The sequence below is a fragment of the Mytilus californianus genome, unplaced genomic scaffold (assembly GCF_021869535.1).
Source record: "Mytilus californianus isolate M0D057914Y unplaced genomic scaffold, xbMytCali1.0.p SCAF_1, whole genome shotgun sequence".
NCBI classification, from domain to species: Eukaryota; Metazoa; Mollusca; class Bivalvia; order Mytilida; family Mytilidae; genus Mytilus; species Mytilus californianus.
In genome coordinates, this window is record NW_026262581.1 from 17,612,412 (window position 1) to 17,756,590 (window position 144,179).

General features: G+C 31.6%; 6 protein-coding genes and 1 long non-coding RNA gene across 8 annotated transcripts; 2 read left to right on the top strand and 5 right to left on the bottom strand.

Moving 5' to 3' along the window:
* Positions 1-3,365: 3,365 nt before the first annotated feature.
* On the bottom strand, positions 3,366-5,318 carry LOC127700304 (alpha-L-fucosidase-like). The gene has a single exon (XM_052203721.1). The coding sequence runs from the start codon at positions 5,272-5,274 to the stop codon at positions 3,904-3,906; it is 1,371 nt and encodes a 456-aa protein (XP_052059681.1). The 5' UTR covers positions 5,275-5,318; the 3' UTR covers positions 3,366-3,903.
* Positions 5,319-8,294: 2,976 nt separating this feature from the next.
* On the top strand, positions 8,295-50,848 carry LOC127699994 (kinesin-like protein KIF16B). Its single transcript, XM_052203413.1, has 36 exons — positions 8,295-8,438; positions 11,496-11,565; positions 13,522-13,644; positions 14,176-14,292; positions 15,779-15,811; positions 16,416-16,468; positions 16,880-16,995; positions 18,337-18,406; positions 19,012-19,084; positions 19,657-19,724; positions 20,815-20,915; positions 22,023-22,139; positions 23,244-23,341; positions 23,614-23,688; positions 24,097-24,150; positions 25,040-25,099; positions 26,117-26,236; positions 27,306-27,357; positions 28,255-28,392; positions 28,886-28,971; positions 29,670-29,755; positions 30,546-30,599; positions 31,207-31,339; positions 32,174-32,221; positions 32,806-32,898; positions 33,175-33,336; positions 33,885-34,696; positions 35,162-35,234; positions 35,783-35,928; positions 37,565-37,747; positions 38,630-38,678; positions 41,637-41,684; positions 43,151-43,273; positions 43,588-43,677; positions 48,144-48,224; positions 49,661-50,848. Exons 1-36 carry the CDS (start codon positions 8,392-8,394, stop codon positions 49,814-49,816), a joined length of 4,008 nt encoding a protein of 1,335 aa, XP_052059373.1. The 5' UTR covers positions 8,295-8,391; the 3' UTR covers positions 49,817-50,848.
* A 2,902-nt stretch (positions 50,849-53,750) lies between these two features.
* On the bottom strand, positions 53,751-59,053 carry LOC127700455 (UPF0545 protein C22orf39 homolog). The gene is made up of 4 exons (XM_052203927.1): positions 58,963-59,053; positions 56,107-56,152; positions 55,328-55,446; positions 53,751-54,242 (listed from the first exon to the last, which is right to left on the bottom strand). The coding sequence occupies exons 1-4, from the start codon at positions 59,002-59,004 to the stop codon at positions 54,030-54,032; spliced, it is 420 nt and encodes a 139-aa protein (XP_052059887.1). The 5' UTR covers positions 59,005-59,053; the 3' UTR covers positions 53,751-54,029.
* A 103-nt stretch (positions 59,054-59,156) lies between these two features.
* LOC127700333 (2-oxoglutarate and iron-dependent oxygenase domain-containing protein 2-like) lies at positions 59,157-65,454 on the top strand. Its single transcript, XM_052203750.1, has 6 exons — positions 59,157-59,283; positions 61,268-61,324; positions 61,586-61,696; positions 62,479-62,578; positions 62,925-63,049; positions 64,766-65,454. Exons 1-6 carry the CDS (start codon positions 59,170-59,172, stop codon positions 65,279-65,281), a joined length of 1,023 nt encoding a protein of 340 aa, XP_052059710.1. The 5' UTR covers positions 59,157-59,169; the 3' UTR covers positions 65,282-65,454.
* Positions 65,455-70,793: 5,339 nt separating this feature from the next.
* LOC127700412 (uncharacterized) lies at positions 70,794-81,806 on the bottom strand. 2 transcript variants are annotated; one of them, XM_052203869.1, is made up of 6 exons: positions 81,576-81,806; positions 79,069-79,135; positions 78,682-78,835; positions 77,962-78,050; positions 76,759-76,799; positions 70,794-73,576 (listed from the first exon to the last, which is right to left on the bottom strand). In XM_052203869.1, the coding sequence occupies exons 1-6, from the start codon at positions 81,796-81,798 to the stop codon at positions 73,554-73,556; spliced, it is 597 nt and encodes a 198-aa protein (XP_052059829.1). In that variant the 5' UTR covers positions 81,799-81,806; the 3' UTR covers positions 70,794-73,553. The 2 variants fall into 2 exon arrangements, with proteins under 2 accessions (XP_052059829.1, XP_052059820.1); XM_052203860.1 differs by lacking the exon at positions 76,759-76,799.
* Positions 81,807-83,092: 1,286 nt separating this feature from the next.
* LOC127706700 (uncharacterized) lies at positions 83,093-90,785 on the bottom strand. The gene is made up of 10 exons (XM_052211705.1): positions 90,593-90,785; positions 89,138-89,198; positions 88,651-88,892; positions 87,182-87,493; positions 86,745-86,811; positions 85,967-86,205; positions 85,445-85,499; positions 84,665-84,882; positions 84,041-84,137; positions 83,093-83,147 (listed from the first exon to the last, which is right to left on the bottom strand). Exons 1-10 carry the CDS (start codon positions 90,783-90,785, stop codon positions 83,093-83,095), a joined length of 1,539 nt encoding a protein of 512 aa, XP_052067665.1.
* A 7,825-nt stretch (positions 90,786-98,610) lies between these two features.
* Positions 98,611-100,171, bottom strand: LOC127700633 (uncharacterized). Its single transcript, XR_007981673.1, has 3 exons — positions 100,110-100,171; positions 99,153-99,427; positions 98,611-98,662 (listed from the first exon to the last, which is right to left on the bottom strand). It is a non-coding gene; the product is annotated as an uncharacterized LOC127700633 (long non-coding RNA).
* Positions 100,172-144,179: the final 44,008 nt, after the last annotated feature.

Genomic DNA, 144,179 nt, shown 5'->3' on the forward strand with positions numbered 1-144,179 from the left:
TATTTAGCCCCCTTTTATTACAATTTTGTTTTAGGCAAATGAAAATGTTAATATAACATATGTTCTAATGATTGCTAAATTACTATTTAGATTATTCAATAAAATATACTCGGAAAATTAATTTCTTCTTTTTAATCAAGTTAAAATATAATTGGTCCGTGACGAGACTTCATCCCGCAGTTGGTGGGAAGATGTATTAGGCTTGTTTGACCCAAAGACATTACCAAAGATATGAAACATCGGCGCATTTAAACTCTCTAAACCCAAAACATGGCCGAATGTGAATCTTTAATAATAAAAGAAGAATATGTATGCGGACACGAATGCCCCCGCTCAAGCTTTGCAATTTTTCAAATTAAAAAGGGGCATAACTCTAGAACGGTAAATGACTTACAGCCCAAATTCGAACTCTGTCTGCGAGGTTTGGTTCTTGGCATTGTGTATGAGTTTCATAAAATTTAGATGAAGAAAACTGAAGTCAGAGTGCGGAAACGAACGGACGGAAGGACGGTTAAGGGTAACAATTAATGCCCCGGTTGCCTACGGCGGGGGCATAAAAGAATGACACAGAAAACTAGCGTAAAAACAATGCAAATTCCACTAAAATATATTAGTTTCAGGTAAGGGTGAAGGTTGGCGCCTGTTAAAACGTTTAAATCCGCTGTATTTGTTTGTATCCACCTGTTCTAAGTCAGGAGTCTGTTGTTCAGTGGTTGTCGTTTGTTGATGTGGTTCATAAGTGTTTCTCGTTTCTTTTTTATATAGATTAGACCGTTGGTTTTCCTGTTTGATTTGTTTCACACTAGTCATTTTGGGGCCCTTTATAGCTTGTTGTTCGGTGTGAGCCAAGGCTCCGTGTTGAAGGCAATACTTTGACCTGTGATTGTTTACTTTTTACACATTGTGACTTGGATGGAGAGTTGTCTCATTGGCACTCATACCACATCTTCTTATTTATATATATGAAGTGAATTAAGCTTTTTAGAAAAACTAAGGATTGATAAACAGTTCCTGCTCTACTTGTGGCACCCGTGGTGTTGCAAATAATATGTTATATCTTATGATAAAGCACAATCTATGACAGTCATAAGAATACATGATTATAACCCTAGCAACAATTCTTTTATGGACCATAAGTGACCTGTTTCAAATAAAATGTCTGTCCTAACCAAAATACCATCCTTCACACGTGCAGGTCAAATTTCTGCCCGTCATCTCGACCTAATCATTTTCCAGAACATTATTTATTATTTTTTAACTTGTTCTCGTCATGGAATCGCATTAAACACTTGCAATCCGCGTTAGGCAAATGACAATCAACAAAACAAAGTCAAGTCATCTGGACAAATTTCGAATGAATTCAACAGAGGCTAACAAAGATGTCAATGCCATATTCATAAATATTTCGATATTCATGCAGAGCTCCAGATAAGCTGCGTATTTGCGTGATCACGCAATAAAAATAATTAAAAACCCAATGCAATTGCCCATTGCAGGGTTCAAAAACCCAATTAATTCAAAGGAAAACCCAATTATATGCCAAAAACATGGGTTCTTAACGCTTTTATTCGCTATCGTTTGCGTTATTTACCCTTACTTGATTACAGTCGTCGCGTAAATCTATTTTTATAATATTTATAATTGGAAATGTCCTTTCGTTCTAAAAATAGAGCCCTGCATCAAGTAGCTGTAATGGGTCCCTGTTGGAATTTTCCGTTGCTCAAAAGGTACACGTGTTTATGAAAACATTTCGATCTTCTCGGCGTTTATCCAATTAGCGTGTGACATGCTGTCATATTTTTTCGAATTGCTCGGGACTTATCATAACATACAATGAATTAAAACGAAAGTAAACGTCCGGTAAAAATATTGAATAGAAGCATGTTTTCGGATTCTTTTTGATAGCTGAGGGAAAGTTATGATGATAACAAGACTCAGCTAGTGATTTTAGGAAGCGGCCATTGAACGCACGGGCGTGTTTGCGTACCATAACGAGAACATTTGCTAGAGCGATAAACACGGGGTTCCGTCAAAAACGAAATCAGTTGGAATAAAAAGTGAAAGGCCAAATCAATTATGACATGATATGTAGTTTGAAAGCATCGAAACCAAAAGTTCTGATAAGGGACAACTTAACCCAGATTTATGTAAATTGAATTAAACGAAAACAGTTTATACATTATTTTTTTTCATTTTAGTTGATGAGTGAATACACATATCCGTTTTTTACGTCAATGTAGCTTGACACTTTCTATGTTTTGGTCTAATTGTTCTAGATGCTTAAGATAGTTGTCTTATTGGCAAGTGCAGTATAACATTGTCATTTATTTACTTGATGTTGCAGAATTATTTGTAAATTTAAGTTGAATGTGGTCTCCGTCATTATACACCACCCTATAAACCTCAAGGTTTTGGGGTATATCTTAAATCTGGAAACTACTTTTTATTTTTATTAAAAAGTAGATCTGGCAAATAGGTGAAAGGACTGGCAAAACTTTCTTACAGCACCTAAATTTCACATATATTTCACAAAAATCTAAACACTTAGCCACACCTACCCCAACTATAATTAAACTGTAGCTAGGGTGATCATATGGGATCTAGAAAGGCAATTAGTTCCTGTCCAACTAGTGACACCAGCTGCAGTTTACATAAGTTTTGAGAAAATACAAAACTGACAGAACGTTTAAAACGGGACACAAATTAAATGTACAATTGCTCGTCAGTGAATAAACCCAATAAAACAGCTAGCACATATTCTACAAAGAAAGAAACACATTTAAGATGGAAACACATCTGGGGTTGATATAATGTGATTATAACATGGCATTGCCTAAATATTCAATATTGTGTTGATGAAAAAACCCAATACATATAGGAGCTTGGTGGTGAAAAACCCAATTTGATATTTGCTTGAGGGGTGAATTGGAATTGATAATGCAATTAAAAAACTTTATCACCCAATTACATAAAAAAATGGTGGGTAAAAACCCCAATTTGTGAATTCTTATCTGGAGCTCTGAATTCATGTACTATTATTAGAAAGTGTGCTTTAAAATGGCACGTGGGATAGAATTTAAAAATAAGGAGGTGTGGTATGCTTGCCAATCAGACAACTATCTACAAAGTCCAAAATGGCGTGGATGTAAACAACTACATGTCACCGTACGGCCTCCAATAATAAACAAAGTCCGTTCCGCATAGTCAGCTATAAAAGGTACCGACATGACAAAAATGACAAACGAGAAAATCAACGACCCGAGTTATAACAAACAATAATTTTTAAAGAAATATGACGGACAAGTGCCGATGAGTGACACAGGGCCTAGTGACTACATATTGGATAGATAATTCAAATATTATCAACAGATTTGTGACAGTTTATTAGAAATACTAAAACAAATTTGTATAATATAAATTATGGTAAAAAAAATATATCAATAAATACATATACATATGAATGAATGAAAAAAACATACTCATCGATAAAAGTAATTACGTATCCAATCAATACCTTAATACTTTCATGATTATTTACATATATACAGTGATAACAATTTAAAGAAACATACGTTTAAACAACTCAAGTGACTCATTTTACACTACTATAGTTCTTGTGTTGCTTGTCCCAAGCTGTGACCACTGTTACACAATGTAACAGAAAAAGCAGTCACAAGTATATATAAAAAAGATAAAGTTCAAGCATAACACAGATATCTGTATGAAAATTGTTCAAAATAACATTTATGAAATGAAAAAAATATAAATCCAAATCCTGTTGATAACTTCATTGTATCAGTCTCAGTTTGTTCTATCATGAATACGTTTGATTGCACACTTTACTCAGATTATGTAGAGGATTCGAATATGAGTATTATTGTTATTCCAACAACATTGGCCGTTCTAATTCGCTATATCAGTCATCTTAAAAACCCAAGCATCAGTGCTTGGAATGTTCGCAAAAGATATATTTGGCAATGTTATATTCACACCAGACGGCTGCACTTTTGTATATCTAAAGCTATAATCTTGATACCCTAACATTGTTATCAATGTGCTGCTACTGGTGATAGGTGCCTTTAAATACAAATAGTTTGTATCAGGCCACTCCACTAAAATTGCATAAACATTTGTTCCCGTTTCAGTCTTTTTCATGGTATACCAACATGCCTTAGTGGCATTGTCTTGTTGAGCTGTCCACGGTTTTGAACTATAGATGGCTTCACCGTTTATTCTCATCCATTTTCCAAACTGAATAAGTCTTTCTTCATAAACTGGTTGAAAAGTTCCATAACTAGTTGGTCCAATGTTCATAAGCATATTACCTCCACAGCTTACAGTTTGTGCAAACGTTGCAATAAGCTCCTGTGATGAATAAAAGTCCTCTATTCGTGCATCTCTTCGGAATCCCCAATGGTTTTTGTCTATTGTCCATGAATTTTCGAACTTTCTTTTCTGGAGAGTTGTAGGAAGGTATTTATCATGGCACGTGAAGTATCCACCATGATGACACATGTCGCCTTTGCCCCAGCGGTCATTAGTGACAACCGTGTCCTTCACTGGACTGTCATTGTACAGCCAAGCTATGAATTCCTTTGACGTCCAATATGTGTCTGATGCTTCCCATTCTCCGTCCGACCAAACTACTTCGGGTTTATATCTATTCACAAGCTCATATAATTCAGGCATCGATTTAAATTTCACAAAATCTTGTGTTGTAAAATTGTTTGCTTTGTCTCTAAGATATAAAGGGTTATACCATTCTAACAAAGAATGATAAAGTCCAAATCGCAGATTTGTTGTATAGCGAATAGCATCGGCCAGTTCCCCCACAAGGTCCCTGTGTGGACCAACGTCATAAGAATTCCAGTTCCAAGAATAATTAGACGGCCAGTTGGTAAATCCCTCATGGTGTTTCGAAACTAAAACAACATATTTAGCTCCAGAGGCTTCTAGTATTGCTGCCCATCTTTTAGGATCATAAAATTCTGCTTTGAAGTCTGCTGCAAAGTCGGCATATGTAAAATCAGGGCGATAATTCCGCTTCATAAAGTCGACAATGTCTCGGTGTCCATTTTTCCAATAATTCCAGAACCATACTGCACTGTAACTAGGAACCGAGAAAACTCCCCAGTGCATAAATATGCCAAGCTTTGCTTCGTCGTACCAGTCCGGAAGAGGTCGGCTTTCCAAAGACTCCCAGGTTGGTTGATATCTCTGGCCGAACGTTAATAAAGAGCAATAAAATAACAGGAACAAATATAGAGCAGCCATGTTTTAGATCTTTAACGAAATGAAGTTATCGACCCGGTAAAGCCAACGAACCGATGTCTATTTATATATCTTTTAAAGGCATCACATGTTATTTACACAGGTAAATAAACAAAATATCAATGATTGCTTGATCAATGTGTTGCTTGTTGTTTGCTTAACATCCAGTGGCACATAGTTCATGCGTAATTAGAACTTTGAGGTTCGAACAGCATGAATGAATACATAGTCGAATTATTTTTTTTTAAGATTCCTAAAAACTACAATTTTCAAACATTTTGACAATTTTTTAACATTAAAAAAATAATTAAATACATATTTCTGACATTTACAAACGGTATATGAATTATGTATTTGGGATTCGACAAGACTTGTATTATGTTCTATGTTGATTATATAAATGGAATCCTGACTTCAAATAAGGATTACTTTACTTTATCTCATATGCTAAATTATCACCATCGAGGTTTCTATATTTGCAACCCTTTCGCAACACTCTTCAGTCTGTGAAAATATCAAGCGTGTGGCTTTTTAAGATACTAAAATGCTCATGCATTATACAATTTCAATCACAGAATTGTGGCAATTTAATGGCAATAATATTATTATTATATTTTATTTCAAGTTGCGGTCAAAATTCTCGCCACACTTTAAATTATGTAGTGAAATAATTTTATATATAAAGTTGAAGGTAAAGTTCAAGATCATTTTTTTATTGCAATACGAAATCTGTCTCGTGCGATCGCGAATAACGGAACAAATCGATAAGAAGAGATCACAGTTAGTTCCTTTCTAGGAAAATCGGTTTTCTGTTGATAAAACATGTCCACCAAACATAACAACAATGATTCAGTGGCGGATCCAGAAATTTTCATAAGAGGGGGCCCACTGACTGCCTAAGAGGGGCCCGCTCCAGTCAAGCTTCAGTGATTCCCTAAATTAATCAACCAAATTTTTCCCACAAAAGGGGGGCCTCTTTTACTTCGTAAACAATATCTGCGTTTATCTTTTGTCTATTTTTATACGAAGTGAAGAAGGAATCTAGATATGTTTTTCAGTCAGTCTTTTAATTTAAGAATTGGGAATACTACGTCAGACGGGCTGGTATTATAGTAATCCCAGTTACATGATAGAAAAATTGCAAGGGGGTATGGCTATGATTGTTGAACTCTAGCAATTTTGGGGATTTTGTTTTTGAGAAAACACATTGGATTCGCACCGCCACTAGAGTTAGTAGTTTTGACACTAACTCTGAAGCCCCATTTTGATTGCTAACAAAATACTGATTAGTCATTTGGTATAAAAACGTTCCTTGAGTTTTGGACATGGAGTAATTAGTTATTTGAAAAGAAGGGTTCGCTTTGTTTTTACATTGCCAGTAATATAACGTTGTTTCTTGTAAGTTGAATACTGTAACGAAGGATTCTGATACTCACTTTTGGTTGAAATCCGAAAGTAGCATACAAAGGACAAATGATTGTCAAGCATATCATCCCTAGTAAGTGTCGTAAAGTATATGTTTGGTTTCCGAGTAAATTCTCAATACCCCATTGCTTTATTTTAGGGTATTGCCTGCGAGGATATCCCGTATCCTTCGTCCCCACTTTTTAACCCCCTTTATCACACACCTGAACTTTATTTTGCCTTCTATATCCCACATCCCAAACGCGTGTCATCCGCCCCACTATTGAAGTAACCAAGGCTGTTTTAATTTTACAGAATAATGAAGGGAGAATACATTAACCATCTGTTTCTATGTATGTGTCGTTTATTGTCTAAAAAATATCATTACCTGTTTCAGCTTTAAAATGTCTGTATATGATTAAAGACAGTCCTTTTATTTGTTCTGTATAGATTTCTTTCTTTTTTTCAATATACAATCTATTTTTTTTTATTTTGTGGTCTTCATGCCATTATGTATTTTAGTTTCACGTTCCCCTTCCTTGGCGTTTTACAAACAAATACAAGTGATTAATATTTTGAAAATTAGAAACCCCGGTTTGACATATTATACCAGAATATAGCGGTGATGAGGATGAATACAAATTCTACTAATGCATCAACTTGGTTAGATCCTAAAATGTCCCTTTTAAGGACTATCAGTATTTAAAAAGAATCTAAAATTGTAGTTCACTTAATAACAACTATTTCTTACGTTTATTTTTTTCCAAATTACAGAGAAAAAAATTAGGCCAAATCAAGCTGAAAACTGAATTGAGGACCGAAAATTCCGAAAGGTTTTTCAAAAATACAGCTTATGTATCCCAAGGATTTATATAGTAATGATGTTACTATATATAAATTCCTTGTATATACCAAGGACGTATAACTAAACAACCAAGATGTATGATGAATTCTGTATATAATAAATATAGCTTAGCACGCGTCTGTGATAAAATGATTAAAGTAAACGGTGTATAATCTTCTATCGTGATTAATCGCAATTAACTTGGAAAAATACATAAGTGATATATATATATATCCCAGCATAATAACAATAAAATGTGCTATATAAAGATTGAAGATAAAGAAATAAAAAATATTTCTATTTGTTTGTGGTTTAGCATAATTTCAATGAAGTCATATTATAACTAAAGGTTCATTTGAATGAAATCCATCCGAAGAAACATTCAATTATCTACTACAAGATGTTAATTGAAAAGTGAAGGGGAAAAATCAATTACGGCTTAACATACATTTCTGTATTCTTTAATTTTATATGTCATATTCTTTATTCTTTATATTTTGCCCATTATTCTCTATTCTTTATTTTTTTGCCTTATTTTTCTGTAGATTTTGGCTCATTATTCTCTATTCTGTTAACCGCATCCATACCCTCAGGCATATCATTTGTAGAACCAGAGACATATATACACATGTGTTTATATGTCTCTGGTAGAACTATGTCAATAATATTGTGTTTGGTGTTCGGTGAATAGACATACCCCATTAAAACCGCGGGAAAATAGTTACCTCCCCCGTGTTGTATTTTTTTTTCGATACTTCTCTGATCTTATCATTCACTTGATGACATTTTTGTCAGGATGTTTTGATCATAATACCTGTCATAGACAGGTGAAAATAAGGAATTATTTCGTAGAAACTTAGAAAGGATCGAAAATGACTTCCGTCAAAGTAGCAGTCCGAGTTAGACCTTTTAATAATAGGTATTTTGAAATTATTTGCCACGAACAGATCTGAAGTTTTATTTAAAAAAAGTGTCCTCTTTGACGGCGTCTTTGTCTTTAAAAGGTTTAATACCAATAGACTTAACTGAAACCCAAAAAAATATGAAAAGTTTGCACACACAGTTCAGAAGATAACATACATTAATATTTCCTCAAACAGAGGAGTGAATCAGGACTATATGACATATTCAACAAATCCCTGTAATGGTTGTTCTACAGTCAAAAAAGTTAAAACAATCGGTTTATTATAATAGAATGCATTCACAAATAATTTGTTTATGGCTATGCATCAAAATGATTATTCAAATAAATTATGATGTCTCGGAAGGCATTTTTTTTTATTAGATTACCTTCTGAATGCCCTATGAATCTTTTGACAAACCTGGGACTATTACACTAATATAGTTGTCCTACATGTACGATGTAGTCCGGTAAATCCGCCCACACAAGGCTTTGATCATATGTATTTCTGCTTAATTATATACAAATTGTATAAAATTTAATATAAATCGATTCACTGGCAAATCAATTTTGAGCAGTTTATCTCATTTCCCAAAAAATATCTGAAATAAATTTTAAAAACAACAAAACAAGTGGGTCATCTGTGTTTTTATCGGAAATATGTTTGTCTGGTAAATCTGCCCATGTGCAGTAAATATGTATGGAGGGCCAGTTTATCACATATTTATGAAAGGAAAAGGTGATCTATTAATAGACCACTTAAAGAGGGATTCCAGACAATCGAAAAAATAATAAATTTCAAGTCAGAAAGGAGTTTTGTAAGCAATAATATGATTATCGGTAGCTTTAGGAATTGTATTATAAATATCACTAGATATTTTCGTAATAAAGGATTTTTCTTTAAAATTTGACATGCAGTGATGATAAGTATAGTTCCTATGAATAAAATAGCAGACGAAATATTCAGGGAAGTGACAATTACAGAAGTAAATTGGAGTGGGCGGGTTTACTGGACGTGCAGAATTACCGGACAATTACAGTTATCACTTGGTGGCAAAAAGGGAATAATTATATTTTAGAAGTTTTTGTTGCCAGTGACTTACAAATTCCGGATTGTCATGCTTTCTCAGCACTAGTTGGCTTATCAATGTGCTTGAGTACCGGCATACAGTTGAAACAATAACTACCTTTGAAATTCATCTTTCAAGTTGGCATTCATTTACAATGGATATTTAAAAAAATTCCTGAATTTTTTGCACAAGGTAACTTGCTCAAATATAACTCAAATGTTTAGGGATAATGTTGTGAAAACATGGGAATTTTCTTAAATTTTTCTGTTTGTGCGTTTCCGTAAGACAGTTTTTTTCTTTCAAACCAATGTTTTTCCTGTCTATAATGAGATGAAAATCAATAGTTGCCTCCCGTACACCATAGATTTGACTATTTCAGCACTCATAAAATAAGTTTGATTAAATTTCAGTAGTCTCCCATAAAGAACAGTTTGTGTGGTGGTAAGAATTTTTGTAAGCCACATTTTCATCAGACAACAGTGAAACAACAAAAAATAAAATAAAATCCATCTGTATTACGGAATTACAAATCTGTGTATGCCAATGCATTTTAACTGCAGTTCAAAAAAACTTAAAAATAGGTGAAAAGGCTACATGTATCTATTATAGGATAAACAGACAGATGTTAACAGAGGATGAAACCCACATGAACCTAATTTTATGTACTTAAGTGTTTGTTTCCTATCTTTATATTGTCCTGAAGACTCCACTCTAAACATGAAAAATGGGAAACATGTCAAGCACGACAATAAAATAATTTCCTGGCCATTACCAGGATGTTGATGTCTTATTTTAGTTTGGATTCACGAGGTCTTAAGACAATAAGCATAATTTGGTGTCTGTTAATGACTGTACCAGCTTGAAACGCCAGAAGGTGTTGGTTCACTTGACTTTTTAAATAATTAATCTAAAGTGAATTAAGTCCAAAATTTTGTATTTGGTTTGCTTTTTTACAAGTATCCAGAACCCTTCATTTATACTAATGATGATGCATAAAATCTAGGTGAAATTCAGATTTTTCCCAGAGTTTATATGACTTGAAAAAAACATATTCTGCAACTTTTCATTTTGAAAGATTTCCTTTCTCTTTACTAATCATTTTGACCTCCTTTAGTTTGACCTCACATGAAAAGATAAGTCCTTGCTTTATTGGATCGGAGGTAGCTATCAGGATGTGTAAAAGGATTACTGGATCAGCAAAAATCAGATTTCTCATTATCACTGCCTAGTCATTTGTCATAAGCAGTTGTGAAGATACAAAATTCATGAAATCTTTAATCATCATGAATATTTATGTATTGTTTGAATCTTGAAGCATCCACATTTTGTTGTATTTGCAAGTAAATAAGTAAATATTTCAAGAGGGAAGCACAGTTAGCAACAATACAGCTTAGGTCAAATATTCCCTTAAGCCCTGTATGCATGCCATATCAAATAATTTATGGTGACACCTGATCAGGCATTGAGATACATTGTCATGATTGTAGCCTGGTTAATTGGTACATTTTGGTCTCGAGAGAGGTACTGCTGGAAAACCTTTCCCAAAGGTACCAATTGAGAACCTTTTGTGTTAGCTGTTTTTTTTTTGTGTATCAATAGAATGATAAATAAATTTATTAATGACTGCTTCCTGTCCAGTGACACATATTTCATGCAGTTTCAAGACAATGGCATGTAAATGAATATACCATGTTTTTTCAAGACAAACACACTGGATTAGAAATTAAAGTGCTAGTTCAGGCAATTTTCGCCCTATCTGGACATATTTTATGGCTCAAAACAAAGTAGTTTGCAGAGAAGCTACAGTTTAAAAGTCATTGATTTGACTCAGTGGTAGTCTATCCCAGGACCATTTGCACCGTACCATGAGAGAGATTTGGTTGTTTAAATGCAAAGTAATCAAAAAAGCTTTCAATCCTGTTACATATCTAACTATTAGACATCAAATTTAACACTGTAAAATTTTAATTGGTATTTTTTTAAATTATGCAATTTATTTTAATAGGGAAATTGATCTAGATAGCAAATTTATAGTGTCCATGAATGGAGGGAAAACAACAATCACCAATCCTAAGGCAAGTATTTTATTATAAGTTATATGGTTTCAGGGATCACCACAACCTATTAAAGGATGGCGGTGCGCCACGCTAAAATTTCTAGCACCACGTTAAAATTCCCAGCGCCATGCTTATTTTATTGTCCGCCACACAGATATCCCTAATCCAATTATCATGTCAGTGGCAATTAAGAAGTCGAATTATTGTTAATTGCCTCAAGGGATGTACACTGACAGCTGATTATATTATTTACATGGTCTCGCGTGGTTGGAACAAGGTATATGTAACAACCAATGAACGATCATGACCCAGTTTCTTCAATTTGAAAAGTAAAACTTGTTTGCAAACTACAGTTATTTTATAAATGCATATGTTTGACTATACCTTAAATGGAATGTTTATATCCTAACTAGATTAATAAAAGCAGTAGTCCAGAAAACAAATGGATTGCCTGACCACATGGTCCTTTTGTTGACAACAATGTCACATAATCTCTTTTGGCAGGAAAATACTGGGGAATACCTAAATAACAGACAAACATTGTCTGGTTATTTTTAGACAGTTAGATCTGGGATAGGAGTTTCCTTATCTTAAAACTCATTTAAAGTAAGAAAAGAGTAAAACTGGATATATAATTCCTGTATTGGAAAAGAGGGGAGTTAATTTAATAAAATTATACATAACACATATGATTTTATAAACTGCTAGATAGGCTTAATTTGGTGGAAATGACTGAAATTCTGTGACTGAATATTTTTTTTTATTATTAATTTCTTTATCTTTTTAGACCTTTTTACCATGTGGTTTTCCATAAGACAATTAAGATTAAATTTATCAGAATATTCCTGCAATCTGGGAAGCCACATCAGGTGTTTACTCTCCCTGTTTAATATGTTCCTACAAGTGTGGAGAAATGCACTAATAGGACCAACTACAAAATCTGTGTGAGACCCCCTTTCCAAATTAGCTATATATATATGACAAATACATGTAAGGCATATAATTAATAATTCATGCACAAGGAATCGATTTGACAATGCAACACAAAATCTCTGATTTGATGAACTTTCTCCCCCACCCTTGATTTTCATTCTGTGGTGAACCCTGGGTTTGCTACTGTCCTAGTGTCAGTAGTAAACGGATTTATAGGGGGTCACCATGTGCCAACGTTAAACAATGTCACTAACTTTACCTGAGGTGTGATAATTCATTTTATACGGAATATAAAAAGGATTAAGGACATATTTTTAGTCCGTCAAAATTGTGGAAAATGTATGCACTTGACATGTGACAGTTAATGTAGAAGGGCAACTGCACAAGGTAAAAGACACAGAGCCCTTCTTAACAAATAAAAAACCCCACCTTTTCCATCTCAACTCTTTGGACATTTCTAAGGACCTGCCTGTTTGTGCGAATTTTAAGGTAGACTTTTGGGATTCAGTGAAACTGAAAATATCATTTTATTTATTTAACTTAACTAATTACTGTGGATTCATATATGTTCATTGGTGTTAATAAATGTGCTTCAACAAAAATGTGCTATTTTTAGGTTTCTTTATTTCATCTTATTATCATTTGCTCTCATCAAAGTAATTAGCATTTTGTGAAGTATTTGAATTTGTAATTGCTACCTTGACACCAGAAATCCAAGAAAATTGATTTCCAGTGAATGTATTAAATATAAATGAATCCACAGTACGTTATTTTTATATGTAACAGAAGAAATGGAATTTTTTGGTTATTTATTTGTTTAGTATCTGCAAACAAATAGTAAAACAATCACCCAATTTGCTTTATATGTTTGTTATGACGTCAGTTCTACAGACATGGCAGATGAAAATAATCTCAATTTTCGACATTGTTCAATCAAATAAAAATAAGAATTTTTGACTGATATAAACTTTTGTAAGTAGATGAATTTATTTTTTAGCATATATTCAGTACATGTATAAGTCAATTTCTTTTCAATTGCAGATTCCTGAAAGGAATGCAGAAGGAGGGCATGCTAAAGATGCTATGAGGATAAAGGATTTCACATATGACTTTTCATTTTGGTCTGTGGATAAAAATGAGCCTAAATATTGTTCTCAAAAACAGGTTTGTTTAAATAGATACTTGAATGCTGAAAATGTTTCACTGAATTGTAAACAAGCAAAGATGATTGAAGTTTACCGTGTGCCTAATTTTGTGTCCACATATTTTATACAAAGAAGTTTTATATTCAATTAATAGGTAGGTACTTAAAATTTTGTTAGGATTAGGAAATTGTTTAAAATATATTTGGTAGATTTTTTTAAAAGTTCAAATATTCAGTGATTTATCAATAAATTGATGCTAATGATATGACGTTCCATGCATTGGTGAATATTTTTCCATAGAATAAGTCCCTCTGTGACCAAAACATTTAAAAAAATATGGTTAAAACTTCATTATTTCCTGTTTTTGATAACATATCTTAGATAAGTTTAATATATATAGATGATTATATATAGTCATAACAAATTCGTTTATAGTAACTTCTTGAGAAAACTTAAATTTCTACTTTTCTGATATAACATCCCTAATACATTCTAAAATTTCAGTTTATTAGCAGGAATGTCTCAAGCTCAGTAAATTATTATGTTTTAGGTTTTCCAGTGTTTAGGGTCAGATGTGGTGACTTCAGCTTATGATGGTTACAATGCGTGTGTTTTTGCCTATGGACAGACAGGATCAGGAAAGAGTTACACTATGATGGGTAACCCTGTATGTTTATTGAGGTTTCTTTTATGTCCTGTCAATGATAGTATGGGTATGAGAGTTTCCAGTCCGTGAAGTTTTAGTCACATGAACTTGAAACTTAATGCACATTTTCATTATGTGTGAACTTTTTAATGATACTTTTTGTCTTATAAGGATTTTGAACCAGATCTTGTCATATTCTGAAGATCAAAATGTAATAGTGTGAGCTGGGTATAGTGTCCTAGGGAGACTAGTCCAAGACTGTGCTGACATCTGACAGCCTTATTTGAGGACTTGCATGGGCCTATGGATCTGAGTTCAGTTCCTTAAGAAAACTTGGAAATTGCTGACCCAGTCTTGGGCCAGCAAGTTTTTGTCTCAAAATTGTAAAATAGATGGATTGCTCCAAGAATATGTACTGAATTCCACTTTCATTTATGTAGCTTTAATTCCCTCAACCCCTTCCATTTGAAGAGACATACTCTCGCTAGAGGGGTTAGTCTCTGAATAGAAAACATATTTGTGGAGAAAACTTTATTTTGAAACAAATGTATGATTTGTCTTCTAGACAATGGATCTACTACACTTTGGAGTCAGAAACTTGCAGGCTGTTTTCTTAATGGACTGTGCTTTGATGTCCAATGGCCCCATCAAGTCCCAAAAAGGCTGTCAGACATTAAAGCAATCTCTGACTAATTGATACAGATTCTAAATGTTTTGCTGTAGTAATTATTGACATAAATGTATATTGTATAAACATTCATCTTAACTGAAAAACTAAAAAGATTCAATCTTGGAGTGTTCAATCTTTGATCTTAGAGTGATTCCAGTCATTAAGTTTTTTATTACATTTGTAGATCAGTTTAAATAACTGAAGTTAGATGAATTATATATAAGAACTTAGTGTACATTTAATCTTTTCAACCTTACAACAAGCTTCTGTAACTAAAAAAAATAATGAAAATTTAATGATTTATTTTGCTTTAAAATTTAACAAGGTCTGTGTAAGTTGATCTCTGTACCTACATTGTATATCAGTCATATTTGATATGAAGTTCTGCTATTGCATGTTTAATAGGAATTCTAAATACATTTGTATGTTCATTGTTGAAAATTCCTTCATTGGATTGTAATCATTTAAATTTAAAGTTTTGATCTGACAATACTACTTTAATCAAAACCACACTGCTATAAGTACATGACAATGAGATATTAATCAAAACCACACTGCTATAAGTACATGACAGTGAGATATTAATCAAAACCACACTGCTATAAGTACATGATAATACTACTTTAATCAAAACCACACTTGCTGTAAGTACATGACAATACTACTTTAATCAAAACCACACTCCTATAAGTACATGACAATGAGATATTAATCGAAACCACACTGCTATAAGTACATGATAATGAGATATTTATCAAAACCACACTGCTATAAGTACATGACAATGAGATATAAAATTAAGTATATCACATAATTTTTTTCAAATATATTTTTCAGGATGATCTAGGACTGATACCAAGGATATGTCAGGTATTGTGTGGTTTCATATGATGAAAAATTAACAAAAAATTGTAAGATTTGTATATACATGTAGATTTGTAGGAAGGATCCTATCAATAGATTTCTTTAAAAAAATTAGCTTCTTTTTTTGCACAAGACAAAATATTTAAACATACCCATAATGAAATATTCCTATGTTTTCAACTTAATGTACTAGAAAACAGATTATGTAGTTAATATGCTTTTGCATCAGTTATAGAGAACAACTATTTTATTGTACAATGTAACCTAAAAAGAATAGACTTACAAAACAAATTCAGAAAAAAATTTGAAATACATGTTATCTTGATCCAATTTTCACATTATTTTTTGTTATTAAAAACAATTTCATTTGTCAACAAAGACACGCTTGATCTGATTGTAACATCATACTGGTACTGACCTGTGTAAAGACCAGTAAACAGCTTCTTAATAAAGATAGATACTGAAAAATTATTTCAAATTCTGTTTCATTGTCTATTTTTTCTACTGTAAACACGTACTCAATTCAACTGAAACAAATTCCAATAATCTCCTTATTCAAGTTATATGGTAAATTTCAGACTCATAAATGATAAATCTTTTTTTTTTGTAGGAGCTATTTTGTAGAATGAGAGAAGATGATACAAACTATAGAATAGAAGTCAGGTAAGATATTGTTTAGTGGTGGTTTTGACAAGGGTAATTTGTCTACATCATGATGGAAAAAAATTACAATCCAGATGAGTTTGAAGTTAGTTATGATTGAGACCTTCCTCAAGAGGCATGTTATGAGAGATTTAATGCAAATTTCGCCTTTTCAGATTCTAAAGGACTATGGGTAATCTCATTGTTCGTACCCCAAAATGAAAATAACGTTACATCATTGGTTGTATTTCCATTGTTTAGTACGTTTTCCACCAATCACAACATTTTGGTGTAGTCCCTTTTGAAAATATTACCCAGAATGCATAAGATTCTGAAACGGCGAATTCATGAGAGGTAACGTAGGATTATTTCATCAAATAAAAACTTAAAAGGTTAAAGAAATATGAAAGGTTGATTTACTTTATATTTCAGCTATATGGAAATATACAATGAAAAGGTTCGTGATTTGTTGAAACAATCATCAAATTCAAAGACAGTACATAATCTACGAGTCAGAGAACATCCAAAAGATGGACCTTATGTCCAAGGTAAATACACATATAAATACATTTATGTTTTAATGATGTTAAATTTTATGTGAAAAGATATCAAAATATACAAGTAAATGTTTAAAATATATGTTTCAAAAGTCTTTTCTCCTTTTTAAAATATTTATTGTCTGAGTATTTATATTATTTACTACTCAATTACAAACACAAAATCACAATATAATGATATCATTCTCTTAAAGATGAGAAAAGTAGTCTATGGGAGTTTGGTATAAATTTAAGTCAAATGTTGCTATTTGAATATTTTTCTCACGTACCAACCTAAATTTATTTTTCTACATGCTGTACACCTTACAAGAGTATGTCAATTATCCTTATATGTATGCAGCTAGATTAGAGAAGTTCAGGGAAGAAAAACTCAAAATATGAATTGATATGCAGCAAAAATTAACACTTTTGAAATTAAGTTACTTAGCAAATTCAAACAGACATATCCTGATGTAAACATTGAATGAGAATACATCATGAAGACGCCACATGTATGTACAAAAATCAAAAAGACCTATTATTATAATTGTAAAAAAAAAAACAGTAAAATTCTTTAAACGAAAAGCCTAATTTGTTAAAATATTTATCCTTATTTTTTTTTAACCTGCACAGGCACAACTTTTAAATTGTTATATTCATGTAAAGACAATATTTCTATACTGAAAGTTTATGTAACAATGAGCATACCAGTGTACTTGAAAACTAAGATGTGGAAAATAGGTATATTATATTGAAATTGTAACATGCTAAGGACTATGTTGAACAATCCCATTATTGGTGACTTGAAAGAGTTTTAGATTTTGTATATACTGGTATATGATTTTTTCCAATTTTTTTTATTAATATGCAGCAAAGATTTATATTTTTTTTTTAAATTCAGTTTAACAAGCTTCTAATGCAATTATTTTGATAAATAATGAAAATAAAACACCATGTATTTGCATGTATATTTCTAATAGCACAGTTTAACAAATAATATTCTTTAAAATGTAAGATTGTTGATTAGAAATTACTTTTAATCAGTATTGTTATCTGCATTATTTTTTTATTATTGATTTTGTCGACTTTCCGTATGAAGACTTACTTTTCTATTGTTCTCATGTCATTGGTTTTCCCACTGATCAAACAATTTGTATTCACACTAATTCTAAAAAAAATATAGGATTATATACACAATTTTATGTTAGTTTGTAAATATTAGAGACTGGACATGTTTTTTGACAAATATGGGACTCTAGTCTTGTCATTCGTAAATTTTAGTGGACAAAGGTAACATTCACTTGTTCAATTTTTATCAACCTGCATTAAAATAACAGAATCTCTTTGTTTTAGATCTGTCAAAACACATAGTAAATAATTATGAAGATGTAGAGGAACTAATGCATAGAGGCAATTCTGTCAGGTATATTGTATGTCTTACTTTTATATGATATATTATAACATTGAAATAAGGAAATGTGGTATGATGGCCATGAGACAACTCTCCACCAGAGACCAAATGACGTAGAAGTTACTATAGGTCACTGTACGTACAGTATAAGAATAATTTTGAACATAAAATAATGTCAATTAATATGCAGTTCATAAAAAAAGGAGATTTGGGGTTAATGCATTGAGCAGCAACCCATAACATGAACAAACAAAAGACATTTAGAGGTCAATAATAAACAATTGTCTATGCAAAACGTCAAGTGCTGAACCACCCTGAGTCTAGACAAGTAGTCAATAGATTTAACAATAGACTTATCCCACGTAGACGTATCAACCTCTGCTAGCAATACCAAATCCCCTAAAGGATAAAGACATTAAAAGATAATGCATAAATATATGCATAATTTGATATAGACCAGTGATGTGGAATGTGGATTCCCTTAAATCATAGCTGGATAAGTCCTGCAGGCTGTCTCCAGGTAAAAACTATTTTTATTCTTTCATCATGAAGTTATATCTATTTCATATTTTTTATAGGCATGCTTCCTCCTTTTCATCATGTTTATATTTTGACAGAGTAACAGCTACAACAAAGATGAATGATGTCAGTAGTAGGTCACATGCCATATTTACTTTGGTCTTCACACAGGTTTGTGCCATATTTACATGTAAAATTGACACGCATAAAGGTGATCTTATCTTTGTAAATTGCACTGTGAACTCATTATTATTTTTATAATCTAACTGGATTTCATAGGGGTACCAAAGTTTTAAGTATTCAGGGATTTTTGGATGCAGTAAATACACTCTCATGAAACATCAAATTTAACAAGATGCAAGTACTTTTGAAGTATTTGTTTGTTTTCATGTCTGTTACAAACACTACAGTTTAATCCACTTTAAATCGGAGAACTGAAAGAAGGTGTATGGTTAACAACCAATCATATCAAGATACTTTAGAAGTAAACATTAATGCTTATTTAATTTCCACATCCTATAGTAAAACATTTTCATTATTTGCTATTTTCATTCATAAAAATTAATTATAAAAAGACTTTATTGGTTACACAGAATCACTGAAGAGCATTTTTTAGCAAGATCATGTATTGCATTGAAAAAAAAGTGGATAAATTACTTTATTTTCTAATTTTTCAGTCTATTTTACAAATTTTTATTTTGTGTTTTATATTGAAATTGTTTATTCTGTTTTGTTTACTTCAGGCCAAATTTATAGATGATTTACCATGTGAAACAACCAGTAAACTGCATCTAGTAGATCTAGCAGGCAGGTGAGTTTGGAAAAATATATTATTGTTAAATGATTATAACCTGATTGTATGAGGTATATTATACTTTAATTTGTGAAAACAAGAATATGTAAATCAAATCAAATAATTTTATTGGTGTAAATTCCAATACAGGAATGATACCAGCTGACATTTACAAAATACAAATACAAAAAATTGACAAAAATAAACAAAAACAAATATATCGAGACACATATTTTCTCAATGATAAGAGACACATATTTTATATCTATATTGCGTTGAGGTGTTATTCATACTATATTTTTAATTCAAGCTATTACAATAAGCTTTAATACAACAACAGTTATTAACAACATTATGTTTGCTTTAAATGAATGTTCGAATGTATGAAATCAATACATATTAGAAATTGTGGCTTTCAGATCCATTAGTTTTTGGATTTTGTTGAACAAGAATATTATAATACTTACCCGAATAAAAGTTTTCCATTGATATGAGCATATGCTGGTTTCAATGACAAAGTTGTTGATATCCTCTTTTACTAACGGGATTATTAACAACCTTTGACTACCAAGAGGGCCTTGTAAACCATCTCATTATCTCTCTGTCAAATCCTTCAGATGATATTGTTAAGAGAATAAATGAACTTATTTATACATACATATGGAACTCACCTATACATAGAGTTAAGAAGGATATCCTATTCAAAGATTATTTGGAGGGAGGTTTGAAAATGCTTGATTTGAATATGTTCATTACAGCCCTTAAATCAACATGGATTAGAAGGATTTTGCAGAGAGATAGTAAATGGTAAAATATTTTCATGTCAAAAAAAAGTATTATCTGTATATTATTCACATACTGGATTTTAATGAAATATTTGCCACTGGACAATTAGCAGTCTACTATAGGTCAATAGATTAATTGTATCTTGAAAAACATTAAGGAAGGAGGTAGGGTGCATTGTGTTATTTGTTGTTTACTAATAAAAACTAGGACTGAAAATTTACAATTGCACTAAAATTGATAAAAATACAATATCCACAAAGTACAACATATTTGTTTTGAATTAACTTTATAAATTTTTTTTTTTGAATATTTCTGTTCATAGTGAGAATGCCGATGCATCTGGAGCCACAGGTCAAAGGTTGAAAGAGGGTGGAAACATAAACAAATCACTGGTTACCTTGGGAACAGTCATTTCACTTCTTGGTATGTATTTTAAAAATCAAGTAAGTTTGCTGAAGTGAAATATTGAAATAAAGCTGATGAACAATCGTTACCTTACATGGTATTAGTCAATTGTTTACATAAACTGTAAAACAAAAAAAAACAAGTCATGTGACATTCATTTCATAACTTTCTGAATGGTTAAATTTTACATTCAAGTTCTTTCTCAAGCACAATTATGTTGTGAGGTATTTGGATTGAGCCAATGGTGTATATCAGTTTAATTTCATCAATGCAGTCTTGATTACTTTTAAAAATTTCAAACCTTTTTATATTTAAATTAAATTTTACTTCCATGATATTTCATATATTAAATTAAAATGAATCTGATGAGTTGCAATAGAATTTGTAAAAGGTAAGGTGTGTCTGATCCAAAATAAAAAAAGGGTTTAAAACAGAGTTAAATTAAAGAATGAACAAATAGGGTAGATAACTCTTATGAACAGATGATATTCAAATTAATGAAATCTTAAATATATGTATAATAATACAGCTGACAGTGATTTGTTTCCAGGAATTCTATTTGTCTTACCATTTATGGAAAAGGTGATGATTTATATAACAAACAGCTTTTATATTTATTTATCTTTTTCGACGCTTTGACTTATCAACAGAAAATTTTGAAGAAACTTTTCAATAACTAGTATTGCTCTGCACTCTCCAGCTTAAAAATGTTTAAAAGAATTTTCTAATCCAATGCTAAGTCACTGCCTCAAATATTTGAATTATAAGTTGTTATTCCAAATTTCATACTTTTAAACTGAATTTATATTCAGTAATTTCCACCAATGATGCACTTCTTGTACATTTTCTGCTGTCTATAAATATCTGTGCATGGTACGTAAAACCTCAACCAAAATGGTTCATTAATAACATTAAGTTTTCATGCAAATTCAAGTGATAAATTGTGCATCAAGTATTTTAGATAAGATGCAAAACTGACTCAAATATATAATCTGTAATAAAACAATCATTATTGTGCAGATCAGTAAAATAAAATAATATATAACTTCTTACTAATATCTAACTTTATTATCACTGTAACTTTTTCTTAAATGCCGAAAATGAATTGTTTCTTTTACTTTGTAGCTAAGAATTGTAGTTTGAAAGAAGGAAAACAAGTGTTTATTCCGTACAGAGATTCTAAGATTACCTGGTTACTGAAGGATAGTATCGGTGGTAATGCCAGGACCATTATGATAGCTAGTAAGGACGGCTTTACTCTCAAGTCATTTTTGTGTTGGCTTAGAGCATGTATATTTATAATGGCCCTGCATTATTTTCACTCTGTCTGTCTGGCTGTCAACAATTTTTGTAAACACAAAAACTTGAAAAGTATAGATAGCAGGCCAATGAAATTTTGCACAGTTTTTGCTATAATATGTGGATGTGCATATTATACTTTGGTGAAATTTGGCACATTAATTTGGGAAATAAATTTAGTTTTTGTTTAAAAATCACAAATCTTATCATAACTTTTGTCCTTTCTCTGCTAGGACTACAATGAAAATTGTATAAATAGGTATAATATACTATTCCAAATTGATTCCATGTATAAAATTTGCATTTAAAACTTGTTTTGGGTCAAAATAAAATGGAATTCTTATCTGTCAGGCATCTTTTTTTCAAATTGGTGCCAAAGTATATAAATTCAAGGTTGCATTGCTTTGTTTGCATCAGTGTATATTATTTGCTTCTGTGCCTCACACAAATATACCAGTAGGGCCCTTTCTGACATGTCAGTTTTCTAGTTCTTGTTTTGTTTTTAGTTAACTGCTTCTGTAGTGTTTTTTTATACAAAGTGTGACATCTTCTTTTATCAGTGGAAATTAATTTTAGTCAAATTACAGTAGGAGTGATAGTTCTTGAAGTTTTTTTATATCATTTTCAATATTTCATCATAGTTTGAAAGTGAAGACAAAACCACATTGAGTAAAGAAGACAACATCTTTAACTTTACAAGGCAAAGGCCAATAAGGAAACAACAAATGATCTTAAAAAAATATTCTCTCATTTCAAACTCAATATGCCTTACAGAAATAGTGCTTTAAAAATATAGCATATGTAATTAACTTGAATGAAGAAATTCATTAATAGGCTTTGAAATTCCTGTCTTAAAAAGGCACAATAAAGAGATAAAAGGTCTAATTATGGTTTATGTTAGTGTGGTAAACTCCATTGTCTGTATGGAAAGTATAAATCTCATTAGGAATGGAAAATGGATAGCGAAAAAAAAAAAGAATGTGATGACATGTCATAATCACAAATAGTTAAAAAAACTAATTTATTAATTAGAATCCTATTTTTTAGCTATATCTCCAGCAGATGTAAATTATGGTGAAACACTTAGAACCCTGAGATATGCCAACAGGGCCAAGAATATCATCAACAGACCTACTGTCAATGAGGTATTATCTTAGGACTTTTCTTAACACTGGTTTTATTCTAGCAACAGGTAGTGTCATTATTGTAATTGTTGTGAGGTAAAAATAATATGTAATACATTTTTAAATGCTTCAGACTTTGAAATTTTGATATCATCAAATATCAAGTGTTTGACTTTTGCTTATCTATTTATGCTTCATGAAGGTCCTTTGTATGATGCATTTGTGTAAGATAAGATTTACTGATTATGCTCAGAATTGAAAAGTGTTTCATCATTTCTTTGAAATTTTTTTAGGATCCAAATGTGAAATTAATCAGAGACTTAAGAGCTGAGATATCAAGATTGAAAGCACTACTTGGTGGAAGTTTGGTAAGTTGTTTCTCATGCAGAAGTTGTTATTATTTGTGTTAAATAATTTTAACAAAAAAAATGATGTAGTTTCTCAAATAAACATTATGATTTTTATAAAGTTTTCCATTTGAAAATTGACAAAACTTTGTTGTTAATCAATTCTTATAAGTGTACTTCAGCACAGGTTTACTGCATAAGATTTGTTTGCCTGATTGATTTTTGAATGAATTTTGGTAAAATCTCATACATGGACAGTTGCATATGAAAATGTATGCCACAACAAGCATTACTCCTGAAAAGTTGATTAGAAATGTGCTAAGCAATCTATGACAAATTTGTTCACACTTTTGAAATTTATGTTGAACAGTTCTAATTAATTATCCATTTTTTACTAGCTCTAAAACATTTTGCATCTTTCATTTACAGGATAATATTGTGACACCTAAAGTTCAAGAAAAACTTCATGAGAATGAAGCGAGGGTAAGCAATAACTTTTAAAAGCAGATTCAAAAATAAATATTCACCATCTTCTTATTCATCTCAGTCGTTTTATTGCAAACCAAATGAAACTTTTTCACTATTGTTCAATCTATTTAACTTTTGTCAGTTCTATTGTCCTATTCAATAAATACAATCTAAAGCTATTGTTCTCTGTGTAGTTTATTCACTGGGACCTTTAAATTTCTTCTAAGAGAAATCTATCACTCATTGATTAATTTACCTCAGTAAAAACATCATCTTCTAAATAGATGAAAATACATGTTTTAACTAAAAAAAATGCATGTGATGTTGTATTTATTCAATATCAAAAACATATTTTCAATCTGTTCAATATAAACACTGATTTAATCATATTTTCTACTTAATGTACTTTATGATAGATAGAGGGATTTTAAACCATTTTTAAAAACTGCTTAGAATATAGACAGGCATCACAACTTAATTAAATTTAATTAGCTAGCTGACAGAGGACTCAGTGTCTCATTGAGTAGTTATATCATAAAACAGGACAGTGTCATTTTCTTAAAGACCAGAGGTTAATTAACAGAGTGTGTTAACTACCTATGCTATATTTTTGTCAATCCTGTAAGCTGTTGCAATTGCAAAACATGCACATTTTGGTCAATGATATCGTAAGTTTGTTTGCATAGAAGCTTTTATCAAAAAAGACAAAAGGCATTAATTTTACAAGGATGATGGCAAAACTCTTTTAAAGTTGACAGATGTAAATACTCATAGGATGATTAAAAAAAGGTCCTGTATGATTTTTCCGTTGAACAGTGTATTTTCATAAAAAGCTGACAAGTTTATATTTGAAGGGAACATTTTTTAGTTTAATATAGTTGATAATGTTTTTTTCTTACTTCAGGTTAAAGTTCTAACAGAAGAATGGGCTGGCAAATGGAATGAGACAGGAACTATTTTAAAGGTAACCTTAGTATAATGTTCTTTTATTTCTTGATGCTAGCCTTGCCATTGTCAGGGTCCTGTAATCTTTCATAAATTAATTAATTCTCATCCATGGAACCATATATGCAAAAAAAAAATTGGTGAAATTGAATGAAATATTTGTTTCTACCAGAACAATTCAGTTATTTTTTGAAAATTTCACCTCACACATGATTAAAAAAAAAGTCTTTAAAAAAACTGGAACTTTTATCTCTTTGGCTATCTGAAACAAAAGGTTTCTACATAAAAGCTTCTGTTGTTTAATAATTACCATATTTTTTTGCTACAATTATCTACTGATCATTAAGGCATGATGTTAATAAATAAGATAAAGAGTTGAAACTTGGATTTTTAGCAACACCATATAAGAAAAATCTATGGATTTGAAATTGGAGATTTGATGATTTTTAGTCAAATTTAAGAATGTTTTCTACGATTTTATGTGCTTTCTATACAAATGTTCACCTATTTTTAAAGAATTTAGTCAGCAATATTTTTTTAAAAAATTTAAAGAGATTAAAGCATTATTTCCTTGATTTTCAGTTATAGTTCAAGGAGCCAAAGTTGTTTCCAAATTTTTTTCAAAATCAGTCATATAGCCCATTTACTGTAACCTGACTTTAAACACTATATTTGATGCACATATTCTAAATTAAAGAAATTTTGGGGGGGATAATTTTTGAGTCAGTCAATCTGACTATGCATATCCCTTTTAGTTCTGGAAAAGAGAGCTTCTAATACCTGCTTTAAATAAAACTATTGTAAAGAAATTGTTGACAACAAAATGTCCGTGTATGAATATGCTGCTTTTTGTGATAAGGTAAGATTAGCTAACACCCAGCGTTGGCAGTGCTTTGATATCTTATAGGTAGATGTACATGCTAATTTAAATAGGTTGACATGTATTGCTCTACGGAAGAAAGTTTGGATATTGTGTTTGATCCCTTATTTCTACATATGAATCAGTATTAATGATATAATGTATTTAATTATCTAGAATGATATGTTTGCTGTACGTAAGGAAGGTCTTGGTGTTGTGTTAGATTTCCAGCTCCCACATCTGATTGGTATAGATGATGATATTTGTAGCACTGGTATTATGTTATACCATATTAAGGTTTGTATACAAAAATACTGTCTACCACTTCTTGTATCATATTTCATATTTGCAAAATATTTTTATGCCCCCGCCGTAGTGGAGGGGGCATTAAATTTTACCCTTGTCCGTCTGTGCGTCTGTACATCCCAGAAGAGGTTTCTGTTCTCTAACTTTAGTTTGCCACAACCAAATGTTATGAAACTCATGCATAATGCTTATTACCACAAAACACAGATCAAGAATAAATTTTGATGGCGTCACTTTTACCGTTCTAGAGTTATGCCCCTGTACAAATGTAAAATTTGCTGAATTTTTCGTTTCCATTCTCTCACTTTAGTTTGCCTCAACCAAATGTTATGAATCTTATACACAATGCTTATTACCACAAAACACAGTTCAAGTTTGAATTTTGGTGGCGTCACTTTTACTGGTCTAGAGTTATGCCCCTTTACAAATGGAGAAATTGCTGAATTTTCCGTTTCCGTTCTCTCACTTTAGTTTGCCTCAACCAAATGTTATGAAACTTATGCACAACGCTTATTACCACAAAACACAGATCAAGTGTGAATTTTGGTGGCGTCACTTCTACTGTTCTAGAGTTATGCCCCTTTACAAATGAAAAAATGCTGAATTTTTCGTTTCCGTTCTCTTTCTTAAGTTTGCCTCAACCAAATGTTATGCAACTTATACACAATGCTTATTACCAAAAAACTCAGATCAAGTACAAATTTTGGTAGCGTCACTTTTACCGTTCTAGAGTTATGTCCCTTTATAACATTATATGCAAGCAGGGGCATCATCTGTGTCCCATTGACACATTCCCCATTTATTTTCTAATGCATATTTTTGTTCTCTCCAGTGATTGAACCTCAATGCGCCATTTGAGGTAATATTTCAGCTGTCGAGCAAGTTTATAAAAAATTCGCGAATCAACAGGTTGATATTTTGATTAATGAAAAAAATGCAATAAGATGAACCTCACAACAATTAAAACTTGCATTTATACCTTCAGTAGTATTATTTTTCCACAACATTAATGGCATTACAGTAAAAATAACAATTGCGGATATATATTGTCATGTTTCAGGAAGGGAAGACTACAGTAGGTAGACCAGATGCTGATGTTACACCTGATATAGGTATGGGTATTCACATTAATTTATAAATTGTTCACCAGTCACTTTATATTATCCCAGGAACTCATTATTGTTCAAGGCATAAAATACATTTGTAACATGAAAAATAATGCAGATTGTTAAGACAAAAGTTCAGAACATCATCAATTCATTCTTTTTGTCAAATGAACTATCCTTATTATTTTGCTTTTCCAATCATAAAAATGTAGGATGCTTAGTTTTTCAACAGTATGGAAAACGATTTCTTACAGATTATTCATCGTACATTGAAGGAAAAACACACTGTCTATATTTTATAAAGAATATATATATATATAACTCGTCTAAACATCAGCCCAACAATGTTAGATCTGTTAATTTGCTTTTGCATGTACACAGCCATGTATCACCATCATTGCTGGTGATCCGATGGATAAATCTGTTGTAGAGTTGTCACTGGTTCAGACATACTTATATATATATAAAATATATAAATATACATTAAAATATACTTTTTCACTATTTTGGTCTTTTGGAAAATGTTGTTTGTGCTGTATTTAGACCCCTTTACCAAGAAATTTGTTTTACATGCACACGTTTAAAATTTCGATTTTTATCCAACGCAATCATAGGTTTGAACGTTGTTTTCAATTTAGATTTGTTTATATATATATATATATAATATTTGTTACTAATTTCAGTGTGCATTCAGCATGTTTAAAAAAAAAATTATTAAGAATGCTTGACAAAAGATCAGGAAGTCAAATGCATCAAACTTTAGGGAGCATTAAAACCAAAAAGGCTTGACGGGTGACTAAATATGACTCAAATGTTCTTCTGTAAGTTTGAAGTAATGAATTGTATTGTTGTATTGCCATATTTAAAGAAATATTTCAGATATGACATACCTTGTTTTTATAGTACTAGCTGGTATTGAAATAGAAAAGGATCACTGTGTAATAGAATATGTCAATGGAGATGTCATTCTCTACCCTGGTACTGGTGCCCTGTGTGTTGTTAATGGAGTCACACAAACCAGTCCAACAACACTATCACAAGGTATTGTAAAATAGATTGAAAGTGAATTTGCATGGACATCTTGCCTTTCTATCATATTTTCTTTTTCTGTTAACATATTGCATTTTGAATACCCGTGCTTTAATCTTCAGCAATTGCTTCTTTATGAGTAGTATAATATATATCATGATGACCTTTCCCCTTTAATGCTTTACAGCGACACAATCCCCCAAAAAATATATGGAGAGAAATATACAGTCTTAAACAGTAGACAGGTGGCTATACAATATGGCAAGCTCTAAATTGCCCCAATGAGTAAATTAATTAGAAACTTTTGAGATCTGCCATCAATACAAAATACTCCAAATAACATAAAAAAGGTAATTACAAAAGATGACATAAGACAATTACTGATGAAGTTTTTGATTTTGGAGGGACACATGAATATGTTAGTTTTAAAAATGAATCTTCTGATTTAATCATATATATTTTTTAGAAGTTTAATGTAAAATTATACATTATCTCTTTTATTCAGGGGCAGTAATATTACTAGGAAGAACTAACATGTTTAGGTTTAACAACCCAGCAGAGGCTGCTAAGATGAAGAAAGATCTTAATAATGTATGTTACCCTTCTATATCATATACTGAATAACATTTTTTTGTAACTGGTTGATACAAATTTTTGTTTGTTTATATTTTAATGCTTTCAGATACAAAAATTAATTATTTAATTGTTTTTTGTAATCAATTACTTATGTGTTCATTTGACTGCTTTTAAATAGGTAGATTGTTATAAGTTCATGTATATTTTTAAGGATATTCGCTCCTGTTTTGAAATAACAAAACTTTTAATACACTGTTATAAATTGATAGTAAATAAATGACGGAACTTAAAAAGCAGAAAAAAATGAAAGGTCAGTGTCCTTGTTTTTGAGATATAATCAATTGAAAAGTTGACGGGAAATGGTTCTATCTAGATTTTTTATACATTTACCATTTGCATCTTTTTTTCTTTCAAAAACTATGAAAAAAATAACAAGGATTTCATAAGACTTTCAAAAATGGCTGTTTCAACTAGATGTAATTAAATTATGAGAAGAAAAAGTAGGGGTCAGCTGGCAATATTTTTATTGGCATTACATGGATAAAACTAGAGGATTCTGAAAATATCTGACAGAAAGTCAAAAACAAGAGTAGCGAACATCCTTAAGATACATATTATATGACAAAAATCCATAAAATATTTTATATAACCCTAAGACTAAAGCTTGAATTTGATAGCTACAATATAAAGGGGAAATACTGTATCTTTTTCAGTGTGGTTTAAGCATGTCACGGTCATCATTATTGAGCTATTCTATGACGGACCTATATACAGATAGTTTATCTCAATCAGGATACTGGTATGTTTTATGTCTAACATATTTTCATGACTATTTTCAGGTTTGAAATTTCTGCCCTTTGGGATTTCCATTGTTTAGTATTTTAACTGCATTTATCATATGTCAGTTGTTATAATTTGAAGATTGGCAGAATTGTTATTACTAAATGCAATCTGTCTTTTATTGGCATGTGTTTATTTTTTTTGTAATGAGATACTGTGGATTCATTTATTTTCGTGGGTACCAATTTTCGTGGATTAAGGAAAACTTACATGTTCGTGGATATTTAATTTCGTGGTTTTTGACAATGTCTGCGTACAAACCTATAGTAAATTTGCCATTCATTGAACTTTTAATTTCGTGGTTAACATATAACCACGAAATCCACGAAAATTGGTATCCAACGAATAATAATGAATCCACAGTATAGTGTTTAATAATGACAATAAGTCACATGATATACATACTTTTTATGCAACTTCCAGAAAGTCAACATGTTAGTTTGCACACAGTGCAACTGGAAATTGAAATAGAGATTAAAGGTCCCCAAGAATGAACCTAAAGATAGTTTGACTTTTTTATGGAAACAGGAACTTCATTGTCCATTAGAAAGCCAGTCATTAATTTTCAAAATCAAAGTCAGTAGTATTCTGTTATTTTATCATACATGAACTCCTGTGATCCTTAAGCCAGGGGATATGGATAACATTTATTGAATGTAATAAATTAATAACTGAATTCATCACATTAATCAGATGATTGATACAAATGACATTTTTACTATTTTACTTAATCTCCTCCTTTTATTTAGGTGGGATGACAATGAAAACAAGTTAGAAGAAGAGAGTATAGTAGATAATAACAGGTAGATTGTATAGTTCATTAATTTTTCAGATGAATATATCAATTTTCACTTATTATTAGGTCATATGCATTTTATAATAAAGTCAAACTTGCAATGCCATTTTTTCGAACACTTTGAAAAGAAATGTTGGATCAGATATTACACATTTAAAAACATAAAAGGTTTGCTATAAGTGCAATGAAAAAAAGGTATATTTGAAATCTAATATTTGATTTATAAGTTGGTTTTTTTTTATGATGCATGGTAGTTCCACTTTAGTGACACTATGACTTTCATATTATTTGAGTTCAAAATAGAATTATTCTTATATAGCATGCCATGATTTTTGAATTTATATGGATGTATTTGCTTAAATTTAACATTTCAATGGGTAAGAGAAAAACTTCACAAACCCCCAAGACTTATGGCTGCCATGTGTTTGTAATGAGTATAGTGTGAGCCTGATATGATGTCCTATGGACACATATTCTTGTTTTTATTCTACTCATGGCATGGTTGGAAGATGGGAACATGCAATATCTTTAAATTTCTGAGAAATGAACTTGTATCAAATAAATTTTGTAGAATACATTTAGCTGTAATAAATATGATTAACATGTATTGATAGGAATAAGTTAGACGATTTAGAACAAATGTACATAGATTCTGAAAGAGAAAGGGAAGTAATTATAGTTCAGTTAGAGGTGGAACTGGAAGAAAAGAGGAAGCAGTTGGATAAAATTGAACAAGACTTTGAACAGGTGAGTTGCTTGAAGTATGCCTTATTAAATAATATGACACTTATATGTGTTAACTCTTCAACAATTTGAATTTGGACCTTCAAATGTTTTTTTTTTTTAAACTTGGAAAACTTGATGACAAACAGTGTCATTACAGAAAATTAAATTCTCTAATTTTAGAAAAAAAAATCTTGCAAATTTCTTTTCCTTTCCCCATAAAAATGTCTGTAAAAATTCAAATCAATGTTTTTTTTACACATTATAGAAAACCTAATGTACCTGAAAAGTTGTTTAAGTTGTTTTATATATTAATGATTGAATTCAATTGAATTCTTTTTATGAATAAAAAAAAACATTTATATTACAATTGCAAAAATTTCAATAACGTTTTATGAAAAAATAGTGTGTAGCTGAATCTACAGCAAATCTGCCACCTAAAAATCCCTTAGTTTGAGGTATCACCATATAAAATAAGGAGATGTGGTATGACTGACTATAATACAACTATCCAACAGAGTCCAAATAATGTAGATGTTAGCAAATATAGGTCAGTGTATTGCCTTTAACAATGAGCAAAATCCATACTGTAAGTTAACATTCAAGGAATATTCAGTTTTCTGATTATTTGTTTCAAAATGTAACCAATTTGCATCTATCTCTGTTTCATTATTAAGCAATTGACATTTTCCTATATTATTATATATCTTTTAAGCTTATAATCTCACACTGTTAATAAATTGTACAAAAGTATAATCATTCATAGTATTTATTTTACAGTTTGTTGTTATGTAGTAAGTATATTATTATTTTATATGATAGTCATACTTATCTTCCGTATAAACTTGTTATTTTCAGCTAAGACAACAGATAGATGAACAGCCAAGTAACAGTCACAGGGAAAAGGTTAGTTTTGTTCTTGAAACAGGGTATTTTGAATACTGTGATTAAATTATTTTGGAGGGTACCTTTAAAAATTTACGACTTCTTTAAAAGCTTACCAATATTTTTATACCCCCGCTTTAAAAAAGTGGGGGTATACTGTTTTACCTCTGTCTGTCCGTCCATCCATCTGTCCATCTGTCAGTCCATCAGTCCGTCCTTCCGTCCGATGAATATTTTTCGTCACATCTTTCGCAGGAACTACATTACAAAGATTTCTGAAATTTAGTTTCAGGGTTTATATGAGTCAGCTATACCATGTGATGCGTTTTCAGATTCATAACTCAACAACTTCCTGTTTACCTTATACTTTTAGTGGGGCGGGGTACCAGTAGTGAGCAGTAGCTCACAGATTCACTTGTTTTTTTATTTTTTTTATTTCATACATCAGTACAATAAGCAAAACACAATCAATATAAGACCTTGGCTGTACAGTGTTTTTTTTATCAATATGACCTATCACCTTTTACATTTGAGAAACATCTTTCAGTTTGTTGTTATAGTCTGCAAGGAATTGGGAAAGATAAAAATTGTACTTAATATTGTAGATGTTCCAAATTGATGAAGAGCTAAGAGATCTTGAGACAAGAGAGAAAGATATAGATGAGGAAACAAGATTAGCAAAAGAACAACTTCAAATGGTAAGAGTTTTTAGATTCTAAAAAGTTAGTGTTCCACAACTTCTTTACATGTGCAACTTACAAGTCGAACAATGTAATTTTGTTGGTCCTCCTTATAGCAATGTTTCAAATCTCCAGACCGAATAACACAATTTTCTTTTGTATGTGTACAAAATAGGTTAATAAACAGAATTTTTGGCCATTAAGGAGGACACAAGTATATATATTTTTTGTCCATGAGGCAGGACACAAGTTTATTTATTTTTTGCCTTATATAACCATCTATGCTTTTATCAGGAAATAGAAGATTTGCAGCATGATTTTGAGGAAAAGAAGTCAAAGGTAAAAGATGAGGTGAAAGAATTGAACGAAAATCTACAGACCTTAGAAAAAACATACTCAGATAAAGTGAAACAAATAAAGGATAAAAGAGACACTGTTAAAACAGAACAGCAGCAGGTATGTGTTATTTCAGGAGAATTGTTTACAAAGTTTTTATTGCTGTTTCAGAATCTAAAGGATTATGTGTAATTACAGAGTTCGTATCCCAAAATGAAAATAATGGCACACCATTGGTTGAATTTTCATGGTTTACGATGTTGTAAGCCAATCACAAGGTTTTTGGTGTATGCTTTTGAAAATACTATCCAGAATATTTTACACAAATTCCTGTAAACCATTACAAATTTGAAGTCAAAATCTAAATTGACGAAATTGTAATTTGGTTTATAAATTCATATTGGTTTCAGGTTATGAATATTTAAGGTTATAATTTTGACACTGTAGATTTGATGTACAGCTTAAAAATGGTGTCTTTTACAATTCTCTCTATACATGTATTCTTATTGAAATAAAAAAGAAATATTGAACTAACATTGTCAAATTATTTTGCTTACATAATCCTGTCAGGATTGAAAAGTGAGAGAAAATGAGACCCATGGTATTTTCTTTTCATATTCAAAATGCGAACAAAATTCCTACTCATTGTATGATATTTTCATTTCTAGCTTTATTATCAAATTGAAACTGAAGAAGAAGAACTTGATGAACTTCAGAATAAGGTTCAGGAAAAAAGGGACTCTCTTGTCCATGATAATCCTCAACTTGCCCAACAACTTGAAGAGTTTGATAATGCAGAAAAAGAACTTAAATCAATACAAAAGGAGATAGAACTGACCTATAAAACAAAATGGAATCAAGAATTGGAACATGTAACACAAGAAAATTTAAAAGTTGAAGAGGCATGGAAAGATATTGAAGAAAATGAAGAAGTTGTTTCACATTTACTCAGCAGGGTGGACAAACTAAATGTAACAGAGAGAAAAAGTCTCGAAATAAAGCAAGCAAGTATTCAGGAAGCAAAAATATTATTGAAAGATGAAGAAAAAAGACTTTCTGAAAAAGAGAAAAATGTTTTAGAACAAGTAGAAAGAGAGATGGAAAAATGGGAAGAGGCAAAAAATACAGAAATGTCTAATTTGCTGAATAAGAGACAAAAAATGATTGAAAGTGGGGATGTAGAATTGACAAATTTACTTCAAGAAATGTCCGAAAAATCTGATAAAATACATAGTTATGAAAAAACATTGAAAAGCGTCAGAAAAACATTAGATGATGCCGATAGTGAGGAAGAAGAAACTAAATCTCAGTTTGAAGTCGCGGGAAAAGAAATAAAAAATGAGTTATCTACTCTTAGTAAAACTCTTTCATGTTTGGATGAGGAGGAAGATGTTGAAGTGAGTGATATGAAATCCATGTTACAGCAGATTGAAGACTACTGTAATACAGAGATACTTGGCATTCAGAAAGACAAAGACATGTAAGTTCATTTTATAGAGCAAACAATTCGGTAACAATCTGACTGAGGTAACTGCTGCTGTCTTAAACAAAACATGTGGTGATGAAAAATATAAAAAAATAAAAATTTATCAGAAACACACTGAATATTTTTGGCATTCCAAATTTTTGGTCTATAGCTTACCTGATGAAGGTTTACCAGAAACTTGTTGTGTGTAATGAAATCATAACATTTTTTTTTCTTATATATTTAATTTTATCTTAATTCTAGCAGTTTTTCAGCAAGCGGTAAGATGGGAAGGGCCATTTTATCCCACTGTATGGATGGCTTTGTTTGCCTAAAAGAAAGTAAAACATCAGTAACTGTTTTATTATTAAAGTGAAAGAATAAAAATTTGCAATTTTTGTGAAATACTAAATTGTCATCTTTATAATGCAAGTTTTAAATTTGTTTGATATTGTTTCAAAATGTTTTTTGCCTTTGTAGGATGAATAAGAAACATCAAGATCTTTGTCAGCTTGACGAAGTAGGAGTATCGGATAATGATCAGAAAATTCAGGTAAGTAAAATTATAAATAATTAAAAATTGTTAGATGTTACCATGTTTTTGCTGATTTTCATATCTACTGTAGTGTATTATCATACATGTGCCTATAACAACCTGCTCAGTTGCTTAGTAAAACTCTTTTTTTGACATTATTAGCCACTTCACAATGTGAGAGCAAATATGTTTCAAGCTTAATTCTGGTAGGACAAGCTAAATTGAAATTGTCTATTAGGGAGACAAAAATTGACCAGAATTAGATTATTGGGTTTTCTGCACATTGATATCATAAAATAACAACCAACACAAATCAAGCAACTTATTAAGCACTTTTTCTAAAGAGTAAAAGGAAATGTGGGTATATGTCAAAGAGACAGCAATCCCACAACACAATAAAACCAAATGACATGTACAGGTCAACATACTGTCTTCAACAATAGACAATTGTCTGTACAGTATTTCAAACTCTACATCACCCTGTATCTGAAAAAGTTGTGATTAGGATTTAAAGTTACATTGTAACTAGAGATTAATTGTCTTGCATTATGATCTATTTATTTTAGGAATTTGAAGAAATGAGAAGGTCTTATGAGATAACAAAGCAAGAATTGGATGAAATACAGAAAAAATATGATGAACAAAGAAACAGTGAACTTGATAAAATAGAATTTGAAAGACTAAAGCTTAAAGAATTAGAACATCAACAAAGGTATGTGAATATATATGTGAAAGGTAAATAAGATGGCATTAGGAATTCAGTCTGGCCTTTAAAAAAAGTGATGGAATGCCAGACATAGGGATGCTAATCTGAAGGTGCTAGCTGCTTTAACTATTTGTAAAAAAATTATTTCAGAAGGTAGAAGGTCTGGGCACATACTACCTAGTGTAGGACTTTCTTGAAATTCACTTTTGACAGCCTGATCTAATTGTAAAATAACAATTGAATACAAATTATTTCCCTTATTGAAAAGTATACTGGTGTAAATACTGGTTCGCTGCAGTGTAGAGTAACGGTGAGAAGCAAATAGAAAACAATTTGCATTTCCAGCTTTATAATTGAGTTTGATTTCCAGTATGTTGAAGACCATCAACAATTTCTTTATTTTATATAAACCAAATGTTATCTTTAAATAAACAGGGATAAAAAAACCTAAATTGTTGACTCTTTATTGAGCATCATTACTGTGATGCAGTTATACTCCTTGTCAAGGGAAATAACCTGCTTCAAATTATAATTTAAAAGTGCAATTCCTGATTCCAGAAAAGATTTCCTTTAAAGTATAATACAGATGTGTAGTATTACAAATTTCCACCTGTCATATGTTAATTGTCCTTGGTCTCATTTTCATAGTTCTGCATGTGTTTAAAAAAAATATGAATTTTCACCAATTATGAGTGATATGACAATTATATAATTAAATAAAGAAAGTATCCTTGCAGGGTCTTCATGTCTTTCAGAGAGGGTTCACCCGACCTCGACCTCATTTAATGGATCAGTGATCAATGTTTAGTCTTTGTGGTCAAGTCTGTTTCTCAGATTTTATAAGCAATAGGTCAACTTATTTGGTGTATGGAATGATTGCATGTCTGCTAGAAGGGTACAATGCATGGTTCATTGGTCAGCATTTAGATTTTGTAGTTCGGTCTTTTTCTCAGATACGATAAGCAACAGGTTAAATATTTTGGTGTATGGAATGAATATAAGGTGTACATGCATGTCTGTCTGGCAGGGTTCATGTGACATTGACCTCATCTATATGGATCTTTGATAATGTTATGCTTACATGATACTTTTATTAAACCTTTATCTTAAGGTGGTACCCAACACCTTGACTAATATTAATTTGGCTCGTTTAATTTTCATAAAATTTTGACAAAATGTTTACTTTGACCCTTTGACAAAAATATAAAAATTTCAAAAAATTTGAACCAACCACTTTATCAGAAAAATTTCATTGGTTATATAGCAGTTTGACAAACACTAATTTTGATCATTGAGAAGCTTAATATTTCCTTAACAATACAACGTAATTAAAACGTTTAGTTGATTTTTACAGAGTTATCTCCCTGTAGTGTTAGGTACCACCTTAAATACTCTTTAACATAATTTCAATCAAGGTCAGTAAAGAAGGCCACACATCTCAGTGTGTGCACTCTTGTACTTTCGGTGTTTTTAGAAATCGTAGTTTTGTGTTCAGAATTGACCAAACAACTACACCATCATTAGTCTTGTTCATTTATTATTTAATGAAAATGACATATTTTGTTTAGAGCACATTAACTTTCCCATTCTCAGAAAGTTTTAAAAAGGTTGCCAAGGTAAACTTCTGCATTTTTTTTTTCAGAATTAATACTTTGGTAGAACAAGAAGTAAAAAGGAGAATGTTTGAAGAAAAAATTCTGAGGGAAAACTTTAGGAAAAAAGAAAAGGAAAAAGAAAGGATAGACAGAGCTGCTGAAATTCAGAAAATTAAAGACATGCATAATAGAGAAATAAAACAGCTTAAAGACAAATATGAAATCCCCAGGTAAACCTATTGTCATATGTCTTGTAGATGTGTAATAATAAAATTGAGAATGGAAATGGGGAATGTGTCAAAGAGACAACAACCCGACCATAGAGCAGACAACAGCTGAAGGCCACCAATGGGTCTTCAATGCAGCGAGAAACTCCTGCACCCGCACCCGGAGGCATGTTTTCCAATTACCTCAAAAAGTATATTTGGACAACAGTAAATATAAAGTGTGCTGTTCGATTCAAGTATCTAAAATAATCCTAAACCTTTAAAAATGTTTTGCAGCAGCATGGACCTGTGATGTGACATCATTTACGATAATGCTGACAGCATTTACATCCAAGAAAACACACAAATAAAATTTTGAGAGCGAAAAAAAAAATGTGTTTGAAAATCATTTTAATAGACAATTTAAAATGAATAAATATTTATGACTTGGAGAAAGTTAAATGTATACAGAACTTTTTTATTTCTCTTGTTTGTTCAGAAATATCTATAAAAAAAAACCAAACAGGTACATGTTATTTTAGTTACTTAGAATTTATATGATTGTAAATTATTCAAATGTAAACTGGCTTAAAGTTATATAAAAATACTCAATGTAGAGTTATCAAATACATAACATGCTATATAGACAGTGATACTGGATTAATGGTTATGAAGATGCATGAAATAAATCACTAACTGGCAGGTAAATTAGTTTTTCCTCTGAAAGTGAATATAGATAGTTTCTAATAAAGAATAGCAAATGAGCCTCTACAGTATACAAGCCAGTGTCTTATTTAACTTCTTCAGTGGCATCTGAAAAAAATATTTGAAAGGCTGTAGTCTATGTCAATTTTCTTTTATTGTAAAAAATTCTCCAATTAATAAGTTTTCTGCTTTTAATTGTAGCACTTCTTCGAAAAGTTTGATGCCATCAAAGTCCAACCCTTATGTAACAGTAAGTATTTTATTGTATTTAAAAAAAAAAATTTTAATCTGAATATGTTAATATCCAATAATGGAAATTATAGTACACTACAGCAGTAAAACAAAACAAATGTTTAAAAGTGCTTTAAATGCTTAATCCTGTATCTTTTTTTGCTAGATTATGACATCACTGAATGCAATTTTTCACAAATGTTTTGTCTTATTTCGAAGAAGCAGAAAAAGCAAGACTAAGGCATGCTGTTTCTGGCTGCAGTGTCAAGAATGTATTATTTTGTTGATAAGTTCAGTTTATGGGGAACCACGAGTGGTAGGTCAATAATATTTTGTATGCAGTTGTATTATCATTTGCACATCTAATTTCCATGGAGATTATTTGGCCTTGTTGCCATAGTCATGGTCTATTGACTTTGAAACCTTTGCTTAGTTTACATGTATTAGTTTGTGATTATGTCAGTTTAAGGGGGAACCATTAGTGGTAGGTCAATGATATTTGGTATGCAGATGTAAAAGCATATGCACATCTCTTTTCCATGGAGATTATTTGGCTCTGCCCCCTCAGTTGTGGGCTATTGCCTTCCAATGTTTTGCATAGCTAATACATGAATAAATATTGCCATTTTAATTTCAACATTTGCATTATACTATCAAAATTTCAAAAAGGCAATACATTTATCTCTATGTCAACAGTTTATTACTTTAAATGAATAATATGATGGGTGCAGTGAATCAAGAACTACTTACCATTCCCAAGCAACTGAGTTCAACCCAAGTTTGGTGTTATGCTGCTCTATCTTTGGTTATCTGTTTTAACAAGGAATTATTTGAATCTGGAATAGTTTTGAATTCTAGAAAATTGATAAGAAAGGTCTGATGAAAACTTACTCAATTTAGGAGGGTTTGCATGCATGGCTGAGGGGGTTAGTTAGTTCATACTGAATTATCAGTGAAAGTAAAATTAACCTTAGCCATTGGTGCATGGCTAACCCTATTTAATTGGGTTAGATTTCATCAAACATTTCTTATCAATTTTCCAGGATTCAAAATTATTTCAGATTCAAATAATTCCTTGTTTTTAGTGTTTTCTGAACTGTTGTTTGCCTTTTGGATTTTTATACGACCAGCAAAAACAATTTTGTGGTCGTATATTGGTATGACGTTGGTGTCGTAATCGTCGTCGTCGTCCGGTGTCTGGCGTCGTCCGAAGACACATTAGTTTTCGCACTCTAACTTTAGTTTAAGTGAATGGATCTCAATGAAATTTTACCATAAGGTTCAATACCACAAAAGCAAGGTGGGGATTGATTTTGGGGGTTATGGTACCAACAGTTAAGGAATTAGGGGCCAAAAAGGGGCAAAAAATAAGCATTTTTGTAACTTCCAGACATAACTTGTGTGTAAGTGTATGGATCTCTCTGACATTGTACCACAAGGTTCCATATCACAAAGGGAATGCTGGGATTGATTTTGGGGGTAATTGCCTCCAAATTTTAGGAATTAGGGGCCAAAAAGGGGCAAAAAACAAGCATTTTTCTAGTTTTATGACAATAACTTGTGTGTAAGTCTATGGATCTCTCTGACATTGTATCACAAGGTTCCATATCAAAAAGGGAATGCTGGGATTGATGTTGGGGGTAATTGCCTCCAAATTTTAGGAATTAGGGGCCAAAAAGGGGCAAAAAATTAGCATTTTTCTAGTTTCATGACAATAACTTGTGTGTAAGTGTATGGATCTTTATGAAATTGTACTACAAGGTTCCATTTCACAAAGGGAAAGCTGGAATTGAGTTTGGGGGTACATGTATTTACCCAAAAATGTTTGGAATAAGGGGCCAAAAATAAGCATTTTTCTAGTTTCTAGACAATAACTTGTGTTCAAGTGTATGGATCTCTCTGAAATTGTACTGCAAGGTATCATACCACAAAGGGAAGGCTGGGATTGATTTTGGGGGTAATTCCCTCAAAATTTTAGTAATTAGGGGCCATAAAAGGGCAAAAAAACAAGTATTTTCTAGTTTCAGGACAATAACTTGTGTGTAAGTGTATGGATCTTTATGAAATTGTACTGCAAGGTTTCATATCACAAAGGGAAAGCTGGGTTTGAGTTTGGGGGTAATTGCCCTAAACGTTTAGGAATTTGGGGCCAAAAAGGGGCCAAAAAACAAGCATTTTTCTAGTTTCCAGACAATAACTTGTGTTCAAGTGTATGGATCTCTCTGAAATTGTACTGCAAGGTACCATACCACAAAGGGAAGGCTGGGATTAAGTTTGGGGGTGATGAGTCATAAGGAGGTTCAAAAAATAGGGGGGGGATTTTTTTCCCCTTTTTTTTCTTTAAAATTTTCCATTTTAAATTGGTTATTTCTGATTTATGAAAGCAAATAATAATGATATGGTTTGAATAGGTAAATTAAAATTTTTTAAGTTCTTAGAACACTTTCATTCTGTGTCAGAAACCTATGCTGTGTCAAATATTTAATTACAATCCAAATTCAGTGCTGTATCAAGCTTGAATGTTGTGTCCATATGCATACTTGCCCCAACTGTTCAGGGTTCGACCTCTGCGGTCGTATCAAGCTGCGCCCCAGCGGAGCATTTTATTTTCTGATGGACAAGGTGTTTTGTTTTTCTTTGACTTCGTTTGCCCATTGGTATCTTTTCCCCTTTAAAAAAAGTTTGACTTTCAACATAAAAAAAAGTCATAACTATAGTGACATTATCAGCAATAGTTCTGTCCCGGTTACTTTTAGTCATTAAATTTTAGTCTTATATTCACAATCATTTGTAATAATATGATCATGCAAAATTGTTTTATTGTTTAACTTGAATTTAACAAATAAAATATGTTTACACTATATTTAGGATATTGGATATATATTTTTTATAATTTTGCTATCAAAAGATAATGATGGGTCTTCATAATTTCGAAAGCATCAGTAATATGTCCATTTCATGCTTCTATTTATTGTAGTCTCCTGATACTGGAAAGCAATCACAACACAATCTACGAAGCAGATTTGTAAGTGTTCCTAAAAGATTTTTTGTTAATTGGTTTCAATGCTCTTAAAAAAATCAGAAAATGTGATATGGTTGCAAATGAGACAACTCTCTACCAGATACCAAACGATGTAAAAGTTAGCAACTATAGGTCACCGTACAGCCTTCAACAATGATCAAACCCATACCGCAGAGCAAGCTATAAAAGGCCTCGAAATGACTAATGTGTACTTCGTTGGTCATTTAAATTTGTGGTTCACCTTTACCCAATAATAATAAATTCAGTAATTTTAATAGATTATGATATTCAACACAATTTTTACCGAAATATATTTGAAAAAGTGTGTAATTTTAAAAATAACAATTAATAGGAATTGAAATAGAAGAACCTGAATGCAGCTGTTGTCAAATTGGTGGTAATTCTTGAGCATAAGCGTTTACTTATTTGGATTAAATGTATTATAAAATGCTTACTCAATACCGTATTTAGAGATATTGTTTATACTGCAATTTTAATCATTTTTGAAAATTGACTCTACCTAATAAGATATTTATTAAGTGATAGCTTTCCACAACTTTAAATTGTTGAACTATTGGATCTTTAATAATGTTTATTATTTCAGTTTCACTGACAAAATTCAATTTCATTTAGTTAAATAAATCCAGAGACAATTGCTAATTGTTGATGTTGAAGATTATATTTTCTACCTCGAAAAATTGAATATATAAATATGGCAAAAAATTCTAGCAAAAGAACAATTTACTAAATCATATGTCTTTTTTAATGTATTTAATTACATGTTATATGGCTTATTATTTATTTTTCTTCTTCATAGGTACAAATTAATGCATACAAGAACAAGAAAATAATTATTAATATTTGTATACTTGATATATGATAATCAGGCTTTTTATTTTAAACATTGATTGAGAAGATATTTTATTATCCTCTCAGGAGATGTTATGTACAAAATGTAATCCCCATACCTGCAGCAATGACTGGTTTTATGTCCATATTTTGTTTTTATATAAAACCAACAATTCTTGATTCCCAGGTCTGATATGGGTATCAAATTAAAAACTGCAATCTTTGTCAATAAAGTGGTTTTGTCAAAAGTTTAAAGCACTTCAGCATTTCTAATGTGATAACTGCTAATCAGTTTTTGAAAAAAAATTCACTTGCGATTGCGTCTTGTTTGTTTCATGTCAGGAAGTTTTAAAATAAGTCTACTCATAACTCGAGAAAACGTGCCTGGATAGCTAACAGTATTTTATGGCCTTGGTCTAACATATAGGCTACACAAAGAAGTGTTTTTCTCAGCAAATTTTATGGTAATAGGTAATTAGTTAGTTTCATTAGAAAAAGACCCATTAAAGAATTCTAATTATCATTACTAGGAAATCTGAAATAATGAAATTTGCATGTAGGTATATTACATATGGTATTATCAATGAATTACAGTTGTTTTATCATTTATGTTCTTACAGAGTGGGTCAAACATATCATTATCTGGTTCCCAGATGGGAGATATTCCAGCACTGAGTATTACCATACCGGCATACAGGTTACAGGGTTATGGATCTGATGAACATTATGCATATGAAGTACAGGTAAATTGTTATGACAATTCTGAGTAAGGGTTTTATCAGCAAATGTTTTCATATTTAGCCATACATTTGGGGGTTTTAGTTGATTTTAAGCTATTAAAATATTAATCAGTGATTAAATTTTTAATTTGAATGTATACCAGGTTTTTTTTAAATATAAAAAATGGAATTATTCATTACAGCAAAACAAATTGACAAACATGTCAACCAAAAAACCTGTTAAAATGTAAACTGCAAGCATGCTGATACTTATTCTCCAAGAGATTCTGTTTAATGAAACTGTCATGTATTTAGAATAATGAAATTAATATCTACAGATAGCAGTAGGAGATGAGAAGTGGACAATATACAGAAGATACAGTCGATTTAGAGATCTACATCAGGAATGGAAGAAGCATTACTTACAGGTATTTCCTTTCATTTTATTTCTGAGTGTACGTAGTAAGGGTTGTGCAAGTTAATGTCATTTCTTGCCATTAGGCCAGACTTTTTTTTTATCTGTTTAACGAGAAAATTTGTAAAAAATTAGGGTCGAGGGGACGAAATTAAAAAAAAATAAAAGTGCAAAGTTGGTCCAGTCGACACTAAAAATAAAAATAAAACCATTATAAGTGACCTTTTTTTTTTAAGAATTTATCAAAATACAAGAACAATGAAATGAAAACAGACCAGTATATTAACCTTCTATTAATATGAACATAAAAAATATCTTTTGATTCTGTATGTCCTCTAATTTAGATCCATGCATATGCACCAGGCAAATCTATCAACCTCCCTGCATATACACTATATATATGTATATTACCAGTCAGGAACCTCTTAATGTATGTTACATGTTTATACTGTATATACAATTCAATTAAAAAAACTACTCTGTTATCATGTTCATGAAATTAATTATTTTTCATTAAAAAGATATATTCATTTAACCGTTTAGCTTGGAAATAATATAATTATTTTATATTAGTGTAATAGACATGATTGAGCAACATTAACTTATAAATTGAAACAATGCATTAAAAAGGAAATATAAACATTAATCAAAAATATCTAACCAAAAGTACGTTAATGCGTGTGGAATGCGTAATTTTTTTCTTTTGGGATCAATTTTTGTCTGTCAGCAGTGCCATTCATGCGTCCGTAGTCATTATCACAAGAATCCGGATTTCGGTCATAGCGGCTCCGCTTCCAATGAAATCCCTACTCCGATCCGTAGTTCTGCAAAAATATACCCAATAATTTAAATGTCGGAGAAAACTTAACAAAAATAAACGATGTTTGATACGCTTTTTGGAAAGGAATATGACGTTTTTAATGCAATACATGGATTACAAATTTACTTCAGGCTAATTTCATCAAGTTCAAATGAAGTAATAATTTATTTAGCCGAAAGTTAGAATGATTTGATGTACTCTCTTGTGTAACAAGTACCGGCGAAAGTGGTTTTAAACAAATTGTTTTTATGAAAAAACATGCCACCAGCTTGAAAAATCAATGCTAAATTAACCTCTTTTTTGAAGTCATAAACCGTTTATGCCTTTAATTTCTTTACTTTGAAATTGCTGTTTCATCGACTTGGTAAAAATAAATATTACCGATGATGAAAACGGGTATCGTAAACCACAGATTTTATTTTTCTTCTGAGGATTTCGTAACAGTCGGCGGGAAAAATAAAAATAAAAGTAAAAAGCACTTCTTTTATTTTTATTCTGAAATTGGGAAATTGGAGTCGGCGGATCTCGTTAAACAGATAATAAAAAAAGTCTGGCCTTATTTGTTTGTTAATTAATTCAAAGGCCTTTTTTTTTAATCCTTATATTGAGTCTGGTGACCTTGTCACTAGATCAACATGGTCCCTGTTGTGTTTTTTCCTAATTGATTGTTGAGCTGAATTTTTCTTATCGTTTTCCGCTGTCTGTATCACTGTATAAAAGGGTGATATATATACCCTTATTACATTAGGGCTATTACATTAAAATGTATGTGGGAGGGTAGGAAAGGAGATTAATTATTGAATGTGGGTCATGGGTCTTTTTTCATTATGCATCTATTACCATTATGCAAAATTATCTAAAAAATGGTTCTTGGTTGTAGGGATATTTTGAAAGTCCCTTCCTACCCTCCCACATACATTTTAATGGAATAGCCCTTACCACACAATTATGTACAAGATAAGTGTTGAATGAAAACAAAACTGAAATGTGTAACATTTATGGGGGGCAGGGTCAATATACCATAATTTACACACCAGACTGTACTGGTTACCAGTGCACAAATCGGTGCTAGGGGTTGTCTTAAACTTGCAGTGAGGTGATAGTTTTTTTCCTCTGTGTTGAAAGCCTCACTATGACTTAGAGATGAAGAACAGCAATAAAAGCACTGTTCCTTTACTGTTTGTGTTTTTTGCTGTGCATATACTGATTTTGTGTCATGGATGGATACCCCTTATCTTTTCTTTTCTATAGGCAAACATTTATCATATACTTATCACGTTATACTCAGGACAGAAAAAAAATTTGAAGAATCAAGCTCTGCTGAAAACATACTTATAAAAACCAGTGCTTTATACATCTATAATCAGGTTAAACTGAAAATTTCAGAAGCAACAGTTGATATATTGTACTTAATTTAGTTTTATTTATGTTAACTGGAAGTAATGATTATGTTAAAAAATGCTATAAATCCCCCCTAGGAAAAAACGAAATAATCAAATGTCTTCCAGTTTGATAACATTCTATAGAAAGTTGGTCTCGAAAGAGTAGACCTGCAGAAATGAAAAATTATTTCTGGCAAATTTATCATATTTTTAAAAGGCCAAATTTAAACACATAGAATTTAAAGAAATTGATGAACATTTATTTAACTGAAAAAGGTAAGAGATGAATGAAAGGCAGCAACGATACAACACAAGGTAAATGAAAATACACACAGGGCCGTAACTACATTGAGGCAAATGAGGCAAATGCCTCATGTTGAAAATTTCGAGAAAAAAAAATTATAAGTTGACACAAAAGCTTGTCCATATCAAATTGTTTTCACTGCGAGTGTCTTGCAAGAAGCAAGTTCTGTTCACCCTCTGACGTCGTCCCCTGTTTTTCGGTATCCATGTTCCTCATTTATTTCTAGTTTTCAGTGTTGATGGTCTATTGTTTGTCATTATGTGTCTTATCTGTTACCGGGTTTGTCTTTTGTTTGTTTATTGCCCTTCTTTATGACTATTGTCTCAGTGTTGAATTTCATTTGTAAATTTAATTTAGTAATTTTGTTTTAAACTTGATTTTTGTTATATTTAAGGACCTTTTGTCTAATTTTAAAGCCTACTTTAAATGGTAAAAATATTTGAAATTAGCTCTCGCTTTTTTGTTCTGAAGCGGCGTTAAGCGAACACCAATCAATCAATCAATCAATCAATCTTTATGACTAACGCTTCAGTTGTCCAATATTAAGCTGTTTTTGATTCTTCTCGTAACATCTGTATGTTGTAAACGTTCGTTCTCTGCTTTGAGTAGACTTAAGACTTGGGAAAGATCAACGATGACGAGTGAAAGGTTGTGTGGTTTGGCAATGTTGCATGTCCACCGATGTCGAAAAAATGGTTTGAGAAGATTCTATGCTACCGGACATAGAAAAATTTGTTGTTTTTTCATGGAAAATTAAACTTTATATTAAAGAATACAAGACTGGCTCTCTTTTCTGTAAATAAAACTAAAAAGCTGACATGGGTTAAATTAAAGTGAGACAACCAATCTCCCAGAATCAAATCATTTGTAAAGAAAAATCACGTATTGCCATACAACCTTTTACATTGAAGGGCTAAACTTGCATTAAGCCGTGTTCAGGCCCTTAAAAAGAAAATAAAGGGATATGGAGTAAATGTGCAATGGACAAAATCGCACACACTACATAGAATTAATTCGAAAAAGTACAATTTATCAATGAACAGGGTTTTTATTCCTGTTCTTCATCTTGACAGTCGCTTGAGGGTCTTCAACAATGAAAGAATCATTCATACCCTACAACAAGGTCAAGACGGCCCCTAGCGTCGACTTAAGCGGTACTTAAAGTATTGTACTGTGAATAAATTTGAAAGTCCCACAAAAATACACCAAAGTCTAAACACAATACAAGACCAGAATAGACAGACAGATCCGACATTAATCAGCTGGTATAAAATGTAGCAATGAGGTCTAAGAACAGTTTTCCTGATTCTATCCTGAGTGTACCCTTTTATCCCAGTTAGGAACTACATCAAGTTGGAATTGAAATGCGTTATAAAATCTTAATTCACATAGTTAAATAAATGATAATCAGCCCCCTCTTAACTTGATTTGAAAAAAAATAATTGACAGGTATAAAACGTTTTCTGCAAGCCGAAACTCAATTAAAAAAAAAAAAAACAGCAGCCACACACTTAATTATGTGACATACGATTTTTGCTTTATCCTACTTATCGGTCTTTTGATGTTGTCCCTAAAAACTAAGAGTGCTACAATGAATCTATATATTTTGCTTTGAGACCAGAATATTGTTGAAAACATAATTAAAACAAAACTTGCGTTTCTGATTAAGAACGGGTCCGAGAAACGCTCAGAATGCACAATTTTGCGTCATTTTTTCCAGAGCTTCTGGGGTCCTTCAGCGGCCCCCAGACCCCTCGCCAAAACTTTTTTGCCTCACTTTTAAAAGAGGCTAGTTACGGCCCTGACACATCTAATAATAGCCTGATTCTTACAAAAATACCCCTACCTTCCATGTGTTTATATGAAAGAAATACACCCTTTTTTTATAAACATTGTTAGGTTCTTCTGTGTCAAAGGTCAAATCAGTTAGCCAATTGTGTTAAAAAGTTTTTAATTGAGGACCTTTCTTTCAGATTGGAGGCCTTGTTTTTCCACCAAGAAAACTGTTCAGAAAACAAGAGAAAATAGCTATGGATAGACAACAGCAATTAGAGGTATTTTAAATGAAACTCTACTCAACTGTTTCTTTCCATCATTCAAGATTTAATCTAGAGTTTTTTTTATTACAAACAGTGTATGGTTTTTAATATTAAATAACAAGGATACCAGGTATTATTTCTTATGCAGCATAAATACTGCAATCTGAATAGTTAATTACCCCGGTGTAAATAACACCCCACCCTTGTTCACCCCCAGATAAATAAAATTTTGCCAAAAATTTTTAAAAAATAAAATTTTGCCAAAATAAAGAAAAAAAATAAAATAAAATGTCAAAAAAAAAAAATAAAAAATAAAAAATGAATAAATTTGAGGACAAAAATTAAAAAAATTTTTTTTTTTAAATTTTTTTAATTTTTTTCCCCCGAAAATTGGAAAGAACACAAAACAATTCTGAATTTCCCTAAAATAAAGAAAAAAAGTATTTAACAATGCGCAGCAACATCGATGTTGAAAAAATGTTACACTGGAAATTTTTCATTAGCATTTTTCAATTTTACATCCCGGTTTAAAAATGGGTAAAGGAATTGTTCATAAGAAATAAATTTGTTATCTTGGTGTAATCAGGGGTGTACGGATTTTACACCGTTGTTGAAAATTCATACACCGATTTGGCTGCGCCTCAGGGTGTATGAATTTTCAACAACGGTGTCAAATTCTGAACACCCCTGATTACACCAAGATAACTAATAATACCAAAAATATTGGACTTTATAATAGAACACACAAACCACCAACAAACAACTAATAAAAAGTGGTAATGCCAAAACACAAAATTAACACAGCCTGGTGATGAATTATTGCCTGACCAGTTTTGGTCCTTCTCAGATCTTCTTCTGAGGCAGATTGATGGAGTAAAAGTGCCAGGCTATTTATATAGTGTCTTCATAACTATCCGTTATTTGTTACCAGATACATCCATGCAGGATTAAACTAACCATTCATTTAAATATATGGTGAAATTATCATCAGTTATGGTAAACATCATTCGACTGATTTTGTATGTTACAGTAAACATTTAACCTGATGATATAGGTCAGGTAAACGTTTAAACAACATGTGGGCTTCTATTGTGTGCTGATTATAGATAAATACAGATTATAGACAACTTTGTTTTAATTTAAACAATGCCTGTATGAACTCAAATAGCATACATCCTATTTTTATGGTGGCAGAGTAGATTATGAGAACAGCTTACAATTGGAAATTATATACTTGTTCTATCATAAAAATATGATGTTTGTTATTAAATATCACAGAAACATGCCAGAAAACACACTTTTAAGTTATAATGAATATGAGTCAAAATAACTAAGTGTAAAAAAAAATGATTATTTAGTAAGATCAATTCCTTCATGATTAAAGTGTAATGGTTAATTGAACTTCATATTACTTGATGAAAGTAAAATAACAGTCTATTTTTTACTTACAGGTCTATTTAAAGAATGCTCTGACCATTTTAATGAGAACTCCAGATTGTCCTTTGCATCCTTCCAAGAACTTGTACCTCAGTAAACAGATATTATGTGATTTTGACCCCTTCTTTAAAAGAGGAATATTTGAGACATCTAAACACAGTACATCATGATAAAAAAAAAGAGGAAAAATGGTTGCAATCAGCATAATGTTATCAAGGAATCTCAATAACAAATTTAGTTTGAAATCCATAAACTACTTCAACAAGAATGTGAAAAGTAGTATTATTTAAGATCAATGTATACTTATTAGAATTCCAGAATCTCAAAAATATATTTCAAACATTAGATTAGAGGGATTATTATTTAGATACTTTTTTTCAATGTTATATTGAGGGATTTTTTTAGAAATTTTCTAGTGCCATAGGATAAATAACATTAAAAGTGTTATGTAAGATATTTGTGTTCACTAAAAAGGGCTGTGTGATTCATGTATAATTTTGTACATTAAATGTTTTTGTATAAAAAGTTTGTATCCCTTGAGGATGAGATTAGTGATTTTGATATGAAGAGAATTCACAGTTGTATTATGGTATTAGTGCATTGTCACTGTAGCTTTTGTTCTTATTGTTATTTTTTAAATGAAAGATACTCATAGTTTATGAATTAGGAATGAGTAAAGATAGTGCCATATTCATTTGTAAGTCTGCCAAACAAGGATACATTAGAATTGGGCATGAGTAATGATAGTGCTATATTCAATCGTAAGTCTGCAAAAATATTGGTGCAGGTTGAACATTAATTTTATAACGATACTCATAGTTTACAAGGATACATCAGAATTAGGAATGAGTAATCTGATAGTGCTATTATTAATTGTAATTCTGCCAAAATATAGGTGTAGGAAGTTTGATTAAACATCATTTTATGCTTGTATTTATTGTTGTAGGAGGTGATAAAATCTTTTAACGATCTCATATATGTTCATTTAATCTGTATTGTTTATTATATATTATTTTTGTCATGAATATAAAATGATACTTTTGATTACCCCCAGCATAACAGACTTGTTATAAATATTATAATTTATCGAGAGATAATACATTTTGGTTTCCGCATCACATCTATAAGCAGTTAATTTTCTAAATATGTAAAGTTTTGGCTTTTTGTTGCTTTATTGGATATCCTCTACTGATTATATGTAATGCTTTTGAATGAATGGCTGCAGGAGATGACACATTCTGCCTTAAAAACTGGCTTCTTATTTCTAATCTATTTTTCTCACAGTAAAATACAGCAGTGATTTGACTGTTTTCAGTTACTGCTTGGTTCTTCATGAGAGAAATGCAGTAATCATACATCATTGAAAAGACACTCATAAGCTGAACAGTAATGTTAGTTTTTATACCCCCGCCGTAATGGAGGGGGCATTAAGTTTTACCCTTGTCCGTCTGTATGTCCGTATGTCCCAAAATTGGTTTCCGTTCTTTAACTTTAGTTTGCCTCAATCAAATGTTATGAAACTTATACACAATGCTTATTACCACAAAACACAGGTCAAATTTGAATTTTGGTGGCGTCACTTTTACCGTTCTAGAGTTATGCCCCTTTACAAATGGAAAAATTGCTGAAATATTCGTTTCTGTTCTCTTACTTTAGTTTGCCTCAACCAAATGTTATGAAACTTATGCACAATGTTAATTACCACAAAACACAGATCAAGTTCGATTTTTGGTGGCATCACTTTTACTGTTCTAGAGTTATGCCCCTTTACAAATAGAAAAAATGCTGAATATTTTGTTTTAAATCAAGTTCCTGCAATTTGTATTAGGCACATTCCAGCTTTCTAATTTGCTCATTTTTTCCCACTATATTTCAATTGATCATTATTTAATATTTATGACGGTTTTGATTTTTCATATTTATGGATGTAAACTCTTTGAGTGATAGATGCATGTCCATAAGACATTGTATGTTGTGTTCTAGTCTGGTATTGTGTTCATTGCACTTGTTATAGGAATGCATGGTTACTTGTTACATTTTTGTGATAGTCTTTAATGCATATGCACTGTATAAATATTTTTTACAAAATGTATATTTTTATTATAGATCTTCTATTTTTAAGTCCCTTTTACATTGTTTTAATATGAATGAAAATATAAAAATATTTTATCTGTGTAATATACTTAGTACTCATTTGAATGAATCTTACAAAATAACAGTAATTGTTTACTCTCCTTTGTTTTAAACATATAATTCAGTCATAACTGCATTATAATGAAAGCATGTTTTTTTTTGAAACAAAATTGAACTCATTCTCCCTACAACCAATTTAGATATTTTTGACATAACTGAATTATTAAAGTTTGTTCAGTTCAGAAAGAATATTTCTCATCAGAGATTATTTTGACAATACACAACAAAAACATGTCATGTAAGGAGAATACATGACCAAGAAATTTTGACATTCACATTTTTTATGGTTAAAATTATGATAGTTAAAAGTCACATCCACATTGTAAACTGTTTTACTGTGTTGAAATTTAACATTAACTATTTCCTTATTATTTCTTCAATTTCATTTATATAACTGTTTAAATAATTTTTATATCTTCAAATTTTAAAATGGCAATTTGTAAATATATACAGCTTATTTATTAAAAGTTACTACCAACAATAAATTGATGATTGAAACTTGAGAAATGTCTCATTAAAAGCCATAACAGTTGATACCTGTATGATCTTGGAATTGGCCCTATAACTTTTCCTTTTGATGTATATATTTTACAGTGTTTTATTGGATTCTTTTGCTGCAAAGGTTTTCGCTGTAAAACACATAATGTTAACCAGCTATGAATTATAACACCAATTCTGTCCAAAACAGAGTTGTTCAGACACTTTAACTCATTCAACCCCAAGAGATTTCTGGAAAATCAGGCATTTTCGAAAATTTGCAAACATTTGCAAATTATATGCAAATTAGTAGACCCTTAATGCTGTAGCTGATGCTGATCTATTAAACTATGTAATGAGATTTGGTGGGGGATGGGGTGGGAGGTGATATATTTTCTAGTGGGTTTGAACCCACCCCTACTGAAAAATGGTTATTTTCAGTCTATTTTTCTATTACATACGACCTTGAAAGGTGAACATTGACCAAACTGTGTTTCTTTGTCATTCAAGTATTACCTTAAAGTTACAGCAGTCCATCCATACTGACTGGAAGTAAATGTGACTTGAGTGTCTTGCTGGGGAATTATTATTGGCAAGCCAGGTCTGCCTAAATGTCCGTTTTTACAGATTTCTGACAAAACGGTGATCTAGATTTTACAGACCAGATTTCTTTTGGCCATATTATACCTCCTTGTGTTCCTGTACCACCTATGCATGTATTTATGATAATAGTTAATACCTACAGCCCATACCAGTAAGGTAGTGACCATCAAAAGACTCCCACCCTCACCTGATTTTGGCTATTTTTCACAATTTTGAACTCTAAAAAGGCCATTAAAGTTGACATATTTTCATAAACACACATCTGAGAAGAGTTTATGGACCATGAATTGCATGGTTGAAGTCCCTGTTGTCAAGACAGTTCAGCTGGGGCAGTTCTTAAAAAGTATGGAGGGTCATACGGGCCATCAAAGAATGGTGGTCGCCATCACGACTATAGGCGGAATTGGGGGCAAAGGGGTTAATATTATTCTATATTTGAACTCTTAAATGAGTCATTAATATCCTTCCAACACATTTAAAAGTTGTCAGTCATAAGTATGAACTTTCTAGTTATACCACACATGAACTAAGTTTGATCATGCAAGTCAGTGTCTGGTTTAGAATTTGTTTAATGCCTTGAAGGATAGCTGGTTAACATTGTGTGTTTTACACTCACATACATTATGAACATATAGATTACTTGGCAATTTGGTAAAATTTCTTAGCAACTGAACATTTTGATTTGATGATACAAACTGCAATAAAAAGACTGAAACATTTACAGCAATATCATATTAAAATCAGTCAAAATTAAGGGGCCAAAAACTAATGATCTCATTAAGAGTATTCTGTGTGGCTTAATAAACCAGATAAAAATAACTTGATACTGCATTTCATCTGTCAGCAAATCATTTTTTATATTTTAACAATTTGTATAGTATTAAACAACTGTAGTAAATATTACATAGATGTCAATACAATGAGTTGATCAGCCAGGTGCAGGTATATGTGACAACCATTTTGACAATAAAAGTCTTCCTTTTGACTTGCTTGAATATCAAAATTTAAATAAAATTAAAAAAAAAAACCACACAACTATAAGTCTCACAATTGCTAAACAAATCTGACAAACAACTGATATACAATTTAAAAATCCTATTATATCCTTCATCATAATATTGTACATGAGGACTTCTCTTCCTCTTGAGGAATTGGTTTTTTGCCCATATTGTAAGCTTTAAACAAAGAAACTTTATTTTCCCATCCTGGCACTGGTTTGTTCCAATCCTCAGGTGGACTGTCTCTATATTCCCACATATTGTTTGCTATTGATGCTTTTCTTCTTGCAAAATACCTTTCTTTTTCATTGGTAATTATCTTATTCTGAAACGAAGAGGGAAAATTAATACATGTACAAAGTTAGACTATAACTTTTTTTTATTAAGCATATTCGGCTTTGAGCGTTCCTGATGACGGTAAATCCAGAAAAGCGCTTCACGTATGAAATTTATAACATGTTTTCATTTTCTTATACTACTACTGATATTATTATTATCCTTTCTAATGAAACATATATTGCCACAATTAAGTTCCAAACAAGAATTAACCCCAAGAGTTTACAAAGGTATAGAATTAAGTTCATCTGTGGTCTTCTCATATTCCAGCAGTTAAACCTTTCCTAAAGTGTCAAATCTATTTGGCTGTGCAGGATGAATAAAATGCCAGCCAATGCCTTTGCGAAGAGAGCGCAATGCTCTCTTGCATGTTAAAGAACCCTTGCAACAACCATCCAAGGGGGTCGTAGCTGGCCTGTTTCTAGGCATCCTTTAAATATCCAACTTACCTATATTTTCCAGAGGCAGTCTGCATTACCTGCCCTTCATCCCAGTTGACCCCTACTTTGCAGAACCAACCTACTGTATTGATAGTTAATTTGTTTTCATCCTAAACATCATTTTAGTTTCTTGTGTATAATTTGGAGTTTAGTATGACGTCCATTATCACTGAACTAGTACACATATTTGTTTAGGGGCCAGCTGAGGGACGCCTCTGGGTGCGGGAGTTTCTCGCTGCATTGAAGACCCATTGGTGGCCTTCGGCTGTTGTCTGCTCTGTGGTCAGGTTGTTGTCTCTTTGACACATTCCCCATTTCCATTCTCAATTTTATCATACATGTACCGGGTATATGTTTTTCGTAAAATATTTTGTTATAAATTAGGCCGTTTGTTTTCTCAATTGAATTGTTTCATATTTTTCAAGTTGGGGCCTTTTATACCCGACTATAAGGTATGGGTTTTTCTCATTGTTGAAGGCCATACTGTTGACTATAATTGCTTTCATCCACTTCATTTGAACTTTGGTGGATAGTTGTCTCACTGGCAATCCTACCACATCTCCTTATTTTTATGGGAACTATTTGCCACTAGACATAAAGCAAACAACAATCAAACCAGAATATTAAGACTTACAGCAGCGTCTATATCATTGGACTTTGTATACAGTAAACAGTTCTTGTAATCTTCTTCCCATTTTGAACAATCTAATTTATATCCTACTGTATACCACTGGTGTCTCCTACCTTTACGACCTGTAATAAACATACATGAAAAATACAAATAACACAGGGCTACTTTAAAGAACAATGCTTATACAATTTTAAAGTTATACAGCAGCCATTTGATCTTAAAAGTCTTTCATGCCTTGAAAACAGCTGGGAGTGTCAGGGTTGGTATGTTAGATAGAATTCAGGGAGATCCTTCTTTTTGTCATCATGTCTAGTTACCAAGTGCTACCCATTCTCTGGGTCTCAGCATAGCTATAGTACAAGAAGTTGTTAACTGAGAATATCATGAATTTCAAGCAATTATACAAAATGTCTGTTCATACGTAAAAAAAGATGTAAGACTGAATTATGAATATTTAGATTTTTTAATCCATTTGAACTATGTGTAATAAAAAGTAAAATCACAAAAATACCAAACTCCGAGGGAAATCCAAAACGGAAAGTCCCTAATCAAATGGCAAAATCAAAAGCTCAAACGAATGGATACATGGGATAACAACTGTCATATTCCTGACTTGGTACAGGCATTTTCTAATGTAGAAAATGGTGGATTAAACCTGGTTTTATAGCTAGCTAAACCTCTCACTTGTATGACAGTCACATAAAATAAGTATCCAATCACCTCCATCTACCTCCTTTGAGTTCCAGACCCCCTCCCAGGTTATAAGATGCTGTTTTACTTACTTTTACAAGTGTCATATTCTTCTTTATAGATGTCACATTCCCTTATCTGTAAAAACAGAAATACTGAGATTACAATACAGCTGGTATAATTGGCATGCTGAAATATAATTTGTTCTTCTGGAATATTTTGAAAAATTTAATAAAACACATACATGTACTAATCAATTAACATAAAATGATTCGATCAAATTACAATACATCCAAGGGGTCAGTTAATTTCAAATAATTTGGTTTATTATTTCTTGAAAACATTAAAATAGACCATATTTATGTACATGATGTAGTTATGGTGTAGAATAATGTAAACATGGACCAATGTGAAAGTACTTTTATTCGTGGGTATCAGTTGTCATGATTTTTCACAAAATTTACACGTTCGTGGGTTCTTAAATTAATGGATTTTAGTTTTCAGAAAGAAATCGAGTGAAGAATTTGAAGCCATCAGTAAAGAAGATTCTTGAAAATAATCATATGTGTGTGTTGTTTAATAATGATTTGTAGGACATTGCAAAATAAGGTGCCCTCTTTCACTTACTTTCATTACTGACAACATTCTTCAAAATTTTCAATAAAATAATTGCCTTTCAAAATAAATGATTCACCTATGCTTAAAAATTGTCTTGATTGAGGGAAATTGCAAAGTAAAGATTTTAATTCACACACATGTAATCAGAAGTGATGACACTAATTAACCAGAGATTGAATGATCAACCGATTAACGATCATCAATGGTGCTAATTGGGCCATAAACATGTCTCTTAAAAAAAAACGTTACAGAATACGTATGCGAATTAGGAGGAGATAAAATGAACACTTCATCATTGCATATCATCACCGGAAATCTGATTTTCATCGATCAAAACTAATTTTTCATGAGAATTAAAAGGTAAAAAGTCATACACTTTAGGTTTTTTAAAGATAAAAGGGTAAAATCTTGTCTGAAGTTGTATATATAGTTCATAGTGTGTTTGCAGAAATTTGATGCATTCTCTAGATTATATGCCCATATTCATGCAGTCAAACCTATATGGGGATCTTTCCATGTCTTGATTTGGAAAACAGTTGTTAAATTTTGTTTGACGCGGTGAAATTCGTGGATGGCGTTATAACCACGATAATTGTTACCCCACCAATAATAGTACTATCACAGTATTTCCATTCTAAAGACAGTAAACACCATGCTACAATATCTGACTATTGTACAGTGCGCCTGTGTATACAATGGTAAAGTGATCTATTCATTTGTTTGTTTCTTTCGTTTGATTGTTTGTCTGTTTGTTCATTAGTACTTTGTATCTAATAAAAAAAAAACATTAGGTATTTAAGGAAACTTAAAGAAATTCTTCTGAATCGGTACACAATAACCTTGTGCACCTATTTTGTTTTCTGATTAGAATAATTATGTGTTTTCCCTGCACCCAATGCATCTCCTTTACTCAATATTCAGAATCTGCACGTCTGCTAATGTGTATACTATACATGTACCATAGTAGGCTGTTAATTTAAACTATAAAAAGTTAAAAAAAAGTGTGAAAAAATCAGATGAAATTACTCAGAAAAATTTATTGTGATAAACAGTAAATGAATCTTTGTTATTTATAGGTATGAATTATATGATTTACACAAAACTTTTCTGTTAATAAGAAAATGAAAAAAATTTGGTTATACTAGAAAATTGTTTTTCTTTCTTCAATTTTGTTCATTATGATGTCATAAATAAATTGTTTAATAGTATGACCTACCATTGGAAGTGTTTCTGTGTTTCGGTTGATATTTTCAACAGATATAGTGCAAAATATTCATACTTAATGTTACCATAATTTGGTTTTAATATGTTCATGTTTCAAACAAGAGGCCTATAATGTAAGGTATTACCTTTCCAAATGGATTTTAAAATTTTTTTTTTATTTATTACACCAATAAAAATATAAAAAAGTGGCCTTAGTAATAAGATTCAAAATATTTTGTCCAATTGAGATTTCAAAAATGACATGCATAATCTGAGAAGGAAACTTAATCGATAGGTAGTTAGAAGAAACAGGTTAAGGCAGTAAAGTCTGCTGAAAATTTATATCAACTGTTGGGAAACCAAAAAATTGCAACATTTCAGTCTACTAATTGCAGTTGTTACATGTACCTTGACCTATGACCTAAAAATTAATAGGTTCTTTTCATCCCAAGGCTCATTATCCACCAAAAAAATGTATAAACAACTGATTTATGGCTAAAAAATTAATCTAAAACAAAATTGTTAATGGTACTGTGACCTACACCTTTGAATTACTGAAATCAATAGGTGGTCTTCCTAATCGCATTGAACATTACCAAGCCAACTTTGGTAAAGATATGCCTTATAGTTATGGTTTAAAATATTTTGTCTGGAACCTGAAATGTCGCCATCTGGATAGCTGGCTACGGAATTCCTTTTCCGATTCTGCGTCTGCAGCTTTTTCTGATTAGCCGACAACAGAATCCATCAATAGCCATAAAAAAAATGTGGACAGTATTATCAGACAAACGGCTCAGACTCAAAAGACAAAACAGCCAAAAAGGGATAATTTGTCCTCTTGCAGAACCTGGTTCGTGTTGAGGCAAGCTATATCTTTTGGGAAAAGAGTCAATCTGTCAATGATTGGTTGATTGATGGTTGCTTAACATCCAGTGGCAAATATTTCATGCATGTTCAGGACGTCTATCCGTCAATAACAATGTCATGATCATGAAAAAATCATAGGACCCTATTGACTTTGAATGATGACTTTGAATGATAAAAAACTTGACAACAAAAAACATATCAAGCAGATGTTTACGTTTCAGTGATATGCTTTAATTTAATCGTTGAAATGTAATTCTTACCAGCCAAACATCATCAGGTAGCTTTTCCGAGTTTTGTGTCATTTTCACATGGGCGCAGACATTTTCATTCCATGCGAGATATCGGCACTATACTTTCTAAGTAACGAAAAATCTAGAGCAAGCTGAAATACAAAATCTTTGAAACGTTTAATCAAGGGGGTTTTATGACATGACGACGAAACCCTGAACGACAAAGCATCTGCTGCAATGAAGAGATTTTTCGTCTGCAGTTGTTTTTACTCTCACAACTTTTTCTTGAAGAAATACCATACTCACGTAGTTTTTGTGTCAGATCAACAGCTTTTGGACAAATATTTAAAAGTATAATATCTAGTGTAAATCGTTTTCATATTTTTATTTAGTTTTGGTATTGTTTCAATCTGTTTTATTTTAAGTTGATGCGTGAACTAGATTTTTATGATTGATATTTGATTTAAGACAAATTAAGTTTATGTCAGTATTGAGTTCCATATTTTGGACTTTTGGGTTTTGTTTATTGATTCCAGGAACAATAAGTTGATAATGCCTAAGCAATGTTCATATTCTATGTACTAGACAAACACAGCAATTACAAATTAATAGGCCACTTCACGGGGCTAATTTTTTTTACAAAATTGATATGCGTGACAAGTTTAAGGTGAATACATAGTTTTGTCTGATCAAGGAGAAAGTCAGAGAAACCTGAAACAAAATTAAGAAGATGGACGAAGTCGAATCGTTATATTTCTCTCGCCATTCATGAGCTTTAATCGCCGTAATTGTATTTTTTTCGCAAAATGCCAGCGGAAACACTGCTTGCTTGCTACCTGAACCATGAAATCATTTTTAGTAAAGGAATCACCTTCCTTTGGGTGGAGTCAAATAAAGAAGAGAACCAATCAAAAGTAATGACAGTGCATAAACATTTTGAGACCAGTTTAGAAATATGTTTTCAATCTAAATTTAAAATATAATGTAAATTATAAGCTAATTTACAAGCACGTTGTACTTGTGTTTGATTTGTCAATTTCATTTTAATCAAAACAATACAATACCATTGTTACAATTGCATGCTGAGAGGAACATCTCAAAGATTTGGCCAGACCAAGTTTATTTTTACACCTTCTGTAGCATTCTCCCCAAAAAATACACATCAAAATCAAAGATGATAATATCCTTATTATAATATATATACATTGTATAAACATATAAAATAAGGATATGAATTTTTTTTTTCAAAATCGATTAAATTATAATGATAATGTTTATAGAATTACACATGTTAATAATTAAGTAATAAATGAACAGAGGTAATTGATTGAAATGAAATTGACAAATCAACCTGAAAACATACTTTTGAACTAACTTGTAAAACAGGTTTCACAATATTTATATACTGTTCCTACTTTTGATTGGTTCCCTGCTTAACTATTGACTACGCCCAAAAGAAGGTGGTAGCTTAGCTAATAATAATTTCATGGTTCAGCTAGCAAACAAGCTAGCCAAAGATACCACCTTTACCTATACACTCAAGTCATTGTGCTGTAAAAAAAATAATATAAGCTGAATGAAATAACTTAACTTAATGTTTTTAAAATATGAATTAGTTTATGATTTTAAATCTAATTATTGTGGTCCATCAATTATTAACCATGTGTAAAAACATTGCAACAAAAAATAAGATTACTACATTAAAAGGGAAAACAGGAATCTGAACAATAAATAACCTGGTTAAAGGTTTAAAAAATTAAAAAACAATTTCTCTCATAATTTGTTTATAAAGAAGCTAAGATACCAACATGTTACTGATGCTGTTCATGCTATTAGGCATTTTATTTGATTTTGAAAATCACTTTGAAAAATGTAAACTTAACTTAAAACTGTTAACATAATTTGAAAAAAATACATTGTTGAAAAAAAAATATTAAATTGTAATAAATAAAAGAACTTTGTTATTCTAATTTGGTGACCTTCTGACATTGACACACTTTTAGCTCATTTCGTCCACTGAAAAAGAATTTTAGATTCTTAATCTTTCTAAAGAATTGCAGTAATGTACATGTAACTATATATGCCATAGTGCTATATCAATGGAAGACAAGTCTTCTCATCTTTCTACTGATGATTTCTATCTCTTTGATAAGCATCTAGTCATATCATTTCATGGCTTCAGCTGTTGGTTCAGAGATATTTGGCTATAGACATCATGGTAGAGTTTAATAATGCATGAAATAGCTGATATGGAAAAGGACATGTTTTTATACATTATTATGTCAAATTTTGATACAAATTTGAATGTTGTAACAGAAACTTATTTATTTTTTAGACATTAAGAAATAAAGGATGTGTGACAGAAGATCAGTTCAAGGAGGTTTTGAGTGAGGTATTGTAATCAGTATATATTATAAATAAGGATTGGAATTTTGTAACACAAAGGAAGCTACCTAACAAAAAACATAATAAAAAAAACAACATCTACAACATCTACAATATATATACATTCACTGAGCTGACAACATTACATGCTTGTTTGAATTCTTAATTATCATTGTTTAATGAAAGGTCATGGAGAGCATTTATTAATTGATCTCTCATCAACAATTTCAAGCTGATAGTCGGTATTCTTTATTGTTTGTTTTTGTAGATTAAAAAAGAATTGCAAAGAAGGGAAACTCTTGGTCAAGCTTATTTAGAAAGAAGGAAAATTATTCAAGAAAAGTATATACCAAAGCATCCCCAGATATTTAGGTTAAAGGTATGGTATATATTTGGAATTGCTATTTGAAATTTTTCAACATTCCTGCTTCAGTGACTTCTATATTTTTTAATTGTTGAAATGTGAGTTTTTGGAAAGGTGTGTTTATAAAGAAGTTTATTTTTATATTTGATATACTGTTGCATAAGCAACTGTGCATTTCATCCAGATGTATGTTGTTCAGGTATTTACTTTTAATTTGTAAAGTGAGAAATATGTATTCTCCAGAAGGAGTGAACATACTATCATCAAGTAAAGGAAAATTAATGTTGGATGTTGAATGTTTACAAGTTGTAAATCTTTGAAAATTTATAAAATTGAATATAGGGTATATGCCAATGAAACTGTTACTTAACAATACAGAAAACAAAACGAATAGTTATCTTGGGGTCAACATTAGTATGGTCCTCAATATAAAATTGTGTGTCTTACACAATTTGCTAACTCCTAGTTCCAACCAAAAATGGAGAATGAAGAACCTGTTATGTAAATATCAATTTTTTTTATTGTAAAAAACTTCTATAAATAAAGTATAAATGATTTACTGTGTATGTGTAAGCCTACTTTCATTCTGAAGTTGAGAATTTCCTATACATAAAATGCTAGTGTATTCCTTCTTCACACTAGTGTTTTTATCTGGTTGGAAATGGAACCCTAGGGAAAATGTCTGGGAATTGTAACACTAGTGTATTTCTTCAAAGGGAAAGAGTACACTACCAGAAAAGATTCACTGTTACAAATGTTCCATACTACATGTATTAACTATTAACATTATTTTCCAGGAAGAATTTTTATCTCCAGATTTTATTAGCATAGTGAAGTTTTGTCAGGATTCCAAAGTTACCTGTTCTGCTGTTATTGAAAAGATCCAGAATGGACCAGGTGAAAAAAATACTATGCAGAACTCATACAGTAATAACTTAAATATTTAATTATTAACTTTTACTTGGCTGATATGTAGTGGTTGAAATGATGAGGACTATGTTGATAGATTGATTGATCAATTATAGTTTTTAAAGTCCAGTGGCAAACTTTTCAAGCATATTCAGGAAGACCATACTAATAGACTAGTTCACTATAGTAAAAGGATCACATCACCACTTGGTAGTTAGTCTCTTTCACCTTTACTCAAGATTAATTATCTCTACATATAAATAGAATGTTTACTCAGACCTGGCAAATATTTGTATTGCTTTCAAGTTTTCAGATATTTAATTTATAATTTCAGCTGAGAAATGCTATACATTACCTGTCTTTACTGAAGAATACTGTAAACTTATGATGGAAGAACTTGAGCATTTTGAAGATAGTGATTGTCCAAAAGCCAGACCAAACACCATGAATAATTATGGAGTAATTCATAGTTAATATTTTATAATTCAAACAAATTAGTGATTTATACAGGAAATACTCTTTTTTCTATATATCTATTTTGTCAGCTCCTTTAAAACTATCTGTTTGATGATTTGGTGAAAACATTTTGTAGGGGAGATAATCAAAATTAATAACCTCCATTTGGCAGGGGAGATAATTGATCTAACAAAATTATCAAAAAAAACTGTACCGATATTTTCGGGTATCAGTAAATAGGAATTGGATGTTTCTATCTGTTTGACAGATCAAAACAAGTTTTACTTAAACTCAATAATTTAAAAGTTAATATGTGTATTTATTTTTTTGAATCATTGGCAAAAAATAACTACAGACTATAAAGAGCCTGTGTCAGCTGGATCTTTGTGCATTTTCAACAATGGCTTCTCTCCAACATTAAAGACTAGAATATAATTCGTGACTAAATATCTCTTTTTAACTCACCTGACCTAAAAAATTGGTAAAAATCGTCATTTAAGGGCAATAACTGCTATAGTGAGTTGACCAACAATTTCAGCATCACATACTTATTTGTAGATCTTGCCTTGCTGATCATTTTTGCTATTTTTAGTTCTCTATCATAATTTTCAAGATAAAAGGTAAATATTTTTAAAAATGTTAAAAATCATCAACAAACAACAGTTTTGGATATAGTTCTAAACATTATGAACATTTATGCCTTGTCAGACTTTCTCTATCTATAGTGGTTTTCAAGACAATAATAAAATGATCTATTTTTAGTCATTTCGGCCATGTTGGTAGACAGGATCATCAGACACATTTTTTTAAGCTAGATGATCCAATGATAATTGTGGCCAAGTTTGGTTCCTATTGGCTCAGTAGTTTCAGAGGAGAAGATTTATGTAAAAATTAAAGGATGATGACCAACAGCAGTCACCAAGTGATGAGAATAATAGAAAAACAAAGGATATGGGGTATCCATCCATGACAAAACATCAGAACATGCACAGCAAAAAACACACAAAATAGCTCATTTGACATTTTGGGTCAGGTGAGCGAAAAATGGGAAATTATTCAGTACAAATTGTTATATACAAAAATCAGACTAACTGCCAAATAAAAGGTCTCATGAATACCAATTCAAATGAGGTTGAATTATTGACTTGCAAGCCAGTGATACATCAGTGATGTTTTTAGCTTATTTTGACAAAATTGAACCTGACTTCCAATAATGAAATATTATTTTAATATTCCGCATTACGGGTTATAAATATTTTTGGGTCTAAATTGTAGATACTGCCCCTTTAACAAGCAATAATCAGTTGGTCAATTTAAATTAAAAACAACGCCTATAACAATAATGGGCTTATAGTCAAATAATAGCCACCTAACAATATATGACTACCTAAAAGGAAAATCTATATGATTTTATAAAGAGGGTCGTAAAGGGGGAGGGGGGGGTTGTGTGCTTGGACGAATAGGAAATAAAATAGCAATTTCACAATGAAATATCAATAAAAAATTAGCTTGCATATTGTTTTTTTTTTAAACCAGTTTGCAAAATACAGGGTGAATAATTTGTGTCAAGCAGGAAAACATGTGGAATAAAAATTACAAACATGTTGTAGGATTTAATTGCTTTCATTTACACATCATTTGATCATTGTTTGTTACTTGAACCTGAAAATTTAGATTTTATTTAAATCTAGTAAAACATGTTAAAACTTTTTTTTATAGCTACTATTGAATGAAATTGGATTTGATGAAGAATTTTTGATACCATTACGAGAAAAGTACCTTCAACCAATTACAGCTCATCTGTTTCCTGAATGTGGTGGTGATGAACTTGACTCACACAAAGCATTTGTTGTCAAGTACAAGATGGGAGAAGACCTTGACCTCAATTTTCACTATGACAATGCTGAAGTCACAATTAATGTAGCTCTAGGCAAGGATTTTACTGGTGGTGACCTGTATTTTGGTGACATGAGAAAAGCACACAATGCCCAAACGAAATACAAAGAATATCAACATATTAGATATACAGGGTTATTACATAGAGGACAGCATATGCATGGGGCTAAACCGATACAATCTGGAGAACGATATAATCTGATTATTTGGATGAGGTCCTCAAAAATACGAAACAAATTATGTCCAATGTGTGACAATGAACCAGAACTTGTTGAAACTGTAGGCTTTGGTGATGGTTTCACCAAACAGGAAGAAGTTATTAATGTATGTGCAATATGACTTTCTTTGTTAAACATTATTCAACAATTATAGTTGAAATGGTGCTAGGATTGATAATAACATAAATTACATTATCAACAATTGATGTTGTTATTTTGGACCATACATTTATTCTAGTGTTTTTATCTGATCAACCTGAAATCTATTTGATTAATTAAAATCTACAATTCTTATTTGGATGGTCCTCCTGAGAGGCCTAGGTCTAACTTTACTAAACGAAGTCTAATGGCATTTTTTATACGCCCGTTTACGGGACGTATTATGGTATATCGATGTCCATCTGTCAGTCCGTCTGTCCATTTGTCTGTCCGTCGTCAAGTCGTACAGGAACTCAAAAATGCCAAATTTTATGAAACTTTGGTGAATTGTTGACGTCCCTTTCAAATTTTTTAAATTTCAGATTGTACGTTCCGAGTTATGGGATTTTATTCATAAAAAATGCTGGACTTTCCACTTTTCTGAATTGTTTATATATATTGACATGAGTTCCCTTTCGATTTTTTTAAATTTCTGATTTTATGTTTTGGAAGTATTGGGACTTTATTCATAAAAAGGGGGATTTTCCAGTATTTCGGACAATTACTCAAAAACAGGTTTAGCAGTTATTTTTATTCTTGGTAACAATTTGAATTAAAAAGTGTGACATTGAAATATAAATGTAAGAATTGTGGAACAGGATAAAAATAAAGCATAGCTGATTGTTCAGCCATGAAAAATAAATCATTACCTCTGGTATTTAAGATTTTATATTAAATAAACATTTCGAACTAGATGGAATGTTTCCAAAAAAAAATTTAAGGTCCTTGTGCAAAGCAAACTTCGATTTTAATATGGAAATCTTTTTCATCATTTTTAGATAAATATTTCACTTTGTACAACTCTGGCTAGGTAAATGACAAGGTGGAGACTATCTTCTCCCAATAGTTTTATTTTTCAAGGAGCATAATGAATCACACTTTACCTTTAAATTTTTCTACAAATTATTTACCTTGATCAGTTTGTTATTTAGAAACTAACACAAAGTAAAAATTTGGGGTGCTTTTGACAGTACAATGTAATATGTTTCAAGTCAGTATTCCTACATGAATTTAAATCTTATGAATTGTATGTTATATATTTTTTTAATTGTCTTTGTGATGTTGACCTATTTAAATATTGACCTATTTAAATATTAATATATTTATTATCTGTGATAATTACTTGTTATTTTGAATAATAAATTGTTTGAATAAAAAATCTTGTTTTATCTCTGTTTTGGCACATTTTTAGTCGCAAAATGCAAATCATAGGGATTACAATCCTGTGGTGATGATGTGAACTATTTGTATAAAGCTTCATACTTTTGTTACAAAGTTTATGTCATATATAGATACAAGAAGATGTGGTATGAGTGCCAATGAGACAACTCTCCATCCAAGTCACAATTTGTAAAAGTAAACCATTATAGGTCAAAGTACGGCCTTCAACACGGAGCCTTGGCTCACACCGCACAGCAAGCTATAAAGGGCCCCAAAAATGACTAGTGTAAAACCATTCAAACAGGAAAACCAACGGTCTAATCTATATAAAAAACGAGAAACGAGAAACAGTTATGAACCACATCAACAAGCGACAACCACTGAACATCAGGTTCCTGACTTACGACAGTTGCAAACAAATGCAGCAGGTTTAAACGTTTTAATAGGCGCCAACCTTCACCATATGTCCATTATCCTTGACCTCAATTTAGTGTTTCTCTCCTCATACTTCTAATAGCATCTTGGTAAACACAGAATTTTGAAATAGCATCTTTTTTCTTCAAATAATAGCATCACATCCATAACACAATCTATAAGAAAATCAATTAATATAGCATCACATTCAAGCAATATAACATCATATTATGCTAAAAGGTTCTGGGGAGAACACTGCCTCATTTCATGGTTCAGTGACTGCTTGCACAAATTTTTTTTGTAATGTGAAAAACTCACCTGTTATGAGTAATAGGATAACTATTTGGTAGAATGGACCTTTGCAAGGTCCACATGTCTGTCAGACAGGGTTAACCTGACCTCAACCTCATTTCATGGATCAGTGATCACGGTTAAGTTTTGGTGGTCAAGTCCGTATCTCAGATACTACCAGCAATAGGTCAACTATATTTGGTGTATGGAGTGATAGTAAGGTGTTCATGTCCGACTGGCAGGTTTCATCTGACCTTGACCTTATTTTCAAGGTTAAGTGGTTGATGTTAAGTTTTTGTGATTTTTCTATTTCTCAGATACTATAAGCAATATATTAGATATATTGATTGTAAAGTGTACATATCTGGCAGATTTCATCTGACCTTGACCTTTTTTAATGGCTCATTGGACAATGTTAAGCTTTTGTGGATTGGTCTATTTTTCAGATACTATAAGTAATAGGCTACTATGTTTGGTGTATGCAATGATTGTAAGGTCACTGGTGTATATGTCAATCTGGCAAGTTTCATCTGACCTTGACCTCATTTTCATGGTGCAGTAGTCAATGTAAATTTTCATGGTTTTTGTTGGTTTATCAGATAATATAAGCAATAGGTCAACTATATTTGGTGATAGTTGGTGTATGGAAGCATTGAAAGTTGTACATGTCTGGTCCGAGTACACAGTTATTTCGTAGTGCATTTCTTTTAGACAATAAATGAAAATAAAAAAAATCCCACCTGCGCTTTCTCAATAATATTTTTACAGTGTGTTGTACTACTTTTGGGACAAATTATATCAAAATTATAGAAAACTTCATCGGCTCTAACTCAAAATATGGACAATTCTATGTTAAGGGGGTCTTGAAATCTTTTGACAGCTTCCGAAGTGCTAATTTTTAACCTTTTTCAGCTGGACCAAATCACTACTTTACTTTACAATTCATGACCCAAATTTTTTTACAGTGTAATTTCATCCCCCTACTTGCTATTTGAGGCATAAAACATGAAGGAATACATTTGGAAGGGGTACTAAAAAAATTGGCAAGCAACACACTGTCCACACTAGGGACTTTATTCGTGGACAACGAAAATCAAAGGACGATAACTGTGTACTCGGACCTAATAGGATAGAAAAATTTGACCAATCTTAATAAAACTTGGTATGACTAAAGCTTAATAAATTATGAGACTGCTGACAAAGTTTCATGGCAATAGGATATATATTATAGACAATATGATAAATTCTATATTCAACTTCGCGTGTTAAATTTTGACGTTTAAATTGAAAAATTTCAACTATCAACATTTGGGGCTTTAAAAATTAAAATATTGCAAAAAATTACATTTTAAAGGCCTTAATATATGACATATTATGTATTTAAAGCAATAGAATACTCATTTGATTTATCAGACTTATCACAATTATTTAAAAGTCAAATTTATATGAGCCTGTGCCAAAAAATGGAGGTTTTCCAATGAAGGGGGGCCTTACATGAAGATGTATTATTTTCCAGCAGTTTTAAATTTGTGGAGTTTTTTGGTTATAAATAATCCTTACATATGTATTAAATGTACTTTAAATGGAAAGAAAAATTACAAATAGCATACCATATTAGTATAAAAGGGTCTTAAGCCAAGTAAGACTGAAAATAATTTAGGGTCAATTTAGGCCGTAGCACATATTTACATTTAAAAATGCATACTGAAGCTATAGGAAATAAAAATTTGTGTCTTTTTTATAATTTCTATACTCAGGTTACATGATACAATAAATCTGAGCATAAAAGGACTCTTGCATTCAACTTTTTTTGCAGACAGTATGGTCTGATACAAAGATTTTTCACTTTTTAGTGAAAAACTTACATGCAATTTTTGCCTCAGCAGGCTTATATTTGAACCACTTGCTATTTAACATAAGAAAAGAAAGATACTATGTGAAATGAAACAGGTACAAAAGACATTGTGAAGTGCTTATAATACAAATTTAGCGAAATCTTTATTATGGACTTCAACTTTTATGTACCTAGGTCCTCACATTTAACTTGATCCAAACAGGCCGTTACACGAGGGTCATTTATACAACACATTTTGCACATATTGTCTGAGATAATCTTATTTTCTGTAGATTCAGAGTTCACAAATGAGTAATACAACTGGGTTAAAGCATAGAAACACAAATATTGACACAGGAAAACCTGTCACATAGAAAGTCAGAATGCCACTTATGCATCAAAATTGAAAAAGCTTTGAAATGCTTATTTTGACCATATAATGCCAAAATGGGTAATTTTTGCAGAATTTCTATCAAATAAAAGTTTAAATCCTTTAGTTGCATGCTATCTGACAAATTGACACCATTAAATCATTCAGGGAAGTTGCCAAAGTACAGATTCTATATTTACTGATTTCGCCTCTTAGGTCCGAGTACACAGTTATTTCGTAGTGCATTTCTTTTAGACAATAAATGAAAATAAAAAAAATCCCACCTGCGCTTTCTCAATAATATTTTTACAGTGTGTTGTACTACTTTTGGGACAAATTATATCAAAATTATAGAAAACTTCATCGGCTCTAACTCAAAATATGGACTATGTTAAGGGGGTCTTGAAATCTTTTGACAGCTTCCGAAGTGCTAATTTTTAACCTTTTTCAGCTGGACCAAATCACTACTTTACTTTACAATTCATGACCCAAATTTTTTTACAGTGTAATTTCATCCCCCTACTTGCTATTTGAGGCATAAAACATGAAGGAATACATTTGGAAGGGGTACTAAAAAAATTGGCAAGCAACACACTGTCCACACTAGGGACTTTATTCGTGGACAACGAAAATCAAAGGACGATAACTGTGTACTCGGACCGTCTGTCTGGCAGGGTTTATCTGAACTTGGGCTCATTTTCATAGTTCAATGAATTGGATAATGTTCAGTATGAGTAATTAGGTCTGTTTCTTAGATACTATTTAGATGTTTGGAATGACTGTAAGCTGTACATGTCTGTCTGGCAGGGTTCATCTGACTATGAGCTCATTTAAAAGGATCATTGATGATAGTCCCAGGTTTATGTAATATTTGTAGTTTAGCGTTCATGTTACATACTTTCAACATAAGTTCAATCATAAGTAAAGCGGGTGAGACATTTCAGTGTGTGCACTCTTTGTTATTGTAGTATATATATATATGTGTTGTGGAGCTACTGATCTACTCGCACAGAAAAATCTTTCAGAGACCTGTTGATTCATCATTATTCATTGGGTACCAATTTATGTGGATTTTGTTGGTAAAAGTGAACCTCAAATTTAAATGTTCAACGAAGTTCAAATTTTCTATAGGCTTGTATGCAGACTGGCAAAACCTCAAAATCAAATATACAAGACAATATAATTATTCCTCAATCCATACAGGTACCCACGTATATGGTTGTTGGTTGCTCAACATCCAGTGGCACCAACATATATAAATGAACCCACAGTATATCAAAGACAATGACTCACTTGGAACAGACAAACAAACATGCAGCTGGATTTAACAAATTCATGCAAATCTTTTAACAAGGAAAAAAGACATAACAAATAAGTATTTATTAGTACTACAAATATTTGTATAAAAATAATTTCAAATAAATACATTTATATACAGTATTTTCTGTAAAAGAGGAATATGTAAACAAATTTTCTTTTGTACTAAGCGTTGTGATGTTTCTAAATAAATCATAAGTAATTTAGTTAGGTTTGCTTTATACATAAAATTGTGTTTTATATTGTTCCTTTCAAAGTATTTAGTACAAAGTATGATTATACACCATTCTATTTTTCTCCACCAAAAAACTTCAGATTTAAAAGCATAAAACATTTTGATTGGTATTTCATCCTTCTTTATTCAATGTGAAAAAAAATGCCAAAAAAAGTTGGTTTATGAAATGACCCGTAAGTCACATAAAAACAGAATGCAGGAAAACATGTAAAATATATCACCCTGTTAAAATAATAAAAAGAATAATATCACATAGCAGTATATTGTTTGTGTCATAAGATTAAAGGCAATATTCTTTATGCTGTACAGATCTTGCATATACGAATATATAAATGAGAAATGTATCCATTGATACAGATCAAAGTACTGTCAAAACCTCAAGGACAAATATTTAATCATTAAAAACAGGATTTAATGTTGTCAATAATATTTGAAAATTTCACCTTAAATTCTTTTAAAAAAAAGCCACTTGGAACATCAAATGTATGGCATAGATTCATAGAACAATGAAAGTTTGTATATAGAAAATGTTCCCGTGTTAAGATTCCTGAATAACTCAGATTTTACTCCTTACAAATGTGGATTTTCATATATTTACATCATTTCTTAATAAAAAATAAATAAGGCAAAAGTGTATCAGCACTAGTCAACAATTGGAGTTATTCAATATCTACAAAGTAATATCTTTCTACCATATAACATCAAACAAATGAAAAATGAAGATCTTAAAGAATGCACATGTGGTTCAAGCATACACCCACTCGTAACTCGAAGTATGTGAAAATAGGACAAAGGTGTCGGAAAGATCTAATAAGCTCTCACATGTTACTACATATATGAAGTCAATCTGTTTAGAAAACATATTAAAAAATTCAAACTATCTGCAAACAGGAAAGTGGTGTCCGGCAATTGCTCACAAAATACAATTCATCACTGTTAAGCTGCTGACTAAATATGGAAATATTCTTATCAGTGGTACCAGAGAAATGTGGAATATTTGTTGAACGAAAGGATGTATGGACAGACATGGTGTTTGCAATAAAGCCTCAATCCCATAGTGGGGTATAATAAGGCCAAAAGAAAACCATTCTGTTTCTTCTGATCAAACTTACTTTTTATTGCCATTTCCAAAAAAGAAAAAAAAGAGATCTGTTTATTGTATCTGATTTGAAGGACAAGAACATCAAAATAGAGGGACTTACATTGTTTGTCAATAAAATTGTCATCCTTTTTCATTTTTTTTTCTGTGGCCTAACAGTAAATAAATTTGCATGGTTTTCTGTGAGACAAGCTCTTAAATGATAAAACATCTGATATATACTACATATACACTGTAATTCACATCTTCATAGTTCAATCTCAACATATTTAAAACGAACTGAAATGGAATGTATATTGACAAGCACACTCAAAATGATACTCATACAAAAATAAGGAGAAATGGTATGATCATCAATGAGACAAATACCGACTTAAGTCAAAATTATGTGGATGAAATCAATTATAGGTAACCATATTTTCCAAAACACATAACTGATGATAAATTCTCTAGATGATTTGAGTTCAATATAAAAGAGAGAATGCTGGTGATTTTGATTAAATTCATAAAAAAGAAAAAATCTGACAAATTCACATATTTTGACACAAGCTTTAATGGGAAAGAAGGAATAGAGGGTAAATTATTTCATGACATAAAATGCCTACACACATTTTACAAAACCAAAAGTAAAACCTCCAGAATTATATTGCAGTTCTTCATCTCAAAGTCACAATTAGGACTTTCTGCTCATAGTTAAATATTTACTAAATAAAAAGTATATGACAAAAATAATGGAGCAATATTGTTTGTTTACCCATTTAAGTAAATAATATTGACAGTCATAATGGCTGGACAAAATGTTTTAAGGAATCAACATAGATGGTTCATTCTAAGTTTAAACTTTGGTCTAAATTGGACCTGTGTTTTCAGAGATTTTTAAAATATTTTAAACTGTCCATTGGTACATACTTTGGAACAGATTGATTGATTGATTGATTGGTGTTTGTTTTATGTCACCTGAGCACCTTTGGGACAGATGGACAGACGGATGTTGGAACATTTTCTGAAAGCAAGGTGAGCCAGTAGGGTTTAAATATAATTGTTCATGTCTACATGTTTATGGCCATCTCAAAATGATACAATTATTAGGTAAAAAATGATTCCATTCCATCCTATCATTCGTAATAGTTCGTAACAGACATGTAACAGACATGTAACAAACCATGCAACAACAATCATGTCTACTTCCAAATATAATGTCAAATCTTTCAACATACTCTTAATGTAATAAATGATGCAATGATCAATGACGGAACTAAATGAGTAATGTCTATCGTTCACATGTTAAATGTGTCTATTACAATGATGGAACTGGATGAGAAATGTATATCCTTTACATGTTTATGTGTTTATTACAAAGAGACTTTTTGAAATTCTTGACGTCCTTCATAGGCATTATTTTCATAAGCTGCTGGGTCACTGAAATGTTCCTGATCATAGGAATTATTTTTCTTCACATTGTGTTCTCTTTGAACTAAATCCTCTCTCTTTCTGTGTCTGAAATATATATAAACAACATATAAAACTTATTTTACCAAATTAAACACTTTACCTTAAAATTTTAATTACATTCATGTGTTTATCATGCACTTTTTTTAATTTTTAAAATAATTTCACATTTTATATCAATGTGAGATGTGTACAATTATCCAGGCTTTCAAATACAGAGGTAAAACTCAAGAAAATACAAACTTTCTGATGCAGAGATAAAACAAAATAATCAACCCATAATTCTTCATGTTTTTTTGATTGAGTGATTGTTAGGGCTTAACACCACTTTCAGCTCTCTTTTTTTGCTATATCTTGTGGCCATTTTTAATATAAGAGGAATGTAGTCTCTCATGTTTCTGAAAATGGACATAAATATTACTCTACCATTAAACGTAGATTATTATATAAGTAACCTTAATTTTTTTAACATATAGATATATATATATACAAGTCTAATTGAAAACATCATTCAAACCTATGATTGCATTGGATAAAAACCGCAATTTTTATACGTGTGCATGCAAAACAAATTTCTTGGTAAAGGGGTCTAAATACAGCAAAAACAACATTTTCTGAAGGCAAGGTGAGCCAGTAGGGTTTAAATATAATTGTTCATGTCTACATGTATATGGCCATCTCAAAATGATACAATTATTAGGTAAAAAATGATTCCAACAATGAAAACAACATATATATATGGTTTAGAGTGTGTTTCATAGATATGATTATGTACAATTACAGCTAAATATAACTGATATAATATTTTAAGCATTATTAATAATGGAATATCATTATAATAAAATAGCATACAATATAAAATTGAGAATGGAAATGGGGAATGTGTCAAAGAGACAACAACCCGACCAAAGAGCAGAAAACAGCCGAAGGCCACCAATGGGTCTTCAACACAGCGAGAAAATCCCCACCCTGAGGCGGGCTTCAGCTGGCCCCTAAACAACTAGAGGCTATAAAGAGCCTGTGTCGCTCACCTTGGTCTATGTGCATATTAAACAAAGGACACAGATGGATTCATGACAAAATTTACAAAAATTTACAAAATTTATGAAAATTGTAAAAAATTGACTATAAAGGGCAATAACTCCTTAAGGAGTCAACTGACCATTTTGGTCATGTTGACTTATTTGTAGATCTTACTTTGCTGAACATTATTGCTGTTTACAGTTTATCCCTATTTATAATAATTTTCAAGATAATAACCAAAAACGGCAAAATTTCCTTAAAATTACCAATTCAGGGGCAGCAACCAAACAACGGGTTGTCAGATTCATCTGAAAATTTCATGGCAGATAGATCTTGACCTGATGAACAATTTTACCCATGTCAGATTTGCTCTAAATGCTTTGGTTTCAGAGATATAAGCCAAAATCTACATTTTACCCCTATGTTCTATTTTTAGCCATGGCAGCCATCTTGGTTGGTTGGCCAGGTCACCGGACACATTTTTAAAACTAGATACCCCAATGATGATTTAGCCAAGTTTGGTCAAGTTTGGCCCAGTAGTTTCAGAGGAGAAGATTTTTGTAAAAGTTTACGGACGACGGACGCCAAGTGATGAGAAAAGCTCACTTGGCCCTTTGGGCCAGGTGAGCTAAAAATGTGTACTAGTTCAATGAAAATGGACGTCACACGCTAAACTTTAAAACATATAAATGAACTAAAATTAAAAAACATACAAAACTAACAAAGGCCGAGGCTCCTGACTTGGGACAGGCCCAAAATGTGGCGGGGTTAAACATGTTTTGTGAGATCTTAACCCTCCCCCTATACCTTTAGCCAATGTAAAATAAACAAACACATAGCAATGCACACAGTAAAACTCAGTTTAAAAGAAGTCGATGTCCGATGTCAGAATAGGTAACAAAAGAAACTAAGCAAAATGACAATAATACAAAAATTAACAGAGGACTAGTTTAGTATAGTTAACCTTTATTACTATGAATTCTAAAATAGCATTTAATTTTATATCTTATAGGGTAAATTCTGCATGACTCATTGTAAACAACTATTTAAAGTTAAAAATAGCAGCACAGCTTCTCGTAATCTTTTAAAAAGCCAATAAGGATGCTGTCCAAAAATGTTCATCAAATCGACAAAAAAAAAAAAAAAAAAAAATATTTTCCTGTTTATAGACATAGTAGTTGCAAAGTAAGATCTATAACTTAACTTCCACCTAAGTAATTCATGCCATTAATGTAGGTTAAAATGATCAAACTGTTCAAGGAACTTTAATTACATCTCTTTTTTTTTATCTTTACTAAATGTTACTGAGAACTTGAATGTATATATATTAAAGAAGAATCTATACATCATCCCCTAACTACATCACCCAGTGGGATAACAAACTGATTTGTAGACAGAGCATGTGATATTTTAGGACAAGGGATTATAAATACAACAGGAGAGACCAACATTTTGCTACATCTGTTCAATTCCAAATATCTAGCAAAGAATTAAAACTTTTTGTCACCTCCAAAAAATTTGTTTTCAATTAGAAAACTAACTAATATAATAGCAAGTTTTTTTTAACATTCTACTTAATAACTTAATTTTCTAAGTCAGATAGATGTAATTAACTTCTTTTTTTGTATTTTGGAAAAAACCACTGACACTACAATCTATAATTCTTCATCACAAGCAGAAAGAAAAGCACGAATACAGGCAAGCATGCAAGTCTACTGCAACCCTACATGATGCCCATCAGATGACTTTCTAATAAAACTTAAAATCCACTGATTTTAAAGAAAATAACATCATAAATAACTATATTGCTTTGGAAAATATTTCGTGTTAACAAATAATATGATCACCATACAGTTTGCAAAAATAATCAATCCATTTCAAAATGCTTTTTATAAATATATTTGAATCATTTTCAAGTTCTCAAAAGTAGATCTCAAATATTTTGCTAAATTTGTTGAATTTTAAAAACAGTTACCATCCACCAGATTGCAAAGGATGTAGATATAAGCAATGTTTGTTTTGATTACCTGGGCATCCAGATTCACATTTATTGTTTTTTTCTCAATAACTACAATCTTTGAAAACATTCAAATGCAATACAGTCATCCCTTAAGTAAAAATCATGCAACTACATGCTAAAATCATATGTTAATGAAATGCTCTACACATTAGATATCAAATATATTTCAATGATAAATGGTTTTTACTTGACATTTGTAACTTTTCAACTTCATATTTCTTTTCCAACCTACAAGAAAATGTAACCTCTTGATTCTAGTATAATATAAAATCTTGGTTTTCTTATAGTTTGTGCTTTTAATTTTTTTTGGCACTATTTGAAATTGTCTTTGAATCCTAGAACAATAAATTCTGTCTCCAATTCCAATTATATCATGAAGTTGCATATATTGTCCAATTTCTAAGTGCAGACTGGAACAGTATTCAACAGACTATATAAAAAAAAGCTCTACTTTGCAAAGCTTAATCTGATTGATAAATCTTTATACTTAAACGAAAGAGGCTCACAAGAGCCTGAATCGCTCTCATTTTGATGTTTATTTTCTCCTCTATTGCAATCAGTTATGTTTGCTTATGAATCAAATCCCAGGACACAATTTTTAACCCAGTTACCCTTGGGAAAATTCAGCTTAAGTTTTGTAACATTTAATTGGCCCAGTAGTTTCAGAGATGAATATTTTTTAAAATGCCAATGATGACCAAGTGATGGCAAAATCTCACATAGCCTTTTAGACCAGGTCTATTATATTTTTCAAAATTACTAGGTGCAATTTGCAATGTACTTTGTGCAACATGATATCTAACTTAGCAATCCAGATATAGTAAATATTATTTAGACTGAACATAGTGCTTAAAAACATTGTGTTGTAAAAATATCATCACTGTGCTTTAATGGGGTACATAATTTTTTATGTACTTCTTATTACAATTATAGAACAATGGCAATAAAAATGCAGCACAGATTTAATTTCACCACAAGCAAAATGAAAGTACTTGACCTTTGACTTTTGACTTTCAGACAGACATTTAAAGACTACTTTAACGTTTCAATTTCAGTTATTTCCATTATATGTTGTTTAAGAAATAGTGATGCGCATTACTTCAAATATCTTTTTTTTCTATTTGAACGTTGAAAGGTAAAGATCTAGCATTCAGATCCTTCATGAAATAAATTTTGATTCTGTGCTGAGCTTTTCTTTCTTTGCCATTGGTTTATTAAAATAGAGGGATATACATACAAATGTCCCGCCATTTAAACATAGTGATTATGAGTGTTAACAGATAAAGCAGTGATTGCAAAAATGGGAATAGGAGCATTATATATATATATAGACTATCTTCAAACCTTCACTTACTCAAAGGTATAAAATATAAAGTGATGTAATACTGACCTTCTCTTATGTATAACACAACAGATTATAGTAATAACTATTATGGCAGCTAATACTCCTAAAACTATAGCTAGGGGTAATGTCCATTTCTGTAAAGAAATTTATAAAAAAAAAACCAATGTAAAGTGTCCATTGGATATCTGATCCTTCTGCCTATCTGTAGAGAACAATTAATTCCTGTAATTCAGGGGGTTGCGGTTGGTTTATGTCTAATATTTATTTTTCATTTTTGTTTTATCATAAATCAGTTCATCAGTTTTCATGTTTGAATTGTTTTACATTTTGTCATTTTGGTCCTTTTATAGCTAACTATATGGTACCAGTTTTGCTCCTTGTTGAAAGCTGTACAATGACCTATAATCATCCATTTCATTTGGTATATGGTGGAGAGTTCGTCTCATTGGCATCTGTTTGCTTTTACATTTTAAACATACAGTAAACGAAACATTAATGAGATCTCCTAACTAGCTTCAAATTATATTATTTACTTCATCCATTATGTAATGTATACACAATTTTGGGCCATTTTGATGAATAAAAATGAAGAATATTAACTAGAGATGTGACACCGATAGATTTGTATTTTTTAAATAAATGAATTCTAGTTTTTCTAATTACCTTATAAATGGTCGATTTTACCTTTCCGATATTTGATATCTGAAGTTGAATAAATATAAATTATTTTCTTCATGGATAAATGGGATACCCAGAAGTGCTTACCTTATCATCATCATCCTCTTTTGGTGCTCTAGAATGTAAAGTTTTACCAGCTGTTGCTAGAGACTGTTGTAGTTGTGCTGTAGAGGGAGAGTTTAGGTCTTCTACATTGTCACCCTTAAGTCCTACTCTATAATTTACTTCAGAGACTGGATTTCTACAATCGTAAATCAATAACTGCATGAAAACATGCTACCATAAAATAAAATGACTCTCAAGAAAAATGTAAAGACAACAATGGATAATAATCAGGAAAACTTTAATCTTCTTTTTTAAGATTATGAAGTTATCCATTTTGTTATCAGAATTTAACTTTTAAGAGTTGCTAAACTAAGAAAGCAGATAAGGTGGTTTGCTGGATTATTTTCTCAGTTGTAAGCAATTCCTTACCCATCTTTGTCTTTAGCTTTATTGTTAATACCAGTGACAGTCACATCTAAGTCTGGTTTGGTTACATCTGTAAGGAGAAGAGAAAAGTATAGAGAAACATTTATTTTTATGTAAGTCTCAATAAAAGTTTTCAATAGTCATTTGTTTTTTAAAAAGTAATATATCATAAAAATTAATTGCATATTTTTAATGAAAACATATCAAATTTAAAACTAAAAGATCTGTGAGCTTAACTCTGCTCACAATCATATTCCTGCTCCCCATTTATACATTTATTGCAAAGTCTATGCTTTGCTGTGTAAAACTGCACAAGAGTGCACATGCTGAAATGTCTCGCCTTCTTTACTAACCATTGATTTTATGTTGATAGTCCTAAATACAAAGCTTTACTACAAGTAACACATAAACTTAACATGATCCAAGAAAACGAGGTCAAGGTCAGATAAACTAAACGAGAAATACATGTACACCTTACAATCATTCAATAAACCAAACATAGTTGACCTATTGCTTATTGTTTCTAAGAAACAGTATTAAACAAGAAAACTTACCATTGACCAATGAACCATGAAAATGAGGTCAAGGTCAGATGAACCATGCCAGACAGACATGTACACCTTACAATCAATTTAGGCATTAAATATAGTTGACCTATTGCTTATAGTATCTAAGAAACAAACTTAACCATGAAAACTTAACATTGACCAATGAACCATGAAAATGAGGTCAAGGTCAGATGATACCTGCCTGACAGACATATACACCTTACAATCCTTCCATACATCAAATAGGGTTGATCTATTGCTTATAGTTGAAGAAAAACAGACCAAAACACAAAAACTTAACACTGAGAAATGAACTGTGAAAATGAGGTGAAGGTCAAATAAAAACTGTGAGACTGACATGTACATCATAAAATATTTCCATACACCATTTATAGTTGACCTATTGCATATAGTATTAGAAAAAAAGACCAAAACTCAAAAACTTAACTTTGACCACTGAACCATGAAAATGAGGTCAAGGTCAGATGACACCTACCAGTTGGACATGTACACCTTACAATCATTCCATATACCAAATATAGTAGACCTACTGCTTATAGTATCTGATATATGGACTTGACCACGAAAGCTTAACCTTGTTCACTGATCCATGAAATGAGGTCGAGGTCATATGAAAATTGTCTGACGGGCATGAGGACCTTGCAAGGTACACACATACTAAATATAGTTATCCTATTACTCATAATAAGAAAGAAATTAACATTACAAAAAATGTTGACTTTTTTTCCAAGTAGTCACTGAACCATGAAAATGAGGTCAAGGACAATGGACATATGACAGACGGAAACTTTGTAACAAGGCATCTATATACAAAGTATGAAGCATCCAGGTCTTCTAGCTTCTAAAATATAAAGCTTTTAAGAAGTTAGCTAACGCCGCTGACGCCGGATCACTATCCCTATGTCAAGCTTTCTGCGATAAAAGTCGCAGGCTCGACAAAAAACCAGTCAAATAGGAAAACTGAATAGAAGATGCCCAATGGCATTTGTAATACAGGTTCAATATTCCAAAACGATTGTATTGCCTGTACAAGTCCGAAAATATAAATTATATTTCAAGTCTGGTTGTGCCAAGCCCGAAATAATGTAGGTTTGCCATTTAAACATAATACAGAAAAAAAATTGAAGAATATGCAATCTTTTTAACCTGACATTTTGCCAGCCAAGCGTTTCCGGTCATACAAGTGACATGATGAATTAGTACTACAAAAAAAGGCCTACTTTTATCCCCTCATTACAATCAAGGTTAATTAGTTGTCTGACAGTTGAAATTTACCTGTTTAGGCAACACGTATCTGTCTCAGGTCCCTGTTTTACCTTTGTCAAGCCAACATCCATTATTAGGATAATTTGCTTTTTAAAAACAAAAGTAAACTTTCTGACAGCGTGATTTTGCATGAATAAATAGTCTAAAGCAGATGTTATTAAGCATTTTGAATGATGCACTGTCAACGTAACAGTTTACCTCAGAACATCAAATTTACATCAAAAGTCTAAAGTTTAATATCATTTTTGTCAATCATTGTTATGATACCCAAATTATTACCATGATTGCCTTTTGTAACTAAGTCTTACAGGATTAAAATCCAAATAAAAAAAAAATGTTCGGCTGGCTCAAATAGTTTTTGGAAGCCCTGTTGCAGAACCAAGATGTCTACCCCTTTCGTCCGTATATTGCTATGAAAAACCTCTAAAAATCTTATGGACTGATAAATAAAATAGATGAAATATTCAGTTGGATACTAAAGATTCTGTAAAATTTGCGTTGAAAATCCAGTCAAGGAACAATTAGACAATCAATCAACTGAACACGTCAATAACTATATAATACTGTGTCAATATGTGGGAGGATAAAAAAAAACATTTAGTAACAAATTCCAGCAAGGCCTTTAGTAATTTAAAAATTCTATTGAACCAAAAAGTTGTCTTTTAAAATATTTACCAGGATTTTCTTTGACAAATGCATCTTTGATGGCCTCTGCAATTTTTGGTTTATCTGCATTCTGTGTTTGACCGTCCAGTTGTAGAGATCCTGCCAGTTTGGGTTTACATAGACAAGGTTCCGATCCTGCCTGTTTTAATGGTGTTTTTATGCGATTGTTACTTGGTATATTCAAAAATAATGATTGTGGTTCTTCATCTTCAACTGCCACTGTATACTCCATAGGAGTTACTTCCCTTCTGTAAAGTTAAAAAATTCTTATTTAGTTGTCAGTTTTTTTCATCAAATGCTTCAGACAGTAGAATCATACCTAATAAGTCTCCTGTCACACATAAGTTACTGAAATTCTGGATTAAGTCAAACTGAGAATAAGACAGATACAAAGGAAAGAATCTGAGAAAAACTGATTTCTGAATTACAAAAAACATGAATACTGTTGTGATTCATTTATTTTTGTGGATTGAGGAAAAATTGAATTTTTGTGGATACTTGATTTCGAGATATTTCTGCATACAAGCTTATAGAAAATTTGTACCTTGTTGAACATTTAAATTAGTGGATCACCTTTACCCACAAAATCAACAAAAATTGGTATCCAATGAATAATAATGAATCAACAGTACATGTACATATATATATGGTAAATGTTAGAAAACCCTTGACTTGTTCTAGATATGTATGTTAGCTTGAAGTTACACTGTAAGACAACATAATGGGGTCATATTCTCAAATCTACAGAACATGAGGAAAGGCCCTAAAATCCTTAGTCATGTCCTGACATTATGAATGCTGTATGGCACTAAAGCACTTATTATATTCATTGTTATGTATTTCAAGTTAATCTAAATTATATGACTGGTATGTCTTGTGTAATCAAATGGGATAGTATTTATGGTTTTTGTCAAAATTCAAACATATTTATGCCTTTATTTTAGGAAACAAATTGGCTGCAGTTTTTCACCAAAGCCCAGTTTGACTGATAACTTTGTAAGTAAAGCTAAATTATTAATCCTCTAATGTATGCCCATGTTCAAGAGTATAAGGTTTATGTCACTTAAATGGAAATCGTTCAGATTTATATAACTAGTGGCTCTAAAGAGTCTGTGTCGCTCACCTTGGTCTATGTGCATAATCAACAAAGGACACTCTCCAACATTGTAAACGAGAATAGACTTCATAACAAAAATCTCTGTTTTGTTGATCTTGTATTGCTGATCTTTTAGTCTGTTTAGTTTCTCTCTATCTTCTTTAGTTTTTGCACAAAACACAAAAGAGGGTAAAAAAAATCCTAATTTAAGGGCAATCACTCCTAAAAAGAGTGACAGTCTACTAACTATATCTGCAAAATTTGACTTGTTAGTAGATCTTGCCTTGCTGATCATTTTTGTGATTTAAAGTGTCTACTTATCTATTATAATTTTTATCATATAAGGCAAAACACAAAAAAAATGGTGAAAATCGTCATTAAAGGGCAACAACTCCAATAAAGAGTCATCAGACAATTTCCTCCCTATGTCTTATTTGTAGATCTTGTCTTGCTGATCCTTTTTGCTTATTTCAGTTTCTATATATCTATTATAATTTTCAAGATACATGTATAAGGCAAAAAACACAAAAAATTGGTAAAAATTGTCATCAAAGGGCAATAACTCTACTAAGGAGACAACTGATGATTTCGACCATGTTAGACTTATTTGTAGAAATTGTCTTGCTGATCATTTTTGCATTTTAAAGTTTCTCCCTATCCATTACAGTTTTCAAGATAATAGGCAAAAATGAAAAAAAAATGGTTTTGTCATTTACGGGCAATAACTCCTATAAGAAATCGTCTGACAGTTTTGGCGTATATGGACAATATTGGTAGAGCTCAACATTCTCAACGTTTTTGTTTCTGTCAGATTTTCTCTCTATTTATAACGGTTTTCAAAATAATAGACAAAATTTGCATTTTACTCCTATGTTCTATTTTTAGCCATGTCAGCTATCTTGGTTGGCAGGCGGGAGCAACAGACACATTTTTAAAACTAGATACCCCAATGATGATTGTGGCCAAGTAGTTTCAGAGGAGAAGATTTTTGTAAAAGTTAACAGACGACGACGATGGACGACAAACGCCAAGTGATGAGAAAAGTGGTCATAAATTATGTTTTAGTTAGAAGTGAATAAATAAAGTGCCATTATTTTTTTTTTTGTCTATCAGACTTACAAAATATTTTTTGTGAAAAAAAAGATTCTTTAAATCACTATGTTGAAAATTCGTAATATCAATATTGACCTTTTGTGTTCTCAACATGTACATTCACAAGTTCTTGAACTTAACACAGGAATGATAGCAGACATTACAGTGAAAATCAAAGGTCTATAATACTTTAGCATTCAGAAAACACTAGTTTCTAGGCTAATAATAGACAGATAAAAATTATTCAAGACAAAGCATAGCATTAAATAAATAAGAAAGTAAATACCCATTTCCATCAACCAGTTTATGAGATGGCTGAGTAGCTCTCTTTTGTCTCCTGGACTGTTGTTTTACTCTAACCAATAATGATGTACTGGACAGTCCTGAAATAAACAAATTTTGCATTTGAAGTGCTGCCTTTCAAAATAATTGACTTCTTTTGCATGATAACTTTATGTTTCTGGACATAAATATTTGAAATGCAAAAGTTTAAAAAAAAAAATGTTCAAATGCTGCTTAATAATGAAAATAATACAATAAATATTTAAATTTTGTAAACAAGTAAATCTTGAATATAGTTACAATATAAATAAGAAGATGTGGTATGAGTGCCAATGAGACAACTCTCCATCCAAGTCAAAATGTATAAAAAATACACTAGTAATATATGCTCATCTCTAGATGTGTTTTAGTATTTAGTGTTCTTAGGTTGCTGTATCACTGACATTTTACCCAACACCTTATTTTTATTCATACTTTTATATGTTTTTACAGCAGTTGTTTTAACATCAATTTATATTTTTAGTTACTATCAACAAAGAGCTCCAGCACAAACAGAAACCCAAATTTATAACACCTTCTATCATTCACATAATTCTAATTATCTTTATGACCCTAAACATTTGCTTACCTTTGTTGGCATCTTTCCACACTGTACTAATAGCAGTTCTAACTCGAGTTGAGTTGATAGTTTTAGAGTATACATAATGTTTCTTCAGACTAGTAGCACTACAGCCACACTGTGTCAGGTTAACATTTAGAGCACTGTATTTTGGAGGGTCAATGCCCTTTGATTCTGGGTCTGTATCATTGATACTAACAATGTATCTCACTTTTGTCACTATATTCCTATAAAACAATACAAACAGTTTTCAAAATTAAACACCATTTACATGTTTTCTAATTATTTTTCTTCAAATTTGAAATGAAATAAGTACTTTTAGATAAATACATAATTTTTATACTATATGTTTATTATAAATAGAAATATTTTTTTCTTGAAAAGATCTGTTAAAATTATTTCACATCTGAACAATATTCATGCCATAAGAATTTGACATGCTTGAATAGATGTTTTGCTATAAAAATTCATATCTCTTATTCAATAAAAGAATTTGAACTTGCAACTCCCTCCCTCCAAAAAAAAACTTTCTCTTAGATGGTATTGGCTATTCTGTTCAGGTCTTTGATTTTGATTCTCTCAACTGTTTCATTCAAATTAGTATCATACATTTGTATTACAACAAATTAAGAAAAAAGTCATCTTTCTGCACCAGTAATAAGTGCATTGGATAATTGTATTATGCACATGAGTGGAGTGGCCCTAAAATCAAAAATGTAGTGGCACCTAGTAAGAGATGAAGAACGACTGATATTAGATTTAATGAATGACAGGATTTAAATAACTTACCAACTGACATCTACATATATGCTGGTATCAATCATTTTAACTACAACTGGTTTATCTGAAGAAAAAAAACAAGTAAATTAAAAACAGTAAAAAAAACCCACTTCTTCCAGTAATTCCAGATATTCATAGATTAAAACGTGATTGTTTACAAGTGAAATATGTGTAGGTGAAGAAATGTTTTTCTCTGTTGCATTGTTTTGTCTGCTATCCTTTAAAAGATTTTTGAATGGAATTAGTCCATTTTGTTAGTTTAATTTAAAATTTATTTCAACAGAAAATTAAATTAAGTTCTGTTGCTAATAAGTGCTTCCCTTGAGTAGGGTTATCTTGAATGGAAAAAACCTCTGAGTTTTAACATATTGGGATATTAACTGTTCTGTTTGTGCCATTTGCAGTATTTTCTGTTGGCCTCATACCTGTCATTTTCAGATAATCCAATAAGTGATTGATAGCTTATTCAATTTAAACCTTGATAATAACAAAACATAAAATTTCATTTATATAAATAATATCATAACATACCTGGTGCAACAGACATCCAATTAAGTTTCAAAACAGAAAGAAGTCTGTCAGAGTTCTGGACCTTTCCCTTGAGGTATAAAACATAAACCTTCCTGTGAGGAATACTTGTGGTATCTGTCTGTACCTTAGGGTCTAGCTGATTGTCCAGCTTATATTTCAGTGTGGCTAATGATGTCTCCCATAGTTTTCTAGTGGTGTTATTTATTTCTAGCTTAAAGTACAGCTTTGCAATCTTAACACTGAAATTAGACATACATAACAAAAATTGTTAGTTCAGAAATCAATGCAATATTTTATCAATGCAAGATGACTATTGCCATAAATAAATCTCACAATTTAATTGATGTTAGTAAATTTCTACTGCAATTTGTAAAGAAATCACATTAATCAGTTTGGTATTTCTGTTAGTTGTTCACTAGTCACAATCAAAATGCCCACAGTAAATCAAGTTTTAATGATGGAAATTTGTTTTATATGTCAAATACTAATGTAAGAAAGTATTACATTTAGTTCTATGTAATCAACTGTATAGTGTTAGCTTCAATAAGATGACATTATTTGTAAAATGTAGGACATTAAATCTTGTATGGACACAGTCCTGTACAGTTGTTTGAACTTCAAGGAAAAAACAAAGTTCAAAAAATTTGATAAGTGATTAAAGCCAGGTTTTTCCTAGTCCAGACTTATATGACAGTAATATGATATCAAAGAAAGCTATCAAACATGGAGAGAAGAAGGAAATTCCTTATTTTTGTCAATTATTAAATACATATCTCACCTGGTGTTAGAAGAGGACACATAGTCCTTTTTCAGTAATATATGTGTTTTAATACTCTTTAATTGATCTGAAAAATAAAAAAAATATCATTTTTTTATCATTTTTTGTGAAAACTAACTTTTATTTGACAGCTACATAGAAAGATTGTACAAGAAAATGTTTTAAAAAACTGAACTTCTATTAACAGATAAATACTTAAGTTTTATGGATATAATCTTCTGTGGCTAAATTGATTTTCCACTGTCTAAGGATTTTGAAAAGTCTATTAGATACACTACTCTTTGCTGCACAAGTTTTGCCTCAAGATCTTAAGCTATGTGTGAGTAACTTATTTGAATCTAGCTATAGACCAATAATATCAAGAAATTTCTTTGTGCATTGACTCACATTTTGTCATTGCAAAGCAATATACCTGTACTTAAATTCAAACAGCTTACCTTTTGTTGTATTTGCTATAGCATGATTCAGCATATTCGCAACATTGTGACTATCAGTAACTGTCATTGTATTCTCATATCTGACGCTAGCAGTAAACAATGTATTAATTCTATATTCTGCTGCAGAATATAATTTCCCCTGAATTTTCTGCTTTTCTGCCTCTTTCCTCATTACTATGGTATCTGGTTCCATCTCCATGTCAGGGGTTACTGCCTCTCCTTCTTTATTCTCAGCATCATACAGGACAGAAGTCAAATGAGTACCAAGGTCACCTACAGATGGTTCTGTTGATATTACACGTACCAAGTATCCTGAAAGAAAAACGGTTTTTGTTATCAAATGTATGGTTGTGTTTGTATTCTAATTTTGTATTGTGTCAAATCAAATTTTTAAGACTTACCAGCTAGGTATGAAGAAAAACACACAAAAAATAATAGAATCCATACCTTATCATGCATACTGGTTGAGAACAGTTATCGTCAGTTACAAGTTACTGTCCTTATGTGTAAATACCAGTACTGCTTTTATTTTCATACAAATATTTTTAAAACTAATTTTGTTTGATCCAATTAAGACAATTAAATCCTGATTCCACTGTTCTTTCAACACATCTTGGGAAGATACATGTGTGGGGACATTGATGTCATCAATTTATAAAGTCTTGATTTTGATAAAACTGACTGATAAATTAATAGCAAAGGTAACTAACTACCTTAACTAACTTTGAATAAAAAGTTTCTTTCCAAAGAATAAAAAAGATTTACTAATTTCAAAATCAATTTCTATAGTCCTCTTCAATGCAGTGTAACTTGTCAGTGGCAGATCCAGAGGGGGGCACTGACTGCCACAAAAGAGGGGTTCCCCCCCTGGATCTGCCTATGTTTGTTGATTTTAGATGACATAAATTCAAGATTAGTTCGGATTCAGTGTATTAGTAGTTTATCGAAGAAATTAAAGTCACTCTGAAAATGGTCATAAAGTTACCTTTTGGTAACACTTAATTTTCATTATTAGAAAAAATATTTCAAAAAGCAGTTCCTGTTAAAAGTTGTTTTCTAAAAACCTTAACTTTGTAAGGGTAACTGGTACTGGATCAGTACAGTTTGATGCAATTTTTGTTATAAATAAAAAATATATTCTTGTCAAAAAAAAAATATTTTGCAAACTACCTATCAGTAAATATTCATTTTTTAATTCTTTTAAGATTTAGGACACATGCAATTAACACAGGAGTTTAAATATCCCCTTAATATTTTTTTTTTGTTGATGAAATTCAAAAGAGAATCTGAAATATTTCTTGATTGTTTTATTTACCTTAAATCATTATGAATTTCCAGCAAGCTGATGAATAAGAAAGAAGATCTCAACTTTGGCCTTTTTCACAAGGTTTTCATACAGACAGAGATTATCTACTTCCATAATTTTCAAATTTAAATATGATTTTTTTGGCAAAAGAAAAGAAGATTACCCAAGTTTGAAGCATTCCAAGCATTCTCCAGTAGTGTCTTTATAATTGTCTTGTTGATTGGAATATGTTGAGACTGCAGTACCAACTTGAAACACAAACTGTACCTGGTCACATGTTTCTTCCCTGGAAACACCTGTACCTCAGGTATGACCATCTTGGTGTAATTGACAGGTTCAGTCAGAGTTGGGTATAGCATATTTCCATCAGCAGTAACGATAAACGTGAATGTTGTCAATGATTTTCTAAAAACATAAAATTAAATTTCTAAAGGAGATCTACATTCTTATGGTTTGCTATCAAAATAAAGCAAGATAAGACAATTTTAAAACCAATGCAAATTCATATTTATAGACAACATTTTTCTTTTCTTCAGAAATTAATTTTTCTAAATCATAATTATTCAATACTGAATTCTTTAAAAGTAATTTGACCTGAGGTCGAAGTTTCGGCAAGAAGCTTATTTGCCAAGGATAGGAAATATACTTACCCAGTCAAATCCTCAAACGTATTTTCTCTTGATACTGAAGACAACTCTACATTGCTATAAGCTGCAAAATAAAACAATAATATCTCCTATCTTAAGACAACTAGAACATAACATAATCAGGATAAAATTCCTGCCACACATTTAAAAATTATACCTTCAGGCTTACTATTTTCCTCTTTACACGTTAATGTTTGTAGTGTGAAGTCACTTCGCTCACTGTCTATCCCCTCAGGTTTAAATATTCTATCAGAAGAACCTAAGAAAGCTTCAAATTCACTAGCAAAAGCAATTGCCTGAATAAATGTTTGTGGATAGTGAAATTGAACGTGATTTTTTAACTCGTGATTGTTTAACCCGTGAATGTACTGATCTAATACAGTTGGTTCTATATCAGAACATTTTAAAGTTGGATAGGCTTTCTGTGCTGACCTACGGAGCCTTAATTAACCGTAGTCTGCGACATACTTAAAGGAGTAGGGGTAAGGGCCGATTTTGGCCTCAAACTTCAGGTTCATCTGATGAAAGATTTTGGACACTTTTTAAACACTTAAGTGTCTACTTCAGTCGATTCAATTACTTTATGTGAAAGATTTGAGCTGATTTAGTCATTAAAGACGTTCAAATTCAAGCTTAAATATGAAATATGCCATAATATGTCACTTTTCAGATGGTTTTAGTCAAAACTGAAAGTGGCCGCATCCGTGTTCATTCTCAACCTTTATATATGTTATGTATTATCATCAAATACAACTTACATTTAAATATTAAGAATGAACACATATGCAGCCACTTCCATTTAAGATGGAAACCGTCTAAAAATTACCTCAAATGCTAAAATTGTGAAGATTTCAGTAAATTAGCATGACTTAATGATGCTAGTACCCGAAACATGTGCATTGTATTGTCAAAGACAGCCCATATTTATGTAACAGAAGAATTCTACTTTCCAATAATTAGCTAACAGTTTACATTTTAACAATTTTGTAAAACTGCTATATTTTGAGGCCAAAAAGGGGTCTTACTGGGCCTACTCCTTTATTCTGCTTTATATGAATAGTGTACCTTCAGAATTATATATGCTAAACAACAAATATTTCTACTGTAGATTTTCTGATCACACAGCATTTCAGTGCTTACTGTATAAATTGTTGAATTTATTGATTCGCCTGGATTCGTTGCTGCTCAACTTTATGTGGCAAATATTGGGCCTTGGACATGTATTTTAAATATTTCGCTTGACAAACAAAATAGGTAAAAATGTAAGACCAGACTTGTTTCTTCCAATTAAATTTACATTCTGCATGCAAGATAGTATAACCAACTGCATGGTAACATATGAATGAATAAAGGAGATGGAACATAAATGAGACAATGACACAACAAAATAAATTAACCCAATAGATTTCTATAAATATATAAGGATCTCATATATATATGACAAATATCAGTACATACCTGTTACATTTTCCCAGTATAGCTTAACATGGTTCATCAATGATAACTTTTTATCGTTTGGAACAATTCCAAAGAAATGAACTTGGAACAAATCTGAGTATGACACAGCACTGATGTCAGATTCCATAACAGTGTACTCTTGTTGCCGTGGTGAAGTAAAGTTGATTTCCTGCTGTAGATCTTGCTTACTCATGCTCCCTTCCTCAGCAGCATTCAATATATTTCCACTGACATTTACAATGTAATTATATCTCCATACTGTTTTGCTTAAAAAATACAGTAAAATTTCATAGTTTGAAATTACTACTAGTAATACTAATTAGAAGACATGATGATAATTTTTCTAATAATTTTCATTTTTTAAATACAAAAGGCTGTCAGATTGACAGCAAACTGGATTTTCCTGCATGAAATGATATTTGCTAATCCTGTCCCCAAACAGGATCAATTAAAAAAAAAATAAATGAATTTTTGTAGGGTTTAGAAATGGAAAGTCCAAAATCACTCTGAGTATCACTTTTTGCTACTAAAAGGTCTAAAACTCAACAACGAAAAAAGCATATATATCATGAAAACTGAAACCTGACCTTTATTTAGTCACAGGAAACAGCACATCTAAATTTGAAAAGATTTCGTTGAAGTGTTTTCAGGTTATTGCATGGACAACGCTCTAAGTATCACTTTTCGCTACTTAAAGGTCTACAACTCAAAAACAATAACAGCTAAAATCGTGAAAATCGAACTTGACCTTCATTTAGTCACAGGAAACAACATATCTAAATTTGAAAAGATTTCGTCCAAGAGTTTTCAGGTTATCACATGAACAATGCTCTAAGTATCACTTTTCGCTACTTTTAGGGTCTACAACTCAACAATGATAAAAGCTAAAATCATGAAAATCATACTTGACCTTCATTTAGTCACAAAAAAACAACGTATCTAAATTTGAAAAAATTTCATCAAAGCATTTTCAAGTTATTGCACAGCCACTGTTTGGTAACCGCCCACAGTACATCACCGAACAAATAACCAATAATCCGTTTAAAAATGGAAAACTGATTCATCTGAAATATTCCCAATTCTTTAAATACAATGAATAAATCATTCAAAATCTGTCTATGATTTAAGATTTAAAATCTTATCTTGTTAGAATATAAATAATTGTTTAATATTCTGTTGTAGTAAAGCGATTTATTGAGTCTTATTTAATATCAACATTTTAGTACTTATTTTAAATGTAATCATGCTTATCTACCTTGAATTTGACACTGTTGCAACAACTTTCTGTTCGTTGAACACTACTAGTTTAACATCGTCAACATTGGCAGCTGTAAATAAATCATTTTAAACATGTTATAATCATTTTTGTATTGGCATCGGTCAGTAGTACATGTACTGGAAGGATGGAAACACAAATCTGGACCCAAATTTAAAATATTTTTCAATACTGTAAATTCAGAAATTATTGCGAGGTTTTTATTATTGCGACAAATGTGACAGAGTTGTAAACGCAATAATTTAAACTCGCATTTTGAAATATTTTATATGAACTAAACAGGATTTTTCTCAAAATCGTAAAAATTAAAATTGCATTTAAGTCTAAAATGACAAAATCGCAATAATAAATGCACGCAATAATTTCTGAATTTACAGTAGCAACAGCCTCATAATAATTTTTTTCTGAATTTACACTTTAGTATCATTGAAAATGTCTAGTAACAGCAAAGATTGATTTCTCTAAATTTTTTTATATAAAATCATTTCCATCTATTTTCTCAAAAAATATTTACAAAAAGTTTGACATTTAAGGGAAAAATTTCACAGTTTCTGCATCTTTTTCATTCATCTCAATTACATTTATCAACACCTTTCGGGCTATGATGTACATGTACTTTCTAAAATCTTGGCATCTAAATTCCCCAACTGCATTCCATTCTTTCTATTACATAGACCTTCATTAAACAAATATCAATAGACAAAATATTGTCCACTTGATTGGAGAAATAAGAAGCTTTTATAAATGTAAATCAAAGTCACATGTCAAATACTGTTTCTGCTAATAAATACCTTTAACTCTCTTTGCTAAAGTCTGTTTAACAACACTATGAAATTTCTCTTTATCCACATTATAAATTCTCCTGTTGATCATCACTTTAAAAGCCTGGGTTATTCTGTAAGTTTGATGAGCATCCACATCCTTAGGAAAATATGGCTCTGATAGTGGATTAGTTACAACCACATCGGTGGTTTCCTTATACGATGGAGTAGCATCATACTGACTGTTTACTATTGTACCATCTGTTGTTGTTATATGGTATGAAAGCTCCCAAAGTGTGTTACTGCAATAGTTTATATGATACATTAAAATAAACAAGAGGCTCTCAAGAGCCTGAATCGCTCACCTGTATTTCAGAGGAGAAGATTTTTAAATGTAAGCAAACTTGATGAACAAATTGTGTAAAATTGTCTTTAAAGGGCAATAACTCCTTAAGGGGTCAATTGACAATTATGGTCATATTAACTTTTTTGTAGATCTTACTTTGCCATACATTATTGCTGCTTACAGTTTATATATATCTATAATAATATTCAAAATAATAACAAAAAACTGCAAAATTTTGTTAAAACTACCAATTCGGTGGCAGCAACCCAACAATGGGTTGTTCGATTTGTCTGAAAATTTCAGGGCAGATAGATCTTGACCAATTAAACAACTTTACCCCTGTAACATTTGCTCTAAAAGATTTAGTTTTTGAGATATAAGCCAAAAACTGCATTTGACCCTTTTGTTCTATTTTTAGCCATGGCGGCCATGTTTGTCGATGGATACAAACTTCGGATACAATTTATAAACAAGATACCCTAAGGAACATTTAGTTAAAGTTTGAAGGTAATTGGCCCAGTAGTTTGAGAGGAGAAGATTTTTAAATGTAAGCAAACTTGATTAACAAATTGTGTAAAATTGTCTTTAAAGGGCAATAACTCCTTAAGGGGTCAATTGACAATTATGGTCATATCAACTTTTTTGTAGATCTTACTTTGCCGAACATTATTGCTGCTTACAGTTTATATATATCTATAATAATATTCAAAATAACAACAAAAAACTGCAAAATTTTGTTAAAACTACCAATTCGGTGGCAGCAACCCAACAATGGGTTGTTCGATTCGTCTGAAGATTTCAGAGCTGATAGATCTTGACCAATTGAACAATTTTACCCCTTCGTCAGATTTGCTCTTAAAGCTTTAGTTTTTGAGATATAAGCCAAAAACTGCATTTGACCCCTATGTTCTATTTTTAGCCATGGCGGCCATGTTTGTCGATGGATCAAAACTTTGGATACACTTTATAAACTAGATACCCTAAGGTACATTTAGTTAAAGTTTGAAGGTATTTGGCCCAGTAGTTACAGAGGGGAAGATTTTTGAAATAGTTTAGGACGACGACAGACGCCAAGTGATGGCATAAGCTCACATGGGGCCCTTCGGGCCCCGGTGAGCTAAAAAATAAGGAGATATGGAATGATTGCCAATGAGACATTATCCACCAGAACTCAAATGACATAGTAGTAAAAGATCTTTATCAAAGATTTGTCATAAAACTAGGGCTCAAGGGAGACTACTGTACTTCCAGAAATCTTTGCGATGTTTATTTAAGAAATGAATGCTTCTTTTTGTAATTTTATTGGATAGTAAAAGTGTTGACCGAAGCACATTTTGTGTGCACAATCAACACTTTTACAACCCTATTAAATTACTAAAAGAAGCATTCATCTCTTATAATTACATTTTTAAGACCATGAAAAAAAGTTTAATCAAGTTTTTCATTTATTTACCTGTGCATTTTTTTTGTGGAAGCACGTGTCATCACGTCATCACGAATGTAACATTTCATTTTCGATATGAAGGTTAATTTTTGAATGACCCGCGATTGTTGTTAGTCAATCAAACCAAAGGATTCTACGGAAACATACATGTAATGTAATTATCTAATTGTGAATCTTGACAGGATAGGCTTGGTAAAAAAAAAATGTTATTTACATGTATGAAGCATGTCCAAAAATCTGTATTTTTTATCTTTCATTTTAGTCTATTGTGCAACAATTGCAATAAGTGCACTAAAAAATATCTGAATTTACAGTATACTGATCATCTGGCAGCATTGTGATATACAAATTAAATTTTGAGTCATTTATGTTTTTTGGATCCTTAACAGGTTGCAACAAAATATTTATTTCCCACAATAGTACACTATTATTGACTATTTTTATTAAATCAAGAAAATCACAGCTTCTGTTAATAATGTATTTTTGGCAGCAATATACTTATATAATTTGTTTAAAGGGTCGTATAACAAACAACATTCAAATTAACATCAAAATAGTAAAATTTAAATCACGGATGGATACCCATATCCTTTCTTTTCTATTATACATGTACATGTATAAAACAATAGATCCTACCAATTAATTGAACTTGATTTCACATATATAGACAGGTTTTTCCAATTATCTGCCTTTAGTTTGTGACGTGACTCAAAGGCGTCCTTGTAGTAGTAATCGCCATTACAACCGTGAAAAAAATGTAAACAAGATATACATCTATTTCCCAGACCGCATATAATTACCGTAAACACAAGAAAGTGAAGCGTACTTGACCTCGGCAAAATTAGAGAATAAATAATAAAGTAATTAGATAAGGAATGGACATTAAAATTATAAGTGTATTGCAGCCCTGGAGTAGTGTCATTAAAATATATAACTCACGGTATTTGATACGTTACACCCGGGACATAATATATACGAATACTAATTCCAGGTTAAATATCGATTATAATCATTTGGTAATCATAATATTGATTATTATAACACATACATAAATACATTAAATTGTCTTGCCGGGTCGAATGTGATATATCAGAAAAACCAGCTGCAATTTTATCAAACTCATAGAAATTTCTGTGGTCAGACCTATAATGAGGCAGTCCTAAACTTCAACAATCCTCTAATCAGACGGTCCTATAATTCGACAGCCCGTTTTCTCCAGTGTGCGGTTACTTACATCTTATGAAAAAAATATATACCTATAGACATGTACCGTTTGATGATAAACTTTTTCACAGAAAAGATTTTTTTGCTTGTGGTTCGACTCATGTATACTGCTCAAAATTGAGTGACACTTTCGTATCACTTTTGTCTCCGCATGAATTTAGTTATAAGGTGTTCGATTCCAATTTCTTTTGCAGAAAAATTACTTGACATAAAACAACTAGTATGCATAGTATAAAATCATGCGTCGGCCCGTGCTAAAAATAAATGCATGTCATTAAACCACAAGACGCAAACGTGTAAATTAAAAGCAATGATTAGTTATATGTTTTAAAAACGTCCTTTAGTGTTTTGCCAACTCCCCCTCCCCACCAACCCAAAACAGAGGTCTCGTATATTGTCATCCTGAATCAGTCCCAGGTGTATAAAATACAGTGAAATACAGTATTACAGTATTACATTAGGGATGTATATTGGACCATCAGACTACTGAACTGTCGGAATTTCAGATCATCGGATTATGGCTAGGCTTCCAAAGGTTCTGGTAAACTATTTGATTACCAAGACCTTTGAAAAATCCTTTCTAATGTGTAAAATTTTATAATTCATGCACAGAATAATCGACTGAGGAAAGTTCAAATCAAGTATCAACAGAAAAAACTATATACGTTGTATAAAGACAGCAAAGTGAATATATACTTTAAGCACACATGCCTTCATACAGTTGAACCTCGTTGTGTCGAAATTGAAGGGACCGCACCAAAGTATTCGACACATCCTAGGTTCGACTCATCCGAGGTCGAGTGTGTCGTCATAAATTTGGAAAGCATGAAATACGGTATGATTTGTGTAAACTATATATATATAGCTAGATACAATGAACAGTGTGCCTTTTTTTCGATATGACACTTTATGATTGTGTATTCATTCTCCATTTTTGGTCCTTCATAATTACTAAACACACAAGTACAGATACAAATCATGCACAAATAAAATCAATAGTCTACACAAATATTTACAAAGGTCAGTCACTATAAATTATGAAATCACTCGCGGAACGAATTAAGTTATGAACGGTCTCTGATGAGCCAGAGGTCGTCTGCTTTACATTAAATTATCATGAATTTATCATAATTGTCCTAATCCTTTTATTTATTTAATCAATGAGTTTTAAATCTAACGATTCATTTAATCTCGGCTTGGGTCATTTAAATTCTTTTTGTTTTTATCTGATGTGAAAAATGTTCAACACACTAACATTCCACTTGAACAATCAACCAAAGGTGTTAATTACCGGTCACCATAAAGCCTTTTAACTGTTATACAAACAAGTATGTTTACTCAGTTTAATCTCTTGGAAAATGATTAGGTTACATAAGAAATACATCCGATTTGAATTTTTATCATTAGGTTTGCATCTTGTGGAAATTCTTACTTTCCAACTTCGAGTCATCGGGGTCAATTTACATGAATTTTACATCGACGGGACTATAAAATTTACTCGACTTAACCGAGTATTCGAATCAACCGAGTTCGACTCATCAGAGGTAATTATACATTGATCTAACGGGAATTTTACCGGGACTGAGAAATTACTTCGACTCATCCGAGTTTTCGACACAACCGAGTTCGACACAACGAGGTTCGACTGTATATGGACCAATAGGACGAGGTTTATAGAGAAGTGCCCTTAATAGAAAGTTTTGCTGGGATTTGTCTATGGATGCAGCTGTTTGTAAAACCTTTATGTTTTTCAGCAAGAATTGGCACCCAGGAATAAAAAAGTTTACAAGCCTTACTTTTTGAAATATGAAAGCGCCATCCCAAATAACCAAATATCGAACTAAGTGTTAACCTCATCAGTACGATCGAGCAACAGCTGATCTGCAATATTGCAGTTAAAAATTAATTATGTTGTTATTCCACTAAATAATAGAAAACTTAGTTACATAAGTATACAATAAGGCGTAACTGTCATTCATAATATGTCTATACGCTGACGAGGTTTCCCACTTTTATTCAATTTTGAACTCCTTACTTCTCTGTTAACAATATGTTTGTCTGAGTTAATGTTGTTGGAACGTCTGTTCATTTTGCAGCATAAAGATAGTCGTCATGTATAAAAAAAAGTTCGTCTCTTCATACTTGGTTGATTTGCATCCAATTCTAACTTCATGCATGTATATAGCCTCGAGGTAGGTTTCATTGTTATTATCTAAAGAAATGTACAGGAACGGATTTAGGGGGGTACCTGGGCCCCCTTATGCAGTTTCATTCATGGTTAATCCAGACTTTTTTCCGCTTCCACTATAAATTGTGTCTTGTTTGGGGACCCCCCCCCCCTTTTTTTCAAAACCCTGGATCCGCATCTGATGTGTAGATATTCTATACAAACAGAGGCAGATGAACTGTAATCATCGGATTAATTTTCATAGATAATTTAAGTTTTTTACAGTCGTTTGACGGCGTGTCAACATTCGTCTGCCAGAGTAATTTTACTTATCAAAAAAAATGGATTGTGTGCAGTCGGAACAACTTGTATAATTCACATAATTTATTTATTGATTTTTTCAACATCTGAGATTTTCTACGATTATTTGTACAATTATTAACTGCACAAGAAATGTCTCTACCTTTTTTTTTATAACTTTCGGCAGTATCCATAGTGAAATAAATAAGAAAATGAAGGAAATACAAATGTAAACAGAAAATCGATAATGTTTTGATCAATACACGTGCGTTATTTTTCACGGTTGTAATGGCAGATCGGTCATGTGAGACGTTAATGGACGCGCCCTTGTTTTCTAGGTCAATTATAGATGAACCCGTCTATATATATCATAACTGCTGGAAGTAAATTACAGCCAACAATTAATTTAATAAATTCAATGAGTTGTCCTTTATTGTTAAAACATTTTAAAAATGTTTATAAAAATGCTTATAATTCTGTTAAAATGTCATTACCTGGTACTATAAAATGTTTCTTCTTGCTTCAAAACTTGAACACTCTTTACCTTTGTACCTGAAATGTAAAAGAATGTTCATTCACCTCCTTATTGATAAGAATTATACTCTTTTCAAGCTTTACATTAATATACAAGTTACATCTTATTGTTAAACATGTCTTCTTATTTTTCTTACAGTTGAGGAACTGGATTCAAATGCTAATGTGCTTGGTTTCGCACTAAAAGTGTGCATAGTGTCGGGCAACACAGAAAGTTCCATCTTTGCTATTTACATTTAAATTTTTTTTTTTAAAACATGTACTTCTTTTGGTTTATGCTAAATCAGGCTCCTTAATCTTCAGTTGTGACATTACAAAACTTATATAATCTAATTCCAAACATATATATTGGCTTGTTCTTTTTTTGTTGTTGCCATTACACATTTTAATTAACCAGAAAAGACATTTCAGTCATATGCCAATAGAATGCTGTTTCTTGAGATTTCTGTTTTGTATCATTATACAGACAAAGAAATTTCTACATGTTAAAACAATCAATTACCGGTACCTATTTTTTTCTTCCATAACACAGTAAGCTTATCTCCCACTTTATTAAGGTCTGAATCTGCAATTCTCTGAGCAAAATGTATGCTAAACAAATTACTGTATTCAAATACAGTCTCTGTTGTGTTGCTGACTAATTTCCCGTAAAGCATACTACTTCCTGTTCTGGTTACATTTAAGTCTGTTTGTAAAGTGCTATTTGTAACACTATCTACTTGAACTGGACTCACTGTTACATTGTTGGAAGTAATTTTATACCATAATCTCCACAATGATAATCTAAAAATAAGTAACATGTATAAATTCATGGTTAAGCAACATTTAACGTCAGAATTAGTTTTTGCACTGAAAAAAAAGGCTGATAGAAACTTATGAATTATTTATATGACAAGAAATGGTAACCTTTATATTGAAGATTTGTAAATTTTTATCTGAGATTTGAACTTCTGAGCTTGAAGTTTCAAATTTCATACTTTTTCAATGAAAATACATTCTATCCCAAAACTATAGTTAGAGAATGACAATCTTCAGATGCTGAACATAAACATATGCATAGTCAACTAGATCAAGTTTCCAAGTACTGACAGCTTACTACAGGTTTTGTTTTCATATTGTTTTTCCATTTGCCAAGACCCCTGTCTGTCCTTTAAAAAAGGTTTGCATAGTGTTTCCCATAGTGGGAAATATCTGTTAAGATGTTGATCAAGATTTTTAGACAATAGTAACATTGTGAAAGAGTATTTTTTAGGCATCAACAAGATTGGATTGTGAAAAACAAAATCAGTTCCATATCAGAAAACCATTAAAAATATCAGTATTTAAACAATCTTAATAGTTAATCACAAACTTGATGTCAACGGGAATTTTGGATCCAATTTAGAGGATTTTATCTATTGGAATGGTGCTGAAAATCTATCTCTATTGTTATCTTCCCATTTCAAACATAATTATAGATACATACCTAGTACTTGAAACCATTTCTTCTTGGTGAACTATTTCTGTTTTGGTTTGTTTCAAATCTGAAATGTATAGAGTATAGATATAATAAGCTACTAGTTTGATATCAGTTGATTTTCGGTTCATAGGTGAATAATGAAGACTTACAAATCAAATTTACTTTCCCTTCTACTTGACTGACTTTTTGTGGAATTCATGTAGATATTTATCATTTATGGTGATCAACAGTTGTCATTCTGGTTAACCATTTCCAATTCAACAAAATAATAAATAAATATATTTATACAATTCGTCATGTTAGCCACAATTTAAACACATAAACACAGTGTTGTCAGTGTTTTTCCTTGATACATCTCACCTTCATTAAATGTCCAAGAAATGTAATACTATAAATTCAGAAATTATTGCGAGGTTTTTATTAACGTGAATAATGCCACTGGGATAGTATCGCAATAATTAGAACTCACATTATGATATCTGATACATACATCTATGTGCAAATTTTCATGAAATCTCGCATTTGTGTCCATTCTTCAAAAATCGCAATAATAAATGCACACATTAATTTCTGAATTTACAGTATTATCAATTAGATTGCATGCAGGGCATTTGTGTAGTGCCACCAAACCTAGCTTTTAATATGAGGTTCTGTTTTGAACATTATAAAGCCTTCTTTGACATATTGCATTCATGCTGAAAAAATCTTCTTCCAGTTCTAATTCTTATATTAGTTAATATAATAAGAAGCAATCCTATCAGCTTTTATAAAATAAATCTAAATTGTTCTGAATGCCAATGTGGTTGTATCATATTTTTGCTGAGTACACCCAAGTGCATGCTGCATAAAAAGACTTCCTCTTAATTACTTATGATTGTTTTGTACAGTACCACTATCTTACCTGATCTAAACACTGCCCATGCTGTCTTAAGTGCTTTCTCCACATTGGCGATATCTGTTCTGAGTACTGGTAATGTAAAATCCACATGGAAAAGACTATTGTAGCTGTATAATCCTGGTCCAGGTGAAATTCTACCTGGTACATTAATGTCTTGTACTGGAACCTGGTCAGGATGAATCGCTTTTCCATCAACAGTCAGGTAATAGCTTAATTTGCTAACTTTCTTCTTAGACCTTAAAATATACAATATATTAAAAATTTAATGGATAAAAAAGAGCTCCTACTTTATTTCATTATACAAACAAAAGTAAAGATTTCATACAAATATTTTTACTGAAATATGTTCCATTTCTATTGCAGGAAATAACATACAAAAATTTCACACTTGATTTCTAAGATTTTTGTCTGAAGTCTTCTGTAAATTAATTTTCCAAGATGAAATTAAATTCATTTAACTATTAAGATGCAAAGGGAATAACATTTCTGAGTACTTAGTAAACGTAATTGTCACAGCAAGAAAAACACAATAAAACAAAAGTAGGTATTTAGAGTTCACTGATACAACTTGACAAGTCACATGTGTAATGTGCATTAACAGTAAAATGAAATGAAATACTTACAATGATTTGTACAAATACCAATCCTGACTTCCAATCATGACACTAACATTCAACTTGGAATCAGTAAATACTGGAAAAAATAGAAAAAAATAAAACAAATTTTAAATAAGAGAACAGAGTTCCAATGTCCCCAGCGTAGCACATATTTTATCTATCCAAGGTACAATGGCAATAACTTAAAAAAAATCACTTTTTTTTTGTTCTTTAAAACTTTTTATAAATATCTTAAGAGAAGTGAAGTCTTCAGAGCAAATTTCTGTTATAATTAATATTTCCAGGAGTAACTGGTTTAAAATATTTGATCAGCACTTGTTTTCGAAAATGTCAAAGACATTGCTGATATAAACCTATGATATAAGTTTTATAAAATTCTGGCAAGATTTTTACACATGAGAGCGCTAACAATGCAATTTCCATATAATCAATATTTCTAAGGGCATAACTCTTTTAAACATAATTGGTCGGCACTGATTTTCAAACTAGTCAAAGACATTGCTAATATATACCTATGATATAAGATATAAGTTTCATAAAATTCTGGCAAGAATTGTACACATGAGAGCGCTAACAATGCAATTTCCATATAATTAAGGTTTCCAAGGGCCATAACTCTTTTAAAAATAATTGATTGGCACTGATTTTCGAGCTCGTCCAAGACATTGCTGATACTTATTTCATAAAAATCTGGCAACAATTGTACACGCGAGAGCTCTAACATGACCGGACGGACGGGATAAGAGACAGTTGGACACTCGGTATTTCTATGTCCCCCACAACGCGTTTTGCAGGGGAAAAAAAATTGATGCCCTAAAGAGATCAAGTTCAGAGTTCAAAAGTGAAAACATATGGATATTTATCTTTAAAGAAGTATCTTTTGTTGGATTTAATACTTATCTTACAGCAGCTAACTTTACATCATTAATCAATTTAATAATCTATTTACACAGTCCCTATTTTTTCAATGCCCATTTAAACCTTTAATACTTTTCTCTGCAAAGTTTTGCTACAAGGATTTGATAATAACTTTTACGGTCAGTTTTATAGTAACAATTTTTTTGTCAAATATTTGTCTGATAGAATTCTATAAAAAAAATACAGAGAATTTTAGATATAAAAGTTTTAATAGCCAAAAAAACAATTTATCAGAACCCAATGTTATCAACTGACCTTTTTCCTTCCAGGTTTTTTTTATATCATTTATGACTGAGGTAACTTCAGTTCTTTTAAGGGCTTTGCTGAGGTACACAGAGAAAGCAGTATCTAATCTCTTGTAATGTGTCACTGTATGTACCACATACTTGGCATTGTTAACACCAGTAAAATTAATCATAGATTGTATCTGTGTTGTATTTACGTCCTTAGTTTCTCGAGAATCAACATAAGTTTTTTCTTTCTTGACGAATATGCTTAACATCATGTATTTCCTGCAAAATACATATTTCCACATAAAAAAGATTAAGATTATATATTGCACCTGGATGATATATATGTAAAGACGATATATTCATTATGATCAGTTCAAATTATAAGAAAAACAAGAATAGTGTTCATAGGATACCATGCGCCAACCACACATCACATTCCCATGTTCAGTGAACCACAATATCTGGGTCAAAACCCTATAATGGGCCTATATTTTAAGAAATTCACATTTGCTGAACATGTGAACTAAGCTTCAAGTTGATGAGACTACAACTTTATGGTTAACTGCCATTAAGTCAAACCTTTAACCTGATATGGGATAAAATACAGGAAAACTTAATGTTCATTACTACCAATGGTTGATAGCTATAATTGTAAAACTTAATGTTCATTACTACCAATGGTTGATAGCTATAATTGTAAAACTTAATGTTCACTACTACCAATGGTTGATAGCTATAATTGTAAAACTTAATGTTCACTACTACCAATGGTTGATAGCTATAATTGTAAAACTTAATGTTCATTACTACCAATGGTTGATAGCTATAATTGTAAAACTTAATGTTCACTACTACCAATGGTTGATAGCTATAATTGTAAAACTTAATGTTCATTACTACCAATGGTTGATATCTATAATTGTAAAACTTAATGTTCACTACTACCAATGGTTGATAGCTATAATTGTAAAACTTAATGTTCATTACTACCAATGGTTGATAGCTATAATTGTAAAACTTAATGTTCATTACTACCAATGGTTGATAGCTATAATTGTAAAACTTAATGTTCACTACTACCAATGGTTGATAGCTATAATTGTAAAACTTAATGTTCATTACTACCAATGGTTGATAGCTATAATTGTAAAACTTAATGTTCACTACTACCAATGGTTGATAGCTATAATTGTAAAACTTAATGTTCACTACTACCAATGGTTGATAGCTATAATTGTAAAACTTAATGTTCACTACTACCAATGGTTGATAGCTATAATTGTAAAACTTAATGCTCACTACTACCAATGGTGACGGCAAAAAAATAAAATAGTTATAATTGTAAAACTTAATGTCATTTAAAAATTTTATATCATTGATCAATTTATAATATTCCATTCTGTGGATCAATATCATTAAATGAGAATTCACTTACTTGTTACCACTTAAAACTTGAGTTTGTTCAGGAATATCTACATGTACAACGATGTTATTACCTGAAATAAAAAGCCATTCACAAATACTCTAGACTGAAAGAGATATGTAGATTCTCACATGGATCAGACTTTCTGTTTGTTAGAAATCAAGGTGCCATCCTGATCTTTACTTGTAATGTTGGGTTTCTGTTTCATTAATGTTCAATATTCAGTAAAAACAAAGATCTTGTAGTAATCATGTGTTTAGCAATGCATTTATATATATCTATAAAACAGCCCTTGAATCAAAAGTATAATTTTATGTATTATTAATCAACAGAGTTAGTTTTGAAGTTACATCTAAACAGCATTTTTTTTCTACTAAGTTCTGTTACCTGTCAAATTAAGAGAACATTCAGTATCACCAAGTTATTGTTGATCTTAAGGTTTTTAAATTAGTTTTTTGACATTCAAATAATCAGTAATCAGGTATTAAAAGTAGTCATCAAAAGATAAAAATAAAAGTACATGCAGTGACGGATTCAGAACTTTTTATAAGGGGGGGGACTGACTGCCATAAGAGGGGACCCGCTACAGTCATGCTTCAGTGATTCCCTATATAATCAACCAAATTTTTCCACAAAAGGTGTGCCCCCCCCCCCCCCCCCCCCCCTGGATCCGCCTATGGTACATGCATTCTTACCAATGTTATTCGAAGACTTCCACCATTTCACAAGAACAGATTTCATTTTGTCTATGTCTTTTACTCTAACTTCTCTATTTATAAAGATCTTGTATCTCATTCTGCTATCCACAACATTGATTGGATGAAGAATGGTATAGTTATGACAACTGGCATCAGTAAAGTTCAAATGAAAGTCGGTTAACATAGATGTCACTGAAGGGTCAATAAGAGAGCCATCTTTTTTCAAATAATAATCAACTTTCCAAACTGTCTTCCTGTAAATGTAAAAATGTTCTTAAATGTTATAGTATGCATAGGAATGGCCATTTAGGAAAAATAAAATTTTTAATAAATTGCAAAATTGACTTTATAATAAGAGATGAGTTGAACATTTCTATGTTGAATGGTAGAGCATTCTGGTGTTGACGGTAGTGCATTTTATGTTGATGGTAGAACATTTTAAGGTCGATGGAAGAACATTTTGGTGTTGATGGAAAATCATTTTAATGTTGATGTAAGAAATTCTGGTAGTCACAGCTGAATTCATAAGGAAGCCCTTAATTTCAACCAACTCATTGGCATCAAAAGCTGACAATGGATGAAATGTATTTTTATATAGACAAGAGCAACACAAGTGGACAGTATTTTTTATTTCAATCTTACTTTGCTGCTATGTCAATATACTTGGTATATCTGTTAACTGTAACTTCTGTGTTGTTATATGTCAAGGAACCTGTGGAATAATCCAAATATCAAAACATAAGACATTTTCTTATAATGTGAAAACGTCAAGTCAACTCTTGAAATGATAACAAATACAATGAGTTTTTATCAGAAATAAAATTAATGTTGACTGTATTTGAATATAAGTTTCAAAATACTTATTATTGAAATAAATAATTGTGTTTCCATTATGATTAACAAAGATGAGTAATTTTGTATTACACACAAATAAAAGAGTACCTTTCATTTTCTTTATCCAAGATGCTTTAATGTCTTGTTCAAACTTTGTTCTCTGTTTATATCCAATCTCTTTAGATAGATAAAATGAGAAAGCCAATTTTGTTCTGATTAGTTCTGATTCTGTCACATTGGCAACTTCATACTGTTCCTTTCTTTGATTGACAATGCCCTTGACCTTTTGTTTCAAAATGTCAAGGTCAATTCCAGTATGTGTCATGGACTCCACCACTGTGTGGTTCTTTTTAAGGAAATACATCACTCTCCAGTAAGATTTTCTGTAGAAAGTCACATGCAAATATTTGAATTAATAATATCTTCTCTTATATTTATCAAATTAGTCTATACTCTTATCTTATAGCTATAAAAACAGACAAACGTTTAAATAAGGTTAATAAATACTTAATGCCTATCAGAACTATTGAAGCTAAAATTGTCTTTTTCATAACTGCAAAATGTATTTTTATGTCTGTGTAGATTAATATTTACTATCAAAACCAGGGCTTCCAAAAATATTTGAGCCAGCCGGCCATTTTCTTCAATCCTGTTTTTTTATCCCTTTAGACAGGTTACCCCATAACAAAAGATGGACATAACCATATGATAAAGCCATTAAACTATTAAAGGATGATAAACTCCATAGACTTCATACTTTTTCAGTTTTTATATAAATTCCATGTTTGACATTAACAATTACATTGAGATTGCATGGTCCAAATTGGCATATATCCACAGACTTAACAAAGTGTATTAGTCAGTCGAGGACCAGCTTAGTTGTTTGATAAACACGTTTTCCAATACCGGATATTTACTAGACGACGATAGAACGTGGAATGGAGACAGTTGTGCAAAATCCGTGTATTTTTATCTAGCATTATTGAGTTTAAGCAGTTCTTTCCACGTTATTTCTTAGGGAAAATACTTGAGATGAACATAAGATAATGATATAAATGACATTTTTATCGTTTTGGCTGAATTTGGACGCATTATAACAGTCTTAATCTGTTTCGGTAAAAAGAAGTAAGATTTAAACCTGGAATGTTTTTAATTTTAATAAAAAAATAACTTCCAAAAAGATCGATTGATGTCCGGTACAAATAGTTTACCTGACACAGGTGATTACAGGTAAATCTCACCTGTTAGACACTTAATCAACCTTGATTGTAATGAGAGGGGATTATAGAAGGGCTTGTTTATAGAGTACTGTCACTTCAAAATGGTTGATTTTTCTGAATTATATGAACGTTGAAATGGCAAACCCACGTAGGATGTCTGTTTCATGCTTGGCCCAGTCAGACAATGTCTGATAAATTTGACAGTTTTGGAAGCCTTGATCAAAACCCATTGTGTATGATTGATTGATTAAAGTTGTGTCAAGCGTCAAAATGAAAAAATGAAGTTGTAAGAAAACTATATTTTAAATTGTTTAGTAAAGCTGAGTTCTGTCAGTTTTATTGCATAAACCTTTGTATTATAATATTAGAACTCTTTCACATTTTCATTCTATTTTAATCTTACTTTTGTTACACCTTCAAAAACACATAACTTCTGCTAATAAGGTACTTACCCATTCTTATCAACAAACTCTTCAATACTTTCTTTTGTTATATTGGCTATGGAAAGACAACCACATAAGGAATATTCTAAAAAAAACAAGTGAATCTGTGAGCTACTGCTCACTTATGATAGCCCCACCCCGCTAAAAGTATAAGATAAACAGGAAGTAGTTGATTGATGAATCTGAAAATGTATCACACAGTATAGCTGACTCATATAAACCCTGAAACCAAATTTCAGAAATCCTTGTAATGTAGTTCCTGAGAAAGATGCGTTGAAAAATATTCATGGGACGGAAGGACGGCCTGACTGATGGATGGACGGACAGACAGAGGTAAAACAGTATACCCCCACTTTTTTAAAGCAGGGGTATAATAAAAACATAGCGTAACTATGTAAGTAGACTTATGAGGAATTATCAACATCACTTAATAAAGCTGTTCTATAAAATTCAAGATGGTACAAATCAATTGATAGTAATAGTTAGATATTTGACTTGACTAAAAGCATTTTCAATAGTTACTATGAATTTAGGTCGAGCCTGACAACCTCATTAGTAATTATTTCAACAAGATATTCATCTGCATAACTGAAGGCAATAATTATTTCCAAAAATATCTATAATAAACTGCTGACACAGAAATATGTCCGGTCTGGTTAAACTTTAACAATTGTTGACACTGCCAACGCCGGAAATAGCATGACTACTTCTGTCGCCGAAGAAAGAAGTGAAAACTTCATTTTAACTTTCCTACCAATTGCCTGTTTCATTGATTCTGACACAATATGTAATGAATCTATAAGATTGTTCCAATCGAAGATATATATTGTACCTTTGCTAGATGAATTCCAAGTTTCTAACAGTGCAGTCTGTATAGCTGTGAGAGATGTTTCCGACACTTTACCAGTGAAGAAGATCGAGAACCTATTTCTGTAGTTATATATCAAGGATCTATCAGTCTTAACAATCTGGTATTTTTGTTCACGTGGTCCAGTGATGTTTAACCTGGATATCAAGTTGTCAATATCCAGACCAGGTACAGAGGTTGCTGGTACATACTGTCCATTCACCTTTACAAAATATACAAGCTTCCATACTCTTTTCCTGCAAAAGTCACATTGGTCAACATTAACATTATACATAAATACTTGACCAATGATACAGTTTTTGGATGATCTATTACTCTAATAGAATCATATAGCAGTTTACAAACTTTCCATCAATCACTGAATTGTACTGATAACTTTCCTACGTCTGTTTTTCAAAACATTTTTGTATAAAAAAGTACAGTAAGTGAAATCAAAGTACATTCAACTACCATGGTCTACTATTAAAATATGTTAAATTCTGATCATATTATTTGCTACAGCATTTCCAGATATCACAATAATCAATCTTGCATCTTGTCCATTGATCACTAACTGCAACTAATTTATTAATTTTATACAGAATAACTAAAAGTAAAATGTTGAAAGCAAAGCAGCTCAAAATCAACTATTTATTTTCTTTGTAGTGTTAATGATGCTGAGTAGGTATAAGTACTTTGCATTCAAAAATATATATTGGAAGTACTGTAAAACTACTTATTTTCATTGATACTTCATTTTGCGTTAAGCCCTTTCTAGACGACTTCAGAGCAATTTTTTTCACGATTTTTTTATTTTCTTGCTGAATTATTGTTTTTATTATTTTCTTGGAAAAATCAAAGTTTTACATAATCAAGACTTTTTATATTCATGCTATTTTTTTATTGCGAAAGGGGTGAAAATTTATCACTTGCGAGCATTAGTTGGCTTACAGTGTTATGTGTTTTTCGTAAAGATAATACTACTATAAAGGAAGGAACATGAGTGGAAAAGTAGTATACAAATTCTGAAATACTGTAAATTTATTGAGAGCACTATATTACTGAGAATCAAATTTTGTAAAAAAATATATACAAATAATATATACCCTGTAGATGTTATATATTCTTCCTGCCTTTTAACTTCTACTGATACATTTGTTACCGTTTGTTCTGTGACAGTCTTGTTTACCACAAATACTGAAAAAAAAATTAAATACTCATAAAAGAAAATGGCATATGTGAATATGAAAGGTATACATGCAATATAAAACATCTTCTTTTTTTCCCTTATATGTACATAAAATGGAGAGTTGTCTCATTGGCACTCATACCACATCTTCTTATATCTACATAAAGATTCCCAATAAGAAAACAACAAACACCATCATAAACACTGTCTGATATTAGTGAATGCAACATAACAAAATCCTTTAAATTGTAGAAAGCTTATCTATTATTGGTATATGATCAAAAAATGTTTAGCAAAAAGATTCTTACCTTTACAAGTAGTTGCTTTTAGCTCTGCCTGTATGGTATTCAGGGCATCAAAATTGCCCACAGTGAATACATTTTTGTCATCAGAGGCAATAACTTTCAACTCATTTTCTTTAATTCCTTTACCAATACCAATAGCAAACACTTGAATGCCAGCCTGATGAAGTTTACTTGCTTCCACTTTGGTTTTATTAAAATCCCTTGATTTGCCATCAGTCATGACTATAACAACGTTAGCTGCATTATCACGATCACCCGCAGATTTTGTAAATGAATGATTACCCACATATTGCAATGCAAGATCAGTGAAGGTACCACCAGAGTTATATGAAATTTTTCTAATAGCTGCTACTAAATCCATCTTTAACAAGTGCTGATTCATATTAAACTTGTTAAAAACAGTTTTAGAGAATGTGGTTACGCCAATCTGAATATTGTCAGGTCCAATTGTAAAAGATTCTGCAAATTTTGCTACAAAATCTTTCTGTTTCTCAAAATTTGCACTTCCAACACTTCCTGATGCATCTAAAAGAAACTGTATATCTGCTGGAACCTCATTACAAACTGAAACAAATACAATTTCATTCGTAAATACAAATGTTGATATTTTAGACAAGTCATTAGCTGATTTCATTATTATTTTTTGTAACATTTAAAACGTTTAACAAACAAATATTATTTGACTTAATTATAAAGGCTAAAGTTTAAAACAACACAACAGTTTTGCAAAGGGTTTGTAGTTGAGTATTGAAACATGACGAAACACCATTTAATATTTATGGTACATCAACAGAACCATATTTAAGTGTGATTTTGTAAACGATAGATGTAAACTCTTCAAAAAATATAGTTATATGCTGTAATTTATGTACAGACATTTTGCCATAGTGAATTCAGGTATTTCTATGAAGTGGTAAATCTTCATGGAAATTAAATTTCAATATTTTTAGGGCCCAGCGTGTTTGCAAGGATTACTTTTTCACATTTTTATTGTCCCAGATTCTGATTGCCCTTTAAAATCAAATATATGAGAAGAGATTGCACAACAGTGCAATTTAAATATTTTATTTTCTGAAATAGTGAAAGTATGCATTTGTAATCCACATTATAATACATATAGTAACTTTGTATGTGATATTTAGACATCTTATTATTTTTTTTTTAAATCTGCACTCTGCATAAGCTTTATAAAATTAATGGATACAAAATAGGTTTTGAATTCACCTGTTTTTTCTTCAATTAAATGCAATTTTTCCTCCACCATTTGTTTCAGCAACAAACTAATTTTCTTGGTAGCATCTGTTCCAAATCTATGATTGACAATCACAGAAGACGTCCATTGATATGGTAAAAATGAATTGTCAACCTGATCTACTTTGTTTAGCACTCTATAGATTCCTCTTGGTCCTGTGACACCATGGAAAACTGTGGTGTTTAATCTGACAGATGTCCTGGAATCTACAACTTTTCCTTCTTTCTTCACAAAGTAGACTAATCTCCACACAGAATGTCTGCAAAAAACAGAGTAATTTTCTTTACAAATTTAAAATCTCAGTGAAATATGGAAAAATATAAAAAATAATCAAAATCAATGAATGTTTCGTATGAGGTGCTGACCAAGTGTTGTTACTTTGTAGCTGATCCATCATCCAAGATTGCCGCCAGAGGGGGACTTCGTTTAACATAGGACCCTATGGACAATACATACAAATGTCTTCTTTTTAGAGAACAACTGAATGGAATGAAACCAAACATGGCATGAATGTTCCTTATGAGGTGCTGACCAAGTGTTGTTACTTTGCAGCCGATCCATCATCCAAGATGGCCGCCAGCAGGGGACTTAGTTTAACAAAGGACCCTATGGGAAAAACATACAAATGTCTTCTTTTAGTGAACCACTGAATGGAATGAAACCAAAAATCGCATAAATGTTCCTATGAGGTGCTGACCAAGTGTTGTTACTTTGTAGCCGATCCATCATCCAAGATGGCCGCCAGCGGGGGACTTAGTTTAACATAGGACCCTATGGGAAAAACATACAAATGTCTTCTTTTAAGAGAACCACTGAATGGAATGAAACCAAACATGGCATGAATGTTACTATTGAGGTGCTGACCAAGTGGTGCTACTTTGTAGCAAATCATTCAACCAAGATGGCTGCCAACAAGGGACTTAGTTTAACAAAGGACCCTATGGGAAATATATACAAATGTCTTCTTCTAGAAAACCGCTTAATGGATTGAAACCAAACGTGGTATGAATGTTTCTTTTGAGGTGCTGACCAAGTGTTGTTACTTTGTAGCTGATTTGTCATTGTCCTTATAAAGTCATTTTCTACAATTTCAATGAATTTATTGGTAATTTCTGTAAACTTTACAAAAGTCTTCTGCTTTTTATGAAATTACAGGGCCAAATATTAAACCAAATTTGGCCTCAATCATTATTAGGGTATCTGTTAATATAAAAACTATGTTTGGTTTCATTCCATTCAGTGGTTCTATAGAAGAAGTTAATAAAATGCTCCGCAGGGCGCAGCTTGATACGACCGCAGAGGTCGAACCCTGAAAAGTTGGGGCAAGTATGGACACAACATTCAAGCTTGATACAGCTCTGAATTTGGATTGTGATTAAATATTTGACACAGCATAGGTTTCTGACACAGAATGAATGTGGTCTAAGAACTTAAAAATTTTAAATTGGACATTCACCTATTATGGTCTAATATCCAAAATCTAAATACATGGTTAGATTCAGCATATCAAAGAACCCCAAGAATTCAATTTTTGATGAAATCAAACAAAGTTTACTTTTGGACCCTTTTGACCTCAATGTGGACAAAGTTGATAACGGGGCCCAAAAATCAAAAATCTAAATACATGGTTAAATTCAGCATATCAAAGAACCCCATATATTCAATTTTTGTTGAAATCAAACAAAGTTTAATTTTGGATCCCGATTTGGACCAACTTGAAAACTGGGCCCATAATCAAAAATCTAAATACATGTTTAGATTCAGCATATCAAAGAACCCTAAAAATTCAATTTTTGTTAAAATCAAACTAAGTTTAATTTTGGACCCTTTGGACCTTAATGTAGACCAATTTGAAAACGGAACCAAAAATTAAGAATCTAAATACACGGTTAGATTCGGCATATCAAAGAACCCCAATAATTCAATTTTTGATGAAATCAAACAAAGTTAAATTTTGGACCCTTTGGACCTCAATGTGGACCAATTTAAAAACGGGGCCCAAAATCCAAAAACTTAATACACGGTTAGATTCAGCATATTAAAGAACCCCAAGAATTCAAGAATAAAACCCCACTGAAATTGATCAAGAAATAAGCAATTTATACGAAGTATCTTCTTTTGCACAATACTGTGCAATTGAATATTTCTTGCTATTGCGCAATACTGTACAATTGACAATTTCTTGTTACTGCGCAATATTGTGCTATTGGATATTTCTTGCTATTGCGCAATACTGTGCAATTGAAGATTTCTTGCTATTGCGCAATACTGTGCAATTGAAGATTTCTTGCTATTGTGCAATACTGTGCAATTGAAAATTTCTTGCTATTGCACAATACTTATTATATAATAATTTACACATCCTGTTTGGTGTGTATCTCCTACCATATCATTATTATTTGCTTTTAAATATTAATCAGAAATAACCAACTTAAAATGGAAAATTTTAAAAGAAAAAAAAAAGGAAAAAAAGAAAAAAAAAGTTAAAAAAAATCCCCCCCCCCCAAATTTTTTGAACCCCCTTATGATTCATCACCCCCAAACTCAATCCCAGCCTTCCCTTTGTGGTATGGTACCTTGCAGTACAATTTCAGAGAGTTCCATACACTTGAACACAAGTTATTGTCTGGAATCTAGAAAAATGCTTATTTTTGGACCCTTTTTGACCCCCAATTCCTAAACGTTTCCGGCAATTACCCCCAAACTCAATTCCAGCTTTCCCTTTGTGATATGAAACCTTGTAGTACAATTTCAGAAATATCCAAACACTTACACACAAGTTATTGTCATGAAACTAGAAAAATGCTTGTTTTTTGCCCCTTTTTTGGCCCCTAATTCCTAAAATTTTGAGGCAATTACCCCCAAAATCAATTACAGCCTTTCCTTTGTGATATGGAACCTTGTGGTACAATGTCAGAGAGATCCATACACTTACACACAAGTTATTGTCTGGAAGTTACAAAAATGCTTATTTTTGGCCCCTAATTCCTTAACTGTTGGTACCATAACCCCCAAAATCAATCCCAACCTTCCTTTCGTGGTATTGAACCTTATGGTTAAATTTCATGGAGATCCATTCACTTAAACTAAAGTTAGAGTGCGAAAACCAATATGTCTTCGGACGACGACGACGCCAACGTCATACCAATATACGACCAAAAAATTTTTAATTTTTGCGGTCGTATAAAAATATAAAAAGTTCACGACAATGGCGGATGACCGACGACGGACGCCTAGTGGTGAGAAAAGCTCACTTGGCCCTTTGGGCCAGGTGAGCTAAAAAAGGGCTTCTGTTCAAGTTTCCTAAGATTCTATTACAAGAAAAATACAGAAAAACAAAGAAAAATACTTTCAAAATTTTTCTCTGGATATTGTCTTTTGATTATGAAAAAGCCTTTTTCCAAGTTTCATAAAATTCCATGAAGATTGACATAGTAATTGGCGTCTACAAAAACCTTATCCACAGACTAAATAAACCTTAATGTTAACAACTCAAGACAATGGAATTGAGGATCACTTATTGCATTCTGTCTCACTTCACAATTTTTGTTGCTGACAAGACTAAAAAGACAAGAAATATATTGTGGGTCCAGTTTGGTCTAGGGCTAGTAATACTCCTCCCTCAATTTCCGTTTAAAATATTTAAACAACAGTCCTTTCTAAATTTTCTTTTACAAACCATAACTGCTCATGTTCTCAAGTATTAGAAGGCCTCTTTTTCATACTACATTTATAAGTTATATAATCTCTAAAATGTCTTACCCATCAACTTTATCAACCAGTTCTTCTTGTGTCATATGGTCAATATTAACATTCATTCCTGAAATTTATACAGATTATACATCATATCAATCAGATTTCTTTTCTAACCTTAGCTTTGTTAATGTACTCAGCCGACTATGCAGTATGGGTTTTGCTCATTGTTGAAGGCTGTACAGCGACCTATAGTTGTTAATATCTATGTCATCTGTCTAACTGGCAATCATGCCACATCTTATTTTCATATCTTATTCACTTAAAAGTTTTATTTCTGTATTTAATCATGAAATGGAGCTGTCATACATCAAAACTAATACTCTCTCATCTTAATCTTATTTTTATTTAAATCATCAAAAGGTTATCTGCAGTTTTTGGATACCTAGCTGACCCTTTTGCAAAGAAATGGTTTTTTTTTTGCATATTATCACAAAATCTAATACTATTTCATAGAGAGTACAGAAAATGAAATTAAGATGTGAATTATTATATACTATCATTATAAATATTGTTATTTAAATAAAATCTATTTATTAATGCAAAACTTATTAGAGTAGTTTGTGTGTAAAATGAAGGTCAAGGGGGTTGAATTCTTATGTAGACCTTTGTCACTAAACCTGATGCATCATCTGACAAAAGACCCTTCCTCTATAATTTGAAGTTGCTTATATATCTTGACCTTAACACAGTACTTTACTTAAGCCATTCATGGGTAAAATGAAGCTCAAGGTGACTTAATTTTAGTATAGACCTTTTTCACTATGCATGATGTATCAGCTGACAAAAAGAGCATTCTCTATGTTTCGTTTGGTTAATGAATCTGGTCCTCAACCCAAACTTAACTAGGACAGATGAATGAATGAACAGACAGAACTGAGCAAAGGATAATTAAGTTAAACAATAAAATAAACATTGTATGTAAATATAAACAGAAATATACTTTTTTTGTTAGTTATAAGATTATTTTGCTCTGATCAATTGACTTGATATATCCAGCTATTACATATTAAAGGCATATTCCATTCAAAATCATAATCCTTTACTGAATTTGAATGTCATTGTCTTTTACCTTTGATTTTTTCTTTTACTCATAAAATAATGAATATTTTAGCAGGTAAAATTCACAAATGACTATGACACAGATAATTTACCTCTTGCTTTCCAGGCTTGAATAATTCTTTTCTTGAACTCCTCATATGAATTATGTGTAACTTTACTAGATAGATACACAGAAAAGTGACTGTTGTATTCAATATTAGATGTAGATGGTTTCACTAATACCAGCGAGGCCCCAATGGTGGAGTTCACATTCTTGAAAGCTGCCACCAGAGATGTGTGTGAAAGCTCAGGCAAAGAAATATTTACAGGTACGCTGTTGTTCATGTTTATAACGTACTCCCAACTCCATGTTTTCTCTCTAAAAAATAAATCTACTGTAAAAGCAGAAATTTTCGTGGAGGATTAGGATTTAATTTCGTTTATTTCGTGGAAAGAATATATCCACGAAATTAAAACCCCCTCGAAAATTTAACCTAAATATAAGATCACTTCCAAATTCTGGAAACCACGAAATTAAATCCCTATGAAATCTTATATAGAGACAAAACCACGAAATTTTAACCCAACGAAAATTAATGTTTCTACAGTATATCAAAATTCATATTCGAGAACACCTAAATATTGTAAAATAATGCAACATTATTAAACAATGGTAATTTATGATTACAAAATTTGTCTTGTCTTGGTATTAACTTAATAAATATTACAAAAGAATTAAAATAGTTATCTAAGAATAACCTTTATTTTGTAAGACAATGATATACTCCCCTCAATGCATCCTTTCATCAAGAAATTTGATTATAGGTCACTTATACACAAGATATTATCTCTTAAACTTGAGTGGAGTTATCTGCATAAAACTCAAATGGAATTCTTAAATGATATCAGATCTTAGATGTAAAATATAATTATCAGTAAAGCATGATAAAAATGTCAGATTGACTACTATTTGTCATATGCTCCCCTTGATTTATCTTTACAACAAGTTACATGATTGTAAGTAACTACTGTGACTTGACTGTTAGTGTTGCTCTCCACCTATTGCATCTTATTCAAAATTTTGACCGAATTGCAATTTGTTTTATAAAACCAAACTGTTCAACTGGTCAGAAATTTGAAAAAACTGCTGTAGACAACCACAGTCAAGTTGTGAAAGTGCAAGGTGATAAATTAAAGCATACTTACAATCCTATAAGACTTTAATTCCACTTCAATGTTATTATGAAAAATTCGTAAGGGTTCCGCGGAACCCAGTGTCTCGCCTACTTTTGCTGTTAATCGCAGGCTCAACAAAAATGAGGAAAAAAATAAATAAAAATATTCCTCTCTATACTATCTTTTGATTGTTAGTAGCTTCTGTCCAAGTTTGGTAAAAATCCAGGATAGTTTATGAATCTAATAAATGTTTTAAAAACTTAAACTGCAGACTGTATGTAATGTTAACTGGAAGAAAAACTAAGTCCATTTATAAATAAAAATGGTAGAAATCCAGGATAGTTTAAGAAAGTTATTAAAATTTCAAAAACTTCAACCACAGAGTGAATGTAATGTTTCTTGGCAGAAAAACTAAGTCCATTTATAAGTAAAATACGGAAAAAATGGATTTTTTTTTTTACAAAATTTACTTCTGGATACTATCTTATGATCATAAGCAAGCTTCTTTCCAAGTTTGGTAGAAATCCAGGATAGTTTAAGAAAGTTATTAAAATTTCAAAAACTTTAACCACAGAGTGAATGTAATGTTTCTTGGCAGAAAAACTAAGTCCATTTATAAGTAAAATAGGGAAAAAATGGAATTTTTTTTTTACAAAATTTACTTTTGAATATTATCTTATGATCATAAACAAGCTTAGTTTGGACATTTTTATAGCAATTCAAAATTTCTAGCCATCACCTTTAGCATGACAATAACAATAAAAATTTCTATACAAACTGTTAGACTGATTTTTCATATTAACATCGAAGTGGAATTAAAGTCTTATAGGATTGTAAGTATGCTTTATTTTATCACCTTGCACTTTCACGACTTGACTGGTTTTCTACAGCAGTTTGTTCAAATTTCTGACCAGTTGAACAGTTTGGTTTTATAAAACAAATTGCAATTTGGCAAGAATTTTGAATAAGTTGCAATAGGTGGAGAGCAACACTAACAGTCAAGTCACAGTAAGTCAAATGCAAGAAAAAATCTACTGAATTTGACCTTACTTTTCACTTATTTCCAGTCACTTACCCTGTTTCTGTTACCATAGGTCTCTGTCTGATGAATTTTATATCTATGTTATCTAGTCCCATCCCTGCAAAATTTCAACATAAATAGAGGTAGTAATTGATGCTGCTGCTCCATTAAAATATCATTCATTCAGTATAAAAAGACATTGGAATTTAAACAATCAGAACTAGAGTGTGACCAAGTGCATCAGCAATAATAAGCTAAGCTTTGAGTTAAAGTTGTTTATAAAGATTTCCTCATTAGAAAAAAAATATTTTGCATTAATTGGTCTCATACAGCATACTTCTCCAAAGCTCCATGTGGTGTTTAAAGCACAAGAGGAACTTATGCATCTTTCATAGGTCATGAGTGTATTAATGTAATATACATGCACTATAGTTTTGAATGAATATATTTCTGCTTTAATTCCTTAAAATGTCCAAGGTATTCAGATTATTAAAGGAGAATTTCAAGAGTAAAAAAAAAAGAAGTTGTTACTAATGCAAATAAATGTTACCTTTCAATTTAGCAGTCCATGAAGTTTTCAATTTTTTGGCAACCGTCTTGAAGTCAGTTGTGGCAACAAATGATTTAAAGTATAAATGATGAAGACTACTGGTAGATATATAACTTTTCAGGTCGACTGTACTATAGGGGACACCAGTCGCAGAAGTAAAGTTGAGGTGTGAAGACAAATGGGAATTAGTTAGACTTAAAGTAGTCCACTTGTCAGTTTTGGTTCCATTTACAGATAAAGTATACAGCAGTTTCCAGGATGATTTCCTACAAAAGATTATTTAATCTACTTTAATGGCAAAACATTTTTTCATTAGAGTCAGTATTGATAATTAAGAATACTCAAAATCTGTCTTAGTAACAGATCATTTCAGTTGTTAAATAATTTGTACTACAAAAATATAGATCTTCTAAAAATATTATAGCAACAGGTAGGTAATTTTAAATTGATTTTTCAAATCCATAGATGTTAGAAAATATAAATAATAATTATCTCTGTTTACAAATAAATGTTATTAACCATCACAAAACATTGAAAATTGCTTTCAATAAAAGTAAACTCTAGGGCAAGATGTCTGAATTCTGTTTGTCAAAATGATAAAGGCTATTAAGATTTTCATTGGCTTTTTTTATGTGTGTGTGTGTGCTAGGAAACTACATGAGAAGTCCTGATCATTTTAAACATGGTATAATATTTGTAGATTTTCGGAATTCATTCTGTAGATAATAAATCCAAAGTTCCATTTTTTTTAACACCCAATATGCGAGCAGCCTCTGTGGTCAAGTGGTACCACACATGTCTGTATTTGAGGTTGTTTATTCCCTTTTCAACCAAAACTACAAATCTTAATCCTATTTCTTACCCTGTTGTTTTGTCTACCAGTTCTTCTTGTCCTGTAATGTCTACTGTTACTGTGGAGGGATCAACCTCTGTAAAATAGCATTTTACAACAGTTTAAAGTACTTAAAATAAAAAATAGTTCAATTATAATTTTTTTTTTATGTTCTTTTCTGCAATATGTCTTAATGACAAGAATATTCTTTTAAACTGCCTTCCCTTCTATCACCGGAGTTCATCCTGTTTTGAGTTGGTGTTTTTTCTGTGTACTTTATCAGACTGATTTTTATGTTTTTATCTTTTTGCATATGGCCATGGCTTCTTTGATATGATTTCTGGTTATATCCTTTGAATCTTATTATTTTTATTACGACACCATATCTTTTTAATAAATAGTTGATAATAAATTTATATCAAAATCTAACACAAAAATGTCAGATGACTGAATCTCAAGGTGAAATACCGGAGTAAAATCCTTAACACTTATTACTAAAAATAAACCTATGAATTTCTTTTAACTTCTCTGAAAATTCTTACATAAAATCATTAATACTCTATGATCAAAATGCAAGCTGAGTACAAAGCGACAAATGGATTGTACACATCATACTAACCAGGGAGAACTGTCGCTGTAAAAAATTCTGAACCACTTTTACTTAAAAAAGACCTTTTGTTGCAAGTTTCTATTCAAAATGTATGAGATTCATTCTCTATAATAGTTTTTCATTGAAATGCAATCTGAGTGCAACAAGACAGACAGATTTGAGACATTATACTAACCAGGGTGTTCTGTACACCAGGCAGTAATGACAGCACCTTTCATTTTATCATGATCAGTTGTTGATACTTTGTGGTTTAAGTTGAATGAGAAGATGTGAGTAGCATCTATTGTGTGTCTCCCAGTCTTCAATTTATAGGACTTCCCATTGGTAGATGTAAAATTTAACATTGATTCAAACTTTGTTGTGTTAAGTTCTGGTGGGTTTACAGTTTTACCATCAACTTTAAGAATGAAAGGGAGCCTCCAAGTTTTCTCTCTAAAAAATATACAAAAAAAATAATAATTTTCTTACAAATTTGACATTATATTTATGCACTTATTCAAAGCTTTTATTTTCTTTTCTTTTTCTTTCACCATTATATTGTCTGGATAAAACCACAATTGTTTAATAGTATTATAAGCTTAATAAAGCACAGCAGAATCATTTCCTTTTTAATACAACTTTTTGAAGTACAAAAAATAAAATAAAGGTAAATATCAATACACAATTAAACATCACTTCCTCAGGTAAACATCGCTTAACCTAGTTAAACATCACTTCCTCAGGTAAACATCACTTAACCTAGTTAAACATCACTTCCTCAGGTAAACATCACTTAACCTAGTTAAACATCACTAACCCAGTTAAAGTATAATATTCCTTGGTTTTATTTAATCCTTCAATATGAATTTTCTTTCCTGAAAATAATAAAAAAAAGAATTAAATCTCCATTGTTAACCCATCACTTTTAGACAGACACTGAAAAGAAATATTCATTATTTCAAATCAGCTAAATTCAGTTTAACATTCCAAAGCTACACCAATTCAAAACACTATTTGTGTCTACAGAAAAACCTTAAATCAAACATACATGTAATTTATTGGTTATGGTTTATTGCTGTTTTTTCATATTTATTTATCGTTTATTGTTTTGTATAGTTTGTTCTTGTATTGTGCAGTTGCACAATTGTCCCAGGTTAGGGGACGGTTGACACCTTCATACTAGTTTTAACCCTGCCACATTCTGTATGTGCTTGTCCCAAGTCAGGAGCCTGTAGTTCAGTGGTTGTTGTTGGTTCATGTCTGTCACATCTGTTTTTCGTAAATTGTTTTGTTATAAATTAGGCCGTTTGTTTTCTCAATTGAATTGTTTTATATTTTTCATGTCAGGGCCTTTTATAGCAAACTATACAGTATGGGTTTTTCTCATTGTTGAAGGCTGTACGGTTGCTAATAATTACTTACATCTACTTCATTTGAACTTTGGTGTTAGTTGTCGCCTTATTTCTATATATACCTTTGTAATGCTGTTTGTAATATTCAACTAGTGTGCTGTAAAACTTTGTATAATCAGTTGGTTGAATCCAGGATCCTACATATAATCCTCCAAGGTAACTATAATGGAAATATTTCTGCCAGTCTTTCCAGCCCCAGGAGAAGTGATAGTTGTGACCGTGTATGTTAGTTATGGTAAAATTTAATGTAGACCAGTTGATTGGTCTGATTCTTGAAGGCTTAATGGTCTTCTTATTTTTCAACACTTGGTAATGTATCTTCCAAACAATCACTCTGCAATAAAAATGTAGTTTGATTTTAGCATCATTCTTTACTAGAAAAGGAGGAGCTATGATAAAGCCAGTTTCTGACCCCTGAAATTTCAAAATAGTAATCTCCTTTAATGATTTAAAATTATGATAGTTCTATGGATAAATTAAAAGGATGATATAATCTAGACAATTTTGAACAGAAATGGTTGTTTTGATATCCTTATAACATCTAGTCATGTAGTAACTGATATTTTTTTAATGGCTATTTAACACATTGTTTTTTTTGTGTAATTATATATTAACCAAAGGATATTTTGATCAGATTAACATTTGTATAAGGCATCTTGTTGCAAAATATTTTCTAACTTAAGCTCATGGTTTGATCATCAAAACATATCCTAAGATAGGTTTTACCATTTATAGAGAATGTATAGAGATTAGATTTCAAAATATATTTGCAATTGGATGTTTGTATTCTGTTTTATTTCTTAGTATTGGTCATCAACGTTTTGACATTCGTAAGAAAAAAAAATATTCCTTTTAAAGTTCATTCAGTTAAAAAAAACTCATTGTAACAATAGGGTGGCTTGCTTACCAGAACTTCTTTTAGAAAAAAGTTCTAAGTGAGTATTATTTTTGACTAGTTTTCCTTTCTACAATAACATCAATTTCTTGCTTTATTAATTAAAAAGGTGAATAACCTTACCCTTTACTGTTCACAACTTGTTCTTGTGATGTTATTTTAACTGATAAACATCCGCACGACTTATATTCTGAAAAATATGCATTACAAAAGTCAATTGAACAGCTATCAACTAAAAAAAAATTATACAGCATCACAAAAAATATCACAACTGACCAACATGTTTTATTGCCGTCATTAAAAGTAAATTCTCGTAGGCTGAAAATTGCTCACATTTCATTTGGCAAAAATGTACCATCTATAAAGGTTGACTAGTTCAATATGACAGAAATTATCATCATCCATCATACTAACCTGTGTTTTTATCTACAAATTTGGTAGTTAACTCCCATTCTACTTTGGTTATATCTTTCTTTGACAACTTGTAGTTAGAGTAGAATGACATCCAGTTGGTAAACAGTTTGGTATCAATGTTTGTTAGGAACTTAAATGATTTCTGTGAACTGATGTCAATCAATGCTGGATCAATACGAGGCCATGTGGTAGAGTGAACCAAGCGTCCATTGAGGCGGATGAAGTAGGTCAGTTCCCACAATGTTTTCCTGTAATTAGCAAGATGTACTCTGATAAATCAACCTAAGAACAAATGGTTTAAGCTTTAAGTTGTTCACTATAATAAAACATGCTTTTGTTGTTATACAGGCAAAAGGGTGGACAAAGTTCTACAATAGAAATAAATGTGAGGATTACAGCCAATTGTACTCCTCTTGATTCTGAGTTACAACAACTACTTATTTAAATATGTGAGGCTTTCAGCTAGCTACACTGATTTTAACCTAGGAGCTAGGAATTCAACCCAAAACATCCAAGTCTTAACTCAGAATCCTTAGTTGTAACTTATGCAGAGTATAAGTGTTGTTTATTCAGACGGGATGGTTTCTTCCATGAGATGGGGCAGTCGATTCCATTATAAGGTCAAAGGTCATGCCTAATTTGGTTTGTCTGATAACAAGGATTAGGTTCTCAGATTACAATTGCAGGCTGCCAGCTTCTCACTTTTGATTTTGCTGCTGAATACAAAGGACGTTTACTCAATAGGAATAAGCTTTCAATTTCATTTTACAGTTTTACTAATTACACTGATTTTCTGCTGTTAAACTTGAGACTTTATTGTGGAAGATTGTCTGGACTGGAAATCGGATTTATATAACTTTATTTTCATTCTCCTGCCTTGGAGACACAAGGTATTTTACACGACTTTATTTCCTAAGTGTGATTACGATTATTCAGAAGAACTGTAGACAATTCTTTAAAACCTCATCGTCAATTAGTGATCTCGGACATAATATTCATTGCAGTTTAAATTCGTCTTTCCAATCACTTCTTGACATTCAATATTGGACTATTATTTCCTGAAATTTGAGAACTTGAATCAGTTTTATTAAACAGTTTCGTAATTTTACGGCTATAAAAACTTCAGTAAATAACATGGCTTCTTCAACCAGACGTAACCGTCGTTCAAGAAACAGACAACATCCATATAACAACGAAGAAAATGCAACACAAAGCTCGCAATGGGATATGGAAAATCCAGAAAATTGGACAGGTGCAAGATTTCGAGACGAATTACGGAAGTTAGGAATTAACATTCCAAAAAGCTGGTCTAAAACAGTACTTAAACAACTGTATCTAGACAACAAGGAGCGCCTATGCACTGACGAAATTCGAGAAGGTGCAACCGTCGCAGCGGATGACCATATTAGGCAACCGAGAGAAGTACTTCAAGACCCGCCCACAGATGAAAGAAGTTCTGCCCCATCACCACGCATGGATAGTGTAACCGGAAACGACGTACGTGCGGACTGCAATGTAAACAATATGGCCGCTTTGTTTACATCAACAATGGTTAACACGTTTACACAGTGTATGGCAAGCATGCAACCATCCGTTTCCAACATTAGACCAACAATGGATTCCTTCACCAAGACCTACGATCTAGCTAATTGGTACGAACAAAGAAACGCTTCTGATGTCCCGCTTATCCCAGTTTCTGGTACAACCCAAAGAACCGCCGCACATCTCAACTTCAGCTATAGTCCGTCGACAAGTGCCTTACCGTTTTCTCACCATAACAGTGCCGAAATGGATTCAACAAGAAATGGAGTGCGATCGGATTCTTTCACCAATGTTGATATTGTGTCGCCCAATATTCAAAGAAATATTATTGAGGGTAAGGACATTAATCTCACTTCATTGCTAATATCCAATTACGAAAACCCTCAAGCACACAGTATCACTGCTGATGAAATAAAAGTTAATCTATCAAGCAAGCCTAACCCCCGTCTTAACAGGAACCTGAATATACAAGATTTTATTCAGGCCTTTGGCAAATATAAGCGAATCATGTGTGTGTCATATCCCGAAAGACGTGAAGAGCTTGATGCATATGAAGCAGATTTGATTCAGATCCATAAATTTTATGGAGAAAAATTTTATACCTACCATAAGCTGTTCTCTGCAAAGGCAGCTACACTCCTAAGAGAGAAACACATCAAGGTTGATTGGAGTAAAAGAGACCGTGACATTCTTTCACTAGTTAGTGGGGGTATTAGAGTAAATGCATGCAACTTATGTCATCAAGTTGATCATGCCACAGAATTTTGTGCATTGCAGTGTTCTGATCATCAGGGTATACATGTAGATAGCAACTTAGGTTACAACAGGTCAGTTAGACCAAACATGCCAAACAAGCTTGATAAACAAGGTCGTAGTAGAGTATTTTACGACGGCAAAGAAGTATGTAACAATTATAATAATGTCAGGGGTTGTTTCAGAACAACATGCAACCTTCTTCACGCTTGCTCAACTTGTAGATCTACAGGTCACCCCGCACCTACATGTACAGGTAATAGACAAAACCATCACAATGTTCATGTTCCTCAAAAATATTCACAAACCTACAAAAATAACACTAGTAGCAAAGATGTTACTCAGACTAAACCTGATAACAAATCATGACTACATGTACATTTGGAAGATTATTCGATGAAAGCATCAACTCCTATCAACATAGAAAAACTTGAGCATGAGCTGCAGAATCATCCAGATATAAATTTCAGATCATATTTGATAAATGGATTAAGAAATGGTTTCGATTCTATGGTAAAATACGATACATGGGATACCAAAGTATGCAAAAATAATTACTCGGCTAGGTCGCAATCTACAGTTGTTTCAGATTTGATAAAGAAAGAATGTGAAAAAGGTTTTGTGTATGGGCCATTTCAACATAGTCCTTTTCCTGGTTTTAGAGTAAGCCCTCTAGGGGTATCAAAGGGGAAATATTCTGATAAGAAAAGATTAATTTTAGATTTGTCATCACCACACAATGATGAATGAATGAGTGTTAATGATATGATAGACAAAAGTGATTGTTCTATGTCTTATGTGAAAATAGATGATGCTATCCGCATCATTTCAAAATGTGGGAGAAAAGCAAGTCTATCCAAGTACGACATATCCGATGCGTTTAAAATTTGTCCTTACAAACCTACGCAGTGGCCACTGTTTTGTTTTAAGTGGAAATCTATGTATTATTTTTATGTTAGGCTCACCTTTGGATGCCGTTCCAGTCCTAAAATTTTTGACACTGTCTCCCAAGCAGTGTGTTATATTGCTGAGAAAAACTATAAGGTACAGCATATCCTGCATTTATTAGATGATTTCCTAACAATTGACCATCCCGACAAAGATGGAGAGAGGACAATGGCAATTATGATGACAATATTTAAACGGCTTAACATTCCCATTGCTAGTCATAAAACAGTTGGGCCTACTACTTGTTTAGAATATTTGGGTATCATACTAGACTCACAAAAAATGGAAACCAGATTACCTGATAATAAGGTGCAAAGGATATGCAATTTTATTCGCAAAATATTACACAAATCATCTTGTACAAAAAGAGAACTTTTACAGTTATTGGGACATTTAAATTTTGCTTCCAGGGTTATTTTACCTGGAAGGTCTTTTGTTTCTTATTTGATTAATTTGTCAACTACAGTTAAAGATTTGTCTGATTTTGTGCATTTAAGCACAGAATGTAGAACAGACTTGGATTTTTGGTTACGTTTTTTGTCAAACTGGAATGGCATTACTATGTTTCATGAAAATGAATTTACAAGTAGCTTTGATATGGAATTATTTACAGACGCTGCGTCAACAATAGGATTTGGGGGCTATTTTCAGGGGAAATTCTTTTATTCAACCTAGCCTTTGGATTTACCATCATTGACAAACAACCTTTCAATAGCTTTTTTAGAATTATATCCTATTGTTGTAGCAGCACTGCTTTGGGGGCCAGAGTGGTCTTGTAAAAGAATATTATTCTGGTGTGATAATGAGGCCACTGTAGCTATTGTGAAAAAGGGGAGATCAAAAACTCTAGAAATTATGAAACTGATGAGACAGCTGACTTGGTGTGCAGCTAAATATAATTTTTACTTTAGTGCAAAACATGTTCCAGGTTATAAAAACCAAATTTCGGATGCTTTGTCTCGTTTACAGATCACCCGTTTTCACAAGCTGGCCCCAAAAGCAGAACAGAGTCCATGCATAGTTCCAAGTGCATCAGAAGTAATGTGGCACTGAGTGAAACAGTTAGTAAATTATGGAATTATTCTATTTCTGAAGGGACAAAAGTGTCATATGAGACCAGTTATAATCATTTTTTAAAATTTTTGCTATTAAATGGTATAAGTGTCACTGACAGCAAGCCTCATTCAGTGTCAGAAGATCTATTGATATATTTTGCTTCACATTGCTTTCAACATCTCAAACTACAGTACTCTACAATTAAACTATACATATGTGGAATTAGACATAGATGCTTGAAGGACAATATATGTTCTCCTTTCAATAACTCTAGTAACAATTTAGAGAGACTGTCCTTGTTTTTTAATTCTATTAAAAGATTACAGAAACCGATCATTAAAGATCGCTTACCCATAACTTTTGATATCCTTCAACATTTATGTGTTAAGCTTAAAGAAGGAATTTTTTCACCTTTTATTGACCAGATGTTATATACTGCTTTTACAGTAGCTTTTTATGGTTTCTTACGCTGTGGCGAGTTTACAATTCGCAGGTCAAAATCATTTGATTGTAACAACAATTTATGTATATCTGATGCTTTGTTTTATTCTGACTATGTTATTTTACATTTAAAGCAGTCTAAGACTGACCCTTTCAGGATGGGTGTTGATATTCAACTTCACAAGCTAAATCATGATTGTTGTCCATTTAAAGCTTTACATGATTATTTGATTGTAAGGAAAACCATGTTTAAATTTCAAAATAATAGTGCTTTATTTATTGACGAATCGGGTAAAGCTCTAGAAAGAGAATTTTTCATCAGCAAGTTAAAGCATCTTTTGGGTATCTGTGGATATAATCCTCAGTCCTTTAACGGACATTCATTTCGAATTGGAGCTGCTACAACAGCTGGAAAATCTAATATTGAGGATCACTTAATTAAAACATGAGTTAGATGGAATTCTAATAGTTATTGTCGCTATATTAGAACTAGTAAAAATGTAATTAAAAAGGCACAACAAAAGTTATCATCATGATTCTTGTATCTATCCATTACGTCATATCCTGTGTAAAATAATTTTTGCTTTTATTTTTATTTTATACCATATAGTGTACATTTGCACATGTACAATACATACCTGTAGATATTAAACATTTGAGTATTTTAAATATCATGTATTTGTTTGTTTTATTTTAAAAACTAATTCATATGATTAAATACATATTTTATTATTTCTATCTTTCATTATCAGTGAAGTATTGAAGGTGTCCAAGGTGTTAAACTTTAAGTCCATCCCCTTACAACCACTTTCTTTTCAATTCCTTGGGGGTCACTCAGCTGTTTCACATCTGATCTTTGGACCATTACGAAATTCACCACTGGTTAATTTCTCTTCTTATCCCCAAGTAATTAACTACTTTTCATCTCTCCACCGTCAATTCAACCCCTTTTCGTAGCACCCTGCTACGAGATGAAGCATCGCTTCATCCCCTTTTGGAACCCTCTGCGTTCCAGTTGATTGGCGGAGTGTCCATGTCCACGGGGCTTGGCTACCCACTATACCAAGTGTCGTCGACAGGGCCTGGAGCAAAATTTTCCCAGCTGAGATACTGACTCCCAAAGGGCAAACTTATATTATATAATAAAAGTGAAACTTTATCAAGCCTTTGTTATCAACAGCCTTATCAATTTGTCAAAGTACTTGCGTCAGGTTTAGTCATTTGTCTGGTTCTGGTTTTTATATGGTCAGTAATTGTGGTTCTTCATCTTAAAGACAAGTTGAATGACTGTAGCGTTTGGTCCCATGTTGTATATACATGTACATGTTTATGTTGAGTATAATTTGGCACCAGCTGTTCCAGGGTTAAAGAGCAACACTTGAAGAAACTATTATATAAGAGGATCTCCAAATTTAAGTTAGAGGTCTTGAGGTAATCATAAAGCACAGAAGTATCCAGGATCACATACAATGTGTTAGGGGCGTCACTTGGCATTCGTCGTCTCCTATGTGCTTACATGTCATGTAGGTCTCAAGTCATCACTTGGCAACCGTCTATCAATATTACTTAAGCTGTCATTTTCCTCCAGGACGAAAGTATAAATCCAATTTATTATTATGAGTTACCCTATCTAGATACCTCAGTTCTTCCTGTTAAGTGATCATAAATGTTACCTTTCTAGGACACACTTAAACAATTTACAGAACAGCTCCATTTGATTAATACATTGAAATTGAGCCTTACTTTATGTTTCAAAAGTACAGCTAATAACTAGAGGTTAATCATACCCTATATCTTCATCAAACTAAACTTGATACTATGAATAACTTAATCACTCTCAGAATACAAAACTGACAGTATTAAATCTACATCATTGCACACTTTCACAACAGACATTATTCGAAAGAGCAAATTCAGATGCACATAAATATTTTACATAATTATACAAAATATATGGTTATACAAAATATATGGTGTGAAGAATGGTAAAAATAAACCAATTTCCCAAAATTACCAGAAACATCAGAAATCTTAAGCCTGAAATCCTCTGTAAAAATAGTAAATGTAATTTCTTAAATAGTTTAAGGTGGTACCCAACACCTTGACTAATATTAATTTGGCTCGTTTAATTTTCATAAAATTTTGACATAATGTTTACTTTGACCCTTTGACAAAAATATAAAAATTTCAAAAAATTTCAACCAACCACTTTATCAGAAAAATTTCATTGGTTATATATAGCAGTTTGACAAACACTAATTTTGATCATTGAGAATCTTGATATTTCCTTAACAATACAACATGATTAAAACGTTTAATTGATTTTTACAGAGTTATCTCCCTGTAGTGTTAGGTACCACCTTAAAGGAGATATATGAAGTTTACCTAAGTCCTGCAATAAATTGTTTAGTTAATCCTAGTCTTTTTAGTGATCATAATGGTTAATTATAGTACTTTATGTCCACCAAAAAAACAATAAGGCAGTTATTTTTACATTTGAAATATAATTGCCTACAATAAAGAGGGATCCTTACATTATGTATGACAAGGTATCATACTAACCCTGTAATATCAGTAACTAGTCGCTGATGAACTGTGTCAATCTGTAAACACTTGCAATTTTCCGAAACTGAAAAATTAAAACAAATATCTAACATCATAAAAATTCTAATTTTATGATTCTGTATCACTGAGCTGATTCAGTATCCTCTTTCTGATGAGAACCAGCTAGGAACTTTCATCTCTTGATATTTTTTTTTTTTTTTTAAATATGCATGTAAAGAAATGTGTAATTATATTTATATAAACAATTTAACACACAAAAAACGGAGCAAAAAACAAGTTTTTCAGACTTCTTAGAGACAGATCCCTTTTACATGTACGACGAATAATATTCTTATATGCTAATTCTTTTGTTAGTTTCTTCAATATCCATCTAGCTGTTAATGAGTTGTGATTGTGATACATTATTATCACAAATTGGAACATTGAAGTAAGTAAGGAAGTTTAATTATTTCCCCTTTAATATAAGGGATCATATTCCTGTTTGCACATCCTCAGTTCCACAACTTTGCAGTTTCATCAATATTGTTTCAATCCTAGGAGTCCCGTTTACAACATATTACCACAAATTGCAATATTGAAGGAATTATTTTAGATTATCTCCCCTTTACCATGAAGAACTGAGAAAATGTTTTTTTCATATACTAAAACTTTGTTTGCAGGGAAGTATAAAAACATAGCAAAACAAAAAAGCTACATCCAACAGACCTCAAAAGAAAGACAAGTGTGAAGTGTCTATGATGACTGTTAAACTAGTACTCAACTTTTAGTACAATTAGTGTTGAACTATAAGCCTAGGTTAAAGAAGGTAGCAACATAACAATTTTTTTTTACAAGAAACATTGTAATTTGAAAGCAAGTTTACCTATTCCTTTAAGATACCAGACTCTGAGTAAAGCTTTCTTTAGATATTGGAGATTGCTTGTTACTGAGTAGTCAGTGTAGAGATGAAAGCCATATGAAAACTTCCACAGAGTAACAGGCCTGTGGACAACAACCTCATACATTCCTCCATATTGATTGGTCCATTTAAACATATCCTTGGTTACAGAAATTCTATGGTAACGTCTAGAATCCAAAACAGCACCATGTTCCATAACAAAGTATACAAGATTCCAGTAGAAGTTCCTGAAAAATAAGATTCACAAATGAGTACTGGAAATTCAAAATGTAAATAGAATTTTTTTTAGAGTAGAAATTTTTGGGAAAAATATCATTTGCAACAGAATAAATTCATGTTATTATTTTCTGCTACAATGCTTTCCAAAAATAAGTTCCAACACTTTATTCTGAATGATTCAAAATAGATTTTACTTAAAAGTATTGTATGCTGTTCACTAAATGAGAAATAATAAATTTGTAAATTTTAAAGTAATTCATGTGACAAATTAATTATGAAATAATCAAATTTTTTTTAAGAATCATGATTTTTGAAAGCATTTACTAACAAATAAGTAAAGCAGGTGTTAAAACTTAAACTTGGAAGTGAATGTTTAATACCCTTTACTTTCTGTATACTATTTTTTTCATGTTTAATAGTATAACTATTAATAATTACTTTTTTCTTTTCTTTTTTTAGGAAAAAGGAGGGGGGGGGGGGGGCAATTTTTCTTACATTCCAATTTAAAGAAACAATATTCTTCAATTATTACTATAATTCTGATAGCTGCAAAGTTGAATGTACTAATAAATATAATTTTACCCAGAAATGTCCACATATTTCTCCTGCTCTGTTATTGTAATAGAAATATTTTGGTTATCCTTACATCCTGCAATGTAAAATATAATATCAAAATGAACACTTTTAATTCACTAGACATATTTATTTGAAATAAACTGAAATAGATGGGATACAGGTGTATATACATCAAAGTAATAGGGATTTAAGTATTGTTCCTGATCTTGACAATTTCTGAAAAGTTGCATCACAGCCCACCGTCTGAACTTCAATTGTACTTTTCATTATTAATATCTGCTTCAACCATTCATTTTTATACAAGGAGTTTCTATATTTTTAATTAACTTTCTCACTATCAAATTTCTTGTTCTAGGGTTTAATTAAGACTGAGTTCCTTTTTCCTGTCAATATTCATTCTATACTTTGATAGAACAGTTTTTTCTGCTATTAATGTGAAAAATACAAATAACATATTCTGAAATAAATATATATAATCAACTGTCTGCTTTTATTCTTACATATTTTGTATTTAAGGTGGTACCTAACACTACAGGGAGATAACTCTGTAAAAATCAGCTAAACGTTTTAATTACGTTGTATTGTTAAGGAAATATTAAGCTTCTCAATGATCAAAATTTGTGTTTGTCGAACTGCTATATAACCAATGAAATTTTTCTGATAAAGTGGTTGGTTCAAATTTTTTGAAATTTTTATATTTTTGTCAAAGGGTCAAAGTAAACATTTTGTCTAAATTTTATGAAATTTAAACGAGCCAAATTAATAGTAGTCAAGGTGTTGGGTACCACCTTAATGAAGTAAATATCTTAGATATTTCATTTTACATGGTTGAACAACTCACTTCAAGAAAAATTGTAAAAATCTTTAGGGATCGTTTAATATAGTTGAACAATTAAATCATTTCCATAAAAAAACATGAATTAAAGCTGAAACATGAGTAGAACCATTAGTGTTATAAAATGTAATCTTAATCAACTATACCTAAATGTTTGCACCATATCACTCTGAGATCAGTTTCAATACGTTTCCAGTCAAACACTGAAACTTCTCTTGAGAACAGCATATTAAAATGTCTGTTTTTATACAGGACCATCTGTGATCTGGCTTCAGTATAAAGTTTATAATACAGTCCATTTAAACCAGTCCACGGTAACTTTTGGTACAACAACAACTCTGTTATTGGTTTGGAAAACTCAGATTTTATAACTTCTGTTCTGTTTCCATTATTTACATTGATGTCAGTCAAGAAAAATACCACTCTCCATGCTTCTCTGAAAATTAAAAATAACATGAACGCTCAAGATCTTGTCCTAAGCTAACCCCAACTCTTAATTCAAAGTTTGAGAAAACTGGAAGTAGGAGTCAGACAGAGCGAAAAAGAGCCAAACTCACAGTCAATCTGCTGACCAAGTATGAAGTAATTCTGTCCATTAAATAGTTTTGGAAAAGTGTGAAGAAAATAATTGTTCAACATGTTGAAAAATTCAACGTAACGACAAACAGGAAGAATGTATCCCACAGATCCAAAAATACCCTCACTTTTAAACTGAGGGTATAACATGAAGAAATCAAGACAGACCAATTGTAATAAACAAAATTGTAATATGATTGTTTTTCAAACCTCCCTTCCAATCAATGAGTTAAAAATTCTCCCAAAGTTTCTCCTACTAGTTACCCACTTATCAAATACTACTTACTGATTTAATGCAAACTTGTCATTGTGCATGCTTAGTGGATTCCCAACATTAAAAGTAACTAACAAACAATAATTAATTATACACTTATCTCGTGAAGACATCTAACCACATGCATGGAAACTGTTGACTGTACTTACGTTTGATTACTGTCAATGTAGACTTTCTCTTGGAATGCTACATTATTGACTGTACTAACGTTTGATTACTGTCAATGTAGACTTTCTCTTGGAATGCTACATGTACTCGACTGTACTTACGTTTGATTACTGTCAATGAAGACTTTCTCTTGGAATGCTACATTATTGACTGTACTAACGTTTGATTACTGTCAATGTAGACTTTCTCTTGGAATGCTACATGTACTCGACTGTACTTACGTTTGATTACTGTCAATGTAGACTTTCTCTTGGAATGCTACATTATTGACTGTACTAACGTTTGATTACTGTCAATGTAGACTTTCTCTTGGAATGCTACATGTACTCGACTGTACTTACGTTTGATTACTGTCAATGTAGACTTTCTCTTGGAATGCTACATTATTGACTGTACTAACGGTTGATTACTGTCAATGTAGACTTTCTCTTGGAATGCTACATGTACTCGACTGTACTTACGTTTGATTACTGTCAATGTAGACTTTCTCTTGGAATGCTACATGTACTTCTAAACCTTGTCCTGTATAACCTGGATATAAAACAATAAATATCAAAAAATTAGGTAAATGTGTGTCTTTTATGCTTATGAATAATACACCAACATTAACTATCTGTTTTCATTGTTTCTAATTTTTTCAACCATGTTCTTTTTCTACAAACTTATAAGTCTATGTCAAAAATGTATTCATTTAATAAGATTCATTAGCATCAACAAAAAATAATAAAATTTCTGTTTTTATGTATTAAAACTTAACATAAAATTATGGATCTACCTTGCCATTTTGCTTGCAAGGCAATTACAAGCTGCGATGAAAAATTTGACAACAATTCTATTGATGATAATTCCATCTTAAAGTATAATTCAAAGTGATAGTCCATAAACAGTGTAGACTCTGATGTATTAGAATCATACAATGTGTAATTCAACATAGAAAGGTGTTTCCTCATGTAAACAATGCTATTCTTTCTGATTAACTTGCTGGTCAGAGATTCCTCCTGAAGAGCCCCATTAACTTTCCATATATAGTATAATGATGTCATCAGTTTCCTGTTTAAAAAAGTAATTATGTTATATAATATTATATGAAAGGTAAGGATTATCATCCTATAAAAAAACCCAAGCAGGGGTAGCTTATGGAAGGCTTAAAGAGATTAAAACAGTGATTGATATATTCTTGTAAAAAATTTGTAAGGGTTCCGCGGAACCCAGTGTCTCGCCTACTTTTGCTGTTAGTCGCAGGCTCAACAAAAATGGGGAAACAATTATTAAAATTTTCCTCTAGATACTATCTTTTGTTGTAAGAAGCTTCTGTCCAAGTTTGGTAAAAATCTAGGATGGTTTATGAATCTAATAAATGTTTTAAAAACTTTAACTGCAGACTGTATGTAATGTTAACTGGCAGAAAAACCAAGTCCATTTTATAAGTAATATACGGAAAAACAGGAAATAAGTTTTTACAAAATTTCCTTCTAGATACTAGCTTTTGGTCATAAACAAGCTTCTGTCCACGTTTGGTACAAATCCAGGATAGTTTAAGAAAGTTATTAAAATTTTAAAAACTTTAACCACAGACTGAATGTAATGTTAACTGGCAGAAAAACTAAGTCCATTTATAAGTAAAATAGGGATAAACAGGATTTTTTTTTTTAAATTTACTTCTGGATACTATCTTATGATCATAAACAAGCTTCTGTCCAAGTTTGGTAGAAATCCAGGATAGATTAAGAAAGTTATTAAAATTTCAAAAACTTTAAACCACAGAGTGAATATTTGTGGATGCCGCTGCCGCCAACGGAATGTAGGATTGCTATGTCTCGCTTTTGAGACAAAAGTCGCAGCTCGAAAAAAACCAGCTGGCTATGATGATAATTCATCTTAGAATTGATAAGTCTGCATGCAACTTCATTGGTATGTAGAAAGTGGTAGGTACTGACTGATGAATTTTTTTGGCAATAGTCAATACATATAAATTGTGGTTAATATATAATTCAGTTACTTGGATGGTACATTTAAATATGACATCATACAAAAAATTACAGCTTGTAGATTCTTAATCACAAATCATTAAATAAGTTATATACCTGCTGCTATTTTCCATAAATATTCTAGCCTTTAATATCTGTAAGATGATATTGTCTGCTAATAAACAAAAAAATCATATAAATAAATCTAATAATTTGATAAAAAAAAAAACTGTAATAGCGCAAACTCACAAATCCCAAAACAAACAATTAAGGGAAAAAGAGCTTAAAGGGATACTGGCATAGTTTTTGAAATTACTTTTCGGTATGATTCTTCTCTGTTATCATTTCAGAGAGGGTGTGATTCTAAAGACTAAAAATTATGGGAGCTGAAAAATTAATATAATGATGAAACTAAAAGTTAACCAATGAAAAACACATTGAATGTCAAGGTCAGAGAACCTTAGCAAACAGACCTGTAAACCTTACAATGATTTCGATAGTCTTAGTGTAGTTCATCTACTTCTCACAATAACTGAAAGCTTATTTACCTTATTAATCATAGAAAGATTACCTTAACCATGAAAGGTGAATGTTGATTTTTAAAACTCATTGAACCATAAAAATTAGGCTAAGACTAGGACATACTCGAAAAGGAAATTTCACACCATAAGACATCTAAATACAAGATATGGATTATCTATCTTTGTTTACTTTCATATATATTCTGGTTTATACCAATGCTTTCACTAAAGAAAGACTGCCATCCTGATGAATTATTAGGAATTATTTTGCCTCAGCCATGAATCAAAAGTTGTCTTTAGTAACGGTAGGTGGGACAAAACCAAAACTTTTTCAACACACATTAAAAAAAACACAACAAATTTATAAATTGTCACATTATTTCACTTACTCTTTATAGTAACATTCACTGCATCTGTCAGTAACAGTTCAATGGCCTTCATGTCTGACATCATAACAAATCCTTCAACATTTATACGCCAACTTTGATTGATCCTAAATATTTTCCTGTCTTTCTTATTATAAACCATATAGGGTTTATCACTCTGCTTCAGTACTTTTTGCATTGTGAACCAGTTGCGAAGCCAGTCTAATGATGGTTTGTCAGTTGTTCTAGCATCAACTATTTCTCCATCTCTCATCAGGAAAAATACTAAATCTGTTATCAGATCACTAAAAGAAATACATTTAAATCAATGCTATGCAAAATAATATTTTTTCACAGCTTCAGTAAATCTTTAAATAAAAATGATGTTGCTCTCGAGATCAGACAGTCATTAAATCTAAGTGCTGGTTTAAAGGAAGATTTTGACTATAGCATGCAAAACTTCAAACACATTGTGAAGGGTAGGGTTATTCACATTACTTGGTTTTTCTTCTTCTTCAGTATAGATTACTAGTATAATTAATTTGCATTGTATTTTCTATAAAGGGATAAACTCGATGGTGTATTATAAGTAAGTCCATATGGGAACACTTGAAAATGGTATATTGAAAGTAGTGTGGACACAGTTAAATGTGCTTAACACAACAATGTGCTGTAAACAATAATTTGTTGGATCCAATTTTTTGTCATCTTCCTGAAAGAGCTGAATGCATGTATACAAATCCATATAAAACTTACCCTTGGTCATCAATAAGGTTTTCTGCAGTTTTCAGAACAACTGTGATAGTCTTTGAAGCTGTAAATAAATGAGAAGAATCATAAAATTTAGTTTCTTTATTAGGGCTGTTCTATTATTGAACATGTGTGTGTTCGTGTGAGGGCTGAGAAGAATTTGAATTTAAAATTCATAGTTGGTTGTGTTTTTGACAGCAGCTTTAAGAACCATTAAGAATTATAAGAATATATATTGTTGGGAGTCTGGGGGGAATGAAAGAAGCATATTCAGACCCCCTTCCACACATGAACAGCCCTTACTTTGTATTTCCTCATCAACTGTTTATATGTTTAATTGTATATCAATTTCTATTACAGGTTGACAAACTGTTAATGATGTTTGAATTATCTCTCCTTCAGATTATACTATAACTGTTAGAGTCATTAAAAAACAGTTTTTGTAGAGCAAAAACATTGTCATGAAATTTAAAGATTTTTTATTTGCCGATCCTGAAAGTAAATCAGTTATAGTGTTAGAGCTAATTTCCTAATGCTTGTTGATTAGGACTTTGGTTGACTTGTTTGTTTTGTTTGTATAAACTTTTGCTCAAGCATTGTAATTAAGGTAGATGGGGTGTCTAAATTATAATCCATAGATTTTTTTAATAATTTGCCAAAATGTAGTTTATATCATGCTTTTTTAAAAAAAATAATAAAAAGAATGGGTCACGGGGCTAATTTTCACTCTACAGGTTGTGCAAAATTGACAGATTTTGTATAGATTGTGCATGGAAAATTTTCAGTCATAAAACGAAAACTACACCATAGAATTTTGAGATAAAATATGAGAAGATAGCACAAATATAATGCTTTCAGATAAGTAAAAGAAACTAGAGGCTCTCAAGAGCCTGTGTCGCTCACGAGATTCTACTTTGGTTTTGGAAATCATGTAAAAATAGATTAAAATCATAACAGATACCCTAATAATGAGTGAGGCCAAATTTGGTTTAATATTGGTCCTGTAATTTAATAAAAAATCCTGGTGGCCATCTTGAACAGTAAATCGGCAACAAAGTAGCAACACTTAATCAGCACCTCATAAGAAACATTTATGCCATGTTTTGGTTTCATTCCATTCAGTGCACCTCTAGAAGAAGCATTTGTATGTATTTCCCATAGGGTCTTATGTTAAAGGAAGTCCCCCCATTGGCAGCCATCATGGATGAAGGATCAGCTTCAAAGTTACAAAACTTAGTCAGCACCTCATAAGGAACATTCATGCCATGTTTGGTTTCAATCCATTCAGTATGTGGTTCTCTAAAAATAGACATTTGTATGTATTGTCCATAGGGTCCTTTGTTAAACATTGTCCCCATCTGGCAGCCATCATGGCTGAAGGATCAGCTTCAAAGTAACAACACTTGGTCAGCACCTCAAAAGGAACATGCATGCCATGTTTGGTTCCATTCAATTCAATGGTTCTCTAAAAGAAAACATTTGTATGTATTTCTCATAGGGTCCTATGTTAAACTAAGTCCTCCGCTGGCGGCCATCTTAGATTATGGATCGGCTTCATAGTAACAACACTTGGTCAGCACCTCATAAGGAACATTCATGCCATGTTTGGTTTCATTGCATTCAGTGGTTCTCTAAAAGAAGACATTTGTATGTATTTCCCATAGGGTCCTATGTTAAACTAAGTCCCCCGCTGGCTGTCATCTTGGATGATGGATCAGCTTCAAAGTAACAACACTTGGTCAGCACCTCATAAGGAACATTCTTGCCATGTTTGGTTTCATTCCATTCAGTGGTTCTCTACAAGAAGACGTTTGTATGTATTTCCCATAGGGTCCCATATTAACTAAGTCCCCCGCTGGCGGCCATCTTGGATTATGGATCGGCTTCAAAGTAACAACACTCGGTCAGCACCTCATAAGGAACATTCATGCCATGTTTGGTTTCATTCCATTCAGTGGTTCTCTAGGTGTAATACCACCAAATCATAGTACGTCACATCCGGTTGCATACGAAAATAGGTTGAAAAAAAATATTCCCTTGAATTTGACAGTTGTAGGTAATTGATCCTACATTTCATTGCAGTAAAACATTTCTGAGTCATAAAAATATATCTTGGGTATTTCAAAGCACCATTATTTCTTTATTTGGGGTTTCTATAGAATATTTTGGAAACTTGAGGTTACATGGTTACTAAAGCTTGTACACAGGTTAAAAAAGGGGGAAAATTTGATTGGTTAACTTCCAGTGATGGTTATTTCTTATATGCAATGAAATGTTATGTGAAATTTTTTCTATAGTACTGGACAGGATAAATCTTTACTCATGCCAAGTATTTCTTTATTTGAAACAAAGATAAATTCTGCACAATTTTTTGAAAAGTGCAAATTTAACAAAGACTAATAGGGGGAAATCAATGGTGGTATTACACCTAATATGGGAAGCTGTACATGCACCTTTGACCTTGTGAGTACTCTCATGTGTTAAAATTTCTTGCTATTTAAGTGAAATATTACAAATAATGAAATATTCTGAGTGGATTGAGTCTCCAAAATACATTTTATGAGAAAATTTCCTTGAAATAGGACTCTACCATGAATATTAGTTGACAGAACAAGCCATACTTAGAGTTTTGGGGAGCTTTTTCTCCTTATTTCTTATATTCTGCCATACTAGAAAATTTTTCTTAAGAAATACTTTAATAAATATATAGTTTTAAGTAAATGAAATTATTTTTAAAGCAGTAACAACAAATTATTCACCAAAAGAGAAGTTTTTTATGTCCCTCTCTGGAATGCGGCGTAAATTTAAGTTTTACGTAAGGACTTATTGAAACCTCCTTGGAGACAGTAAACTTTTATACGGATAGTTCATTCTGCTTGAATACTTCAATTAATCATTTATAATAACATTTCCATCATAAATGAGTGAAAGTTACCCCAAAATTTTTATTTATTGGCCTAAAAAGTAGAAATTTTGAGGAAATGAGAGGTATAAATGGACCAAAAGAGACCTTATAAGGAAGACAAAGAGGTCCATTAGTAGTATTTATCATCCTAAAGTCATTTTTTGTAACTTATTCAACTGTTTGTAGGCAGATGAGATAAATATTTGATCATTTATTGGTCCACACTATATTCTATTATGATGCGGCTTGGTTTGGACTTTTCGAAGAAATTTCGCTCAAATCGCTGTAGATGTCGTCTTACATTATACTAGATTTTTCTCAAAACTATTGAACTGATTATGACAAAACTTGACAGGGATGCTTGAAATAACCAGTATTACACAGGAAAAAAGTAACATTCAGTTTATTTAACAAAAAAGTCTTCTTTAGGTGTAATACCACCAAATCATAGTACGTCACATCCGGTTGCATACGAAAATAGGTTGAAAAAAAATATTCCCTTGAATTGACAGTTGTAGGTAATTGATCCTACATTTCATTGCAGTAAAACATTTCTGAGTCATAAAAATATATCTGGGTATTTCAAAGCACCATTATTTCTTTATTTGGGGTTTCTATAGAATATTTTGGAAACTTGAGGTTACATGGTTACTAAAGCTTGTACACAGGTTAAAAAAGGGGGAAAATTTGATTGGTTAACTTCCAGTGATGGTTATTTTCTTATATGCAATGAAATGTTATGTGAAATTTTTTCTATAGTACTGGACAGGATAAATCTTTACTCATGCCAAGTATTTCTTTATTTGAAACAAAGATAAATTCTGCACAATTTTTTGAAAAGTGCAAATTTAACAAAGACTAATAGGGGGAAATCAATGGTGGTATTACACCTCTAAAAGAAGACATTTGTATGTATTTCTCATAGGGTCCCATGTTAAACTAAGTCCCCTGCAGGCGGCCATCTTGGATTATGGATCGGCTTCAAAGTAACAACACTCAGTCAGCACCTCATAAGAAACATTCATGCCATGTTTGGTTTCATTCCATTCAGTGGTTTTCTAAAAGAAGACATTTGTATGTATTTCCCATAGGGTCCAATGTTAAACTAAGTCCCCTGCTGGTGGCCATCTTAGATTATGTATCAGCTTCATAGTGACAACACTTGGTCAGCACCTCATAAGGAACATTCATGCCATGTTTGGTTTCATTCCATTCAGTGGTTCTCTAAAAGAAGACATTTGTATGTATTTCCCATAGGGTCCCATGTTAAACTAAGTCCCCTGCTTGCGGCCATCTTGGATTATGGATCGGCTTCAAAGTAACAACACTCGGTCAGCACCTCATAAGGAACATTCATACCATGTTTGGTTTCATTCCATTCAGTGGTTCTCTAAAAGAAGACATTTGTATGTATTTCCCATAGGGTCCCATGTTAAACTAAGTCCCCTGCTGGCGGCCATCTTGGATAATGGATCGGCTTCAAAGTAACAACACTCGGTCAGCACCTCATAAGAAACATTCATACCATGTTTGGTTTCATTCCATTCAGTGGTTCTCTAAAAGAAGACATTTGTATGTATTTCCCATAGGGTCCTATGTTAAACTAAGTCCCCTGCTGGTGGCCATCTTGGATTATGGATCGGCTTCAAAGTAACAACACTAGGTCAGCACCTCATAAGGAACATTCATACCATGTTTGGTTTCATTCCATTCAGTGGTTCTCTAAAAGAAGACATTTGTATGTATTTCCCATAGGGTCCCATGTTAAACTAAGTCCCCTGCTGGCGGCCATCTTGGATAATGGATCGGCTTCAAAGTAACAACACTCGGTCAGCACCTCATAAGAAACATTCATACCATGTTTGGTTTCATTCCATTCAGTGGTTCTCTAAAAGAAGACATTTGTATGTATTTCCCATAGGGTCCTATGTTAAACTAAGTCCCCTGCTGGTGGCCATCTTGGATTATGGATCGGCTTCAAAGTAACAACACTAGGTCAGCACCTCATAAGGAACATTCATACCATGTTTGGTTTCATTCCATTCAGTGGTTCTCTAAAAGAAGACATTTGTATGTATTTCCCATAGGGTCCTATGTTAAACTAAGTCCCCTGCTGGCGGCCATCTTGGATCATGGATCGGCTTCAAAGTAACAACACTTGGTCAGCACCTCATAATAAACATTCATGCCATGTTTGGTTTCATTCCATTCAGTGGTTCTCTAAAAGAAGACATTTGTATGTATTTCCCATAGGGTCCTATGTTAAACTAAGTCCCCCGCTGGCGGCCATCTTGGATGATGGATCCGCTACAAAGTAACAACACTTGGTCAGCACCTCATAAGGAACATTCATGCCATGTTTGGTTTCATTCCATTCAGTGGTTCTCTAGAAGAAGTTCTAAATGTAATAAATTGCTCCGCTGGGGCGCAGCTTGATACGACCGCAGAGGTCAAACCCTGAACAGTTGGGGCAAGTATGGACACAACATTCAAGCTTGATATAGCTCTGAATTTGGATTGTAATTAAATATTTGACACAGCATAGGTTTCTGACACAGAATGAAAGTGGTCTAAGAACTTAAAAATTTTTAATTTACCTATTCATACATGTGATGGACTGTGAAACTCAGATCAGGAGATTGGGAAATTTTGGTCAGGAGATTAGGATCTCAGATCAGGAGGTTTTTAATCGACATTAATTATGTTGTAAATGTAACTGTGTGCTGTAAAAATGGTCTTTTAAAGTGTGTTTTCTTCAACTTTCCATCCAATTTATTATGTTTATAGTACCCTTGTACTTATAAAGTTTCTCCATCTTTATATTCTACATGTTCAATCTAACATTGTTTTTTTTCAGTATATTCTTTAAATTTTTTACTTCATATTCTATAAAACAATCATTGCAACCAGAACATTTGTTTAACTATCTGCAAATAGTTTTTATTTGCATACTCAGAAAATCATTCTATCTGTAAAACAAGGGTCATAGTTATTATATAAATTTCAATTTAAGCCTTGAAAGGAAGTATAAAATCCTCAAATAATTTTCAAATTATTATTTTTTTATTTGTCCTAAGACATTTAAAATCATTTAATTACCATCCTTTTATGATTATTTGTTCAATTCATATTTTATTTATATTCTTTTAAAAATTTTCATTATTAAAAGGAAAGTAACTTAAAACAGAATAAATCAAGGGAAGTAACCCAATAAATACACAGTTTTTGTTACACAACGGCAGTTAGCCCGAGGTAAAAATCGTTGATTACCATTATGTTAGACACCCAAGCTGACAAGTGAAGCCATATAATTATGCATGTTAATTGATTTACAGGTAAAATATAACTTCAGGTAATGTCAGTTACACCAGATGCCTGAGATGATATGTTGGGCAGAAATTTTTCATTCATGAAAAATTTCATAGGGGGTCTCATTGGGGGGTTCTGATCCCGGATCCCGCTTACACTATGTACATAAGCAATTCTCATATTTTTTTTTAATTTCCCGTATCCCCCTAGACTTCATTTCCTGTTTTCACGGCACAATAATTTGACTTTCACGTGTCACGCTTACAAAAAATCTTCAATCCCACGTCACGCTTAGACCCCAATGAGACCCACTTCATACACAGGATTTTTTCCTCTTCAACGGGAGGTCGGGAGGAGACCCCTGAAAACGGGATTATTGTACTCCCGTTGGGAGGTTCACATGTATGCCTATTCAAACCATATCATTATTATTTGCTTTTATATATAAATCAGAAATAACCAATTTAAAATGGAAAATTTTAAAGAAAAAAAAGGAAAAAAAAAATCCCCCCCCCCCCCCAATTTTTTGAACCCCCTTATGATTCATCACCCCCAAACTCAATCCCAGCTTTCCCTTTGTGGTATGGTACCTTGCAGTACAATTTCAGAGAGATCCATACACTTGAACACAAGTTATTGTCTGGAAACTAGAAAAAATGCTTGTTTTTTGGCCCCTTTTTGGCCCCAAATTCCTAAACGTTTAGGGCAATTACCCCCAAACTCAAACCCAGCTTTCCCTTTGTGATATGGAACCTTGCAGTACAATTTCATAAAGATCCATACACTTACACACAAGTTATTGTCCTAAAACTATAAAAATGCTTGTTTTTTTTTCCTTTTTATGGCCC

Excerpts from the sequence above, each read along its gene's own strand:
- LOC127700304 (XM_052203721.1), bottom strand. The coding sequence starts at position 5,274 with ATGGCTGCTCTATATTTGTTCCTGTTATTTTATTGCTCTTTATTAACG.
- LOC127699994 (XM_052203413.1), top strand. The coding sequence starts at position 8,392 with ATGACTTCCGTCAAAGTAGCAGTCCGAGTTAGACCTTTTAATAATAG. Across the intron at positions 23,342-23,613 it reads ACAGACCTACTGTCAATGAG|GATCCAAATGTGAAATTAAT; the intron begins GTATTATCTTAG and ends AAATTTTTTTAG. Across the intron at positions 31,340-32,173 it reads TTGAACAAGACTTTGAACAG|CTAAGACAACAGATAGATGA; the intron begins GTGAGTTGCTTG and ends TGTTATTTTCAG.
- LOC127700455 (XM_052203927.1), bottom strand. The coding sequence starts at position 59,004 with ATGACACAAAACTCGGAAAAGCTACCTGATGATGTTTGGCTG. Across the intron at positions 56,153-58,962 it reads TACCTGATGATGTTTGGCTG|ATAAGGGAATGTGACATCTA; the intron begins GTAAGAATTACA and ends CTGTTTTTACAG. Across the intron at positions 55,447-56,106 it reads AGAATATGACACTTGTAAAA|GTCGTAAAGGTAGGAGACAC; the intron begins GTAAGTAAAACA and ends TGTTTATTACAG.
- LOC127700333 (XM_052203750.1), top strand. The coding sequence starts at position 59,170 with ATGAAGAGATTTTTCGTCTGCAGTTGTTTTTACTCTCACAACTTTTTC. Across the intron at positions 61,325-61,585 it reads TCAAGGAGGTTTTGAGTGAG|ATTAAAAAAGAATTGCAAAG; the intron begins GTATTGTAATCA and ends TTGTTTTTGTAG. Across the intron at positions 63,050-64,765 it reads ACACCATGAATAATTATGGA|CTACTATTGAATGAAATTGG; the intron begins GTAATTCATAGT and ends TTTTTTTTATAG.
- LOC127700412 (XM_052203860.1), bottom strand. The coding sequence starts at position 81,798 with ATGGAGTATACAGTGGCAGTTGAAGATGAAGAACCACAATCATTATTT. Across the intron at positions 78,836-79,068 it reads AAAGCTAAAGACAAAGATGG|AAATCCAGTCTCTGAAGTAA; the intron begins GTAAGGAATTGC and ends TTACGATTGTAG. Across the intron at positions 73,577-77,961 it reads TGTGTTATACATAAGAGAAG|ACACAGAAAGAGAGAGGATT; the intron begins GTCAGTATTACA and ends TATATATTTCAG.
- LOC127706700 (XM_052211705.1), bottom strand. The coding sequence starts at position 90,785 with ATGAGTAAGCAAGATCTACAGCAGGAAATCAACTTTACTTCACCACGG. Across the intron at positions 88,893-89,137 it reads ACGTTTGAGGATTTGACTGG|AAAATCATTGACAACATTCA; the intron begins GTAAGTATATTT and ends TTATGTTTTTAG. Across the intron at positions 83,148-84,040 it reads AAACTGGTTGATGGAAATGG|ATATATAGAAACTGAAATAA; the intron begins GTATTTACTTTC and ends AAATTATAATAG.